The sequence below is a fragment of the Oncorhynchus mykiss genome, chromosome 28 (genome assembly GCF_057628025.1).
Source record: "Oncorhynchus mykiss isolate SJ-2025 chromosome 28, ASM5762802v1, whole genome shotgun sequence".
Classification (NCBI taxonomy): Eukaryota; Metazoa; Chordata; class Actinopteri; order Salmoniformes; family Salmonidae; genus Oncorhynchus; species Oncorhynchus mykiss.
Window position 1 is genome coordinate 21,601,459 of NC_143049.1, and position 144,179 is coordinate 21,745,637.

At 44.0% G+C, this 144,179-nt stretch overlaps 4 protein-coding genes and 1 pseudogene across 7 annotated transcripts; 2 read left to right on the forward strand and 3 right to left on the reverse strand.

The window, feature by feature from the left end:
• Positions 1-50,290: 50,290 nt before the first annotated feature.
• LOC110508719 (selenoprotein Pb) lies at positions 50,291-67,643 on the reverse strand. Of its 3 annotated transcripts, XM_090226083.1 has the most exons (7): positions 67,505-67,643; positions 65,479-65,721; positions 64,986-65,198; positions 58,114-58,180; positions 57,892-57,995; positions 54,384-54,440; positions 50,291-54,140 (listed from the first exon to the last, which is right to left on the reverse strand). In XM_090226083.1, exons 2-4 carry the CDS (start codon positions 65,703-65,705, stop codon positions 58,174-58,176), a joined length of 447 nt encoding a protein of 148 aa, XP_090082209.1. In that variant the 5' UTR covers positions 65,706-65,721; positions 67,505-67,643; the 3' UTR covers positions 50,291-54,140; positions 54,384-54,440; positions 57,892-57,995; positions 58,114-58,173. The 3 variants fall into 3 exon arrangements, with proteins under 3 accessions (XP_090082209.1, XP_090082208.1, XP_036821790.1); XM_090226082.1 differs by having other exon boundaries at positions 50,291-54,440; XM_036965895.2 differs by lacking the exons at positions 50,291-54,140; positions 54,384-54,440; positions 57,892-57,995; positions 58,114-58,180 and adding an exon at positions 63,771-64,169.
• Positions 66,310-69,509, reverse strand: LOC149970798 (uncharacterized). The gene is made up of 4 exons (XM_021589464.3): positions 68,638-69,509; positions 68,264-68,417; positions 67,879-68,057; positions 66,310-67,652 (listed from the first exon to the last, which is right to left on the reverse strand). Exons 1-4 carry the CDS (start codon positions 68,785-68,787, stop codon positions 67,278-67,280), a joined length of 858 nt encoding a protein of 285 aa, XP_021445139.1. The 5' UTR covers positions 68,788-69,509; the 3' UTR covers positions 66,310-67,277.
• LOC110508718 (target of EGR1 protein 1) lies at positions 68,356-73,611 on the forward strand. The gene is made up of 7 exons (XM_021589463.3): positions 68,356-69,712; positions 69,854-69,894; positions 70,017-70,113; positions 70,194-70,352; positions 70,507-70,766; positions 72,437-72,599; positions 72,768-73,611. Exons 1-7 carry the CDS (start codon positions 69,599-69,601, stop codon positions 73,482-73,484), a joined length of 1,551 nt encoding a protein of 516 aa, XP_021445138.1. The 5' UTR covers positions 68,356-69,598; the 3' UTR covers positions 73,485-73,611.
• Positions 73,612-76,556: 2,945 nt separating this feature from the next.
• LOC110508720 (dual specificity testis-specific protein kinase 2) lies at positions 76,557-100,534 on the reverse strand. The gene is given in 12 exon segments (XM_021589469.3): positions 76,557-76,668; positions 76,670-77,622; positions 78,860-78,998; positions 79,152-79,238; positions 79,491-79,574; positions 79,712-79,796; positions 85,597-85,679; positions 86,022-86,168; positions 88,930-88,978; positions 91,050-91,171; positions 97,756-98,002; positions 100,045-100,534. Coding segments are annotated over 11 exon segments (1,992 nt in total). The 5' UTR covers positions 97,984-98,002; positions 100,045-100,534; the 3' UTR covers positions 76,557-76,653.
• Positions 100,535-100,994: 460 nt separating this feature from the next.
• Positions 100,995-102,618, forward strand: LOC110508722 (transmembrane protein 53-like; annotated as a pseudogene). Its single transcript, XR_016493048.1, has 3 exons — positions 100,995-101,186; positions 101,446-101,524; positions 101,657-102,618. The product of XR_016493048.1 is annotated as a transmembrane protein 53-like (transcript).
• The last annotated feature ends 41,561 nt before the right edge of the window (positions 102,619-144,179 follow it).

Here is a 144,179-nt window from a genome sequence, read left to right on the forward strand (position 1 = left end):
CCCTGCAATCCATCTGTTATTAGATGCTCTCAATGTGTCTCTCTGTTCTCCCTCTCTCTCTGATCTGAACTGAAGAAGCAGGAAATGACCAGTCCCCCCTCTGTTCTTGTCTACAATGCAGCACTCCACATCGTCTCGGCTGAATTGGATGAAAATGGCATGTGTTGAAATGGCTGTTGTCTGTCTCAGGCCTATGGTGTCTGATTGGTGGGATGTCTCTAATGGTGTTAGGGGGTGATTTCACGCCCAGCAGGCCTCCGGGCCCCATCAGCCTCCATGCTGGCCAAGTGGCCTGTGTGAATACTGGGGCTGGGGGCAAGGAGCCCCCCTTTATGGTGATAGGCAAGATGTGTGTATTTGATCAAGGGAGAGCCCAGGTCCTTATTTGCATGTCAACGGAAATAAATACCTCTTTTAAAGTAGACAAATAGAAGAGATTAGCAATGTAGATAAGCCATCATCGAGCAGAACATCCCACCCTATTTGCCCTAGCAAAGACAGATAAATAATTGAATGTGTGGCATTTCTGTTGGAAAAGGTTTATTTTAAAAGGCTTATTTTACGTGATTGCAACCAGTATGCTTTTATTGCTCATTTTAGTATAAAGCTCAGTGTTGTTTCAGCCTTGCTCATTTTAGTATAAAGCTCAGTGTTGTTTCAGCCTTGCTCATTTTAGTATAAAGCTCAGTGTTGTTTCAGCCTTGCTCATTTTAGTATAAAGCTCAGTGTTGTTTCAGTCAGTGGAACAAATTGTATGGAAATTTGAGTTCTGAATTGACCCTGCCTTCACCCGCACCCCCCCCCCCCAAAAAAAACTGAAAACATTCGGACACGTGTGAACCAGAGGAGAACAACTGTTCCCTCTAATTGTAACCACGGAAGGCCAACCGCGGTACTGCAGACATTGTTAGCAGAAAACAGGATCCCCATTATAGTGAATGGGAAAATGACCATCTTCATGGTCAATTTCTTCTAATAGACCATTTGTATGTCCTTGAATCAATTATTTTAAAATCACACACAGAAGAAGTTATGAGGATAATTGAGTTGCTAATGGCAGCCTGCAGTAAGCCGGTCGGCCTTCAACTTGAGTTACTCAATGAGAGGGGGCAGCACTGCGCTAGCCTGCAACGTCACTTCCTGAAGGAGCTTAAACTGACTTCATTTGGCTCCAATGCGCTATTGAGTCTTCACATCGGGTTTCACATGATCAATGACTTTGTCCATTCATAGATAAAGTCATTGGTGTGAATCAGTGGAGCCTGCTGAGGGGAGGACGGCTCATGATATTGTCTGGAAGGGAGTAAAAGGGAGTGAATGGATTGGTATAAAACATGAAAACCATGTGTTTCAGTTTGTTTATGCACAGTTTGTTTATAATTACTTTGTTTTACAAACATTTGAGTAAATGTGGAGTTTTCTTACATGTGAAATGGTAAAGGGTTTCATACCATTCCTTTCCACTTACTCCATTTTGTCCATTATTCTGAGCCGTGCTTTGGACACATGTGAACACATTTTTATATGTGAAATGTTCTCATGAGTCAGACATGTGGTTTTTGGACATGTGTGAAGTTTCACATGTACATTTTCACATTCTAATTTCTAACTACTTCCAGCTACATCTAGTACCCCATCTAGGGACCTACCCTGCTTAGCTTCAAAGGCAAACCAGCAGTGAGATACAGGGTGCTATGTTGCTGGAATGAATGTGCCAAAACTTGCAACAGGTTAAAAAAAAAGCAGCGAAAGCAAAGGCCAGGGTATCATAACCAAATAATGGGAAAATTGCAGGAAAGAGTGAGACTTTTTATTTAATTGAGTTATCATATATAATCATATATATATATATTTTTTTTTTGTATTTTTTATTTTTTATTTTTTTTAAACAATTTTATTTGCATCCGTTTACAATTAATTTGCTCTTACATTTAAAAATATCCTTGCAAAATCAATGTTTGGCTTTCAATATCATTATTTTTGTTTGCAGTACTAATAATTTGGTTCTCGACCTCAGTAGTTTTGCTTGATATTAATGGCACAAAAGTAACTCACTCACGAGAGGATTGCACCATATACTCTATTAAAGTTAACAGCCACCAACAGTAGACACCAGTCATTCCAGTTAAAGTCAACAGCCTCCTATAGTAGAGACCAGTCAGTCCAGTTAGAGTCAACAGCCTCCTATAGTAGAGACCAGTCAGTCCAGTTAGAGTCAACAGCCTCCTATAGTAGAGACCAGTCAGTCCAGTTAAAGTCAACAGCCTCCTATAGTAGAGACCAGTCAGTCAGTCCAGTTAGAGTCAACAGCCTCCTATAGTAGAGACCAGTCAGTCAGTCCAGTTAGAGTCAACAGCCTCCTATAGTAGAGACCAGTCAGTCAGTCCAGTTAAAGTCAACAGCCTCCTACAGTAGAGACCAGTCAGTCAGTCCAGTTAAAGTCAACAGCCTCCTATAGTAGAGACCAGTCAGTCAGTCCAGTTAAAGTCAACAGCCTCCTACAGTAGAGAACAGTCAGTCAGTCCAGTTAAAGTCAACAGCCTCCTACAGTAGAGACCAGTCAGTCAGTCCAGTTAAAGTCAACAGCCTCCTACAGTAGAGACCAGTCAGTCAGTCCAGTTAAAGTCAACAGCCTCCTACAGTAGATACCAGTCAGTCAGTCCAGTTAAAGTCAACCGCCTCCTACAGTAGAGAACAGTCAGTCAGTCCAGTTAGAGTCAACAGCCTCCTACAGTAGAGACCAGTCAGTCAGTCCAGTTAGAGTCAACAGCCTCCTATAGTAGAGACCAGTCAGTCAGTCCAGTTAGAGTCAACAGCCTCCTACAGTAGAGAACAGTCAGTCAGTCCAGTTAGAGTCAACAGCCTCCTACAGTAGAGAGCAGTCAGTCAGTCCAGTTAGAGTCAACAGCCTCCTATAGTAGAGACCAGTCAGTCAGTCCAGTTAAAGTCAACAGCCTCCTACAGTAGAGAACAGTCAGTCAGTCCAGTTAGAGTCAACAGCCTCCTACAGTAGAGACCAGTCAGTCAGTCCAGTTAAAGTCAACAGCCTCCTACAGTAGAGACCAGTCAGTCAGTCCAGTTAGAGTCAACAGCCTCCTATAGTAGAGACCAGTCAGTCAGTCCAGTTAGAGTCAACAGCCTCCAACACTAGAGACCAGTCAGTCCAGTTAAAGTCAACAGCCTCCTACAGTAGAGACCAGTCCGTCAGTCCAGTTAAAGTCAACAGCCTCCTATAGTAGAGACCAGTCAGTCCAGTTAAAGTCAACAGCCTCCTACAGTAGAGACCAGGCAGTTAGTCCAGTTAAAGTCAACAGCCTCCTATAGTAGAGACCAGTCAGTCCAGTTAAAGTCAACAGCCTCCTATAGTAGAGACCAGTCAGTCAGTCCAGTTAGAGTCAACAGCCTCCTATAGTAGAGACCAGTCAGTCCAGTTAAAGTCAACAGCCTCCTATAGTTGAGACCAGTCAGTCAGTCCAGTTAAAGTCAACAGCCTCCTACAGTAGAGACCAGTCAGTCAGTCCAGTTAAAGTCAACAGCCTCCTACAGTAGAGACCAGTCAGTCAGTCCAGTTAAAGTCAACAGCCTCCTATAGTAGAGACCAGTCAGTCAGTCCAGTTAAAGTCAACAGCCTCCTACAGTAGAGACCAGTCAGTCAGTCCAGTTAAAGTCAACAGCCTCCTATAGTAGAGACCAGTCAGTCAGTCCAGTTAGAGTCAACAGCCTCCTACAGTAGAGACCAGTCAGTCAGTCCAGTTAAAGTCAACAGCCTCCTACAGTAGAGACCAGTCAGTCAGTCCAGTTAAAGTCAACAGCCTCCTATAGTAGAGACCAGTCAGTCAGTCCAGTTAGAGTCAACAGCCTCCTACAGTAGAGACCAGTCAGTCAGTCCAGTTAGAGTCAACAGCCTCCTATAGTAGAGACCAGTCAGTCAGTCCAGTTAGAGTCAACAGCCTCCTATAGTAGAGACCAGTCAGTCAGTCCAGTTAAAGTCAACAGCCTCCTACAGTAGAGACCAGTCAGTCAGTCCAGTTAAAGTCAACAGCCTCCTACAGTAGAGACCAGTCAGTCAGTCCAGTTAAAGTCTATAGTAGAGACCAGTCAGTCAGTCCAGTTAGAGTCAACAGCCTCCTATAGTAGAGACCAGTCAGTCAGTCCAGTTAGAGTCAACAGCCTCCTACAGTAGAGACCTGTCAGTCCAGTTAAAGTCAACAGCCTCCGATAGTTTTTATTTATCCATTGTTTTACCAGGTAAGTTGACTGAGAACACGTTCTCATTTGCAGCAACGACCTGAGGAATAGTTACAGGGGAGAGGAGGGGGATGAATGAGCCAATTGTAAAATGTGGATTTTTAGGTGACCGTGATGGTTTGAGGGCCAGATTAGGAATTTAGCCAAGAGACCGGGGTTAACACCCATACTCTTAGGATAAGTGCCATGGGATCTTTAATGACCTCAGAGAGTCAGGACACCCGTTTAATGTCCCATCCGAAAGACGGCGACCTACACAAGGCAGTGTCCCCAGTCACTGCCCTGGGGCATTGGGATATTTTTTTAGACCAGAGGAAAGAGGGCCTCCAACTGGCCCTCCAACACCAGTTCAGTCAGTCAGTCCAGTTAAAGTCAACAGCCTCCAACAGTAGATGTGGAGTTTTGTTACATGTGAAACGACAAAAGTGTTTTTCACATGTGAATGTTTTTCACGTGTGAAAATGCATAACCAATTCTCTCATGTGAAAGTTCTAACATGTGAAACCACAATTCACGTGAGGTGAATGTGTTGTATTGTCCTCACATGCGAAAGGGTGGTGTTAACATGTGAAAATATGGTTTCACATGTGAAATTTAAGTTCAACATGTGAAAACAGCTGCAGCAAAAAAATATATATAAGGGTGATGTGTACTACAAAACGTGATGTCTTTTAGCAGCTGTGTTTGTCCCTCAGTAACTATGCCATAGCCATTGATATGTGTAGACATTACACAAGCAGACTGCAGCTTCTTAGGCCCTTCCCACTGTTACCATTTCATGATTGAGACACATTCCAGATGTGGCAAATTTAACACATTATAAGAGAACTTGTCCAAATACTTATGACTTCTTCAAATAGGGGGACTAGATACGTAGTGTTTTAATTGTATATGGTAAAACAGACACATATGAAAATACCCTCAAATAAAAGGTGACATTCTGTACTGTTCATTTAAAACATTTGATCTCAATCCCAAAATGCTTGAGTAGAGAGAGAAACGTAAATATGTACTGTAGCTTCACCGTCAAAATAAATACGGAGGGGAGTGTATGCCTGTCTGTCTTCGTTGGCACATGGGTATGATATTATGGCTGTACCAAACCTGAGTGTGATGTAAGGGACATTTAGACATATAGACTGGGACAGAAATGAATTGAAAGGAGACAAAAATGGCATTTCTATTTATAATTCCATTTAAATTCACAAGACGACTGACTTATAATCTACACCTAAATGGAAAGAGCCTTGGTTCTTGTTTGGCTAAATTAGACGTTGAATGCTGAACCTAAGACAACATTGTAAAGAGAACAGTCATTTGCTTGTGAACGTATCTAGGTTTGTTGGTGTTTATAAGGCTCTCTAGGACTCCTCAGTGTTCCAGTTGATCTACAAAGGCTCTAATTAGCTTCATGCTCGTATTCTTAGCCCTGTTTTCCCACAACAATCCAATACCTAGAATGTGTCTAGTTCATTGTCATACAGTGAAGGAGTTGGACTATGCTTCCTTTCCATTCAAAAGACTCTGAGATTGAAATGTAACGAGGCATTTGTAAAACAAAAGTAACAACAAACAAGAAAACACTTCGTCAACACTGTGAAATTGCATTTAATTTCTTCACCTCTGTCTCCACCAGCAGACAGCAGATCCAGGCTGACAGGCAAATGCAAGCTGACAGGCAGGGAAGGGTATTCCAGAGAGCTGCTCTGCATGTGAGGTAACTGCCACAGCCAGACAGGGCATGGAGGGGCGATGGGGTTGCAGCACATTGGCATGGCCCCTCCTGCTCCCGCCTCCCGCTTCTGCCTGCACCAGGGAGGAGGGGTCTGGGGTCTGAGGGCCTCGGGGCTGGGCGAGGTAGTGACAGCTAACGGGGGAGAAATCGTAGCCTCCGTCAGGTCTCTCCAGCGATCCATTCACCCGCTGAACTACACCCGGGGCGCTAAACATCATGCACTTGGAAGTGCAGTAAATTAATGATCATAAATCATACAGAATTCATGACAGACTCAATAGTCCATATTGCCCATACCCACTCTCCTCTCCCCCTCCCCCTACTCTGTTAATGGAGGGTAACATGGTCCTGGAGGGGGCTGGAGGGGCTAGAGTTGCCTGGTGCTGTCAATGGCCAGTGGTGATAGGGGGTTACTAACTGAACACAGTGTTCTGGACCACTGCACCCAATGAAGGTACCCCCCCTCAGCTGTTTCACATGAGACCCTTGTTTGGTGAATATACCACCAGATGGTTTGCACCAGATCGGCAGAGGTATCCATTTGACACTAAGGCAACCTATGAGGGAGGTAGCGTAGGTTCAGCTAGTAGAATTCAACCGGAAAGTAGTAACACATTTATTGAAACAGGATAGTAGCGCTGTGGATTCCTAGTGTTGTTGATTTTAGTATTGGGGATTATTTTTGAGTCCTCTCATTCAGCCGTGCATCCACCCAGGTCTGGGGTGTAATATTAAATGGTGAGAAGGATAAAGAGAGAGGTATATCGGGAGAGAGGCAATCCACTGTAGCAAAGGGTCAGGGCCTCTCATAATCTGCTGCACTCTCACTAATGACTGATAACACTAGTCGGCCAAGGTGTGTCAGCCCTCATCGCTCTTTTTAATTAGAGATTGCGTACACTCATTTTTTTCCCCCGGGGTCTGCCTGCCTTCTCTCTCCACTCTGCTACACACACCCTGAGTCAGCCAATCACTCAGCAGCATCACTCAGCCTGCTATTTAGCTGAATGAGGACCCTCCCCCCTCTCCGCTCATTTGGCATGGAGAACACACACACGCACTCACACACAAAGTTCATATGTAACTTATACAAGCTGAGCTATTAGGTCTATGTTCACAGTCACACCACTTGGCAGCAGGGCCTTTGTTTGGCTCGTCCATAGCCCAGGTTAGAGCATATGGGCTAGGAAACATGATAGCTTTAGCCGGTAGATAAAGACATACACATTAACTTAGTGGTCAGGTTTCAGCTCCTACTCGTTTACTTCACAGGCCCATCAGTTCCTGAATTCTATAACCTCTGACCTACAAACCAGATGACCTGTCACAGTGTATCCAAATCACTGATTAGGCCGACATTGCAGGTGTGTCGGCTACAGCAACACAGTCCGAGCCCTCACTACTGCTTACATTCACTGACACACACACTCCCACGCATGCATGCATGCACGCGCACACACACCAAGAACCTGGTTGTAGGCAGGGGTCGAGAGCAGCCTGACCCCACTTAATGAAGTGGGCAGAGGAGAATGAGCAGAGCAGGGGGATATGGATAATTCATGGCTGATATGGAAGTCTTTCCTTTAAGCTAGTCCCCAGTGGCACAACATAGGGAATCAGAATAGATGGGAGATGGGAGTGCATCATAGGGCATAAAACCAAGCCAACCAGTGGCAGGGGGAGGTGCCAGGTCTTAAAGTGAGCCTGTAAACTGTAGTGTTTGTAGTGGTGTGTAACCAGTCATAAACAAAACCAGCTAGCCTGACATTGAAACCTGGCATAATTTTCTGTGGGTAGTATACTGAGGGGAAAAAAACAAATTCCTACCAACATCACTCTGATTGAGGCAAAGAGACAGAGGCAGCTCTCTGTGTAGATCATATTGATGCAAACCACAATCCCACCACCATGCCTCATATCAGGCTGAGTGAGAGGGAGAGACAGAGACCGGAGAGACCAGGCTTTGGTTCAGCTGTCTCGTGGCACCTTCTTCTCTGTTGAGACTCCTCTGGTAGCAAACATAAACCAAGTGCCTGGCTGAAAAATGGAGCTGGGCTTCAACAATAAACAGCCACCTTCGCTGGGAGATAGGGCAGAGAGGTCCACATCCATCAGCTGTGATGATGCATCCTGGTCCCAGTCAGAGGACTTTGAATCTGACGATGAACATGATCACCTCTAACCTGCTGGAATAACAACTTTACTGAGACACTTGGGATTCATCTTGAGAAGGGAGAAACCAGTGTGCGTAGCCATGATAGTGTTGTCTATGGATTTATGTAGCTTTGACATTATTTGTGCAAGGCTTTTTGCTAGCTGTAAAGTCGGGGGTAGAAGAGTTGGAAAGTTCTAATTATTTGGAATTAGCAATGACTCCTTCAACCTTTGCACTTCTATTCTATTGCAGAACAATGACCTGTGAAGCTTGTCCAGCATGTGAAACTCACTTTAGAAAGATTGAATTAAAAGTAGAACCTATTGCTGTGTAAATAGACTCAATCCATTTTGGGAAAATGTAATCTGTTGGATAATAAGAAAATACGAGCAACGATTTGCTGAAAATCACAAGGCCTGCTGCCTGCAATGAGAGCTGACATTGTCCACATACCTCATAACATTTTGTTGTGTAGACAACATCATTTCATGATACTCAAGATATTAAAGTCAAAATGGTTTTGTTTACAAAACAGAGGATGAAAATGATCATGGCCGCAAAGTGTCCAATCATAGACAATATGAAAGCCTTCACTGTTCCATAGCTTATTTTAAAATTACCAAGAGCCATTTTCCACAGAGATTTCAGAAATGTGGATTTCTCCCTTAATGTCTTTCACAGTTTGTTTATTAGTGGGCCAGCCATGCGGAATGCTCGGTAATGACACCACTGTGAGTGGAGACTGCAGGGATGATTAGCTAACTGGAGTACTAGTGACACCACATTCCGCGTGGACCGCTGTGGTATAGACAACACACAGAGACCCACATCAAAAGATACTACAGTTTACTATATAATCATATAGTACTTACTATAGAATTACGTAGTAAACTGTAGTATTGCAGTACATTTGTGGTATATTGTAGAATACTATACTACACACTGTAGCATCCCTCGATCATATAGTGCTTACTTTAGAATGTTGTAGTATACTGGAGAATACTACACTACACACAGTAGTATCCCCCTCGGTCGTGCAATTCTTACTATAGAATTGTGTAGCGTACTGGAGAATTCTTTACTACACACTGTAGTATCCCTCGATCGTGTAGTGCTTACTATAATATTTTGAAATATACTATATAATACTATACTACACACTGTATGTCACGTCCGTCGTACGGAGGAGACCAAGGCGCAGCGTGGTAAGTGTACATTCTTAATTTATTAAACGAATGAACACTGAAACAAACTAACAAAATAACAAACAACCTCAACGAAACGTGAAGCTATACACATGAGCGCTAACAGGCAACTACACATAGACAAGAACCCACAAAACCAAAAGGGAAAATGGCAACCTAAATATGATCCCCAATCAGAGACAACGATAAACAGCTGCCTCTGATTGGGAACCAATTCAGGCCACCATAGACATACATATACCTAGACTTACCAAAACCTCTAGACATACAAAAAACCCTAGACAATACAAAACCAGCATACCCACCCTCGTCACAACCTGACCTAACCAAAATATAAAGAAAACAGAGATATCTAAGGTCAGAGCCTGACACTGTAGTATCTCTTGATCATGTAGTGCTTACTATAATATTTTGTAGTATACTATATAATACTATACTACACACTGTAGTATCTCTCGATTCCATAGTGCTTACTTTAGCATTTTTAGATTGATTGGACTGCTAGCCAGCTTTACTGCTAGCTGCTAGCTTTGTTGACGCTGTTTTGATTTGAACGTGCTGCCTTTGGGGAGCTCATGTTGGGGATTTCCTCTGAGGTGCCCCCTCGATTGTGTAGTGCTTACTATAGAATTTTGTAGTACACAATATTCCACACTATAGTATCCCTTGATTCATTTGATTTGATTTGAAAACCCAATACAACCACAAATGTGGATACAATGCATTTAACAATGCATCGAGAATAACACAAAAGTAAAATAATTATGTCAATTGTGGCCTTAGTTGAAACATCAAACATGTTACAAGTTTACAGCTAACCCACATGAACAAATATTATAGTGTACTATAATCTAAATACTGTACTATGACTAGTGTACTATAGTGTTAACTGTAGTGTTTTTGTGGACATGACTGTAGTATACTATCGTATTCACAGCAGTGTTTTTGCAGACATGAATAGTATACTATAGTATTTACTGTAGTGTTCTTTCAGATAATGTAGTATACTATAGTATTCACTGTAGTGTTGTTTGAGGACATGGCTAATATACTTTTGCATTCACTAGTCTGTTGGTACTTTTCTGTAATTTTCACCATAGTGTTTTTGCGGACATGACTGTAGTATACTATCAGTGGTGGGTAAAGTACCCAATTGTCATACTTGAGTAAAAGTAAAGAATAGAAAATGACTCAAATAAAAGTCACCCAGGAAAATACTACTTGAGAAAAAGTCTAAAAGTATTTGGTTTGAAATATACTTAAGTATCAAAAGTAGAAGTGTAAATAATTTCAAAATCCTTATATTAAGCAAACCAGATAGCACGATTTTCTTGTTTTTTAAAATGTGGATAGCTAGGGGCACACTAACACTCAGATATGATTTCCATCGAAGCATTTGTGTTTAGTGATTCCGACAGATCAGGCAGTAGGAATGACCAGGGATGTTAGATCGTAAACTGTCATGGTCAAAACATACAGATTCAATTTTTATAAAGATGGGGAGAGGTCTGTCTGTAATAAAGAGATGCTCTGCTTTTTTGACACCACACTCCAAAATGCAAGTTCTGCAGGCTCTAGTTTTGTCTAATCTTGATTATTGTCCAGTCACGTTGTCCAGTGCTGCAAGGAAAGACCTAGTTAAGCTGCATCTGGCCCAGAACAGAGCGGCACGTCTTGCTCTTCATTGTAATCAGAGGGCTGATATAATTACTATGCATACCAGTCTCTCTTGGCAAAGAGTTGAGGAGAGACTAGCTGCATCACTTCTTTTTTATAAGAAACATTGTGGTGAAAATCCCAAATTGTTTGCATTGTCAGCTTACACACAACTCTGACACACACAATTAACCCACCAGACATGCCACCAGGGGTCTTTTCACTGTCCCCAAATCCAGAACAAATTCAAGAAAGCGTAGAGTATTATATACAGTGCCTTGCGAAAGTATTCGCCCCCCTTGAACTTTGCGACCTTTTGCCACATTTCAGGATTCAAACATAAAGATATAAAACTGTATTTTTTTGTGAAGAATCAACAACAAGTGGGACACAATCATGAAGTGGACCGACATTTATTGGATATTTCAAACTTTTTAACAAGTCAAAAACTGAAAAATTGGGCGTGCAAAATTATTCAGCCCCCTTAAGTTAATACTTTGTAGCGCCACCTTTTGCTGCGATTACAGCTGTAAGTCGCTTGGGGTATGTCTCTATCAGTTTTGTACATCGAGAGACTGAAATTTTTTCCCATTCCTCCTTGCAAAACAGCTCGAGCTCAGTGAGGTTGGATGGAGAGCATTTGTGAACAGCAGTTTTCAGTTCTTTCCACAGATTCTCGATTGGATTCAGGTCTGGACTTTGACTTGGCCATTCTAACACCTGGATATGTTTATTTTTGAACCATTCCATTGTAGATTTTGCTTTATGTTTTGGATCATTGTCTTGTTGGAAGACAAATCTCCGTACCAGTCTCAGGTCTTTTGCAGACTCCATCAGGTTTTCTTCCAGAATGGTCCTGTATTTGGCTCCATCCATCTTCCCATCAATTTTAACCATCTTCCCTGTCCCTGCTGAAGAAAAGCAGGCCCAAACCATGATGCTGCCACCACCATGTTTGACAGTGGGGATGGTGTGTTCAGCTGTGTTGCTTTTACGCCAAACATAACATTTTGCATTGTTGCCAAAAAGTTAAATTTTGGTTTCATCTGACCAGAGCACCTTCTTCCACATGTTTTGTGTGTCTCCCAGGTGGCTTGTGGCAAACTTTAAACAACACTTTTTATGGATATCTTTAAGAAATGGCTTTCTTCTTGCCACTCTTCCATAAAGGCCAGATTTGTGCAATATACAACTGATTGTTGTCCTATGGACAGAGTCTCCCACATCAGCTGTAGATCTCTGCAGTTCATCCAGAGTGATCATGGGCCTCTTGGCTGCATCTCTGATCAGTCTTCTCCTTGTATGAGCTGAAAGTTTAGAGGGACGGCCAGGTCTTGGTAGATTTGCAGTGGTCTGATACTCCTTCCATTTCAATATTATCGCTTGCACAGTGCTCCTTGGGATGTTTAAAGCTTGGGAAATCTTGTTGTATCCAAATCCGGCTTTAAACTTCTTCACAACAGTATCTCGGACCTGCCTGGTGTGTTCCTTGTTCTTCATTCTTCACTTTTAACGGACCTCTGAGACTATCACAGTGCAGGTGCATTTATACGGAGACTTGATTACACACAGGTGGATTGTATTTATCATCATTAGTCATTTAGGTCAACATTGGATCTTTCAGAGATCCTCACTGAACTTCTGGAGAGAGTTTGCTGCACTGAAAGTAAAGGGGCTGAATAATTTTGCACGCCCAATTTTTCAGTTTTTGATTTGTTAAAAAAGTTTGAAATATCCAATAAATGTCGTTCCACTTCATGATTGTGTCCCACTTGTTGTTGATTCTTCACAAAAAAATACAGTTTTATATCTTTATGTTTGAATCCTGAAATGTGGCAAAAGGTCGCAAAGTTCAAGGGGGCCGAATACTTTCGCAAGGCACTGTATAGCCCTTATTGCATGGAATTCCATTCCATCTCATATTGCTCAAATGAACACGTCACATCCTGACCATAGAAAGACTGTATTTTCTATGGTAGTGTAGGTTAGGGCGTGACTAGGGGTTTTAGTCTAGTTTATTATTTCTATGTGGGGTTCTAGGTTTAATTTTCTATGTTGGTGTTTGTGTATGATTCCCAATTAGAGGCAGCTGGTAATCGTTGTCTCTAATTGGGGATCATACCTAAGTTGCATTTTTCCACCTGGTGGTTATGGGATATTGTTTTTGTTTAGTTGCCTGTTTGCACTGCATTGTCGTCACGTTTCGTTTAGTCTTTATTGTTTTGTTTTTTCTAAGCTTCACTGTCTAATAAATATGTGGAACTCTACGTACGCTGCGCCTTGGTCCAATCCTTCCAACAAGGATCGTAACAGAACAGCAAACCTGGTTTAAAAAAAACAGATGAAGGAACCCCTCACGGCACAACGCCTCTCCCCTATTTGTCCTGGATAGTTTGTGTGTATGTATTGATATGTAGGCTATGTCTGCCTTTAAATGTTTTATGTAGTACTGTCCTTGAGCTGTTCTTGTCTATTGATGTTCTGTATTACGTCCTGTGTCATGTTGTCTGGACCCCAGGAAGAGTAGCTGCTGCTTTTGCAACAGCTAATGTGGATCCTAATAAAATACCAAAAGTTCTCATGATAAGTGCGTGTTTTGGACCATTTTCCTGTCCTGTTAAGCATTCAAAAAGAGTACTTTTGGGTGTCGGGTTAACTGTATGGAGTAAAAGAGTACATTATTTTCTTAAGGAATGTAGTGAAGTAAACGTACTTTACACCACTGTATACTATAGTATTCACTAGCGTTTTGCTGACATGACTGTAGTGTACTGTCATATTTACACAGACGACTGCAGTACCACCTGCCGACTAGGGTTATCTAAAATGGCACAACTGGGTGGCGCAGCAGTCAAAAGCACTGCCCCACAGTGTTTCACAACCGGCTGTGATCGGGAGCCCCATAGGATGGCGCACAATTGACCCAGCGCCGTCCAGGATAGGGGTGGTTTGAATGGTGGGGGCTTTCCTTGGCTCATCATGCTCTAATGACTCCTTGTAAAAGGGCCGGGCGCCTGCAAGCTGACTCCGGTCGTCATCCGGCACATTGGTGCTGGTGACATCCGGGTTAAGCGAGCACTGTGATAAGTAGGCGGCCAGGCGGGTCATGTTTCGGAGGACGCATGACCTGACATTCGCCTCTCCGAGCCCATTGAGGCGTTGCAGAGATGAGACAAGGGACCTAATTCAGGGGGGGAAAAATACACTTGTAGCCATACCACCCTGAACATGCCTGGTTAGTACTGGGATGAGAGACAGCCTGGGAATACCTGGTTAGTACTGGGATGGGAGACTGCCTGGGAATACCTGGTTAGTACTGGGATGGGAGACTGCCTGGGAATACCTGGTTAATACTGGGATGGGAGACAGCCTTGGAAAACCTGGTTAGTATTAGATGGGAGACAGCCTGGGAAAACCAGGTGCTCTAATACCAGGTGCAAAAAAAGGCACAACTACAAGACTATACCAATTACTGTTTATTGAGGGGAACACCTCAACCAGAACACAAGACAAGTTTGTGACAGGCCACCTAGTGTTGCATTGCTCAGAACTGTTGATACAACGGACCTGAGAACACCTTAGCAAAAAAATGAAATGTTTACTACAATTGTAACATTAAACATCAGACAGGTTCTAGGCCCATTAAAGGGAACCAGTACAGAGGCAGATAAAGAACATGCTTAGAGGATTAGGTTGGCTTGTTTGACACAAATAACACATTAACAAGAGTACACCAGAATTACTTCTTAGATCGGTAACTTCCACTAGATAGCGGGGTTGTATTTCAGAAAGCTTTCAGAGATTCCGTTGACCAAGTAATGTAAATGACTAACTTAAGAGTCATCTTATTGGATGGCGCTGCCAATAAACTGCCTGGACCTCAAACCACCAAAGACTCTCCAAACAAACCAACTGAAAACAAAAATAACATTATTGCAATGGCTTTACATAATGAACATCTTGAATATTGTCACATGACTAAACTCAATGGTCAAACTCACATACCATTCAGAACAATTAACCACACCCCAAACACACACACACACACACACACACACACACACACACACACACACACACACACACACACACACACACACACACACACACACACACACACACACACACACACACACACACACACACACACACACACACACACACACACACACACACACACACACACACACACACAGGTCCTTCCAGGTACAAAGCTCCCACTTGAATATGACCAGGGGGGGCTTTTATACATTTCCTGCATGTCCTCCCTAATAAGGGTGCCCAGGGAAACATTGATCAAAACCTTCGTTCCTAGCCTGTCTCACAATATTGTTCAGTTATGAGATTGTAACTGATTGAGGTTAGATGAGGGACTCCAGTTAAAGACCAGGTGGAGGCAGAGATGCAGTTCAGTTTAAGAGTAATGGAGATACGTGATAGGGAATGATTGACAGTTGTTGACATGAGACTTGGCTGTGTATAGAGTATGGTTTATCTAAAAGGAGGCACAGAAAGGTGCAAGTAATAATGGGCAGTAACAACAATGAACATACACAATGATAAATGCAATGAGCATGTAAACGGCTAGAGCTGTGCATAAACATAACAGCAGTTAAAAATGAATGGCCAGAAAGGGGGTGCAATAGCGTGTGGCATGGTAGGCCTAAGCAGGCTTATTTATTCAGTTGAATCTTTGTGAAAGCACTGTTGGAAGCTATCTAGTGGAAGTAATACATCTAAGTCATGTTGGTGTACTCTTAATGTGTGTCAAACAAGCAAACCTAATCCTCTAAGCTTTAATAAACTTGGCTTGTTCTTTATATCCACAGCTGTACTGTTTCCTTTTATTGGGCCTAGAGCCTGTCTAACATTTATATGTTACAGTTGTAATACACTTTTTTTTTGCATTTTTGCTAAGGTGTTGTCTGGTCTGTTGCTCAGAACTGTTGACCCAACTCAATAGCTGGCCTGTCACCAACCTGTGTGTCTTATGTTCTGGTTGATGTGTTCCCCTCATTAAGCAGTAACTGGTGTAGCGTCTTATGTTCTGGTTGATGTGTTCCCCTCATTAAACAGTAACTGGTGTAGCGTCTTATGTTCTGGTTGATGTGTTCCCCTCATTAAACAGTAACTGGCGTAGTCTTGTAGTTGTGCCATTTTAGCTAACCCTAGTCGGCAGGTGTCACTACAATATACTACAGTCATGTCTGCAAAAACACTACAGTAAATACTACAATATACTATAGTCATGTACTCAAAAATACTACAGTTAATACTGCAGTATACTAGTCATGTCTGCAAATAACTATAGTGAAATCTACAGTAAAGTCTGCAAAACACTACAGTGAATACTTTAGTATACCACAGTCGTGTCCGCAAAAACATTACAGTGAATACTACAGTAAAGTCCACAAAAACACTACAGTGAATACTACAGTAAAGTCCACAAAAACATTACAGTGAATACTACAGTAAAGTCCACAAAAACACTACAGTGAATACTACAGTAAAGTCCACAAAAACATTACAGTGAATACTACAGTAAAGTCCACAAAAACACTACAGTGAATACTACAGTAAAGTCCACAAAAACATAACAGTGAATACTACAGTAAAGTCCACAAAAACATTACAGTGAATACTACAGTAAAGTCCACAAAAACACTACAGTGAATACTACAGTAAAGTCCACAAAAACACTACAGTGAATACTACAGTAAAGTCCACAAAAACACTACAGTGAATACTACAGTAAAGTCCACAAAAACACTACAGTGAATACTACAGTAAAGTCCACAAAAACACTACAGTGAATACTACAGTAAAGTCCACAAAAATACCACAGTGAATACTATAGTATACTACAGTCATGTCCGCAAAGACTACAGTAAATACTCAAGTTAAGTCTGCAAAAACACTATGTGAATACTATAGTATACTGCAATAGTGCGTGCAAAAACACTACATGGAATACTGTAGTATATAAATATAGTAATACTACAGTATTTAGACCATAGTGTACTATAGTATTTTTTTTATGTGGGCGAGACACACAAAGTAAAGTTTCAAGTTTTCCTGTGAAATGCTTTTCTTGCAGCTCTAAACCCAACAACGCAGTAATCGAAAACAATGTAGTACTACAAATAACCAGGTAGAACAAAAACACACAAGATATACAAATGGGAAAGAAGAATTAAGAAGAACACGATAAAGTAAGTAAGCATTCTACATACAGGGTCAGATCTAGTACCATATTTACAATGTGCAGGGATACTGGAGTGATACAGGTAGATATGTATAGGGGTAAGGTGAATTGGCATCAGGATATATGATAAAAAAGAGTAGCAGCAGCGTTTATGATGATTGTATGTGAGTGGGTGTGCGTGTGTGTGTGTAGATTAAGTATAAATGTTTGTGCATATTATGCGTGTGTGAGTGTGTGAGTGTGTAGGGCCCTGTGAGTGAGCATAGAGACATAATTATTATTTTTGCACTATAATACACAAGGGTCAACTCAGATAGTCTATTAGCTATTTAGAGATATAGCTATTTAGTTAACTATATGGCAGTCTTATGGCTTGGGGATAGCTTTTCAGGAGCCTGTTGACGTCAGACTTGATGCACCGGTACCACTTGCCGTGCAGAAGCAGAGAGAACAGTCTATGGCTTGGGTGGTTGGAGTCTTTAATGATTTTCCGGACCTTCCTTTCACACCGCCTGATACAGAGATCCTGGAGGGCTGGGAGATCGACCCCAGTGCTGTACTGGTCTGTCTGCACCACCCTCTGTAGCGCCATGTGATCGAGGGCGGTGCTATTGACATACCAAGCAGTGATGCAGCCAGTCAAGATGCTCCCAGTGGTACAGCTGTAGACATTTTGGAGGATCTGAGGGCCCATGCCAAACCTTTTCAAGCTCCTGCGTGGAAGAGGCACTTCTTCAGGACTGTGTGTGTGTGTGTGTGTGTGGGCCATTATAAGTCCTGATTTAGACACCTAACAACTTGAAGTCGTGGGTGAACAGGGAGTACAGGACGGGACTAAGCACACGCACCTTTGGAACCCCCGTGTTGAGGGTCAGCATGGCGTAGGTGATGTTGCCTACCCTCAACACCTGGTGTCGGCCCGTCAGGAAGTCCAGGACCCAGTTACAGAGGGAGGTGTTCAGTCCTAGTGTCCTAAGCTTGATCGCGCGTTTGGAAGGGACAATGGTATTTAGGTGGGTGTGGGCAGTGTGGAATGCAGTAGAGGTTGCGTCTTCTATGGATCTGTTGGGGAGGTATGCAAATTGGAGTTGGTCTAGGGTGTCTGGGATAACGGAGTTGATGTGTGCCATAAGCAGCCTCTCAAAGCACTCCATGATTACAGATTACAGAGTGCTACAGGGTGGTAGTCATTGTGGCATGGCGCCTTACAGTTCTTGGGAGCAGGAATGATGGTAGTCATCTTAAAACATTACAGACTGGGACAAGGAGAGTCGCACACACAGCCCCCCCCCCCCCCCCCCCCACACACACACACACACACATATATACACACTCACATACATACACCCGTTTAGGCCCGCTCAAGAAACTTTGCAAAGAATGTCCTCTGATGTCACAGGCCCTGCTTCCTTTCTCCCTACCTACACAACCAAAAACCACCATCTCACCATCCTCTTCCTCTCCATCCAATGAGATCTGCAATGGGGGAAGTGCTTGTCTACATTGAGAGTGTTATTGAGCAAATTATTCAGACACATTTGAAAGGGGGTAATTATTTCTGTGCTTGTCAATGGACGGAGAAATAGTTTTCACACAAAGCATCCTCTCTCTCTCTCTCTCCGCTCTGTGGTGACTCATAATCTTCCAGCCATGCATAGCCCCTGAGCTCTGACAGCGCCGCTACACACACTGCACTCCCTGCATTCCCTGCTATATCCGCTACACTCCCTGCCATATCCGCTACACTCCCTGCACTTTCTGCCATATCCACTACACTCCCTGCACTCCCTGCCATATCCGCTACACTCCCTACACTCCCTGCCATATCCGCTACACTCCCTGCACTCCCTGCCATATCCGCTACATACACTGCACTCCCTGCACTCCCTGCCATATCCGCTACACTCCCTGCACTCCCTGTCATGTCCACTACACACCCTGCACTCCCTGCCATATCCACTACACTCCCTGCACTCCCTGCCATATCGCTACCCACCCTGCACTCCCTGTTATATCCACTACACTCCCTGCACTCCCTGCTATATCCACTACACTCCCTGAACTCCCTGCCCTATCCGCTACACTCCCTGCACTTCCTACCATGTCCACTACACACACTGCACACTCTGCCATATCCGCTACACTCCCTGCACTCCCTGTCATATCCACTACACTCCCTGCCATATCCGCTACACACACTGCACTCCCTGCTATATCCGCTACACTCCCTGCACTCCCTGCCATATCAGCTACATACACTGCACTCCCTGCCTTATTCGCTACACTCCCTGCACTCCCTGTCATGTTCACTACACATCCTGCACTCCCTGCCATATCCACTACACTCCCTGCACTCCCTGCCATTTCGCTACCCACCCTGCACTCCCTGTTATATCCACTACACTCCCTGCACTCCCTGCTATATCCACTACACTCCCTGAACTCCCTGCCCTATCCGCTACACTCCCTGCACTTCCTCCCATGTCCACTACACACACTGCACACTCTGCCATATCCGCTACACTCCCTGCACTCCCTGTCATATCCACTACACTCCCTGCCATATCCGCTACACACACTGCACTCACTGCTATATCCGCTACACTCCCTGCACTCCCTGCCATATCAGCTACATACACTGCACTCCCTGCCTTATTCGCTACACTCCCTGCACTCCCTGCCATATCCACTACACTCCCTGCACTCCCTGCCATATCCGCTACACTCCCTGCACTCCCTGCCATATCTGCTACATACACTGCACTCCCTGCCTTATCCGCTACACTCCCTGCACTCCCTGTCATGTCCACTACACACCCTACACTCCCTGCTATATCCACTACACTCCCTGCACTCCCTGCCATATCTGCTACCCACCCTGCACTCCCTGTCATATCCACTACACTCCCTGCACTCCCTGCTATATCCGCTACACTCCCTGCACTCGCTGCCACATCCACTACACTCCCTGCACTCCCTGCCATATCCGCTACCCACCCTGCACTCCCTGTCATATCCACTACACTCCCAGCACTCCCTGCTATATCCGCTACGCTCCCTGCCATATCCGCTACACTCCCGGCACTCCCTGTCATATCCACTACACTCCCTGCCAAATCCGCTACATACACTGCACTCCCTGCACTCCCTGCCTTATCCACTACACTCTCTGCACTCCGTGTCATATCCACTACACACCCTGCACTCCCTGACATATCCACTACACTCCCTGCACTCCCTGCCATATCCGCTACCCACCCTGCACTCCCTGTCATATCCACTACACACCATGCAATCCCTGCCATATCCGCTACCCTCCCTGCACTCCCTGCCATATCCGCTACCCACCCTGCACTCCCTGCATTATCCGCTACATACACTGCACTCCCTGCCATATCCGATACCCTCCCTGCACTCCCTGCCATATCCGCTACACTCCCTACACTCCCTGCACTCCCTGCCATATCCGCTGCACTCACTGCACTGCCTGCCATATCCGCTACCCACCCTGCACTCCCTGTCATATCCGCTACACTCTCTACACTCCCTGCACTCCCTGCCATATCTGATACACTCCCTGCACTGCCTGCCATATCCGCTACCCACCCTGCACTCCCTGTCATATCCACTACACACCCTGCACTCCCTGCAAAATCCGCTACCCTCCCTGCACTCCCTGCCATATCCACTACACTCCCTACACTCCCTGCACTCCCTGCCATATCCGCTACACTCCCTGCACTGCCTGCCATATCCACTACACTCCCTGCACTCCCTGCCATATCCGCTACCCACCCTGCACTCCCTGTCATATCCACTACACTCCCAGCACTCCCTGCTATATCCGCTACACTCCCTGCCATATCCGCTACACTCCCGGCACTCCCTGTCATATCCACTACACTCCCTGCCATATCCGCTACATAAACTGCACTCCCTGCACTCCCTGCCTTATCCACTACACTCTCTGCACTCCCTGTCCTATCCACTACACACCCTGCACTCCCTGACATATCCACTACACTCCCTGCACTCCCTGCCATATCCGCTACCCACCCTGCACTCCCTGTCATATCCACTACACACCCTGCACTCCCTGCCGTATCCGCTACCCTCCCTGCACTCCCTGCCATATCCGCTACCCACCCTGCACTCCCTGCATTATCCGCTACATACACTGCACTCCCTGCCATATCCGATACCCTCCCTGCACTCCCTGCCATATCCGCTACACTCCCTACACTCCCTGCACTCCCTGCCATATCCGCTGCACTCCCTGCACTGCCTGCCATATCCGCTACCCACCCTGCACTCCCTGTCATATCCGCTACACCCCCTACACTCCCTGCACTCCCTGCCATATCCGCTACCCACCCTGCACTCCCTGTTATATCCACTACACTCCCTGCACTCCCTGCTATATCCGCTACCCACACTGCACTCCCTGCCCTATCCGCTACACTCCCTGCACTTCCTGCCATGTCCACTACACACACTGCACTCCCTGCCATATCCGCTACCCACCCTGCACTCCCTGTCATATCCACTACACTCCCTGCACTCCCTGCTATATCCGCTACACTCCCTGTCATATCCACTACACTCCCTGCCATATCCGCTACACACACTGCACTCCTTGCTATATCCGCTACACTCCCTGCACTCCCTGCCATATCCACTACACTCCCTGCACTCCCTGCCATATCCGCTACACACACTGCACTCCCTGCCATATCCGCTGCACTCCCTGCCATATCCGCTACACTCCCTGCCATATCCGCTACCCACCCTGCACTCCCTGTTATATCCACTACACTCCCTGCACTCCCTGCTATATCCGCTACCCACACTGCACTCCCTGCCCTATCCGCTACACTCCCTGCACTTCCTGCCATGTCCACTACACACACTGCACTCCCTGCCATATCCGCTACCCACCCTGCACTCCCTGTCATATCCACTACACTCCCTGCACTCCCTGCTATATCCGCTACACTCCCTGTCATATCCACTACACTCCCTGCCATATCCGCTACACACACTGCACTCCCTGCTATATCCGCTACACTCCCTGCACTCCCTGCCATATCCACTACACTCCCTGCACTCCCTGCCATATCCGCTACCCACCCTGCACTCCCTGTCATATCCACTACACTCCCTGCACTCCCTGCTATATCCGCTACACTCCCTGCCATATCCGCTACACTCCCGGCACTCCCTGTCATATCCACTACACTCCCTGCCATATCCGCTACATACACTGCACTCCCTGCACTCCCTGCCTTATCCACTACACTCTCTGCACTCCCTGTCATATCCTCTACACACCCTGCACTCCCTGACATATCCACTACACTCCCTGCACTCCCTGCCATATCCGCTACCCACCCTGCACTCCCTGTCATATCCACTACACACCCTGCACTCCCTGCCATATCCGCTACCCTCCCTGCACTCCCTGCCATATCCGCTACCCACCCTGCACTCCCTGCATTATCCGCTACATACACTGCACTCCCTGCCATATCCGATACCCTCCCTGCACTCCCTGCCATATCCGCTACACTCCCTACACTCCCTGCACTCCCTGCCATATCCGCTGCACTCCTTGCACTGCCTGCCATATCCGCTACCCACCCTGCACTCCCTGTCATATCCGCTACACTCCCTACACTCCCTGCACTCCCTGCCATATCTGATACACTCCCTGCACTGCCTGCCATATCCGCTACCCACCCTGCACTCCCTGTCATATCCACTACACACCCTGCACTCCCTGCAATATCCGCTACCCTCCCTGCACTCCCTGCCATATCCACTACACTCCCTACACTCCCTGCACTCCCTGCCATATCCGCTACACTCCCTGCACTGCCTGCCATATCCGCTACACTCCCTGCACTGCCTGCCATATCCACAACATAAACTGCACTCCCTGCCTTATCCACTACACTCTCTGCACTCCCTGTCATATCCACTACACACCCTGCACTCCCTGACATATCCACTACACTCCCTGCACTCCCTGCCATATCCGCTACCCACCCTGCACTCCCTGTCATATCCACTACACACCCTGCACTCCCTGCCATATCCGCTACCCTCCCTGCACTCCCTGCCATATCCGCTACCCACCCTGTACTCCCTGCATTATCCGCTACATACACTGCACTCCCTGCCATATCCGATACCCTCCCTGCACTCCCTGCCATATCCGCTACACTCCCTACACTCCCTGCACTCCCTGCCATATCCGCTGCACTCCCTGCACTGCCTGCCATATCCGCTACCCACCCTGCACTCCCTGTCATATCCGCTACACTCCCTACACTCCCTGCACTCCCTGATATATCTGATACACTCCCTGCACTGCCTGCCATATCCGCTACCCACCCTGCACTCCCTGTCATATCCACTACACACCCTGCACTCCCTGCAATATACGCTACCCTCCCTGCACTCCCTGCCATATCCACTACACTCCCTACACTCCCTGCACTCCCTGCCATATCCGCTACACTCCCTGCACTGCCTGCCATATCCGCTACACTCCCTACACTGCCTGCCATATCCACAACATAAACTGCACTCCCTGCCATATCCGCTACACTCCCTGCACTGCCTGCCATATCCGCTACATACACTGCACTCCCTGCCATATCCGCTACACTCCCTGCACTCCCTGCCCTATCCGCTACACTCCCTGCACTTCCTGCCATGTCCACTACACACACTGCACACTCTGCCATATCCGCTACACTCCCTGCACTCCCTGTCATATCCACTACACTCCCTGCCATATCCGCTACACACACTGCACTCCCTGCTATATCCGCTACACTCCCTGCACTCCCTGCCATATCCACTACACTCCCTGCCATATCCGCTACCCACCCTGCACTCCCTGTCATATCCACTACACTCCCTGCACTCCCTGCTATATCCGCTACACTCCCTGCACTCCCTGCCATATCCACTACACACACTGCACACTCTGCCATATCCGCTACACTCCCTGCACTCCCTGCCATATCCGCTACATACACTGCACTCCCTGCACTCCCTGCCTTATCCGCTACACTCCCTGCACTCCCTGTCATGTCCACTACACTCCCTGCCATATCCGCTACATACACTGCACTCCCTGCACTCCCTGCCTTATCCACTACACTCTCTGCACTCCCTGTCATATCCACTACACACCCTGCACTCCCTGACATATCCACTACACTCCCTGCACTCCCTGCCATAGCCGCTACCCACCCTGCACTCCCTGTCATATCCACTACACACCCTGCACTCCCTGCCATATCCGCTACCCTCCCTGCACTCCCTGCCATATCCGCTACCCACCCTGCACTCCCTGCATTATCCGCTACATACACTGCACTCCCTGCCATATCCGATACCCTCCCTGCACTCCCTGCCATATCCGCTACACTCCCTACACTCCCTGCACTCCCTGCCATATCCGCTGCACTCCCTGCACTGCCTGCCATATCCGCTACCCACCCTGCACTCCCTGTCATATCCGCTACACTCCCTACACTCCCTGCACTCCCTGCCATATCTGATACACTCCCTGCACTGCCTGCCATATCCGCTACCCACCCTGCACTCCCTGTCATATCCACTACACACCCTGCACTCCCTGCAATATCCGCTACCCTCCCTGCACTCCCTGCCATATCCACTACACTCCCTACACTCCCTGCACTCCCTGCCATATCCGCTACACTCCCTGCACTGCCTGCCATATCCTCTACACTCCCTGCACTGCCTGCCATATCCACAACATAAACTGCACTCCCTGCCTTATCCACTACACTCTCTGCACTCCCTGTCATATCCACTACACACCCTGCACTCCCTGACATATCCACTACACTCCCTGCACTCCCTGCCATATCCGCTACCCACCCTGCACTCCCTGTCATATCCACTACACACCCTGCACTCCCTGCAATATCCGCTACCCTCCCTGCACTCCCTGCCATATCCGCTACACTCCCTGCACTGCCTGCCATATCCGCTACACTCCCTACACTGCCTGCCATATCCACAACATAAACTGCACTCCCTGCCATAACCGCTACACTACCCTCCACTGCCTGCCATATCCGCTACATACACTGCACTCCCTGCACTCCCTGCCTTATCCGCTACACTCCCTGCACTCCCTGTCATGTCCACTACACTCCCTGCCATATCCGCTACATACACTGCACTCCCTGCACTCCCTGCCTTATCCACTACACTCTCTGCACTCCCTGTCATATCCACTACACACCCTGCACTCCCTGACATATCCACTACACTCCCTGCACTCCCTGCCATAGCCGCTACCCACCCTGCACTCCCTGTCATATCCACTACACACCCTGCACTCCCTGCCATATCCGCTACCCTCCCTGCACTCCCTGCCATATCCGCTACCCACCCTGCACTCCCTGCATTATCCGCTACATACACTGCACTCCCTGCCATATCCGATACCCTCCCTGCACTCCCTGCCATATCCGCTACACTCCCTACACTCCCTGCACTCCCTGCCATATCCGCTGCACTCCTTGCACTGCCTGCCATATCCGCTACCCACCCTGCACTCCCTGTCATATCCGCTACACTCCCTACACTCCCTGCACTCCCTGCCATATCTGATACACTCCCTGCACTGCCTGCCATATCCGCTACCCACCCTGCACTCCCTGTCATATCCACTACACACCCTGCACTCCCTGCAATATCCGCTACCCTCCCTGCACTCCCTGCCATATCCACTACACTCCCTACACTCCCTGCACTCCCTGCCATATCCGCTACACTCCCTGCACTGCCTGCCATATCCGCTACACTCCCTGCACTGCCTGCCATATCCACAACATAAACTGCACTCCCTGCCTTATCCACTACACTCTCTGCACTCCCTGTCATATCCACTACACACCCTGCACTCCCTGACATATCCACTACACTCCCTGCACTCCCTGCCATATCCGCTACCCACCCTGCACTCCCTGTCATATCCACTACACACCCTGCACTCCCTGCCATATCCGCTACCCTCCCTGCACTCCCTGCCATATCCGCTACCCACCCTGTACTCCCTGCATTATCCGCTACATACACTGCACTCCCTGCCATATCCGATACCCTCCCTGCACTCCCTGCCATATCCGCTACACTCCCTACACTCCCTGCACTCCCTGCCATATCCGCTGCACTCCCTGCACTGCCTGCCATATCCGCTACCCACCCTGCACTCCCTGTCATATCCGCTACACTCCCTACACTCCCTGCACTCCCTGATATATCTGATACACTCCCTGCACTGCCTGCCATATCCGCTACCCACCCTGCACTCCCTGTCATATCCACTACACACCCTGCACTCCCTGCAATATACGCTACCCTCCCTGCACTCCCTGCCATATCCACTACACTCCCTACACTCCCTGCACTCCCTGCCATATCCGCTACACTCCCTGCACTGCCTGCCATATCCGCTACACTCCCTACACTGCCTGCCATATCCACAACATAAACTGCACTCCCTGCCATATCCGCTACACTCCCTGCACTGCCTGCCATATCCGCTACATACACTGCACTCCCTGCCATATCCGCTACACTCCCTGCACTCCCTGCCCTATCCGCTACACTCCCTGCACTTCCTGCCATGTCCACTACACACACTGCACACTCTGCCATATCCGCTACACTCCCTGCACTCCCTGTCATATCCACTACACTCCCTGCCATATCCGCTACACACACTGCACTCCCTGCTATATCCGCTACACTCCCTGCACTCCCTGCCATATCCACTACACTCCCTGCCATATCCGCTACCCACCCTGCACTCCCTGTCATATCCACTACACTCCCTGCACTCCCTGCTATATCCGCTACACTCCCTGCACTCCCTGCCATATCCACTACACACACTGCACACTCTGCCATATCCGCTACACTCCCTGCACTCCCTGCCATATCCGCTACATACACTGCACTCCCTGCACTCCCTGCCTTATCCGCTACACTCCCTGCACTCCCTGTCATGTCCACTACACTCCCTGCCATATCCGCTACATACACTGCACTCCCTGCACTCCCTGCCTTATCCACTACACTCTCTGCACTCCCTGTCATATCCACTACACACCCTGCACTCCCTGACATATCCACTACACTCCCTGCACTCCCTGCCATAGCCGCTACCCACCCTGCACTCCCTGTCATATCCACTACACACCCTGCACTCCCTGCCATATCCGCTACCCTCCCTGCACTCCCTGCCATATCCGCTACCCACCCTGCACTCCCTGCATTATCCGCTACATACACTGCACTCCCTGCCATATCCGATACCCTCCCTGCACTCCCTGCCATATCCGCTACACTCCCTACACTCCCTGCACTCCCTGCCATATCCGCTGCACTCCCTGCACTGCCTGCCATATCCGCTACCCACCCTGCACTCCCTGTCATATCCGCTACACTCCCTACACTCCCTGCACTCCCTGCCATATCTGATACACTCCCTGCACTGCCTGCCATATCCGCTACCCACCCTGCACTCCCTGTCATATCCACTACACACCCTGCACTCCCTGCAATATCCGCTACCCTCCCTGCACTCCCTGCCATATCCACTACACTCCCTACACTCCCTGCACTCCCTGCCATATCCGCTACACTCCCTGCACTGCCTGCCATATCCTCTACACTCCCTGCACTGCCTGCCATATCCACAACATAAACTGCACTCCCTGCCTTATCCACTACACTCTCTGCACTCCCTGTCATATCCACTACACACCCTGCACTCCCTGACATATCCACTACACTCCCTGCACTCCCTGCCATATCCGCTACCCACCCTGCACTCCCTGTCATATCCACTACACACCCTGCACTCCCTGCAATATCCGCTACCCTCCCTGCACTCCCTGCCATATCCGCTACACTCCCTGCACTGCCTGCCATATCCGCTACACTCCCTACACTGCCTGCCATATCCACAACATAAACTGCACTCCCTGCCATAACCGCTACACTACCCTCCACTGCCTGCCATATCCGCTACATACACTGCACTCCCTGCACTCCCTGCCTTATCCGCTACACTCCCTGCACTCCCTGTCATGTCCACTACACTCCCTGCCATATCCGCTACATACACTGCACTCCCTGCACTCCCTGCCTTATCCACTACACTCTCTGCACTCCCTGTCATATCCACTACACACCCTGCACTCCCTGACATATCCACTACACTCCCTGCACTCCCTGCCATAGCCGCTACCCACCCTGCACTCCCTGTCATATCCACTACACACCCTGCACTCCCTGCCATATCCGCTACCCTCCCTGCACTCCCTGCCATATCCGCTACCCACCCTGCACTCCCTGCATTATCCGCTACATACACTGCACTCCCTGCCATATCCGATACCCTCCCTGCACTCCCTGCCATATCCGCTACACTCCCTACACTCCCTGCACTCCCTGCCATATCCGCTGCACTCCCTGCACTGCCTGCCATATCCGCTACCCACCCTGCACTCCCTGTCATATCCGCTACACTCCCTACACTCCCTGCACTCCCTGCCATATCTGATACACTCCCTGCACTGCCTGCCATATCCGCTACCCACCCTGCACTCCCTGTCATATCCACTACACACCCTGCACTCCCTGCAATATCCGCTACCCTCCCTGCACTCCCTGCCATATCCACTACACTCCCTACACTCCCTGCACTCCCTGCCATATCCGCTACACTCCCTGCACTGCCTGCCATATCCTCTACACTCCCTGCACTGCCTGCCATATCCACAACATAAACTGCACTCCCTGCCTTATCCACTACACTCTCTGCACTCCCTGTCATATCCACTACACACCCTGCACTCCCTGACATATCCACTACACTCCCTGCACTCCCTGCCATATCCGCTACCCACCCTGCACTCCCTGTCATATCCACTACACACCCTGCACTCCCTGCAATATCCGCTACCCTCCCTGCACTCCCTGCCATATCCGCTACACTCCCTGCACTGCCTGCCATATCCGCTACACTCCCTACACTGCCTGCCATATCCACAACATAAACTGCACTCCCTGCCATAACCGCTACACTACCCTCCACTGCCTGCCATATCCGCTACATACACTGCACTCCCTGCCATATCCGCTACACTCCCTGCACTCCCTGCCCTATCCGCTACACTCCCTGCACTTCCTGCCATGTCCACTACACACACTGCACACTCTGCCATATCCGCTACACTCCCTGCACTCCCTGTCATATCCACTACACTCCCTGCCATATCCGCTACACACACTGCACTCCCTGCTATATCCGCTACACTCCCTGCACTCCCTGCCATATCCACTACACTCCCTGCACTCCCTGCCATATCCGCTACCCACCCTACACTCCCTGTCATATCCACTACACTCCCTGCACTCCCTGCTATATCCGCTACACTCCCTGCACTCCCTGCCATATCCACTACACACACTGCACACTCTGCCATATCCGCTACACTCCCTGCACTCCCTGCCATATCCGCTACATACACTGCACTCCCTGCACTCCCTGCCTTATCCACTACACTCCCTGCACTCCCTGTCATGTCCACTACACACCCTACACTCCCTGCTATATCCACTACACTCCCTGCACTCCCTGCCATATCTGCTACCCACCCTGCACTCCCTGTCATATCCACTACACTCCCTGCACTCCCTGCTATATCCGCTACACTCCCTGCACTTGCTGCCACATCCACTACACTCCCTGCACTCCCTGCCATATCCGCTACCCACCCTGCACTCCCTGTCATATCCACTACACTCCCTGCACTCCCTGCTATATCCGCTACACTCCCTGCCATATCCGCTACACTCCCTGCACTCCCTGTCATATCCACTACACTCCCTGCCATATCCGCTACATACACTGCACTCCCTGCACTCCCTGCCTTATCCGCTACACTCTCTGCACTCCCTGTCATATCCACTACCCACCCTGCACTCCCTGTCATATCCACTACACACCCTGCACTCCCTGCCATATCCGCTACCCTCCCTGCACTCCCTGCATTATCCGCTACATACACTGCACTCCCTGCCATATCCGCTACCCTCCCTGCACTCCCTGCCATATCCGCTACACTCCCTACACTCCCTGCACTCCCTGCCATATCCGCTACACTCCCTGCACTGCCTGCCATATCCGCTACCCACCCTGCACTCCCTGTCATATCCACTACACACCCTGCACTCCCTGCCATATCCGCTACCCTCCCTGCACTCCCTGCCATATCTACTACACTCCCTACACTCCCTGCACTCCCTGCCATATCCGCTACACTCCCTGCACTGCCTGCCATATCCGCTACACTCCCTGCACTGCCTGCCATATCCACTACATAAACTGCACTCCCTGCCATATCCGCTACACTCCCTGCACTGCCTGCCATATCCGCTACATACACTGCACTCCCTGCCATATCCGCTACACTCCCTGCACTGCCTGCCATATCCGCTAAATACACAGCACTCCCTGCCATATCCGCTACACTCCCTGCACTCCCTGCCATATCCGCTACACACACTGCACTCCCTGCCTTATCCGCTACACACACTGCACTCCCTGCCATATCCGCTACACACACTGCACTCCCTGCTATATCCGCTACACACACTGAACTCCCTGCAATATCCGCTACACACACTGCACTCCCTGTCATATCCGCTACACACACTGCACTCCCTATCATATCCGCTACACACACTGCACTCCCTGCCACATTCTCCACACACACTGCACTCCCTGACATATTCTCAACACACACTGCACTCCATGCCATATCCGCTACACACGCTTCACACACTGCACTCCCTGCCATATTCTCCACACACACTGCACTCCCTGCCATACCGGCTACACACACTGCATTGAAGTCCCTGCACTGCCTCCCATCTCCAATGGAGATGAGCGGGAGGTTGATTGCCCTTCGATTTGCGATAGGAAGAGAGCCTTCTTTGTTGAAGTGGGTGACATATTCAGTCTTGTTGACATGTTCAGAGTCTGCTGTGCCCAGTGCTCTGTTACTGAGTCTCTAAGACAGCGTGTGACACAATGATGTCACCTACCAGATGTACAACGAATTGGCAGGAGGCCATAGCAGGTGCCATGGTGACTAGCTGTCACTGTAGAGGATACAGAATGGGACAAATTGGAGGCTGTTTGCCAAATAAAGCAAGGTCAATTCATATGCTGCTAGCCCAATAGTAACATCAATAGTTTGTGATAGAGGCGCTGTATTATGTAAAAGTATTATTTGTATGTGGAGTATTATTCAAGGACCTCTCTCTCGCACAAGCACACTGCTTTGGCTTTCAACCAACACTATGCCCAGGTCCTAACAGCCATGCAGAAAGGACGGTAGGTGCTTACAGTCTAAAATGGCTTTCGACAGGCCCACTTGCAATGGGAGAAATAGTAGACGGTAGATGGAGAATTTCAGTGGGTTTCTCCCATAGAATTAGGAATTACAATACTAGTAATTGAATAGGATCTCTATGGTTTCTCCAAACAATGCCCAAATGGTGTGAGTGCTCTGCGTGGCAGGAGCTGTTTGAAAGGATGGTCATCAGAGGATGATTCACACAACACAAGCACTGGATAACAAGTACTGAGACATTCGCCGCTCCATGGGCGGAATAATTGTGTTTCCTTTCAAAGTAGGAGTTGCATCTACTTACCTATCTAGTTATACAGCACATGTACCTCCTGAGTTTCATGGTAGTTTATCAACTTCTCTCCTTAACCCTCTACATTGATCTTAACCCTTCAATGTTTGCAGATCTGTATGGTGGAAGCTCCACCACTGCATTGCTTATACCTATCGAGACCCTTCAGATCTGCAAACATCGAAGGGTTAGGGCCAAGGCAGAGGGGTGAGGAGCAAATTGTAACTGACTCTATCGGGCATGTGCAGAGTGGAGTGTTGTCAGGAATTGCCACATTGTGATCTACTGGGCTGTGTTGTGTTCCGACTGTAGCGTTAGCTATGTGCTGCCACATTACCATCCATAGGGCTGTGTTCAGACTGTAGTGTTGGCTAGGAGCTGCCACATTACCATCCATAGGGCTGTGTTCAGACGGTAGGGTTGGCTAGGAGCTGCCACATTACGATCCATAGGGCTGTGTTCAGACGGTAGGGTTGGCTAGGAGCTGCCACATTACGATCCATAGGGCTGTGTTCAGACTGTAGTGTTAGCTGTGAGCTGCCACATAACGATCCATAGGGCTGTGTTCAGACTGTAGTGTTAGCTGTGAGCTGCCACATAACGATCCATAGGGCTGTGTTCAGACTGTAGTGTTAGCTAGCAGGTTGTGATCCATGGGGCTGTGGGCAGGGGAGCTGAGTCCTGCTGACAGATTTTACTCACGGATCAAAGATCTGTTAGCCTGGCTCTGGCTCTGTCCCTGGCTCAGGGCTCATCACTCCACACTGGGCAGGGCAGGGACTGCTCATATTTCCCTCCTCTCCTCTCAACTTTGATTCTCAGTAGCAGCTATCAGCTCCTATCAGGGTCCCTGCTCATTCTTAGACAAATCACAATTACTTTCCTGCTGATTTCACTTCCTCCCTCAACTATTTATATTAACTCTAGATCAGAGATGGGCTACTTTTGAAGGCCCTCGGATCACCCCCCCCCCCCAACACTAAAACTAATTATCTCTGCTGTCAAGAGGGGGGGGGGGGGGGGGGCAACTGTGGCCCCTCATGATGAGTTCAGATTTTTCGTGGCCCCTACCCCAATCAAAGTTGCCCATCTCTGCTCTAGAGGATGAGTTTTATATTACAGCATAGAAGTATTACATATGCTGTGCTGGCAGCTATAGACATGTCCATTAGTCAGGGAACATATAAACTGCAGGATCTCGCCTACTCAACCTCTATCAGTGGAGAGCTCTCTCTCAATTCAATTTCAATTCAAGAGCTTTATTGGCATGGGAAACATATGTTAACAATGCCAAAGCAAGTGAAGTAGATAATAAACAAAAGTGAAATAAACAATAATAATTAACAGTAGACATTACACTCACATAAGTTCCAAAAGAATAATGACATTTCAAATGTCATATTATGTCTATATACAGTGCTGTAACGATGTGCAAATAGTTAAAGTACAAAAGGAAAATAAATAAACATGTATGGGTTGTATTTACAATGGTGTTTGTTCTTCAGTTTTCTTGTGGCAACAGGTCACACATCTTGCTGCTGTGATGGCACACTGTGGTTTTTCACCCAGTAGATATGGGAGTTTATCAAAATTGGGTTTGTTTTCGAATTCTTTGTAGATCTGTGTAATCTGAGGGAAATATGTGTCTCTAATATGGTCATACATTTGGCAAGAGGTTAGGAAGTGCAGCTCAGTTTCCACCTTGTTTTGTGGGTGTGCACATAGCCTGCTTACGGCAGCCTTTCTCAATAGCAAGGCTATGCTCACTGGGTCTGTACATAGTCAAAGCTTTCCTTAAGTTTGGGTCAGTCACAGTGGTCAGGTATTCTGCCACTGTGTACTCTCTGTTTAGGGCCAAATAGCATTCTAGGTTGCTCAGTTTTTTTGTTGTTAAATCTTTCCAATGTGTCAAGTAATTATCTTTTTAGTTTTCTCATGATTTGGTTGGATCTAATTGTGTTGCTGTCCTTGGGCTCTGTGGGGTCTGTTTGTGTTTGTGAACAGAGCCCCAGGACCAGCTTGCTTAGGGGACTCTTCTCCAGGTTCATCTCTCAGTAGGTGATGGCTTTGTTATGTAAGGTTTGAGATTTGCTTCCTTTTAGGTGGTTGTAGAATTTAGTGGCTCTTTTCTGGATTTTGATAATTAGCGAGTATCAGCCTAATACTGCTCTGTGTGCATTATTTGGTGTTTTACGCTGTACACAAAGGTTATTTTTGCATAATTCTGCATGCAGAGTCTCAATTTGGTGTTTGTCCCATTTTGTGAATTCTTGGTTGGTGAGCGGACCCCAGGCCTCACAACCATAAAGGGCAATGGGTTCTATAACTGATTCAAGTATTTTTAGCCAGATCCTAATTGGTATGTCAAATTGTATGTTCCTTTTTATGGCATAGAAGGCTCTTCTTGCCTTGTCTCTCAGCTCGTTCACAGCTTTGTGGAAGTTACCTGTGGCGCTGATGTTTAGGCCGAGGTATGTGTTGTTTTTTATTTGCTCTAGGGCAACGGTGTCTAGATGCAATTTGTATTTGTGGTTCTGGCAACTGGACCTTTTTGGAACACTATTATTTTTGTCTTACTGAGACAATGTCAGTGGGCTGACTGAACGCTCTGAGAGACTCTGGGTTAAGGTCAGGGATAAATCAAATCAAATCAAATCCAATTTATTTTTATAGCCCATATCAGCTGATATCTCAAAGTGCTGTACAGAAACCCAGCCTAAAACCCCAAACAGCAAGCAATGCAGGTGTAGAAGCACGGTGGCTAGGAAAAACTCCCTAGAAAAGCCAAAACCTAGGAAGAAACCTAGAGAGGAACCAGGCTATGTGGGGTGGCCAGTCCTCTTCTGGCTGTGCTGGGTGGAGATTATAACAGAACATGGCCAAGATGTTCAAATGTTCATAAATGACCAGCATGGTCGAATAATAATAGGGCAGAACAGTTGAAACTGGAGCAGCAGCACGGTCAGGTGGACTGGGGACAGCAAGGAGTCATCATGTCAGGTAGTCCTGGGGCATGGTCCTAGGGCTCAGGTCAGTTGAAACTGGAGCAGCAGCACGGCCAGGTGGACTGGGGACAGCAAGGAGTCATCATGTCAGGTAGTCCATCATAAAGTAGTCTACAGTACTATGGCGTATCTACCATAGGAGTCCCCTCGAAGCCTACCATTGACTATGTACATACCCAGCATGAAAGAGCTGCAGGAGTTGTGACCCGCTTTTGTTGGTTATGTTGTTGTAGCTGTGTCTAGGGGGGCATATTGGGGAGGGAATGCGGTCCCCTCCAGGTAGGTGTTTGTCCCCCTGTGTGCTGAGGGTGTCATTTCGCTCTGTTGATAATTTCCTTTTGAATTTCTAGCCAAATGTAAAATGTTCCTGTTTTGATTCATTTAATAGAGGTAGTTAGGTCTGCGCTATACCAAATTAGTATACCCCCTGAGTCCCTTCCCTGTAGTTTGGTGGATGGGACTACCAGCTCTCTGTAACCTGGAGGGAAACCAGTGGGTGCATCTCCTCTATACCATTCTTGTAGGATGACAATGTCTGTATTTCTGATTTCTTTGGTGAAGTCCAGGTTCTTGCTCTTTAGGCCAAAGGCAAATAACCCCAGGCCTTGGATATTCAAGAATGAGATAGTGAAGGCTTTGTGTTTCATAAAGTGACCAATGTTGTTAGTCATGTGGTTTTGCCTCGGAACAGTGAGTGTGAGCAGAGCCTGCTGAGCATCTGATACATGTGTCCCAATCTCTCTCTCTCTCTCTTGCTCTCTCTCTCTCTCTCAGCTCTGGGGCCTTTTATCCAGCTCCATTCTGCTCTTCATCTCGGATCACATCAAAGGGCTGCTCTCCTTTAAGTCTCTCTGAGCCTGAGCCATCACCTGACATCATCTCGTCCAGCCCAGCCTTCAACCCTCAGCCTTGAGCACACTGCTCCCCTCGCCTGCAGCTTCGACGCATTACTACCCTGGTTCTCTCTTCCAGAGACCAACCCCTCTCCCTCTGTCTTTCTCTCCCTCTCTCTCTATTCTCCCTCTCTCGATATCTTGTTCTCTCATTCTATCATTCATTAATTATTTGTCTCTGTGATCTCTCCCTCTCTGTTCTCATTCAGCCAACATCTATCGCTCTTATTCTCTCCCTCCATCCTCTCACCTTCTGTAGACTACAGTAGCCATGATCACGTGTCTCCTTTCATGTTCCCTTCTCTTAAGTCTCCTGTTATATAAACCCTCAACCTCCTTTCCCTCTCTCTTCTTCTTCTTCTTCTTCTCTCTCCAACCTTTCAATGTATCCCTTCCTCCCCACCACACAACTCTCATCCTCTCTCCAATCCACTGCCTCTCTCTTCCACTGCCTGGCTTCGATCCCCCTCTCCTTAGCCCTCTACCACACATGCTCTCCTGCTGTTGCTCCAGATATTAAAACAAATCAGCCGTGAAATAAGCTCCTTCCTCCATCCTTAGTCTAGCTGTCGGAGCTCATTCCCGTCCACATCAGAAACATGTACCCACCCACCTCTCTGGATCAGCCTCCTCCCATCTCCCGCTCCCTCCCTTCCCTGGGCTAACTTTCCCTCACAGTCTCTCCTCCAACAGAGCACAGACTTGTGTGTGCTGCAGCGGCGGGTCAAAGCCTCACCTTTTTCATTATCGGGATTCATCGTTATACGTCAAGTACTGTATGTTATTTGTACACCTGCCTGTACTGCACATACAGTATAGCTCGACGTTCACTTCAGAATCGCATACATATTTGAACAGAACATCTTGTCCCACCTGGGCTTATATCCAATTAAGAACCTGTCCATCATTGGACTTGGTATTTAGTAGAAATGAGAGTGTTATGGTCGAGTGTGGAGGGATAAGAGAAGGAAAGAGAAGAGAGGGTGGTGTTGGAGGGGGACATATTTTACTGTGATAGTTGGCTGGATCCGTGTGCAATGGTTGGTACATCCTGGAGTGAATGATTTGTGATGCCAGCAGCGGGTAAATGTCATACTTTGGAGCACGTCCTTGTGATTTGTTACAGCTCAGTGTACCTCAGGGGATGTACTCTTACACAAAATTTCCATTAAACAAATCCTCCGTAGGGACATCATGGCCTAGCCTGAAGTGTCTGCTCCAATTCTTTTGGATGGGGGAACAACAGCGGCCAGGGGGCTCTGCCTCAGATTTAAATTTTCCTCTAAGGGAATGGAAAAATACATTGTGAACCATCAGGGTGTATGTAAGTCTTTATTTACTGTGGATTTATTCTGGTCAGTCAGATGTCACAAGCTATGGTAGGTATTGTTGTTTTTACACTACCGTTCAAAAATTTGGGGTCACTTAGAAAGGTCCTTGTTTTTGAAAGAAAATCACTTTATTTTTGTCCATTAAAATAACATCAAATTTCTCAGAAATACAGTGTAGACATTGCTAATGTCTAGTGTCTAATGTCTAAATGACTAGCTGGAAACGGCTGATTTTTAATGGAATATCTACATAGGCGTACAGAGGCCCATTATCAGCAACCATCACTCCTGTGTTCCAATGGCACGTTGTGCTAGCTAATCCAAGTTGATCATTTTAAAAGGCTAATTGATCATTAGAAAACCATTTTGCAATTATGTTAGCACAGCTGAAAACTGATGTACTAATTAAAGAAGCAATTAAACTGTCCCTCTTTAGACTAGTTGAGTATCTGGAGCATCAGCATTTGTGGATTCGATTACAGGCTCAAAATGGCGAGAAACAAAGAACTTTCTTCTGAAACTCGTCAGTCTATTCTTGTTCTGAGAAATGAAGACTATTCCATGCAAGAAATTGCCAAGAAACTGAAGATCTCGTACAACGCTGTGTACTACTCCCTTCACTGAACAGCGCAAGGTGGCTCTAACCAGAATAGAAAGAGGAGTGGGAGGCCCCGGTGCACAACTGAGCAAGAGGACAAGTACATTAGAGTGTCTAGTTTGAGAAACAGGACACAAGTCCTCAACTGACAGCTTCATTAAAGAGTACCCGCAAAACTCCGGAACTTTCATTACGCACACCTGTCCCCTATTCCCACTGATTAGTACCTGTATAAGTGTGCCCTTTGGTTTCCATTGGGCTCTCCACATATGTTACAATGTCCGTTGGTGCGTGTGAGTACCTGTGCTGTGTATTTTGGGCTTTCGTGCCCTTGTGGATTGCGCAGATGATTGCAGGTCTCGTGTGTTAATCATTGTGTGCATGTGTTATATATTCGAGGTACTCCTCGCTCTTTTGTTTGGGTTTCAACCCTGTGTTTTTGTTACGTGTTTGTTTGGTCTTCGTCCCCGTGCCTTTACACGGCAAGCCATAATTTGGGTACAATTTAAAGCCCTATTACGCATTCCTGCGTCTGTCTCCCGAATCATTCATGCCAGCATGAGGACTGCCAGTTGAGGACTTGAGGCGTCTGTTTCTCAAACTAGACACTAATGTACTTGTCCTCTTGCTCAGTTGTGCACCGGGGCCTCCCACTCCTCTTTCTGTTCTGGTTAGAACCACCATGCAACTTTTCTAAGTGACCCCAAACTTTTGAACGCTAGTGTGTTTTTTAAAAATTGCTGTCTATTTTTCATGATAAGACTATATACAGTACTATTTCAGCTCAAAGCCCCCCAAAAATGTCTCCATTTACCATTTACCTTTCTTTCTTTCTTTCTTTCTTTTAAACATAAGTATTTAAATGATTTTTCTTTCCATCCATGGCTGCCTCCACTCTCCAATCTAGATGCATTGACCTTTTATGTAATAGTCTAATCCTGGGTGCCAAACTGCATGTCTTTCAAATGGCTCCTTAGATGCGTAACAACCACCTCAAGCACCTCTGTCCAAAGCCATTGTCTGAGACTGCCCTATTTAACGAGGGCTTGAGCCACATCCCTGCCCTGCTCTCAATAGGTATGCCTTGGGGGCGGGATTTGGAAACCATGGTGTAGGAGAATGGAGCTGAGTCCCTCCCCATGAACTTTGCCTTCCAGGGGACCCATGGCTGCTCTGGGAATGTGAGGCCTGACAGGGGAACAAAGGCCTCCACTGTCTCCCAGGAGGAGGCTGGCCACTAGGTCCGAGCTACCAGCCAGCCCCTAGCCCTAGACAACAGTCCCGCTGGGCATACTTATGAGAGAGGACTACAACAAGAGAGCTATGCTACTAGGAGTGTGGAGCTGTGAAGGAGCGAGCGCATGGCCCATGGCCGTGGATGGGAAATGCCCGGCTGTCAGAGGAGAAGGAGGAGTCAAAGGACTCCAGGCAAGACGTTAGCTTGATAATAATGGGGAGAGCCTGGGCCTGGTCGTACTGACAAAGCTTGGCTAGCTGTGGTGGGATGGCCATGGGAGGGGATCTAATGATGAAAAATATGAACATTGTAAGATGACAAAAATGAAAGGGATCATGCTAGAGACAAGAATGCTCTCTCTTCTCTTTTCTGAGGGGAAAGTCCAGCCAGGACCGACTCAGTGGCACCGCCAGTCTAGCCTTGAAGAGACAGGGAGCACAGACAGAATGAGACCACTGTGCACAGCAGTAGGGCGAGAAGAAAGTGTGGTGGTAATTGTTGTCTGGTTGAGGTGGAAAGAATATAGTACAGTAAGAAAGAGATAGACGTGAACATGACCCTTCCTGCAGCAGCCTGTGGCCAATTAAGCAATAAGGCCAGAGGGAGTGTGGTATATGGCCAATATACCACGGCTGTTCTTAAGCACGACGCAAGACGGAGTGCCTGGACACAGTCGTGGTATATTGGCCATATATCACAAACCCCCAACGTGCCTTATTGATATTATAAACTGGTTACCGATGTAATTAGAGCAGTAAAAATTTATGTTTTGTCATACCCATGGTATACGGTCTAATATACAACGTCTTTCAGCTAATCAGCATTCAGGGCTCGAACCAGAACACACAGCAGTTTCTAATACCTGACATATGTTGGTTCCTAGAAAACATTTCTAAAATGTATGGCACCTTGCTGACTAGTCATTTCACCATCTACCTCCAGCTACTGTCATTCCTGTGGCTCCCAATCCGAACAGCATGCTTCGCGTTCCCCCCGTCTCAGGGCTGCAAGGCAGGCAGGGAATGTGCATTTGCATAATATCTTTATTAATCAGAAAATTCCTCCTGCCTCCCTGCATTAAACGTTGTGGCACTGAGACGGAGCAGGGGGAAGGAACATGCCTGGGAGATGAGTGCTCAGACCCGATCGATATGACATCTCATGGCACAACTGTGTCACTCAACCTGGCAAATGTAAGAGGCAGAGGAAACTGGTATGGCCGGTAGTTTCAAAGAAAGAGAAAAGCTATATTAGCTGGATGAGTAATAGTACTTAAATTGAACTACCTCATAATCCGTACAACTGCCAGTATACCAGTCAATCACACAGATAGGGAAAACCTTTTTCTAGGCCTACCACTATTACTACTACTAGTAGTAGTAGTAGTAGTTGTAGTAGGACTAGTACTACTAGTAGTAGTAGTTGTAGTAGTACTAGTACTAGTAATAGTACTAGTAAGTAGTAGTTGTAGTAGTAGTAGTAGTAGTTGTAGTAGTAGTAGTAGTAGTAGTACTAGTAGTAGTAGTAGCACTAGTAGTAGTAGTAGTACTAATAGCAGTTGTAGTAGTACTACTACTAGTAGTAGTAGTTGTAGTAGTAGTAGTACTAGTAGTAGTTGTAGTAGTAGTAGTACTAGTAGTAGTACTAGTAGTAGTAGTAGTAGCACTACCACCTCTGCTACTTCTCCTTGAAATAGTACAAAATATCCCAGATGAAACTAAGAGATTAAAACACTCCCAGCGTGGCATTAAAATGAATGTTTTTAGGGAAGCCATTTTGGAAAATGTTCTGCCTTGTGGGAGAAAGCCTTTCATGTAGGCAGATTGAATGAATGCTGGTACTATGCATGATTTCCATAGCCTATTCAACTCTTATCTGTGGATTAAGTTGGGAAAAAAAGGCAAAAACATTTCATAATTGTCAATACTAACTGCCTTCTTTATGGCCAGGAGAAGGAGCCTGTAGAGACAGCACCACTGCAGTCCTTTGTGACACAAATAAATGGCCACAATGCATACAATTAATGTAAGTTAAACTGAGCAAGGACTAATTTCTGGCTCCCCCCCCCCCAAAACGCTATTTCTGCGAAAAGAGAACTTTCTGGCAATTACCACTCGGTTACCATGGTTATTACAGATAATTCCAGGTTATTTATGCTCAAAGTGCCAATCACGTCAGAGCTTCACCCGTTCATTATCTTAGCCAGGTTATTTTCTCCAACAGCAGAGTGATTTAGCCTTGCATGACTGTAATCACAATTTAGAGCCTGCAGTTCATGGTAACATGGAACTGTCTCTTTTGGGAGGGTAGATAGAAACACTGTCTTATCAGAGAGAGTGACTGGGGCACAACAGCCTCTGTCTGTCTGACATTGTCATCATGGCCATCTAGCCTTATGTGAGCCTATAGCAAAATGATCTGTCTTGTCTGTCTGTCATCACCAGTGGATCTGTTGGTTGAGGCAGAGGATACAGGGCAGACATGGAACCCCATTTAGGACAGACCAACACATTTTGGACAGACAAACACATTTTGGACAGACAAGAGTGGGTGTAGGTCATTTGGACGTCAATCTTCCTCTACTAATATCAAGCTGGCAAGATGGAGGAGCAGAGAACCAATCATGACAGCATAATGAAGCAGTCAATCAGGTTTGCTTGTCTGCAAAGACAATGGGAGATTGCAGGCTTATTGCAGCGCTCACTGTACAGCTACAGTCTGCCTGCCCAAATGGCACCGCTGCTTGATATTTCAGTCTAATTTCCCAAGCATACAAGTATTTGATTGCGTTGATGTAACTTTCGGCAAGTGAATTCTCCCATTAACTTCAGAACAATATCTACCTTGGAGAGGGCTGCAGTCAAAGCCAACCTGGATTTGACTGCAGCCATCAGTCTTCGGGAGCATTTTGATCAGTCGTAAGAGCTTTTTTCAAGGCCTCCCCCAATGCAGCTTTAGTCTGGCAAATTGATTTTTACAATGTTTACCTTTCCCCATCTTATTAATTAACCCATACATTAGGGATTGCTTGCTTTTAAGTTCCTCTGAGGTGCTGTGGAAATTAGCTGGTTAATTAACTTATTGTGCCTTTGGCTGGGAGCCATGGATTAGGAAAATATTGCTGCGGAAGCTGAGAGAAGACAAACAACTGGTCTGTCTGATTTGTAGGGAACCCCTGGTGACATCTCCAGTGGTCTCTCAGGTATTTATTCCCACAGCGATGCGAGAGATTGATTTCTGATCAACAAGGGTATTGGTGAGCCAGTGATTCATGGAGGTGCTTGGAAGGTTATGATGCAGTGGGAGAACCATAGGGCTGGGTAGACATAAACGTGATGGAAAGGAAGAGAAAGAAAGAGTGGCAAGGCAGGGAAGGTGAGACTGAATTATATACTGCATCTCTCTCTCTTTCTATTTGTTGGCCAACAGCATAACAAATTCAAAAGGTTTTAAAGGAGTATTCCTCGATGGGTGCATGGCCGATAGAATGACCATGATTCATTGAGCAGAGCTGCAGAATATGATGATAATTACAGCCCAACAGAGACACAGAGGGTTGGTATGGTCACACTGACTAGCTCCTGTGTTCGCCTTCCTTCCCAGAGTTCAGCTCACCCCGAGGGGGAACCGGCACCCCCATCCTACCCCCATTCTGCATGCTTGGAAATCTCTAAAATGTTTGAGTCTCCCCCTCTCTCCGAGGCTACATTCTTCAGAGGCCTCCAGATTACAGATCCACCATAGAAGTTGTGACACTGTAGCAACATGATAACATCACTGTGCCGTTCCCGAAACCATTCCTGACATTTCTTCCAAGCCCACAGTAATGCATGACACAGAGACAGACGTGTATAGGTAGCTTTGAGAAAAACAGCAATTTGAGAAGCATGGAGTGCGTCCTAAATGGCACCACATACAGTACCAGTCAAAAGTTTGGACACACCTACTCATTACAGGGTTTTTCTTTATTCTTTTATTATTTTCTACATTGTAGAATATCAAAACTATGAAATAACACATATGGAATCATGTAGTATTTGAGATTCTTCAAAGTAGCCACCCGTTGCCTTGATGACAGCTTGGCATTCTCTCAGCCAGCTTCATGAGGTAGTCACCTGGAATGCATTTCAATTAACCGGTGTGTCTTGATAAAAGTGAATTTGTGGAATTTATTTCCTTCTTAATGCTTATGAGACAACAGTTTTGTTGTGACAAGGTAGAAGATAGCCCTATTTGGTAAAAGACCAAGCCTTAGAAAATGCAGCCCAAATAAATGTTTCACAGAGTTCAAGTAACAGACACATCTCAACATCAAATGATCAGAGGAGACTTAGGCCTTCAGGGTCAAATTGCTGCAAAGAAACCACTACTAAAGGACACCAATAATAAGAAGGGACTTGCTTGGGCCAAGAAACACGAGCAATGGACATTAGACCGGTGGAAATCTGTCCTTTGATCTGATGAGTCCAAATTTGAGATTTTTGGTTCCAACCGCTGTGTCTTTGTGAGACGCAGAGTAGGTGAACGGATGACCTCCGCATGTGTGGTTCCCACCGTGAAGCATGGGAGAGGAGGTGTGGTGCTTTGCTGGTGACACGGTCTGTGATTTATTTAGAATTCATGGCACACTTAAGCAGCATGGCTACCACAGTATTCAGCAGCGATACTACATCCCATCTGGTTTACACTTAGTGGGACTATCATTTGTTTTTCAACAGGACAATGACCCAACATACCTCCAGGCTGTGTAAGGGCTATTTGACCAAGAATGAGAGGGATGGAGTGCTGCATTAGATGACCTGGCCTCCACAATCACCTGACCTCAACCCAATTGAGGTGGTTTGGGATGAGTTGGATCACAGAGTGAAGGAAAAGCAGCCAACAAGTGCTCAGCATATGTGGGAACTCCTTCAAGACTGTTGGAAAAGCATTCCAGGTTTAGCTGGTTGAGAGAATGCCAAGAGTGTGCCAAGCTGTCATCAGGGCAAAGGGAGGCTATTTTGAATAATCTAAAATATATTTTGATTTGTTCAAACACTTTTTTGATTACTATATGATTCCATATGTGTTATTTCATAGTTTTGATTTATTCACTATTATTCTACAATGTAGAAAATAGTAAAAATAACTTGAATGAGGAGGTATGTCCAAACTATAACTGGTATCGTGGTCAAAAGTAGTACACCATATAGGGAACAGGGTGCCATTTGGGACATAGACATGGTTGTATGGGCAGCAATGAGACACAGAGGGAGGCTTGTGCTGCGGCAATGCATTACAGTCTTTTTCCTCTGACTGGAGACTGTTATTAATGGCTCAGGACAGATCGTTTTCCATCGCTCCTCCTCCCCATGAAGAAACCCTGTGCTTCCTGTATCCTGCATCTCTCTGCTGGTGTCTAGTGGGGAAAGGTCAGGCTGTGATGCAGTCTTTACGTCCCAAATGGCACCTTATTCTCTATATACTGAACTGCTGTTGACCAATGCCCATAGGGCTACGGTCAAAAGTATGCACTATATAGGGAATAGGGAGCCATTTGGGAAGTAGACAGTAATGGTCAGTTGATAGTGTGTCTGTGATGGTCATGCAGCAGAGCAGTACGTACCCCACAGTGTATGTGAGGACAAATGAGGAGACTGGTCTTGGTTGACCAAAACACCCAGCAGGTTCTGTCTTTCTTCTCCTGTCTTGTCTTGAGTGGGTGGAGGGGATGGAGGTTGGAGCCCTCATCCAATCAGCCTGCTACCCGGCCCGCTTCCCTTTCCCCCTTAAACCGCTACCTGTCCTAAGAAGAATATTTTCTTGTGAAAAAGTAGCTGGAGATGGAAGAAAGATTCTCAAGACAGATTTTATTTTCTTGCGAGCGCATCATAAAAAAGGATTTGCTGGAGAAATTAAAAAGAGCCCTTGATATGCAGATCAGCACCCATTAATCAAAGAAACGAGATTAGGATTCCAAATTGAGATGAAAAAAGGCTCATTATCTTGGTTGAGTGTCATGTTTAATAACGTGGAACGGCTGTGTAATTCACTGGCATGGCAGGCTGAGGAGCGGGCTGAGGAGAACACATTGCGCATAACGGGTCCTTGGCGGAGTTATTTTAAGTGTTAGGTGACCCAGGGAGCAGTGGAACAGGGGGCTAGAGCAAGCAGGGGGCTGGGGGAGAACCACTCAGCAGAGAGTAGAGGGAGAGGGGGAAGAGAATCAAAAGAACGTGCTCCTACGGGAGCCAGGCGACCACGTGTGCTGGCTTTGATGATAAAGTGTCTTGCCGTGTTGTGGGGAGTGGGGTCTCCACAACGCATGAATAATGGTCTGTATAAATGTTGCCACTGCAGTACACTCTGACTGCACTCACGCACCAGCAGACTCTGCTGCCATCTTTCTGTTCTGTTTTGGCCTGGGGATGGAACTGGTAACACAACAGAAACACACACGTAAACAAAGACAAACTTCAACAAAAACACAACAGACTGGAGCATCATATTTTAATAATCCCCCACATATGAGCAAAAGTGCATTAGTGAAATGTAATTCAAAAAATTCTGCTGTTTCTGGGGCGTCTCAGAATTGATTTTGACAATCTCCTTGCCTTTGGGAAAAATACTGAAGTCACTGATGACTACACGGTTGTACTCTCGTGCTCCTTGGGACTCGAGAGCCTGCGAAATTATGCTGGCATTAATATTTAATATTACGAGGGGCTGGGGAGAAACACGTGCCAGATCCTTTGTCTTTGTGTCAATGAAATGTGCTTGGATGCAGGCCGAAAATCATTTGAAATGGAAGACATGGGAAATGAGCTGCACCTTGGTGTTGTGTCTCTGAATAATGCAGAGAGAAGGCCAGCCGGAGCTGGGCGGTGGGGTGAGGAGGTAGACAAAGAGGGCTAGTTTAACAATCTGCCCTACAACCACAAAGGCCAACTGAACACTCACTGTTTATGTATGATGAAATATGCAATAACCTTTGGCATGGATTGACGTGACTACATCAAGGGGTGAATTTGCAAAAGCAAAGTAGGCTATGTTCATGTGTAAGCACAAATAGGAAGTTACAACCCGTTTCTCTGTCCATGAATGAAATCCTTATATCTATTCTTAGTATCACTTGAAACATATTAGCAGGTAATCAACAGATCATTTGATGGTTAAATGGTTACTAGATAGTGGAAATATAAGTGCCTATTTCAGACGTCCAATCACAACGAATGTCAAGTGGTCAGTGTCAGTTAAGCCTTCTCAGATCTATCACACATAAGAGGGTCAGGGACCTCCACTAACTGACTGTGTGATCCCACTGAAAAGGGACCAGGCACAGAACTTAGTCCTCTGGGTATGTCATGTTAGGCTATCAAGCCTTCAGACTGACCTTAGAATTACCTTGTGATGAAGGACACACAGATAGTATTCCCCTCAGAGTATGTTGTAAAATAATGATATGATGTACAATCACAATGTTATGGGTGAGTTTATAGGACTAGTTTATAAGCAGGTATAGACCACTAGTGCCATTCAAATGAGCTTGGTATGGGCTGATCTCACTAGAGGGCAGTGACGAGATGCATTTGACGAACATATCTGAACCACGTCAAGTGTTTATATCAGATAGGGTCCACTGTGTCTGTGGCGTGAGGCTCTGCATCACGGTGGGTGTGACAATAACACCACAAAGGAGCTGTGCCTATTTGGTGGTGATTTGGTAAGGCTACAGGGTACATAAAGGACCACTTTAAGAACTACGTGTGTGTGTGTGTGTGTATGTATGTGGCGTGTGTTATACAGTACATGTGTGCCTGTGTATGTGTGTTCCTGTTTGCTATGTTTGTGTGTGGGTGAGTATGTGAGTGTGTGTGTATGTGGCAGGCAAGCTGTCTGCACATTGGAATTGAACCTGACAGCACAGCTGCTGATGAAAATTTGAACACAGAGGGATGCCAGGCTGTGGACAGCATTAGAGCACAACTGATAAAGGTCAACTCATCTCTAATTGTCCATCAGACCCCCCCCCCCCCCCCCCCCCCCCCCCCCATAAAAGGTACAACCTGACACCTAAATAGTGTACTAACACAAATGTTGATAAGGAAAAAACAAAACCCATAAATCAAGCTTGTTGGTACTTCCTAGGTTTATAATGGGGTGGGGTGGGGTGGGGTGGGCGGGGGGTGCTTGAAACAGATGATGCTTCTCTTTTTACAAAGGGTCAACCCCAAACACAATTCAAGTGCATGTCCAGTGAGATATAATGCAAGCAATGAATGATTGATAAGCTTCCAAATGTCACACCATATCAGCTTGAGCCTGACTTAGCAGAACATTCAATTACCAACCCTTCAATAGCAGGGGGAAAGTTTGTGAGTAAAATGTTCTATCACAGTCACATCAACCCAAGCCAGAGTAGTGAGAATGATCCACACCTGTTTTAAATTCAGTGTTGTGATTACAAACAGGAAAGAGTTAAGATGGAGCGAATGTGCCTCTCCGATCTGCCAAGTCTGTCTGTGTGTGTGGGACGTTGTGGTGCTCTCCTCTCCCAGACACATGAAACATGCCTTAAACGATGACTGCAGCAGCCCCAGTGTGTGCCTTTCAGCTTTCACATACAGAGAGAATGACTCATCCGCACACACATTAATGAGATGTTAACCAGGCCTAGTGTGTGTGGGCGTGTGTGTGTGTGTGTGCACGGCCGTATTTGTGTGTGTAGGGATATCCATCTTAAGCCACTTCCATTAGGAACCTAAAGCTCTTGTTTCAACAAAACAATTTCCATCCTTTTCTTCCATGGATATATGGATCTCTTCAGCACGCTCATACATACCTTATGCCCTGTACTGACCCCTTTTACGAGTGCTAGCTGGTTGGCTGGCTGAAACAAGAAGCTGAAATGAATGCACTAGCTAAGATTTCTCACCCTCTTGTTAACCCTCTTTGTCTGAAACCAGTCGCTCACCTCAAGCACCATCATCAGCCGCTCGTTCTCCAGCCCCTCTCACTGACTTTGTGATTACTGGCTGGCCCGGCTAAGGAGGGCTCACCCCCACTTTAAGTGATTACTAATTACAGTGTACAGACAAGATGCTACTTGGTGTTACTGGGGAGACTACCAAACTAACTTACAAGTGCCTCTACATCATCACTTTTCCTTGCTGTCAGTGGTTGTTTTTTCCCCCTCTCATCGCCGTAAGTGGTGTACGTTTGTTGATCTGTGAGTAATTTTATTCAAAAGATAATGTCGCTATGTCTAGATGCGAGAGAGACTTGTGAATATGAGTTCTTATCTTGTTTGAGATTTAGGCTTTTAGCTTGCACAACAAATACGACTTTTTCGGTGCATGGTGGAATGCATTTTTAGTAAACAAACTTATTTGAGCAAATATAATCAATGTTGTTTTTGAAATGTGAAGCGTAGTTATGTGTATTTTACAGTATACCTACAGTGCCTTCAGAAAGTATTCATACCCCTAGACTTATTTCACATTTCACTGTGTTACAGTCTGAATTCAAAATGTATTAAATCAATATTTTGGAGTGTCATAGCAAAGGGGTGTGAATACTTATGTAAATGAGATATTTCTGTATTTCATTTCATTTTCAATAAATATGCAAAACAAAATTCTAGAAACATGTTCACTTTGTCATTACGGGGGCATTGTGTGTAGATGGATGAGAATTTTTTTTATTTTTTATTTAATGCATTTTGAACTCAGACTGTAACACAACAAAATGTGGAATATGTCAAGGGGTATGAATACTTTCTGAAGGCACTGTACACGTAGACCAGCATAGTGTAGCTGAGGACAGCACACACATTTTTCAAATGACCCCCTTCTCAATCACAAATCATTTGGCACCAGCCACTGAAGGGAAGATGTCTCCCTTAATATGTCACAACCGTCACATGCTAAACTAAAGAAAGGGACAAACAAAGAGAGGGAGAAACAGAGGAGGGAGTTAGGGGAGAGATTCTCATTCCGTCCAACCTCTCTCCATCACAAAGTAATGTGCTTTCATCCGCTTTCAATTCCCCTTATCAATCGGCGGCAGGAGAGGAAGCCGTCGATACTTAAAGTGACAGTGGCATTAAAGGATGGCCTTCATCTCCCGTCTCACGGGGAAAGTGACATTTAACTGCACACCCAGGAACCTGTCACTTGTTTATTGCACAAGACAGTCAGTGGATGAACGTTAAGGAGGGGTGGCCTCTGCTGTAAATCACTGCGGCTGTAGACCACTGCATTCTCCCAGACGAGTCACATTAAAAGACAAGTTCCAAGAGGACATCTTGTCAGATAATATGTAACGGGCTTAGGGAGCCAAGTAGGAGTGTCGGCTGTGTCAAACTGATTAAAATGAGAGTGGTGGAAAGCACTAGCTATCATGTATCTACCATTTGCATCAACACAATGCACAGACAGACAATGTGTTGTAAGGAGACTCAAGGGTTTGTTTTCAGACTGTAAACTCAGTGGCACCAGCACAGCCATGGGCATGTGGTGTTGGATGGCTGGGATTGAAGACCGACAGCAGTATATTGCTCCTCTCAAATATCTCTGGGAGAGGACACATGCCCCCAGAGCAATACTACAGAGCTGCTTCCAGTGACAAAACATGTCCTAATGTGCTTCTGGCAATCAGCTGTGGGGTACGAGATGTGACACTCATACTTGCGGGGAAAACAATGGTCATCTCACCAGCAGCATATGGTCTGTAAATCTACACAGCTGTATCTATGAGAGACATTTACAACTGGCTGCTTTACATGGGGCCACAAAGCCCCTCTGTCCTTGGTCGTGACACGTGTCACAAAGACGTCACAGTGCCTGTGCGATTGTCCTCGCAGTGAATGCTGTTCGAGCTGCTTTTTAAGACATCTGGCATGCAATTCAACACAACAGACTGAGCACTGAGCTACGTCGTTTTCCAGCACCCATGAATGGTGACAGAATGAGAGTTACACACCCAGGTTCAGGGACGGCCTGGGAGTTTTTTGGTGGGTGGGGGTTCAGTCTCAGCTTACTGTTGAGAGTTAGAATAGTAGAACACAAGGTGCAATTTCGATATGTGGTTGTGCATTAGCAGTTTTCCTCTTGTTGTGTCAGTCACTGACAGTCAATTAGCCCACTTCAGCTAACATTTTTTAGATTATAGTCTAGTGTTTCCCAACTCCGGTCCTCCAGTACCCATAACAGCACTCATTTTTGTTGTAGCCCTGGACAAAAACACCTGATTTGACTTGTCTAGGGCTTGATTTTAATTATATATTTTTTATTTATTTAATTAGGCAAGTCAGTTAAGAACAAATTCTAACAAAAGGCCACCTGCGGGGACAGGGGAGGGGATTAAAAATATAGGACAAAACACACTTCACAACAAGAGAGACACCACAACACTACGTAAAGAGAGAACTAAGACAACAAGATGGTGAAGCCAATTGATGAGGATGTCACGCCCTGATCTGTTTCACCTGTCCTTGTGATTGTCTCCACCCCCTCCAAGTGTCGCTTATTTCCCCCAGTGTATTTATTCCTGTGTTTCCTGTCTCACTGTGACAGTTCGTCTTGTATGTTTGTCAAGTCAACCAGCGTGTTTTTCTCATTCTCCTTTGCTATTCTCTTTTTGATAGTCTTCCTGGTTTTGAACCCTGCCTGACTCTGGAATACTTTCCCGCCTGCCTGATCATCCTGCCTGCCCTGACCTTGATTCTGCCTGCCCTTTGGTACCTGTTGAACTCTGAACTTTTGCCTGTCCAAGACCATTCTCTTGCCTTATCCTATTGGATTATAAAATATTGTAAGACTATCTGCCTCTTGTATCTGCATCTGGGTCTGGGTCTCGCCTTGTGTCATGATAGAGCATCTAATATTGTGTCCCTGGTGTACTGACGTGAATGTTGGGGGAACAGGAGGACTGATGGGACAGGGGGTGACGGGTGAGGAGGGGGGGTTACTGGGAATCTTAACAGAACAGAGACCGGGAGGGAGTGGCTCAGGGTGGCAGTTTCAAGCTGCCTGCTGACTGGCGATTGGCTAACCTCCCAGCCAATGACTCCTAAAACAAATTAAGTGGCACAGGAGGCCTGCTCGGGTTTATTTCAATTTGGCAGAGTCACCAGTGAGATTTCATCCCTAATGACCAAAAGGGGGCTGGGAGGGAATGGGAGAGGGCTTGCTCTGGGTGTCTGTGTGTGTTTGTTATCCCACAGGTGGGAGGGAAGGTTGGAACAGAAACATAGGCCAGCAGATAGAGACCTGCTTTACTTGAACATGATTGGTCAATAAATAGATCAATATTTTTACAAAATACAATATTAATGACATAAAATGTGTAACATTTGCCTCTGCATTCCTCCCATGTCTGTTTGCTGTTCTTGGTGAGCTAGCTCTGGTAGAGGTTTCGCAGTCAGTGAACAGGTTGGTGCTGGTGTAGATGGTCACTATGAGGAAGTGGAGCTGGGGTCATAGAGGGTCAACATAACTAGTGTCAATAAGAAGAAAGCTTAGTTGTGGGCTTCAGTGTGACAACATTGAAACTGTACAGTTGTAGAGCCCATAGAAAGAGTACAATAAACCACATGGGGACCAAATCAGGAAACTAACAAGCAAAGTATGAGTTGGCACTAACGCTCAATACATATTATCCTATTGTCTTGGCACACCAATAATACACACTGGCCTTGAGATTTCAGCCTGTTTTGGTGGGAAGGAGTTTTGGCCTTCCATTGTGACGTCAACATGCTGTAAAATTAGTTAACAGACCAATAAGAAAGAGTTTAAAACCTTATGTTCAGTGTTCCCCACCCAACTCAAACCACTGACAGTCCAAGCAAAACTCTTGCTTGAGAAATTGCTCTTTGCTAAGAAGCAATTTTTTTCTTTTTTACCATTTAATTGAAAACAATCACAGGTAGATACTTAATTGTTGCCCACAAATGATTTGATATTGAGATAAAAATTGGACCTTTAACAAGGCTTCTTCCAATGACCAGATCATCCACAGGCTAATTATCCTAGCATCCTGGCAACACTGAAGGATAATGCACTTAAAGGCGCGGGGAGAGGGTTGGGAAACCCTGCTTTTACATGATATACAATAAATGTAAATTAGTATTATCTAGACTGTAGGATGTACTGTATGGGTGCTTCCCAAATAGTACATTATTCCACTAGGGCAAAATTTGTGCTCTAAAATAGGTTACAGGGTGCCATTTGGGAGGCAGACATACTGTAGCAGAGGCTCTGCATCAAGGCCACTCTACTCACCAGCTGCAGGAAGGTGAGGTAGCGCTTCCACCAAAGATATCTCTGCATATGAGGCCCTAGAGCTGCTAGCCAGTAGTACAGATACTTTTGGCCATGTAGTGTATGTGGACATCCCTTCAAATTAGTGGATTCAGCTATTTCAGCCACACCCGTTGCTAACAGGTGTATAAAATTGAGCACGCCGCCATGCAATCTCCATAGACAAACATTGGCAGTAGAATGGCATGTACTGAAGAGCTCAGTGACTTTTAATGTGGCACCTTCATAGGATTTCAACTTTCCAACAAGTCAGTTCGTCACATTTCTGCCCTGCTAGAGCTGCCATGGAAACTGTAAGTGCTGTTATTGTGAAGTGGAAACGTCTACGAGCAACAACGGCTCAGCTGCGAAGTGGTAGGCCACACAAGCTCACAAAACAGGACCGCCCGAGTGCTGAAGCGCGTAGCGAGTAAAAATCGCCTGTCCTCGGTTGCAACACTCACTACCGAGCAGCCGCACACAAGCCTAAGATCACCATGCGCAATGCCAAACGTTGGCTGGAGTGGTGTAAAGCTCACTGTCATTGGACTCTTGAACAGTAGATACGCGTTCTGGAGCGATGAATCATGCTTCACTATCTGGCAGTCCGACAGACAAATCTGGGTTTGGCGGATTCCAGGAGAACTCTACCTGTCAACAGTAAAGTTTGGTGGAGTAGGAATAATGGTCTGGGGCTGATTTTCATGGTTTGGGCGAGGCCCCTTAGTTCCATTGAAGGGAAATCTTAATGCTACAGCATACAATGACATTCTAGACGATTATGTGTGCCAGGCCCAACATCAGTGCCCAATCTCACTAATGCTCTTGTGGCTGAATGGAAGCAAGTCCCCGCAGCAGCCTTCCCAGAAGAGTGGAGGCTGTTATAGCAGCAAAGGGCGGACCAACTCCATATTAATGCCCATGATTTTGGAATGAGATGTTCGACGAACAGGTGTCCAAATACTTTTGGCCATGTAGTCTATATCACCACATGCACCAATGAGTTGATAAGGCCTATAAGGAAGCCTGGAGGGAGGAAGACACAAAATACCCAGAGAATTTGCTATTCCTTCCGTGGTATGTTTATAGTTATTCACTGGTCAGTTGTGTTTAACTTGTTTCTAAAGCTGGGATTTAATATTGAATAGCAACGTCTTGATTTAATCTCAAAGTGTGACTAACCGCCCATCTGTCTGTCTTAGGACACGCGATATGAAATAAAATAGCCAGGCTGTGTTTACTATCTTTAAACCAAAAAGAGGGCAAATGCTGCACCAAGAATGCACTGCCAGCTGTTTTCTGCAAACTCACCGCCATTTTAAACAAATTATAGAGCATCTTAGTGCCAAAAGCTTGTCTTAATCTTTGCCATTCTGTTCCAATCCTTGCTAGTCTAGTTTGATCACCGCTGCTTTCACCGTGGCAAATGTCTTTTTCAAATAGCAGGGACAGGAAACAGTTCCAAGGACAATGTGGGTATGGTTGCATGTGTTCCAGACTCATTGAAATGTCAGGTGCATTTCAGTGCGTGGGTGTGTGCACTGTATATCTCCAGAAGAACAAGTATGAAAAGCTTAATCATTCTTCCAACCAAGACCGAGCAAGAAGCAGATACAAGAAATAGATTGTGCAGTGTCATACTGTTACAGACAGGAGATTATTGTCTGTGTCTATCACCGGTTAAATTAAACACTGCCCCTGCTGTAGTGATGTGAATGGGACGTACTCCTGCCACGTACTTGACCCCAGCCCACCAGTTGAAGATCATGGTGCCGTGGCGGTAGACATGTAGGAAGGTCAAGTGACTGTTCTTCTTCCTCGGGATGAAGAACACCAGGAAGAGACATGTCATATTTGAGTAAATAACATGACAGTTACACAAGAGTATGACAAGAAATACCGAAAACAAATCCTCAGGAGTTAGCTACATTTACAGACATTAGTCACATAGACAGCACATAAAATGTCTTGATAGAAGAGATGTAAATATAGTCCAAGTGGTGCGGCTTACACCGTTTTTGCTTCAACCCGGGATAGTAGAATCCCCAACGTGTACTTACAATATCACTGTGCTCGATGACTTTGGAGGAGTAAAACCACCAGCAGACCTTGGCCATCTGTTCAGAACACAGAGAGAAGGCATTTCAGCAGTAGTTTTAGGTTCGAAATCATTTAGATATGTCTATCAAGGCAATTGCAATGCATTGCAGTGGATGATATGAGACAGACTTTGTTGCCCGCATGACATTTTTTATTATTTTATTTCACCTTTATTTAACCAGGTAGGCTAGTCGAGAACACCTTTATTTAACCAGGTAGGCTAGTCGAGAACACCTTTATTTAACCAGGTAGGCTAGTCGAGAACACCTTTATTTAACCAGGTAGGCTAGTCGAGAACACCTTTATTTAACCAGGTAGGCTAGTCGAGAACACCTTTATTTAACCAGGTAGGCTAGTCGAGAACACCTTTATTTAACCAGGTAGGCTAGTCGAGAACACCTTTATTTAACCAGGTAGGCTAGTCGAGAACACCTTTATTTAACCAGGTAGGCTAGTCGAGAACACCTTTATTTAACCAGGTAGGCTAGTCGAGAACACCTTTATTTAACCAGGTAGGCTAGTCGAGAACACCTTTATTTAACCAGGTAGGCTAGTCGAGAACACCTTTATTTAACCAGGTAGGCTAGTCGAGAACACCTTTATTTAACCAGGTAGGCTAGTCGAGAACACCTTTATTTAACCAGGTAGGCTAGTCGAGAACACCTTTATTTAACCAGGTAGGCTAGTCGAGAACACCTTTATTTAACCAGGTAGGCTAGTCGAGAACACCTTTATTTAACCAGGTAGGCTAGTCGAGAACTGAGCTGGTGCTGTAGTCCACAGGCTGACATGATAAACTATAGTTTGCCAACCAGGATGACGCTGTGAACTGAGGAAGAAAGAAAATATGTTTTCCTTTTGAGTTAAAGCCTACGGGTACATGTTTTATAAACATATCATTTTAATTGGATAATGTACCTGTACCCCCCCCAAACCAAATAATTACTGAACAAATACATATTTTCTCAACAACAACACAAATAAAGAAGACTTTTATGTCCTGAGCATCCAGATAAGACTGTTCCCTGGGAAGAGGGTGAGAAATGAACGATCCATAGCACAGGTATGATTTCAATTACGCGATTCATTGGCGAAGGGCACAGTACAAAGCTAATTATAGGCTACTTTTCTGAGCAGTTTCGTGGAAAACATTGCCAAAACATTTAAACACCATGCCGTAGGCAGCAATATTAAGTAACCTTGTTGCAACTGTTGAACAAGAAGCTATAATATGACTGTTAAACAGCCATCACTAACACAGAGAGGCTGCTGCCTACATAGACTTGAAATCATTGGCCACTTTAATAAATGGATCACTAGTCACTTTAATAATGTTTACATACAGTGCCTTGCGAAAGTATTCGGCCCCCTTGAACTTTGCGACCTTATGCCACATTTCAGGCTTCAAACATAAAGATATAAAACTGTATTTTTTGTGAAGAATCAACAACAAGTGGGACACAATCATGAAGTGGAACGACATTTATTGGATATTTCAAACTTTTTAACAAATCAAAAACGGAAAAATTGGGCGTGCAAAATTATTCAGCCCCCTTAAGTTAATACTTTGTAGCGCCACCTTTTGCTGCGATTACAGCTGTAAGTCGCTTGGGGTATGTCTCTATCAGTTTTGCACATCGAGAGACTGACATTTTTTCCCATTCCTCATTGCAAAACAGCTCGAGCTCAGTGAGGTTGGATGGAGAGCATTTGTGAACAGCAGTTTTCAGTTCTTTACACAGATTCTCGATTGGATTCAGGTCTGGACTTTGACTTGGCCATTCTAACACCTGGATATGTTTATTTTTGAACCATTCCATTGTAGATTTTGCTTTAAGTTTTGCATCATTGTCTTGTTGGAAGACAAATCTCCGTCCCAGTCTCAGGTCTTTTGCAGACTCCATCAGGTTTTCTTCCAGAATGGTCCTGTATTTGGCTCCATCCATCTTCCCATCAATTTTAACCATCTTTCCTGTCCCTGCTGAAGAAAAGCAGGCCCAAACCATGATGCTGCCACCACCATGTTTGACAGTGGGGATGGTGTGTTCAGGGTGTTGCTTTTACGCCAAACATAACGTTTTGCATTGTTGCCAAAAAGTTCAATTTTGGTTTCATCTGACCAGAGCACCTTCTTCCACATGTTTGGTGTCTCCCCCAGGTGGCTTGTGGCAAACTTTAAACAACACTTTTTATGGATATCTTTAAGAAATGGCTTTCTTCTTGCCACTCTTCCATAAAGGCCAGATTTGTGCAATATACGACTGATTGTTGTCCTATGGACAGAGTCTCCCACCTCAGCTGTAGATCTCTGCAGTTCATCCAGAGTGATCATGGACCTCTTGGCTGCATCTCTGATCAGTCTTCTCCTTGTATGAGCTGAAAGTTTAGAGGGACGGCCAGGTCTTGGTAGATTTTCAGTGGTCTGATACTCCTTCCATTTCAATATTATCGCTTGCACAGTGCTCCTTGGGATGTTTAAAGCTTGGGAAATATTTTTGTATCCAAATCCGGCTTTAAACTTCTTCACAACAGTATCTCGGACCTGCCTGGTGTGTTCCTTGTTCTTCATGATGCTCTCTGCGCTTTTAACGGACCTCTGAGACTATCACAGTGCAGGTGCATTTATACGGAGACTTGATTACACACAGGTGGATTGTATTTATCATCATTAGTCATTTAGGTCAACATTGGATCATTCAGAGATCCTCACTGAACTTCTGGAGAGAGTTTGCTGCACTGAAAGTAAAGGGGCTGAATAATTTTGCACGCCCAATTTTTCAGTTTTTGATTTGTTAAAAAAGTTTGAAATATCCAATAAATGTCGTTCCACTTCATGATTGTGTCCCACTTGTTGTTGATTCTTCACAAAAAAAATACAGTTTTATATCTTTATGTTTGAAGCCTGAAATGTGGCAAATGGTCGCAAAGTTCAAGGGGGCCGAATACTTTCGCAAGGCACTGTATCTTGCATTACTCATCTCATATGTATATACTGTATTTTATACCATCTACTGCATCTTGCCTATGCCGCTCGGCCATCGCTCATCCATATGTTTATATGTCTATATTCTTATTCCATCCCTTTCCTTAGATGTGTGTGTATTAGGTCGTTGTTGTGGAATTGTTAGATTACTTGTTGGTTATTACTGCACCGTCGGAACTAGAAGCACAAGCATTTCACTACACTCGCAAAAACATCTGCTAACCATGTGTATGTGACCATTAAAATGAGATTTGATTTATAATATTATTTGTGAACCTGTGAATAAATAAACTATCCAATTATAAAATAAAAAAAGGAAGAAAAATTGTTAAAATACTATACGTTTACAGGTAGAGAAATAGCTAATCATCGTCACATATTTACACATAACAAGGATATAGATAGGTACTGTGTACAATAGATCTAAAGCATCCAAGATGGGTAAAATAGCTACAAGCTGTCCATGCGTTCCCCTGTTTTCATACCTCATAGAACATGCAGGCAGACATGCAGACCATGGCAAAGTTGTAAACGATGAGCACAGGCTGAGGTTGACTGGCTGTCTGAGCCATCAGCTTGGGGCCCACCCCTATGAGGAGCAGGTAGCACATGAAGATGCAGGTGATTGGCACAGGTGAAGGACATAGAGACAGCATTACTATGGTCTAAGAAATTGGTTTTAGAAGCACAGAAGAAGACTTAGTTACTTCTATTGTCTAGCACTCATTGGTAGAACAGTTGGATTTTCTGCCATGTTGTGGCCATAACTAAACGCTGCAAAAATGCATTATGTGATTAGTTATATTCAGTTACCAATTTACATTATATAAAGTCAACCCTGATTAATGAAACTACAATAAATAACTCCTAGAAGTTTAACCCATTTCACCACTCATAGACATTTCCATATGAGGAATGGTATATGTACAGGACAGTACTGCCATCTAACGTCAGATTGGTAAATTATGGAATGGGACACAATTGTAAAACCTGCACAGAAATACCCGACAGCTACTTATACCAGATCCACTGAAGCATGGCAGCCGTTTTGTTGATAGTCAACTCAAGTCAGTTGGCCGGCTGGATAAGCTAAAGTAGGTTTAGCTTCTTGCTTCAGGAGGATTTAGAAAATCCCTTACACAACCACACTTATTCAACCTCCAGCCATTTGTTTTCATTCCCTGTCTCCTACAAAAGATTTAACATACTCTTCTGTGAAAGAAATCTTCAAAGAAAGTGTAACACAGCCCTATATCAAATAACAAGGTGTTGTTGGCATAAATAGTGGTGATGATGAAGGCATTTCCCTTGGCTATACCACTAGTCTAGACTAGAGGGGCATTCATGCTAAAATGAACACAACTTTAGAAATGACAAACGATTTTGTCATACGACAGTTATTTATAATAGGCTCTAATAGTCTATATTCCGGTGCAAACTGAATAGAACGTACTTCGTAGCCTGCACTCATCGACCGGTTTGCACAAATTGCTGATCTGAAGGTCGCAGACCACCGAACCATGGCATGGAGTTTGTTGAATTTGTCTGCCGTCCAGCGCGCCATTCTCCCAGTGTTGACGATGATATCTGACCTGAGTTATCGCGTACCATCACCCCGCACCGCAATAAAGTAATCCATCTGCTGCGCAGTGTTTTAGCCTATCTATTTAATGCCATGCCCACTTGTGAGCGGTTATTTAAAGTGAAAAAAAAAATACGGGTTTTAAAGAATGGTGAATAGATTAGATATAGCCCCAGGCAGTAATATTGTCCTATTATTTGGGAAATTCATTAGTTGACATAAAGGTGAAACACTACTGACAGTGAGATGTAGCCCTGCTGCTAATTTATAATCTATGGCTCACAGATCAGTAGGAGCAAGGTAAGACTCATTCAACCGGGAATGCAGGTCACCAACCTCTCTTCTCTGGCACATCAGTAATCGAGCAGCTGAGTTGTTCCTCAGACTAAACCCATTTTCTCAAACAGCATTTGGAATTCCCTACTTCTGGCTGCCCCCTCCCCACTGTCTGTACTTGGTGCCTGTTTTATGTCACTTTATGCTGGTGATGTGGTCATATTCGGTTTCCTCACTGTATCCACTAACAGTAACTGAAGACAAGCAAAATAAGTTCACCCTTTATGAACATGGGAACATAACACATATTGAACTTATTTTGATTACATTCATACATCATCATAATCATACTTTTAATTGTGAATTTAGATGAGTTATATAGAACATAGTAGGTTTAGGCTACGTGCTTGTGAATAACCAGTATCTGACCATGGAACAACCAGGAACCTACATGTTGGATGCCTAAATCTAACCTGAAGTCCAGCACCCTGCCCTGCATTACAGGCCTCTCTCATATTTTTAAGTGGGAGAACTTGCACAATTGGTGGCTGACTAAATACTTTTTTTGCCCCACTGTAGATGCAGCTGTCAGAGCCACTTACCACAAGGGTATCTATGGCAACTGCACCATGAGTGAAAGCACACTTCTAAAGGGAATCACAGACATTTCATTTCTGTTTGGTTCGTCATTAGAAAACGCTACTGTCTGCTGTAGTGCCCCCATTGGAATAGAATGTCTAGAACAGGAACACCCCTTCCTATAATGGGAACCGATTCTGATTGTGAATAATAATTGTGCATTTAGATGAGTTATACAGAACATAGTAGGTTTAGGCTACGTGCTTGTGAATAACCAGAATAACCACTCCACACTCCAAGACTGCTTCCATCACGTGGACTGGGACATGTTTCGTATTGCGTCAGACAACAACATTGACGAATACGCTGATTCGGTGTGCGAGTTCATTAGAACGTGCGTTGAAGATGTCGTTCCCATAGCAACAATTAAAACATTCCCTAACCAGAAACCGTGGATTGATGGCAGCATTCGCGTGAAACTGAAAGCGCGAACCACTGCTTTTAATCAGGGCAAGGTGTCTGGTAACATGACCGAATACAAACAGTGCAGCTATTCCCTCCGCAAGGCTATCAAACAAGCTAAGCGTCAGTACAGCGACAAAGTAGAATCTCAATTCAACGGCTCAGACACAAGAGGCATGTGACAGGGTCTACAGTCAATCACGGATTACAGGAAGAAATCCAGCCCAGTCACGGACCAGGATGTCTTGCTCCCAGGCAGACTAAATAACTTTTTTGCCCGCTTTGAGGACAATACAGTGCCACTGACACGGCCTGCAACGAAAACATGCGGTCTCTCCTTCACTGCAGCCGAGGTAAGTAAGACATTTAAACGTGTTAACCCTCGCAAGGCTGCAGGCCCAGATGGCATCCCCAGCCGCGCTCTCAGAGCATGCGCAGACCAGCTGGCCGGTGTGTTTACGGACATATTCAATCAATCCCTATACCAGTCTGCTGTTCCCACATGCTTCAAGAGGGCCACCATTGTTCCTGTTCCCAAGAAAGCTAAGGTAATTGAGCTAAACGACTACCGCCACGTAGCACTCACTTCCGTCATCATGAAGTGCTTTGAGAGACTAGTCAAGGACCACATCACCTCCACCCTGTGTCAGGGGAGAAGCTCCAGGTGGTATCTGATTTTAAGTACCTTGGCATCATACTTGATTCCAACCTCTCTTTTAAAAAGCATGTGAAAAAGGTCATTCAAATAACCAAATTCAACCTAGCTAATTTCCGATTTATACGAAATTGTTTGACTACAGAGGTAGCAAAACTGTACTTCAAATCTATGATACTCCCCCACTTAACATACTGCTTGACTAGTTAGGCCCAAGCTTGCTGTACAACATTAAAACCTATTCAGTCTGTCTACAAACAGGCTCTCAAAGTGCTTGATAGGAAGCCCAATAGCCATCATCATTGTCACATTCTTAGAAAGCATGAGCTCTTGAGTTGGGAAAATCTTGTGCAATACACCGACGCATGTCTTGTATTCAAGATCCTTAATGGCCTGGCTCCCCCTCCACTCAATATTTTTGTTAAACAGAAAACCCAGACATATGGCAGCAGATCCACAAGGTCTGCCATGAGAGGTGACTGTATAGTTCCCCTAAGGAAAAGCACCTTTAGTAAATCTGCATTCTCTGTGAGAGCTTCCCATGTCTGGAATACACTGCCATCAGACACACATAACTGCACCACATATCACACTTTCACAAAATGCTTGAAGACATGGCTAAAGGTCAATCAGATTTGTGAACATGGTCCCTAGCTGTGTGTTGCCGCTTTCCATGTTGTCTGTTGTCTGTAGCTTGTGAGGTGTGGAAACACTTTGTTGCTTTTATGAATTTTGTCTTGCTGCTTTTTGTTTTATGTTACTCTGTCTGTATGCTATGTCTTGCTTGTCCTATGTTGCTATGTCTTGCTTGTTCTATGCTGCTATTGTCTATATTGTAATTGTTTTTAATAACCTGCCCAGGGACTGCGGTTGAAAATTAGCCGGCTGGCTAAAACCGGCACTTTTACTGAAACGTTGATTAATGTGCACTGTCCCTGTAAAAATAAAAAATAAACTCAAACTCAAACCCTACCTGACACCCTAGACCCACTCCAATTTGCTTACCGCCCAAATAGGTCCACAGACGATGCAATCTCAACCACACTGCACACTGCCCTAACCCATCTGGACAAGAGGAATACCTATGTGAGAATGCTGTTCATTGACTACAGCTCGGCATTCAACACCATAGTACCCTCCAAGCTCGTCATCAAGCTCGAGACCCTGGGTCTCGACCCCGCCCTGTACAACTGGGTACTGGACTTCCTGACAGGCCGCCCCCAGGTGGTGAGGGTAGGCAACAACATCTCCTCCCCGCTGATCCTCAACACTGAGGCCCCACAAGGGTGCGTTCTGAGCCCTCTCCTGTACTCCCTGTTCACCCACGACTGCGTGGCCACGCACGCCTCCAACTCAATCATCAAGTTTGCGGACGACACAACAGTGGCAGGCTTGATTACCAACAACGACGAGACGGCCTACAGGGAGGAGGTGAGGGCCCTCGGAGTGTGGTGTCAGGAAAATAACCTCACACTCAACGTCAACAAAACTAAGGAGATGATTGTGGACTTCAGGAAACAGCAGAGGGAACACCCCCCTATCCACATCGATGGAACAGTAGTGGAGAGGGTAGCAAGTTTTAAGTTCCTCGGCATACACATCACAGACAAACTGAATTGGTCCACTCACACAGACAGCATTGTGAAGAAGGCGCAGCAGCGCCTCTTCAACCTCAGGAGGCTGAAGAAATTCGGCTTGTCACCAAAAGCACTCACAAACTTCTACAGATGCACAATCGAGAGCATCCTGGCGGGCTGTATCACCGCCTGGTACGGCAACTGCTCCGCCCTCAACCGTAAGGCTCTCCAGAGGGTAGTGAGGTCTGCACAACGCATCACCGGGGGCAAACTACCTGCCCTCCAGGACACCTACACCACCCGATGTCACAGGAAGGCCATAAAGATCATCAAGGACATCAACCACCCGAGCCACTGCCTGTTCACCCCGCTATCATCCAGAAGGCGAGGTCAGTACAGGTGCATCAAAGCTGGGACCGAGAGACTGAAAAACAGCTTCTATCTCAAGGCCATCAGACTGTTAAACAGCCACCACTAACATTGAGTGGCTGCTGCCAACACACTGACACTGACTCAACTCCAGCCACTTTAATAATGGGAATTGATGGGAAATTATGTAAATATATCACTAGCCACTTTAAACAATGCTACCTTATATAATGTTACTTACCCTACATTATTCATCTCATATGCATACGTATATACTGTACTCTATATCATCGACTGTATCCTTATGTAATACATGTATCACTAGCCACTTTAACTATGCCACTTTGTTTACATACTCATCTCATATGTATATACTGTACTCGATACCATCTACTGTATCTTGCCTATGCTGCTCTGTACCATCACTCATTCATATATCCTTATGTACATATTCTTTATCCCCTTACACTGTGTACAAGACAGTAGTTTTGGAATTGTTAGTTAGATCACTTGTTGGTTATTACTGCATTGTCGGAACTAGAAGCACAAGCATTTCGCTACACTCGCATTAACATCTGCTAACCATGTGTATGTGACAAATAAAATTTGATTTGATTTATCTGACCATGGAACAACCAGGAACCTGGAACCTACATTTTGGATGCCTAAGTCTACCCTGACATCCAGCACCCTGCCCTGCATGGGTTCAGTGACTGTCAGTCCCGTTTTCCTCAGCACAGCATATGTCTACAGACACCTCAGTAAGGTTTGCCCTGCAGACTTCATAGCAGAGAGTAGAACATGTCACCCGACATGTCACATGTAGGGAAGACATACTGTATTCCAAGGGCCAAATTACTCCAGTTTACTGTACAAGTTTACTTTATCAGATACAATTGACAGGCACAGACAAAATCAAACTGAATTCATACAAAACTATTTATCAGACAGTCAAGTCACTGACACAAGCCCCCACCACCATGCTAACTAACTGTTACTCGTCTCCGCAACGACACAGATTATGTTAATCGGAGTCCTGTTTATCTGTGTCTGACCCAGGGTTGTGGTGCTGATGATGCTGCTGGTGATGTATGTTTGGCATGTTACCGCCCCCCTCAGACAACATCTGGAACTGGGTTGCTGACAGTAGCGACTTCAATCTGACACTGTAGTGTCTGTCTTGTTAACAGCCATTCCTGCGCTGCTCAGAGACTCGTTTCGCTGTCTGCTGTTCCACCCAGCTGAGTAACTCCATTTGGATTCCTGCATAACAATAGAACACACTAAAGTTAACAAAATAGGTACGAGCTAAAAAGACATCACCTGGGAGAGCCACAGAGCGATCTCATTATTATTCAGAATCAGTTCCCATTATAGGAAGGGGTGTTCCAGACATTCTATTCCAATGGGGGCACTACAGCAGACAGTAGCGTTCTCTAATGACGAACCAAACAGAAATGAAATGTCTGCGATTCCCTTTAATAGTGTGCTTTCACTCATGGTGCAGTTGCCATAGATGCGCTTGTGGTAAGTGGCTCTGACAGCTGCATCTATATAGGGGTAGTGGAGGAAGCTGTAGGGCAAGACTATGTGGCATGTCAGTCTCCCACATCTGTCAGCGAGAGGAGAGAGATCCATGGCTACATGAATGAGGTGTCACACCAATTACAAAGATCTCTGTAGATAGAAAATATCTAATTTAAACCTGACAGATACTTCATGCCATTGAAGTCAAAGAGCAGTGGTAAGCTTTAGATTAGTGCTGACATGTTGCCTTCAATCAATACAAGCCCATTCCTTATTCATGGAACATTTATAATTCTGAGAAATAACATGACAGTACTTGGACTTGGGCTGTCCCACAGAAGGACCCCTCTGTGATGGCTCTTACCTGTCGTATTGAAGTGAAGAGGTTATTCAGCAACTCTTGGAGGACAGTGGAAGTTGATAAATGTGCTTCTTTATTGTTTGAAGTAAAAACCAAGGCATTTCGGCCCTAAGCCATCAGGATTTTTGCTCCTCAATCCCGGCACCTTGGTTGGAGAGCGATATAGTGGCCGTGTTTCATTCCCTTCTTACCTGTCATATACCAGGAAGTCGTCCTTGTTTCCATATAGGGCCTCCCAGACATCATCCTGTAGCTGGGCCTGTTGGTAGACAGGGATGTCCGGGGTGGCCCTCCTCTTCAGTTCCCAGTACATGGCTCAGGACTGGACCTCCCGTTCATTCACAATGAGGAAAGACATGTCTGTCAGGTTGCTGCGCAGCAGCTTGTCATGCAGGCCTTCTAGTCTACTCAGCGGGACAAAGATAGGGCAAACGTGATACAGATGCCGATATTTACTCCTCCCCATTCTATCATCATTTGGATATTGGATATTTGGGTAGGCAGCTCTTAACAACTTTCTGAAATGGATCACCAGCAGCATTTCATAAACATCAATTTGTTTGAAAATACATTACCGCATCCTTATGATTTCCCCCCAAATCTTTCCACAGTGGTATAATAACAGTATGTTACATTAGGTCCACAGTAATTATGCCAGGCAGATTCTGAAGACTTCTCTCTTACTTGGAGGCCTGTGTGAGGCAGAAGTGTCAGCAGGCTTTCAGTAGAGCCAGAACAACTAAATTTCCAAGCAGCCCCTTCATGGGGGCCCCATGGCCCTTGATCTCACAGCGCGGTGCCGGCTTACAGATCTTGGAGGCATCATTGTCCCCTTCTACTAACAGAGGCGATGCCCATAGGAGCCCTGGCAGAGCAGCACACAGCCTCAGAGTAAAGAGACCCTGCATCATCTTCTCCCAACCTCACCTAAAAAGAGTTCCAGGAGAGAGAGGGCAATGTCAGAAGCTCATTTTCAGATTTGATTCTCATTGCAAATCTTCAAATGCATCTCTAGCAAGGAAAATAGCTATAGTCTCTGCTAAGTACAGTATGCAATTAAAATAAACGACTGAATGACATAACTGGACTGACCTAGTTGAGGCTCTCTTCTGCTCGACACAACTAACCGATAGTGTTACACTGCTGTTTTTAAGCTTTCAAGTCTCATAGCAAAGGGTCTGAATACTTGTAAATAAGGTATTTTGATTCTTTTTTTATAGATTAGCAAACATTTCTAAAAACCTGTTTTTACTTTGTCATTATGGGGTATTGATGAGGAAAATGTTATATTTTATCCATTTTAGAACAAGGCTGTAACGTAACAAAATGTGTAAAGTTAAGGAGTCTGAATACTTTCCAAATGCACTGTAGTTCCTGTAACATGAATCAGTTTCATAGAATCTAGTCACCACAGTACTAAGAGTAAGGTATTGTCTCCTGTCCAAAATGATGTTTCACCCTTTATTGGAGTGATAAATGTGAATACACCCCAAAAAATTAAAGCCACAAGCAGCCTACTTAAAATATTTATTTATTCTTCTTCTACAGTACCGTTGTTTTGATCAATCAGAGTGTGCTCAGGTGCCCCTTTAGTATGTTGTCTACAAACCTCCTCCCACCAAGAGGTTCTGCTTTCTAGCAAATATCCCATTAGTGATTGTAACAAAATAAGCCTCAGGTTATTCAGCCTGAGTTCAGGGGACGCAGCCAGTATACAATGCAGGCACCACAGTTCTCCAAAGGCTGTACACTGCACTGCAGTTTCCAAATGCAGCTAAACTGATTCCCATGACAAAATACAACCTACTCCTCCAATTTGTCCACTTAACATAAGTGACAATGGGGGGGGCAAATAAAAACTCTGCAAACAGTGGTTAGAATTCTGCTCTTCCTTAGTATTTGTCAAAACATTCTCAGCAATAAAATTAAAGGCCATCTGCAGTACAGCAAATGATTAGCTTCTGAATTATGCCCTTTATCTACTTCCCCAGAGTCAGATATACAAATGGTATCCATAAGTTCGTCTGTGTCCTGAAGTATCCCTTCAAAATGTGTTCTTGGTTTTGGACTTGGTTTCTCATTTTGTCCTGGGAGCCACATCCGGTCTTCATCATGGCCTGGTGGGCCGCACAGAAAATTTGATATAGCGTCAAAATTTGCTAAAATTGTCCTCAATCCATCATTTTTGGAATTTTCAATGCTCCCTAACTATCTAGCTTTAATTTGTTTGTTTTTTATTAGCGAGCTAGACAGTCATAAAACTGTATGAATGTAAAGGTCCTTTATAATAATTAAAAATTGGTTTTAGTCATTTTAAAGTATATGGAGTTTGTTCCCCCCAACTATTTAAAAAATATATACTTATTTTTCCTCAAAGAGTCAGTCTTTGCTCTATTGTCCTGTAATTTTGCATTGCATTGCATTCTTCCAAAATGAAACACATTGAAATAAATAAATAAATAAATAAATGTAAAATCTCTCTTTCATGAGATCACTCCAATGAAAGCCTCATCGTCCCCATCTCCCTCTGGACTATCACATGTGGATATGATTCCTAGACCTAGCTCTGCCAGCTCATCACACCCCATGGCTGTCGTCACCATGATTTTGTTATCCAGGCGGTTGCATAAAGTTCTATAAGATGGCAGGGGGTAGCCTAACTCCCGGAGGAATTCATAACCCTTGCCACCAACCGCACATCGGATCTTACGGGCCTTCAGCACTGTCTCGTGGGACCACACAGCTCTCCGGGAACGCTTGGTCAGTGTCAGGGCACGGATCTGGTCTTCATACAGAAATGTCTGGAGGCCCCTCTCTATTCTATCCAGTCTGAACATCCGCTTTTTCATTTCCTCTACCTACACAAAAGAAGAGAACATACATGTTGAAGTGTTGTCTTTTCAAAGATTTTCACAAAACGGTGTTGTTCTTACCTGTAAAATCATTCTAATAACTAAAAGACTAAAGGGTCCATTGCATAATTGCGCATAACAATAACTTCCAATGAAAAAGTTTGAATGGAAAGTTGTTTTATATATGAGGCAATAGTTTTAAATTGTTGAGAAAAAGGAGCTACCACCACACCTCTTTCTGTAATCTGGCTGTGTGTTGCATTTCTTGTTCCAGCAGTGTTCTGTAATGTTGACAATGGATGCAGGGACGTTCCTCTGCCTTGTGTAGTTCATCAGCATCATCTTCCTCCATGCCCAGAGTTGTTTGCCGTCGTGCGTAGCCATGATCCCCCACATTGAGATCCCTCTCCACTAGATAGACAGAGCATTAGCAACACATTTGACTCAGTCATTTGATCCACTGTTACGATCAGGAATTAACAGTTGTGTGTTAGATCAACAGGACCAACATTTGCATTAGGCTTCTATCTGACAAATTGTGTGCTATCTGGTAATCTATCAATATTTAATTTCACATATGTTAATGTGATTTAGAAATAAATAAAAAGTTCAGTTACCTGGCTCTGGCTTGAGTGGTAGCACTATCTGTGGGGTTACGGGATAAGGTGGATCTCGCACATTGAAAAGAGTGGGGACGGCATTTGGTTTCAGCTTCTTTCCCCCTGCTGGCGACCTGGCGATTTCTTCAAACTGATTCAGCTCAAAATGGTCCTGCGAGAAGACATAGCTGTATGATTAACGTTAGCTGGCTACATACATATCGATGTATTTTCTCTTGGTGCATTATATTGCACTAAAATAAACTAATAACGTTATGATATTAAATGTGTTGGCAAACTTGTCAACATGTTTTGTCCTAATTTGGAGTTAGGGAACTGTTCACTGATGGACCTAGCTAGCCAGTAATGTTAGCCACCCATAAAAAACTTGCCTGACACAGTCTGGAATGTGGAGTTGGTAAAAAATTACGCCGGCAGTTTACAAGCCATTTCTTCTTACGTATAGGCTCTTTTGGAAAACGAAACAGTTGCTTCCCAATTGTTGTTGAGTTTGAGCAATTTGGAGCGGAGCACCCACCCATATCTAGCGAGCTAACAAGTCAAAACAGCTAAATATAGCTAGCAAGCTAACCATCAGCCAGTGTTGTTGGCAATGCAATCGAACGACACAGCTAACTAGCATGTAGCTTGGTGAGGCTAATGCTACCAGAACGTTACACTTGTCTCATTGGAAACAAAACACCAAATACAGAATGTGGTGAAACATGATCTCATCCCAACCATTAACAAAAAGATTAAGCGATGGTCGCAGCATGCCCAAAAAATATTACATTGCAAAGAAAGTAAATTCCGACTGTTAGAGCCAAAATGGCGCATTTGCCCCAACGGTTGTTTGCTGGCGTCACCGGTATCCAAGTAACTGCCTGCTTCAAATATTTTTTCAAAAGAAGTAAATACAACATCTCACGCATTAAAATTCGAATTATGGTGACTAAGAAAAAACACCATATATGTTTAGTCGAAATTGTCCCCATGTTGAAAATTAAGTGATTACAGAAAGCGTACTGGGGTCCTTTGTGTGTTGACGGAAAATCTGAGAGGGCCTATTCAGACCACGTTAGAATATTTGCAGTTTAAGCTACGCTTCATTTTCCCCATGAATTTGGATCTTTCCAACTGGAATAACGTGAAGAATATCGCATACTAGTGAACAGAACGCTTTCATCGGACAACCGAAAACACCATGCAATGAGCTCCCCGGCCATTCAATAAGTTTAGTCACTCGATCCCACTGTCTTCAGCTAGCTAGCTAACATTAGCTTAGCTATCTAGCTAACGTTAGAATACAGACGTCGAACATTTTGGTTGTGCTCAAATATTTACCTGGTAGCTATGACATCCTCCATGGTAGTCCCTGTTATTGATGTGCAGAATGATAATTTCAAAGAACTGTGGCCTGCTATGGTCCTTGCAATCAAGACGGCCTCCTTCATTGCACTGGATACGGTAAGTGTCGCATCAAGTTAAGTCGAAAAAATTGCTAGCTACGTACATGGTCTTCTATATGTAATTATATGGGCCCAACAACCTTTATGTAGGTCTGTTGACACTAATAATGTAATTCTGTCTGTGCATGTTTTGTTTCAGGAATTGAGTGGCCTTGGAAATAGAAAAGCTTTGCTGGCAGAGTGAGTATGGCTGTTTTATTAATTTAAGTTTAATCTGGATTTTTCTCATTATGTATTGTACTTTCACGATGGTATCTCAATCTCAAGTGTTGCATTGGATCTATCTCTGTTTTAATTTTAAGATGCATAGAGGACCGTTACAAAGCCATATGCAATGCAGCTCGCACACGCTCCATTCTCTCCCTTGGGTTTGCTTGTTATAAGAAACTTGAAAACAAGGTAAAGGTCTCCTTTGCACATTGACATTCAGAAAGATAAATGTACAGTTTGACATTAATTGACGTCTTATCTCTCTCCAGGATGATGATACGTACCTTGTGCAGGTGTACAACCTGACATTGCTCTGCAGTGAGGAGTACGTAATTGAACCACAGTCCGTGCAGTTTCTGGTGCAACATGGATTTGACTTCAACAAACAATATGCTGAAGGTGTCCCTTATCTCAGGGGCAATGACAGGGTGAGATCAAGATGTTGTTAATCGCTCAGATCCACAGAGACAAATGCACACGTTTAAACGATACTAGGCCACAGCATTTATTTTGTGGACTATTCCTAATTGTTACCTTTAAGTGGTGAAGTGATCCAGTGTTCTATTCCTTTCTTGTATCCAGAGAGTGGATGCCCATGGAATGAACATGAGGATGCTGTTTGTGGAACTCCTACGGGCTCGCAAGCCTTTGGTGCTGCACAATGGCTTGATTGACATGGTGTTCCTTTATCAGTGCTTCTATGCCCAACTGCCAGATAAACTAGGCACGTTCACTGCTGACTTGTCCCAGATGTTCCCTGCTGGGATCTATGACACCAAGTACGCTACAGAGTATGAGCTGCGCTTTGCTGCCTCTTACCTGGAGTATGCCTACAAGAAGTGGTTAGTATAGTAAATACTAATATATTCAGGGCTCAATTCAATCACATCCGCATAGCGATTTTTTTGACATGTCGGAAGTGAAAATGCGTTGGAGCGCACAAATCCACAAGTGGCTCCCGGCATAATACCTAAAGTGGACACTGCCATTGGCTGCACGTAGTCGCATTAACAAAAATCCCCATGCAGCCTTGTTTACAAGTTTGAACTTGATATGTAATATACACCTAGATTAGACTGATAGAAATCTGTATTATTTACTGATTTTTCAATTAGATTGTAATTATTTCTATATAGCCTATACTTTCCCGTGCTGAACTTCTAACAGGAGTAGGGCGGGTGTGGCTTTGAGACAATGACTGCAAGAGCAGCTGCTCACTGATTTTGACTGAGCCAATGCAGTTCCACCTCTGACAACGTCAAAACATCCGCTATGCAGGTGTCTGCTATTGCCAGTTAACGCTTGATCTGATAGACTAAGGCCTAAATTCAATCTGACCGTAAATCTGTGGTAGTATATCAGTGCTGTTTGCCACAACATTTTGATAAGTACAGTGCATTCTGAAAGTATTCCCGACCCCTTGACTTCTTCCACATTTGTTACGTTACAGCCTTATTCTAGAATGGATTAAATTAAATGTTTTCCTGATCAATCTACACACAATATCCCATAATGACAAAGTGAAAACAGGTTTTTAGAAATGTTTGCAAATGTATTAAGAACATAACTTATTTCCATAAACATTCAGATCCTTTGCTATGAGACTCGAAATTGAGCTCATGTGTGTTTCCATTGATTATTCTTGACACGTTTCTACAACTTGGAGTCTACCTTTTGGTAAATTCAGTTGATTGGACATGATATGGAAAGGTACACACCCAACTATATAAGGTCCCACGGTAAGGTCTACACTGCTTGTATTTGGTACGTGACAAAATTTGATTTGACAGTGCATGTCAGAGCAAAACCAAGCCATGATGTCAAAGGAATTGTCCATAGAGCTCAGAGACAGGATTGTGTCGAGGCACAGATCTGAGGAAGGGTACCAAAACATTTCTGCAGCATTGAAGGTCCCCAAGAACACAGTGGCCTCCATCATTCTTAAATGGAATGAGTTTGGAAACTCCCAAGACTCTTCCTAGAGCTGGCCGCCCAGCCAAACTGAGCAGAGAAGGGCCTTGTTCTGAGGGGTCGACCATGAACCCGATTGCCACTCTGACGGAGCTCCAGAGTTCCTCTGTGGAGATGGGAAAACCTTCCAGAAGGACAACCATTTCTACAGCACTCCACCAATCAGGCCTTTAAGGTTGACTGGCCAGACGGAAGCCACTCCTCCTTAAAAGGCACATGACAGCCCGCTTAGTTTGCAAAAAGGCACCTGACCATGAGAAACAAGATTCTCTGGTCTGATGAAACCAAGATTGAACTCTGGCCTGAATGACAAGCGTCACGTCTGGAGGAACCAGGCACCATCCCTATGGTGAAGCATGGTGGTGGCAGCGTTTTTCAGTGGCAGGGACTGGGAGACTAGTCAGGATCATGGGTAAAATGAAGAGTAACCTAACAAAATGTGGAAAAAGTCAAGGGGTCTGAATACTTTCCCAATGCACTATATATGCGCCACATTTCAAGAGGTAGTTTAAGTTATTTGTGGTGGTCATTTTTTTCACAGCAAACTGGACAACAGCAAGTCGATTGAGGCTGGTGGTGGGGGACGCCATCTGTTCCTGGAGTTCTGCAAATACTCAGCGCCCCTGAGCAACTATGTGGACTATAGGCCCTGTCTAGCTGGGTTTAGCCCGGATGGACTTCTCAATGTCTGCCAGCGCTTCTCTGTAAGTAGTAGTATATCACTTCTCATAAACCAGGTTGTTTTAAAGGATCACTAAAATGTCTGTGCTAGGATAATCAGCACTGGGGTATTTCATATACTATTTTTATAATGGTAATGCAGTAATCAGTACCATGTTTACCACTTAGCTTGTATTTTCTGTATTTGCCAGGCTTATGGTTGGTGCCCCAATGGGTCACAGTGTCCCTTGTCACACGACACTGACCTCATCATCCAGCACGATGAAAAGGAAAAGAAAAAGAAACGGAAGAGGAAAAGAAAGAACTCTTCTCAGGGGAAAGTTGAAGGTGCCCCCAAGAGCAAGCAGCCCCATATGGAGCTAAAGCAGGACCAGGTGATCCCTGACAAAGACACCAAACCTCCCCCTCTCACAGAGCTGGTAGATGGGGCTCAGGCACAGATACCAGAGAGCGATGAGAAGATGGAGACTAAGGTGGAGACTAAGGTGGAGGAAGGCAACGGAGTCAGAGAGCCACAGGCTGTGTCTGCAGATGAGGAAATGAAGACAGACAAAGAGGTGGAAAGAAATGGAGTGTCAGAGCCACAGCCTCTGGCCACACCGGATGCAGAGAAGAAAGAAGAGTCCAAGAGGAAGAAGCTGGAGGGAGGTACCCACCGGGCAGGGTTTGACGCATTCATGACGGGCTACATTTTCTCCTATGCTGCCACTTTGACAGAGAGAGTAGGTAAGCCACCGAGCGCCGAGTCCTGGCTCCCAGAGTGCCTGAACAAGGTTTACCTCAGTGGCAAGTCTGTCCCGATGCAGATCGTCAAGAGCACATTCTCCAAGTCCTTCAAGGCTCACTTGCACAAGATGGATGTCGTGTGGGGGAAGGGTGTGGTTAGCAAAGTAGAGGGAACGGTATAAAGATTAAATGGAACCAAACCTATTCCTGGTTTATAATAAAGCCTTTTTAGTTAAAGTACTTCGCTGTACATTTTAGTTTAATTTCATGCAGTATTGTTTCAATAAAGGCTTTTCCTTGGTTATGACAGACATGGTGATTTGTGTCCTGAAAACTACTTGATGTGAGGCAGGCAAGCCCTTATTTCTAACGATGAGTAAAGTGTATGACTACCTTTATAGGGTCACCAAAAGAAGCAAAATAAACATTTATTTAAGCGATTGGGAACATGTTCCTTAAACAAAGTACAACTCAAACCAGATTTGGATTAAAACAAGTGTTCTGCTAATACATGTTCATAAATCAGCCAAGACTGGAGGGGAATAACAACAAAATAAAGAATTTGAACAATCAATATCACAACATTGCATCCAGACAAACTGCATACAAAGTAGTAAGATGTGAAATTGATCTTTTTATAAATATCAAAATAGATCCTCTATGCAAAACAATCCTGACACAGTTTACATTTATTGCATAGAAATGTAGTGATAAACGAGATTAACATTGTTCTTTTCAAGTGCAATTTCCTATTAAAGTAGTTACTGACTGGAGTATTTCAGTATATCAAAACAGGTGCCAAGGGAGTCATGAACCAAAGCACAAGTGAGTGAGCCATCCACACCAACTAGTGCTGTTTGCACAGCTTATACCCAACGGAGCCGCTGACCAAAAATAGGACCCACTGACAAAAGTGTGGTGGATCACACATTCAAGCCACACTCGACACATTCCTCTATACATAGAGCTATAAAGTGATCCTTTGGTAGATTCTGAACCAGTTTCTCTCTAAGCAGTCATCTGAAAAACAATCCTTAAAAATGTGCACACCAACATATAGGCCTGCCAAACATTTCAAAATGTTAAAGGTATGTACAAACGATCACATTTCCAGTGCTCGTGGGGGTGTACATTTAAACAAACTTGTTTTACTGGTAAGTTTACTGTTTAAATGCTCTGTAATGTACATTTTTATTAGTCTCCACAAGAGACCTCAGTAGTCTGGTAAACCACTCATTAACTAGCCCTTTAATAAAAATGGTAAGGATCTATTCCCTACACCTTAGCTTGGACTCGTTCATCTGAAACGCACAATCGTCCAGAACAAAAATACTACCAGTCACTATGAATCTTAAGGCAGGGATCTCAATGTTGGGAAGGCAGTGAGTATGCCGTTTTTCATTCAGACCACAACCCTTTCTCCATGTTAAGAGTGTTAGATTTGTTACTTTCATATGTATAGTTGAAGTCAGAAGTTTACATACACTTTAGTTGGAGTCATTAAAACTTGTTTTTCAACCACTCCACAAATTTCTTGTCAACAAACTATAGTTTTGGCAAGTCGGTTAGGACATCTACTTTGTGCATGACAAGTAATATTTCCAACAATTGTTTACAGACAGATTATTTCACTGTATCACAATTCCAGTGGGTCAGAAGTTTACATACACTAAGTTGACTGTGCCTTTAAACAGCTTGGAAAATTCCAGAAAATGATCATGAAAATGGTCATGGCTTTAGAAGCTTCTGATAGGCTAATTGACAACATTTGAGTTAATTGGAGGTGTATCTGTGGATGCATTTCAAGGACTACCTTCAAACTCAGTGCCTCTTTGCTTGACATCATTGGAAAATCAAAAGAAAACAGCCAAGACCTCAGAAAATAAATTGTAGACCTCCACAAGTCTTGTTCATCCTTGGAGCAATTTCCAAACCCCTGAAGGTACCACGTTCATCTGTACAAACAATAGTACGCAAGTATAAACACCATGGGACCACGCAGCTGTCATACCGTTCAGGAAGGAGACGCGTTCTGTCTCCTAGAGATTAATGCGAAAAGTGCAAATCCATCCCAGAACAACAGCAAAGGACCTTGTGAAGATGCTGGAGGAAACAGGTACAAAAGTATATATATATCCACAGTAAAACAAGTCCTGAAAGGCCGCTCAGCAAGGAAGAAGCCACTGCTACCAAACCGCCATAAAAAAGCCAGACTATGGTTTGCAACTGCACATGGGGACAAAGATCATACTATTTGGAGAAATGTCCTCTGGTCTGATGAAACAAAAATAGAACTGTTGGGCCATAATGACCATTGTAATGTTTGGAGGAAAAAGGGGGATGCTTGCAAGCCGAAGAACACCATCCCAACCGTAGAGCACGGGGTAGCAGCATCATGTTGTGGGGGGGCTTTGCTACAGGAGGGCCTGGTGCACTCACAAAATAGATGGCATCATGAGGACAGAAAATTATGTGGATATATTGAAGCAACATCTCAAGACATCAGTCAGGAAGTTAAAGCTTGGTCGCAAATGGGTCTTCCAAATGGACAATGACCCCAAGCATACTTCCAAAGTTGTGGCAAAATAGCTTAAGGACAACAAAGTCAAGGTATTGACGTGGCCATCAAAGCCCTGACCTCAATCCTATAGAAAATTTGTGGGCAGAACTGAAAAGGCGTGTGTGAGCAAGGAGGCCTACAAACCTGACTCAGTTACACCAGCTCTGTCAGGAGGAATGGGCCAAAATTCACCCAACGTATTGTGGGAAGCTTGTGGAAGGCTATCCAAAACATTTGACCCAAGTTAAACAATTTAAAGGCCATGCTGCCAAATACTAATTGAGTGTATGTAAACTTCTGACCAACTGGGAATGTGATGAAAGAAATAAAAGCTGAAATAAATAATTATCTGCTTTTAATCTGACATTTCACATTCTTAAAATAAAGTGGTGATCCTAACTCACCTAAAACAGGGAATTCTTACAAGGATTAAATGTCAGGAATTGTGAAAGACTGCGTTTAAATGTATTTGGCTAAGGAGTATGTAAACTTCCAACTTCAACTGTACATGTACTTCCATGCATTTCCCTATGGGGCAGAATATAATCACAATAAAACATCAAGGAGTAGGCAGTGATTTAAAACCAGCATACACACAAATAACATCAAGGAATTAGAATAACCCTGGTTTAGGGACACCTTTAAGAAAAAAAATAAGCACTTTTCAGTATATTAAATAAAAACAATCTTGAAAAAATAATCTATCTGCAAAGCATCAATAAAGATGATCTGAGGGTCTCTCTGAGGAGTGTCTCTCTCAAAGCGCCTTTTCTCCATGACCTGTTTTAGTTCTAGATGTCACACTTAAGATGGCAGTTCTGTGGAGGCGTGTATGGCCGTACATGGCACCAGTACGATGGGACTCAGATGGCCTCCGTTTGTGGCTGGGCTGAGGGTGACAGTGGAACAGGAGGTCTGTTGCTGCTGCTGCATGCCCTCCTGGTCCTCAGCCTCCATCTCCTCACACATAGACACCACGCCTCTACTGTCCTCCACTGGTCCTCCATTCTGGGCCTGCATGGGGTAGAAGTGTTTGTCCTTGTCCTCCACTGGGCTCCCTTGGCTGCTAGAGCAGTCCATAGCCTCTGCACTGTCACTGGGCATGGGAGAAGGAAGCCAGCTCTCATCTATTCTGTTCTCCTCCTCTTTCTTTACCTTTTCTTGACCTCCATGGTACGGTGGGATCTCTATCACAGCATATTTCCTGGCCCAGGCGCTGAGCACCTTCTGCCTGACCTCTTGGCCCAGTTGGGCCGAGTCACACTTGTAGACAGTGGCAGAGATGGGACAGGAGGTCGGGGGGCAGGAGCCATCTGAGAGGGCCAGCTGGGGGGAGGCGGGCAGAGAACGGCACTGCCTGCCGGTGAACCAGGTCTCCTGCCACATGCCCGGGTGGACGGGGGCTCCAGAGTGGGTCTGGGTCCCAGAGGAAAACACGCTGTCCTGGAGAGAGTGCAAGTCGAACATCAGGGAGAACACGGACTTGCTTGGCACGTCAAAGAACTTGATCTTGCCTCCGCACAGGTCCTCACGGGCATTGAAGGGGTTGATCTTGCGGGCCCCTGGCACAGCCCTGGGGCCTGGGTTGTAGTAAGGGTCATGGACATTGACCTTCCTGCCTGGCTTGCGGGAGAAGATGTCTGACTGGCTGCGGGAGAGCCAGATATTGCGACGAGGACGTGGTGATTTGGGAGGGATCTTGTCGTCCTGCAGACCCAACGAGTTTAACCTCTTAATCCCCTGGACCTTTTCACCTGGACCTGGAGAGAGAGGGAGAGAGAAGCAACAGTCAAACATCTCTTCCTCACAACACATGGGATTGTTATGAAGTGTAAGTTCCCAATGTAACCACCAGGGGGCAATATAAGCCAAGAACGACAGTACAGGCAAGAGAAACAAACAAGGCACAGTCAAATTTTTACATTTAAGTAAATTGCATTGGTGGGAACATATGCAAATTGTTTATAAGATATAATGTAGAAATACTAAATTGGACTGGGAAGCCGAAGGTAGACAAACAGTGAAGCGGGAGTGACTGGCCGAGGAAGGAAAACTAGCTAAAAGTCCAGAACCGGTACTCCCATGAACCAAATTAGAAATGAAATAGAATCTGAGAAAAGACGAATGATTTCCAACATACTCTCTGTGTACATGGTGGTTCCCACTTAGCAACATTACTGTAGCTTATTCTTTGTTTCACAAAATCGGGGGTTTGAGAAACACCTAAGAGCTTAGAAATGTACGTCATGTTAAATTGTAGTAAGGCAACTTGAACCTGCAAACAAACACTATCATAACAGTAGAGGAAAGGACTGGGGAAAGTAAATTACTCTTTGGGACAGAGCTGGGAGGGAAAGGACAGCATTGGCTTGCCACTGGACCTATTTAGAGTAGACCTGAGGTACATCCAAAATGGCAGCCTATTCCCTATATAGTGTGAGCCCTGGTCAAAAGTAGTACACTATAAAGGGAAAGGGTGTAATTTGGGAGGCAACCCTAGGGGATACGCAACAGGCAGATTACAATGTGGAGCAGCTACTGGCAGCCTCACTGCTGCTTGGTTTACAGCTTCTTCCAGGTTCCAAGAAACTATTTGTCTGCACTGTGTAGTCCTGACACTGTGCAAGAAACTGGGTGTCAAGTGGTGCAGGACTGTAGGCGAACACATGGCAGTCAGGGGGAGTTGCCACTATGAAAACCAATAATGTCAGGCGAAGTTTTAATGTCTGTACAAGTGCATCTGCAACACTAGATCACAGACTTGGAGATTCAAAATCATGTGTAGTGGACATTGAAGGGAAAGTGGTAACTGAGGGGCATCTTTACACTGTTGTAACTGTTTTAGGGAGTTCATCTTGTGGTGATGTTTGTGGTTTTGATAATGCTAATGTTATGCTATCCTCATAAAATTCAACTCGAGAATGAATAAAACAGTCCCACTGCCTTGGCAGTCAGTCTTCTGAAGGGGCTTTAGATATGAGGTGATTGAGACATCACCTTTGGGGATGGTCTTCTTGTCATTTTCCCCACTGAGGGGGATCCTCTCTCGTCCAGACTCCTCTGCCTTCAACCGACACAGGATCTCCTCCAGCCTCTTGACGAGCTCAGGGAACGAGGGCCGCAGCTTGGGGTCCATCTGGAGAGAGGGGATAGAGTAGCCAGGTCAAACAAGATAAGAGGGTACTACTAATTCAGATTATGTTACTAGTTTCTTTTCCATACAATCAAATACACATTTTGGAAGCAGTCGTGTGTTTTGGAATAATTAAGAGATCGAGGGCAGACTCACGTTGCAGCAGTTGAAGGCCAGCTGTAGGAAGTCATGAGGACAGTCTCCTACCATGTGCTGGAAGGCATGATAATCCAGGCCAAAGTTCTATCAGGGAGGGAGAGGAGAGAGGGAGTAGGGGGAGAGATCAGACAGGAAATCCATACTTTGGGATGTTATCCATGTTCATCTATTTTTGGCATCTAACCCAACATATTGAAAGAGCTGTGCTCTTCTAAACCACCCCCGGTGCCAACATCATGTCAACTAGACCAGACATGAGTGTAATGAGTGTTTGTCTTATGTAATGTCAGGATGTATCAAGGCGATAGAGGACAGAGGAAACGGAACAATCCTCACTTCAGTGCGAGGAAGGTAATCGGGGTCGGCCTGTATTCGGGCAATGATCTCACAGAGGACAATACCGTAGGAGAACACATCCGCCTGGAAACGGAAGAAAACAGAGAGACAGACATTCAAGATGAGTTCTTAGCTTGGGTTGGGGGGGGTTGTAGGAGACAAGTGGTCCAGTTTAGTTCAGGGTGAGGTCAAGGTTTAGAGTTCAGAAGTCAGGGACCTACCTTCTCATTGTAGGGTTCATCTCTCAGCACCTCAGGAGCCATCCAGAAGGGAGAGCCCACCACCGCCAGCTTCTCCCCCTCACCACTGCAGGCACAACACAAGTACAGCAAGAAAGACGTTAGACTGGAGGTTGTCTTTTGGGTGAGATGCAATTATAATGCAATTAATTACTTCATTCAATTTGACCATTTTTATCACAACAATTAGCAGACAAACCAAACATTTGATGTTCCTTCTCCATGACTGTTTTGAGGAACAAGTCTATTCATGATCAGGTACAGTGCCTTGCAAAAAATTATCCAGACCCCTTTGGATTTCTTCACATTTAATTGTCAAAAAAAATACAATTAAATCAATTGTAACACAACAATCCAGACAAAATATGTCAAAGTGGAAGAAAAAAAACGTTTTTTTAAAAACTAATAAAAATGTAATAACTAAAATATAGTAGTTGTTGCATAAGTATTCAGCTCCCTGAGTCCATACATGTTAGAAACACCTTTGGCAGCCATTACAGCGAAGAGTCTTCTTGGGTAAGTCTCCAAGAGATTTGCACACCTTGATTGCGCAATATTTGTCTATTATTCTTTTCAGAATTCTTCAAGCTCTGTCATGATGTTGGGAATCATGCTTCGCCAGCAATTTTCAAGTCTTGGCTTGCCATAGTATTTCAAGCTGATTTAAATCAATACCGTTACTTGGTCACTTAGGAACCGTCACTGTCTTCAACTCCAGTGTAGATTTGGTCTTTGGTCGTAAGTTATTGTCCTGCTGAAAGGTGAATTCTTCTCCCAGTCTCTGGAGTAAAGCAGACTGAAGCAGGTTTTCCTCTAGGATGTTGCCAGTGCTTAGCCCTATCCAGTTTATTTTAATCCTGAAAAACTCCCCAGTAATTTCCGATGTCAAGAATACCCATACCATGATGCAGCCACCACCATGCTTGAAAATAAGGAAGCAGTTACTCAGTGATGTGTTGATTTGCCCCAAACATAGGGCTTTGCGTTTAAGCCAGAAAGTGTATTCCTTTGCCATGTGTTTTTGCATTATTACTTTAGTGCCTAGTTGCATACAAGATGCAGGTTTTGGAATATTTGTATTCTTCTTTTCACTATGTCATTATTGTGGAGTCACTACAATGTTGTTGATCCATTAGTTCTCTCTCATCACAGCCAATGAACTCTAGCCATTTTAAAATCATCAAATGGCCTCACATGCCGAGTAGACCGGGCATGCACGTGCGTCCACGTGCATATTGATTTTGTCCAGCCCCACCAGACGCGATCAGGACGCGCAGGTTGAAATATCAAAGTGAGCTCTGAACCACCTATATTCAATTGGGGACAGGTCAAAACATTCATGGCCATTTAGCCCGCTAGCTTGCTGTTGCTAGCTAATTTGTCCTAGGAAAAACATTGGGTTGTTATTTTACCTGAAATGCACAAGGTCCTCTACTCTGACAATTAATCCACAGATAAAAGGGTCAACCTAGTTAGTTTCTAGTAATCTTTCCTCCTTCCTTCCTTCCTCCTCTTTGGATTTTATATGGAGGTTGGCAACCAACTTTAAGGTGCATTGCCACCTTAATGCAGACGAGTAGTTTGGATGAAATGATTGAATAACATGCATGTGTAAATATATTTTGCAATGCTCGTGCAAGTAACGGGAGCTGTGTGGTCAGCATGTCATGGTAACATCCCTAAGCAGTTTCATTCCTGTACTGCAGCTCAGAATGATGACTATCTTTGAGCTGTCTAGGTGGTTTAATACATAATGCACAGCATAATTAGTAACTAGACCATTCTTAAAGAGAGTCAATGTCTGATTTGTTATTGTTAACCATCTACCAATCACTGCCCTTCTTGATAAAGATCTTGAAATAATCTGTGTTTGAAATTCAATACTTGACTGAGGGACCTTACAGATGTATGCATGGGGAACAGAGGAAGAGGTAGTCATAATTATTTGTTATGTCAACCCCTATTATTTCACAGAGGGAGTCCAGGATTTATTTTTGGGTGATTTGTTAAGCAACATTTTTCTCCTAAACTAATTTAGGCTTGCCTAAACTAAGGGGCTGAATACTTGTAGAAAGGCTATATTGTAGTCGTTCAATTTTGTATTAATAAAATAAAATCCTCCACTTTGACAGAGAATTGTGTATATTGTTGAGTAACAATTGACATAAACACATTTGAATCATCCTGCTTTGTAACACAAAATGTGAAGAAATCCAAGGGGTCTGAATACTTTTGCAAGGCATATGTAATAAGTCCTAGCCAGGAGAGAGCGGGGCCTTCTTAACCTGCTCTGGTATTATTAGCCGAGCGCTCCAGTTTATTCCTGACCTGAACAGTACTTCATGTTCCTTCCTAATCAAATGTCCCCCTCCTACTGGCACTTGTCCATCCCTTTACCTCCCAGTCCCACATTCATTTCGTACAGAGAGATTTAACTGGACTGACTCAAAGGAGCAAATCTGAAATAACACACACACACACACACACACACACACACGTTGAAGTCGGATGTTTACATACACTTAGGTTGGAGTCATTAAAACTCGTTTTTCAACCACTCCACAAATTTCTTGTTAACAAACTAGAGTTTTGGCAAGTCGGTTAGGACATCTACTTTGTGCATGACAAGTACTTTTTCCAACAATTGTTTACAGACAGATTATTTCACTGTATCACAATTCCAGTGGGTGAGAAGTTTACATACACTAAGTTGACTGTGCCTTTAAACAGCTTGGAAAATTCCAGAAAATGATCATGAAAATGGTCATGGCTTTAGAAGCTTCTGATAGGCTAATTGACAACATTTGAGTTAATTGGAGGTGTATCTGTGGATGCATTTCAAGGACTACCTTCAAACTCAGTGCCTCTTTGCTTGACATCATGGGAAAATGAAAAGAAATCAGCCAAGACCTCAGATTTTTTTTTTAGACGTAAACAAGTCTGGTTCATCCTTGGAGCAATTTCCAAACGCCTGAAGGTACCACGTTCATCTGTACAAACAATAGTACGCAAGCATAAACACCATGGGACCACGCAGCTGTCATACCGCTCAGGAAGGAGACGCGTTCTGTCTCCTAGAGATGAACGTACTTTGGTGCGAAAAGTGCAAATCAATCCCAGAACACCAGCAAAGGACCTTGTGAAGATGCTGGAGGAAACAGGTACAATATATATCCAGAGTTAAACGAGTCCTATATCGACATAACCTGAAAGGCCGCTCAGCAAGGAAGAAGCCACTGCTCCAAAACCGCCATAAAAAAGCCAGACTACGGTTTGCAACTGCACATGGGGACAAAGATCGCACTTTTCGGAGAAATATCCTCTGGTCTGATGAAACAAAAATAGAACGGTTTGCCCATAATGACCGTTGTTACGTTTGGAGGAAAAGGGGGGACGCTTGCAAGCCGAAGAACACCATCCCAACCGTGAAGCACATGGGTGGCAGCATCATGTTGTGGGGGTGCTTTGCTGCAGGAGGGACTGGTACACTTCACAAATTAGATGGCATCATGAGGACAGAAAATTATATGGATATATTGAAGCAACATCTCAAGACATCAGTCAGGAAGTTAAAGCTTGGTTGCAAATGGGTCTTCCAAATGGACAATAACCCCAAGCATGCTTCCAAAGTTGTGGCAAAATGGCTAAGGGACAATAAAGGCAAGGTATTGACGTGGCCATCACAAAGCCCTGACTTCAATCCTATAGAAAATTTGTGGGCAAAATTTGTGAGCAAGGAGGCCTACAAACCTGACTCAGTTGCACCAGCTCTGTCAGGAGGAATGGGCCAAAATTCACCCAACTTATTGTGGGAAGCTTGTGGAAGGCTACCCGAAACGTTTGACCCAAGTTAAACAATTTAAAGGCAATGCTACCAAATACTAATTGAGTGTATGTAAACTTCTGACCCACTGGGAATGTGATGAAAGAAATAAAAGCTGAAATAAATTATTCATTCTCTCTACTATTAGTTTGACATTTAACATTCTTAAAATAAAGTGGTGATCCTAACTAACCTAGGACAGGGAGTTCTTACTAGAATTAAAATGTCAGGAATTGTGAAAAACTGAGTTTAAATGTATTTGGCTAAGGTGTATGTAAACTCCTGACTTCAACTGTGTGTGTGATTACATATACACATATATATACACAGTGCCTTGCGAAAGTATTCGGCCCCCTTGAACTTTGCGACCTTTTGCCACATTTCAGGCTTCAAACATAAAGATATAAAACTGTATTTTTTTGTGAAGAATCAACAAAGAGTGGGACACAATCATGAAGTGGAACGACATTTATTGGATATTTCAAACTTTTTTAACAAATCAAAAACTGAAAAATTGGGCGTGCAAAATTATTCAGCCCCCTTAAGTTAATACTTTGTAGCGCCACCTTTTGCTGCGATTACAGCTGTTAGTCGCTTGGGGTATGTCTCTATCAGTTTTGCACATCGAGAGACTGAAATTGTTTCCCATTCCTCCTTGCAAAACAGCTCGAGCTCAGTGAGGTTGGATGGAGAGCATTTGTGAACAGCAGTTTTCAGTTCTTTCCACAGATTCTCGATTGGATTCAGGTCTGGACTTTGACTTGGCCATTCTAACACCTGGATATGTTTATTTTTGAACCATTCCATTGTAGATTTTGCTTTATGTTTTGGATCATTGTCTTGTTGGAAGACAAATCTCCGTCCCAGTCTCAGGTCTTTTGCAGACTCCATCAGGTTTTCTTCCAGAATGGTCCTGTATTTGGCTTCATCCATCTTCCCATCAATTTTAACCATCTTCCCTGTCCCTGCTGAAGAAAGGCAGGCCCAAATCATGATGCTGCCACCACCATGTTTGACAGTGGGGATGGTGTGTTCAGCTGTGTTGCTTTTACGCCAAACATAACGTTTTGCATTGTTGCCAAAAAGTTCAATTTTGGTTTCATCTGACCAGAGCACCTTCTTCCACATGTTTGGTGTGTCTCCCAGGTGGCTTGTGGCAAACTTTAAACAACACTTTTGCTGGATATCTTTAAGAAATGGCTTTCTTCTTGCCACTCTTCCATAAAGGCCAGATTTGTGCAATATACAACTGATTGTTGTCCTATGGACAGAGTCTCCCACCTCAGCTGTAGATCTCTGCAGTTCATCCAGAGTGATCATGGGCCTATTGGCTGCATCTCTGATCAGTCTTCTCCTTGTATGAGCTGAAAGTTTAGAGGGACGGCCAGGTCTTGGTAGATTTGCAGTGGTCTGATACTCCTTCCATTTCAATATTATCGCTTGCACAGTGCTCCTTGGGATGTTTAAAGCTTGGGAAATCTTTTTGTATCCAAATCCGGCTTTAAACTTCTTCACAACAGTAGCTCGGACCTGCCTGGTGTGTTCCTTGTTCTTCATGATGCTCTCTGCGCTTTTAATGGACCTCAGACTATCACAGTGCAGGTGCATTTATACGGAGACTTGATTACACACAGGTGGATTGTATTTATCATCATTAGTCATTTAGGTCAACATTGGATCATTCAGAGATCCTCACTGAACTTCTGGAGAGAGTTTGCTGCACTGAAAGTAAAGGGGCTGAATAATTTTGCACGCCCAATTTTTCAGTTTTTGATTTGTTAAAAAAAGTTTGAAATATCCAATAAATGTCGTTCCACTTCATGATTGTGTCCCACTTGTTGTTGATTCTTCACAAAAAAATACAGTTTTATATCTTTATGTTTGAAGCCTGAAATGTGGCAAAAGGTCACAAAGTTCAAGGGGGCCGAATACTTTCGCAAGGCACTGTGTATATATATATATATTTTACTTTGGGATTCAATTTGAGTCTTGATCATGTCATGACCATGTTTGATAAATAAGTGTTTCCGTGGAAATGACTTACTCTTGGTTGGGAATCTTCTCAGCAAGACCAAAGTCCCCTACCACTGCCGTGTAGACATTCTCCTCAGACTTGATCAGGCAGTTCTGAGGATAAACAGTGTGCATACATTCCATCATCAGCTTCCATCAAAGCCCCCATGCACAAGCCGCCGATTTAGCCAGATAAACACATCTTACAATAACATTATGTACTCTGCAGAAAACCAGTTTCCAACTCCCAAGGTTTGAAGAACAGAAACTGAAGCGCGTGTTGCTGTATATGAAGGCTGACTAGATCGATGATTCTTATCTCGGTTGTAGAAAGGAGACACAGGTGCATCTGAAATTGCAACCTATTCCCTATATAGTGCACCAGAAAAGTAGTGCACTATGTAGGGAATAGGTTGCCATTCTGGACGCATCCATCCACAGTTAACAGCCACCCACTTTGGAGGTTAGGTCCCGGTGGAAAATGCCTTTGGAGTGCAGGTAGCCCAGGCCATTGGCGATCTCACAGGCCAGCTTGAGCCTGGCAGCCCAGCTCAGAGGCTTGTTGCTGTCCAACAGCTGCTCCAGGTTCCCACCGTTGATGTACTGCAGAAAGGTCGAGAGAGAAAACACAATGCTCCCATTATTAAAATTAGGCTTCCGTACAAAAGTACACATTACTAGTATGGCTTAAATGCACATAATCTTGAATTCAATTTCCATATATAGGCCTACTGTGTGTACCCTATATAATAAGGTACTGCACTATAAGTCAAGTCATTGTTACAGCATCCTGTCAGTCATTTGGGGATACTCTACACACCCCTCCATTCCGAAAGACAGGTCAAAGAACTCAATTGAGTTACTCTGAGCGCTCTAAACATAGCATCAATCTAATGCCAGGCACATTTGGGGACAATGACAGTGACAGACACAGACGGGACTGTGTGCAGGGAAAGCAAAGTGAAGTGGGAATGTGCTAGAAAGTAGCTCTCTCTTTTACGTTGTGCATGTCAGCTTTAATCGCGACAGGCTTGGCTGTCCCATATACAGAACTACTATGGTGACAATTAATTACAGAGAGAAATGAAAGTGGACAAGAGTAACGAAGAGAGTAAGACAGACTGACTGACCTCATTTCTCTGGGCCTCCCCAGTGGTTCTAGACTGTTGTGTTTTAGTTTTCTTGGCAAACTGTCACAATGACTTCATTGATGGCTTAGGAAAGTTAACATAACTCAAAAGTGTCTGTGTTCACACAGCTGGAACTTGTAAATATCACAATATATGAACACAGCCTATACCGTTTAATGGGATTAGTGAGCAGAATTGGGTCTGCCCAAAGTGAAGAGGTTACAACGTCACTCACTTTTGACTTGTGCTTCAGTCTACCTTTGTTCAGGTAGAATGTTTGAAGTCGGCCTGATAGTAAGTCAACCTAGACAATATACTGTCCAGGTAGGCCTATAGTTTACCACAGGATATGCATGCGATACCAGTGAAACAAATTCACTTCAAGTGTGTTGGATATTCATGTCCATGGGTCTAAGCTTAGGCACTAAAAGCCCCCCATGCTGTAAGGCCCTCTACACTACCTCCTCTGTCTTCCCTCCCCCTGCCCTGCAGACCATTCCCAAACCAATCCCAGACGCAGGAGAGGATTACGTCGGCTTTACCTTACAAATTCCTCTGTAGCCCCCCTGCATCTGTCGTCTGCATGCCTAATGCTCCACTAGGAGCCTCCCCTAAATGGGTGAAGCCCAGACAAATCTTGCTGCCAGTCGGTCAGTGTGGATATGATCCACTCCATGCATCCAGTAGGTTTATAGACGAGACTCGGAGGCCTGTTTTAGGTTATAAGGCCACATCACCCCACCTCCACCCCAAACCCTGTCACCCAGAGAAGGGAGTGTGAGGCCATTGACACGTGATCACAGATCAGAGACAGCAGGAGCAGTGGACAATAGGAAAAGAGGGGCAAAACCCAGGAAGTTGAAATGTCTTAACATGGAGTAACAAATCTACACAGATGCTATTCTTAGAATTTCTCAACTGATATTATTGACCAGCTGAGGAAACTTTCCTCAAACTAAATAAAAGCCGGGGTACTATGGGGGGAAAAAAGCTAAGAAAGATGGAAAGAAAATGGGAATTTCATTGTCTCGTGACCACTGCAAGCATCTTCAAATAATGTTGTAATCCCCAAGTGGGTCATGTATTACCCAGATTATAATGCTCCTAATCGGTATTTGCCTAATGTGTAGCCTAGATCTATCAAGCAGTGGGAAAGCAGTGCGGAGGTTACTGTGCCAACCCAACGGGCCCAAGGAGCTTTATACGGAGGAGTGATTGTATCTAAGCCTGTGGCTGCACAGTAACTTGACTCTTCATTTCCTACCATGGAGGTCCGTCTGGCCCATCGCTAAATTCAGGATCCAGTCAGAGTAAACAGTACTGGTAGCTAGCAGCTAGTTCTTATAACACAGCAGTAGCTACAAAACATAACCACACGATGCAGTGTTTTCAGTATTCACAGCCTGTGGCTTTAGGCTGCTGACATCAAAGCCCAAGAGACTGGGGGTGGGGTGAGCAGAACCGATAAACTGCGAGAGCGGCATCACAGACGTTTCCCTCTCTCCCTCCCTCTTCATCTCCATGGATCCACATATTGGATAACTTCCTGCTATCGCTCACTTGACACGAGTGCTTGGGTGAATGTGATGTGGCAGACAGTCGTAAAGCTTTTTCCCTAACTAGTCAACGCTAATCATTAGCAACAAGAGAGCATGGACACACACACACACACACAGGTTAAAAATAAGATGAGCTTGAAAACAAACCTTAGCCCTAATGGAACCCATCCCCTGGCTGCTCATTGAGAATATCAACACACACAGCTTTATTTGTGCACAAGTAAACTGTTCTTTCAGGCGAACACAAGGTTCTTTCAATTACAGGTCCCTGTACTGGGTGATGTGTCAATGTTCACCTGAGAAAAACCCCTGGGCACACAGTCAAACACCTTTTCATTATATTCACACCGCTACCTTTTAGAGGGTTCTACTTGTCTGAGACTTACTCATGTAATATAACATCAAACTGACTGTCCTGCAACATGACTCAGAGGGGAATATGACAGTATTAGCTACATTAAAAGCAAAACACATCTCGGCCTATACTGATGCTAGAGGACCCATCACGTTTCTAGAATCACATTCCATTATCGAGTGGACAGAAAACTGAATAAGAAAACAGAGTGTCTCAACGTTCCAACCTGAAACTTGACAGCCAGCAACAGTCAGCCTACATCGGAGATACCCATCTATAGGAGGCTCTAAGACACAAAGAAGAACAGTGGTTCCTCTTACCTCAGTCAGAGCATGGAGCTGGCCTTCCTGAACACACACACCCATGAACCTAGAGGAAGACAAAACAAAGAAAAAAAAGACTGGTCATGTTTCCATGTAACTACCACAGTGATACATGTGGTGGAGACATATTTCCTGTTGTGCTTCTCTCACGTTGCCAATTTATTTTAGAATCTTGATCTATATTGACATGACTAAGCTATGGGGGTCCAGAAAAAAACATTTGAGTGGGCTGTGTATAGATGTCTGTGTTTGCACAGGCAGCCCATTCCGAACTAATTGGTCTTTGGACCAATCAGGTCAGGTGTGATTGGGCAAAAGACCAATTAGTGGAAAAAATATCTGACTTGGGCTGCCTGTGTAAATGCAGCCTCGGTTGTACAAAATGTCAATCAGGCCGAAGGACAACAGTCCTTTTTTTATTTTTTTACGCCCTTTTCTCCCCAATTTCGTGGTATCCAATTATTAGTAGTTACTATCTTGTCTCATCGCTACAACTCCCGTACGGGCTTGGGAGAGACGAAGGTTGAAAGCCATGCGTCCTCCGAAACACAACCCAACCAAGCCGCACTGCTTCTTAACACAGCGCGCATCCAAACCGTAAGTCAGCCGCACCAATGTGTCGGAGGAAACACTGTGCACCTGGCGACCTGGTTAGCGTGCACTGTGCCCGGCCCGCCACAGGAGTCGCTAGTGCGCGATGAGACAAGGATATCCCTACCGGCCAAACCCTCCCTAACCCGGACGACACTAGGCCAATTGTGCGTCGCCCCACGGACCTCCCGGTTGCGGCCGGCTGCGACAGAGCGCGAACCCAGAGTCTCTGGTGGCACAGCTACCAGAGACCACTACGCCACCCGGGAGGCCACAACATAGTCCTTTTGAGATAAAAATTACAATGCTCTTGGTGTGGAAATGGTTAAATATTTCTGCACTGGTGGGCTGCAAGACAAGACGTGCAAACAAGAATGTAATTTTCAGGGGGAAAACAGGTTCACTCTCTTGAGCTGCATTCAATCTCTTTTTCCTCTCTTTTCTTGAGATACTGCTTACAAATCTTAAGTCACAGTCACAGGAGTCACAGTCAAGTCTTTTTTCTCTAAATTACACAAATTGCCTGTATCAATATCCTAACACACGGGCCAGGCCGTATGCACAGCGAGTGTTAGAGCCGCTAGAGTTATGACCCAATAAACGTGAGACTTTGTGGGTCCTCGAAGGGCTCCTCAGACAAAGACCCCCTCATGCTCATCTGCCCACCCCCACAGAACTGGCTGCAACAAAGCTGTGATTGTAGCACAGCACTTACAGACACTCTCTCTTTCCCACCCACCACCTACAGCAGAATGTGAGCTCTGTAGAATATCATCCAGTACAGAGACACATTGCGTGTTCAGAATGGCAGGAGTCACAGAGAAACTTGAACAACCTCCAGGATCATGCAAAGCCTCAGTCAGCCTAATCCATGAGGTTATTAAATTCACAGATTAGAAATAGCTGGTCATACAATTATGTATCCTAAACATTATGTCCCATCATGATGGGTTTGGTCGAATATTTATGCCCATTTTACAGGCTCACAACGCTATACGAAAATAAAACATCCTTGGTGAGAAGTGAAAAAGGAAAGGGCGTACATGTCAATGAAATCCAAACTCAGGATGTCGTTCCAGAAAACCATTGTTAATAGATTTCTGACCTGCTTTCTGCGGAATCAGGGAGATCAAGGTCACCCAACTGATTCCATTAGAAAGGCGAATGTCATTTTGACAAATACCTACAGATCCAAATCTAAAAAATGACTGATATTTAGTCACATTCTAAAAAAATACATTTAAAAATGACAGATTAGGCTAGAAGTCCATAAGAAAATAAGCCTACTTATGAATATGGCACCATAACTCAACTTTACTATCCCTGTATTTTACACAATTTTTTATATCCCCTTGAGATATAATTAATTCAACACCATTGCATAATATTGCAGAAGGAATTTTATGTTTCTTCAATGGACAGATCGATATACAAACTATACAAAATATTGATGATGGTGGTGTGCCGAAGAAAAATTATGCTGAATATAGTTAGTGGTAGACATCATTTTGTTTCCTGGAACTCACCGGAGGATATTGGGATGAGACAGTCTGTTCATCAGTTGGACCTCTCTCAGCATGTTGGCTCGATTACTGCTCAGTTTGTTCATCTTCAGAGCCATCACCTGGCCCGACACTCTGTGGCGCACCTGCAACAAACACAACAATCCGGTCATTTAGGCGATATCTAGGAGGTTACACTGAAAATATACACTTCTCTCTATAACCATATCCTTATCAATATTCCCTTCTAATGAGGACACTACTCTCAAAACATGATCAATATTCCAAGATCATGGAGCATGACTTGCTCTACCCTTGCTCTAACCTTTCATTCCAAATCCAGAAACCATAGCAATAGGCCTGCTGACTCCCTATTTCTACTGTGAACGAGGTCAGTTACTGACCTTCCTTGCAGCATTATCTCTGATGTGATCAAAGATAAGTGGCTGACTGTCATCCACAGTTGTGCACTAGAAGGAACAGTGAGCCGAGGCTAAGAAAATGTAGTCTATGCTTTGGTAGAGAATACATAGCCGAACACCTACAACAATACAGAACTCTCTCTGTATATCGCTAAGCTTAAGTCGGATTGATATGCTTTCTCAGAGGGCCATAACCACAGGAAGTTATGCATTAGGGTGAGAAAATGGTGAGCTTGATCTGCTACTGCTCACTTCCTCCAGCTGAAATATTAAGACATTGAAACCAACAGTCACTAAGAATATACTAAAATCGCTCCACTCAGGTCAAAGTCTGCAGGTACAAAATAAATACAATGCATATAAATGGTTATATACTGTGCATGTTATATTTTTCATAATCACTATGATCACTTTCCTACAGATATGAGTTGTATATCAGCACTGTTGGAGAGAGGAGATAAAAGGAAGTTTGAGGTACAGAAAAAGGAAGCAGACCGATCTAGGCCTTATTTATGTAGCATTTGGATGAGTCTCTCCAGTGATAAATGCTTCTTTAGCACTCTTGAAGTTCAAGTACAAAGAAGGAGCTAGCCTTCCTCTTCCCTGGAGTAGAGAAGCAGGCAGCAGATGGCCTCCTCTAGACCCTCCCCACTCACACTCTTTCCCCACCAGGAGAGAAAATAGAAGAGTCTGGCTCAAACAAAGACCCATAGGCTGCTCCAGCAAGGCTCTGCACTTCCAATCTGTCTCTCCAGCTAGTCAATACCTAGTCATGTTAACACGACACAGTCTAAGAAACAGATCATTCCATTGATTTCATGCATTTTCAAAGCAATGTAGATCTATTGTCCGTTTGCTTAGACAGATATGGAAACCTCATTACACAGTAAATATTTGGGTCCATTAAGTGAGACGACAAATCAAACTGACAAGCAACGAGGGTAAATATCATTGCACTCATAAAGCCCAAGTCATCACATGAGCCAGAACCATAGTATCTCGAGTGGAAAAGACTGGAAACAGCTAGGGATGCACAATATATCGGAATCTGACGATTTTAGCTAAAAATGCCAACATCGGTATCGGCCCAATGTCTAGTTTAATGCCGATGTGCAAAACCAATGTCAAAGCTGACGTGCATACCTATATAACGTAGGTACATGATGTAATGACTAGAGGTCGACCGATTAATTAGGGACGATTTCAAGTTTTCATAACAAATCGGAAATCGGTATTTTTGGACACCGATTATTTAAAAAACTATTTTTTTTACACCTTTATTTAACTAAGCAAGTCAGTTAACAACACATTCCTATTTTCAATGACGGCCTAGGAACGGTTTTTACCTTGTCAGCACAGGGATTCAATCTTGCAACTTTACGGTTAACTAGTCCAACGCTCTAACCACCTCATTACATTGCACTCCACGAAGAGCCTGCCTGTTATGCAAATGCAGTAAGAAGCCAAGGTAAGTTGCTAGCTAGCATTAAACTTCTTATAAAAAAAACAATCAATCATAATCACTAGTTAACTACACATGGTTGATGATATTACTAGTTTATCTAGCGTGTCCTGCGTTGCATATAATCGATGCTGTGCGTATTCGTGAAAAAGGACTGTCGTTGCTCCAATGTGTACCTAACCATAAACATCAATACCTTTCTTAAAATCAATACACAGAAGTATATATTTTTAAACCTGCATATTTAGCTAAAAGAAATCCAGGTTAGCAGGCAATATTAACCAGGTGAAATTGTGTCACTTCTCTTGCGTTCATTGCACGCAGAGTCAGGGTATATGCAACAGTTTGGGCTGCCTAATTTGCCAGAATTTTACATAATTAGGACATAACATTGAAGGTTGTGCAATGTAACAGGAATATTTAGACTTATGGATGCCACCCGGAACGGTTCCGTATTTCACTGAAAGAATAAACGTCTTGTTTTTGAGATGATGGTCGAATCCGGAAACTATATTAATGACCACTGAGTTGCAGTGCCTTAAACCGCTATGTGTTATTATGTTATAATTAAGTCTACGATTTGATAGAGCAGTCTGACTGAGCGATGGTAGGTAGCAGCAGGCTCGTATGCATTCATTCAAACAGCACTTTTGTGCGTTTGACAGCAGCACTTCGCAATACTTGAAGCATTGCGCTGTTTATGACTTCAAGCCTATCAACTCCCGAGATTAGGCTGGTGTAACCGATGTGAAATGGCTAGCGAGTTAGCGGGGTGCGCGCTAATAGCATTTCAAACGTCACTCGCTCTGAGACTTGGAGTGGTTGTTCCCCTTGCTCTGCATGGGTAATGCTGCTTCGAGGGTGGCTGTTGTCGATGTGTTCCTGGAAGCTATACTGTTACACTGGCAATACTAAAGTGCCTATAAGAACATCCAATAGTCAAAGGTATATGAAATACAAATGGTATAGAGAGAAATAGTCCTATAATTCCTATAATAACAACCTAAAACTTCTTACCTGGGAATATTGACGACTCGTGTTAAAAGGAACCACCAGCTTTCATATGTTCTCATGTTCTGAGCAAGGAACTTAAACGTTAGCTTTTTTTACATGGCACATATTGCACTTTTACTTTCTTCTCCAACACTTTGTTTTTGCATTATTTAAACCAAATTGAACATGTTTCATTATTTATTTGAGGCTAAATTGATTTTATTGATGCATTATATTAAGTTAAAATAAGTGTTCATTCAGTGTTGTTGTAATTGTCATTATTACAAATATATATATATTTTATTTATTTAATTTTTATAAAATCGGCCGATTAATCGGTATCGGCTTTTTTTTGGGGGTACTCCAATAATCGGTATCGGTGTTGAAAAATCATAAATCGGTCGACCTCTAGTAATGACACCATGTAAAATTTTGCGCTATATGTGCAACACAGCAGTCCTAACCTAGCCCACAATGTCCATTGTGTGGATCGAGCAGTCAACAATTCAAACAGTCATTGAAAGAGTAAGAACATTTCAGCAAGACAACTCAAAGGCGAAATCCATTGACGCCAAGATAATGGAATTCATTGCCCTTGACAATCAACCGTTCTCTGTCGTGGTCGAGCACCGGTACACAATACCAAGTGTGCTATTTTTCAGATGTTGCCCTACCGGAGTTACACAGTAATAGCGTCACTGCTATTAGCTTCACGACTGACATTTGGACCAGCGATATCAGCCCCATGAGCATGCAGAGTCTAACAGCTGTGGATCGTCGAGGATTTCGTGCTGGGGAAAGTCGTATTGTATGCTCATGAATGTGCTGGTTGTCATACCGCTGCTGCCATTTCAATGCCATTTGAGAACATGTTTGACACTTGGAAACATGAACACACTAGCTAGCTCCATTCAAACAACTGACTCGAGAAATAAGCTCATCAACTGTGCCTGCAGCAGACGTGATACCCTCGGTCATGGCACTGAAACGCCTGCTCAACAAAACTGCCGACACCGGCTGTGAACAAGCGATTCGGTGGCATTCTCTCTTTACTGGGTCGACACCATGCTCGATGCTATGTAAAAGGACCGCTACGTCGATACAGACAAGAAACAGGGTTTACATGAAATGTTACATACACAGCTGCACAAGATGGAAACGGACACAGTGACAGTGCGCACAGAGGAAGAGAGCTGAAACTTCACTGCTTTAAATGTATGATGAAATCCTGGTTGAGAATGAAACGACTGAACAACGAAACAGCACAGCAAGTAAGTGACAGAAATAGGTTTTGATTATGTTTTACTGGTAATGGGGACATACGTAAATGCCAACGAAATAACATTTGGTCAGTGTGGTGTGTGTGTGTGTGTGTGTATTGTGTAACCTTTAACTAGGCAAGTCAGTTAAGAACAAATTCTTATTTATAATGACGGCCTACCCTGGCCAACGCTGGGCCAATTGTTCATCGCCCTATGTGACTCCCAATCACGGCCGGATGTGATACAGCCTGGATTAGAACCAGGGACTGTAGTGACACCTCTTGCACTGAGTTGCAGTGCCTTAAACCGCTATGTCCATGTGTGTGTGTGTTAACTATACTAGAATGCTTAAAAGGCCGGTAAATCGGTATCATTTTTTTGGGCAAGGAAAATATCAGATATTGGTATCGGCCAAAAAAAGTTAATCGGTGCATCACTGGAAACAGATGATGCTATAACATTATAATGGCCCCAAGGATCAAAAAGCTTTTATAACATGGCTGAGCGTTCAGGTTAATAGAGGAAGAAATGTATTTAGCATTTGTTCAACAAGAGGAATACATGTAGGGCAGCAGGCCCCAATCATGTTGAAGTTGGATGGGCATTCCCTCCCTAAAATACATGGTGTAATTACTTCCCCTCAGACAGCCTGGGGCAGGAGCCTACACGCTGCCCTTCCCCCCACCAAGTCAGTGATCGGTACTGTGTGAGTGGTGTGCATTAACCCTTTGAATTCAATGAGCAGTGAATGAGCGGTCCCAAGGCAGACTGCTGTGACCATGCTCGGAGGCAGGCAATAGCATACACTGTGCCGCATGGCTCCAGACCTAGCAACACCTTCACCTCTTTCAATTAAATGGAGGTTATCATGTACTATTAGATATGTAAACTGCTCAGCATTCTATTTCTGTTCCATCTGTATGTATGACTAAGATGCAAGACATGGGACATGGGTGGGTGCTGACATTATTGTGGTACTTGTGCAATCAAAAACAGAATACTCTGATTTCAGTAGGTAGGGCTGAATTCTAAAGTCTACAACTAATTGCATTGAAAATAAAAATGCAAATAGGCTTAACTTCCAAGAGCGCTGAGGGTGGAGGAAATGAAAACGGGAGTTACAACAAAATTGAATGTAGGCAGTTTACTGATGTTTTGAGGTCAGGTTAAGGACTTGACCTATCAGATGTCAACAGCCATTTCTGTGCGAGTACCAACTCTGTCAGGTTGGGTTAGTGTAATTTACGATACAGCACTTACCCGAGAGCCATTGTAGCCTAACTACCAGTCCCATCACTAAACCTCTTCAGAGGGAGCTCTCCGAGGTGTAACCACATCGACATGGAAATATAGAAGGGCTTTTCGCTCGTCCCAAATCAGTCCATTGTGAGAGAACCGATCAATGAAATAGGGAGAGGCCACATGAGTATCTGCATGCTCTAAGGGCCTGTCTGACCTCAATAGGGGCTGGTCCATAACCTAACATCTCTGGGTGGTTTGGAGGGAGGTGCAGGGTTTTCCTACTCTGCACAGAAGTCAATGTATTAGCTAACTGTATTGCGGACCACTGACATGTTTAATTATAGAATGAGGGCTGAACTCGGTGTATGAGATCATAGGTTTCTAAGTAATCCGGTGTGTGTCCTTATTGTCACACACCGGATAGGTGGAGTGAAATGACACACCATTGCTTTACAGTAGGGATAAGCAACATTGCAGGGAGTGGGGCCACAAAAAAATCGTAACTTATCATGAGGAGCTACAATGGCTCACGGGACTGAGTACCCACATCCATACCCACACACGCAGTCAGAGCCAGCCCTAGCCTTTTGGGTGTCCTAAGGGAAATGTTGTTGCAAGGTTTTAGAGTTGATTTCCTGCAATTCTACAACATTTTACAATGGGGCAGAGAGAAATGTTTGCAGTTAATATGATATCTGAGAGAGTGACTAACAAAATCAATTTGCCCCCCCGGGCAATAATTCGACCGTGATTATGACCATGACTACAAGTTTAGATGGCTGGCTAGACTAATTAACCAATCGATTTTTTGTTGTTGTTGCTGCTGACATGGGCTAAGTGACTGACAAAAACTGCTGATGTACAACCAAAACTCAAAATGTCAGCCCAATTATTTTTGACCAAACTTTTGACCAAACACATCAGATCTTCTAACCAATCATGGTCAAAAGGCCAATAAGTGAAAAAATAAATATAAAAATGTGTCTGCCTGTAGAAACGCAGCCTATGTACTGTTTGACATTTTTTAGGTACATGATGCAATTTAGGACATGTTGCATTTTTGCAACTGTAGGTCTCACAGGGTTAAGCTTAGATTAATTTAAAGTAGGGATGCCAATAATCTGAGATTTGTTTTGGTACAAAATCTCTTTCTCTGAGCAATCGTATTCATATAAAATAATTTCCCATTTTTTTATCCGATATTTTATCAGTTATTTTTTTTATAGTCTGATTTATCATCTTTATCAAGGGTACCAATAACTTGAGGTGACTGTGTGTTGATATGAATTAATTACAACACCTACCAGGCATAAACCTCTTGCATTTCAGGTCAAGCATAACAAACTCACCCTGTAGACCTCTGAGAAGAAGCCAGAGCCGATCCACTCGCAAATGAAGTCATCAAGGCGCGTCAGGCAGGAGAAGGCACTGATGAGGGCACGGTAGGATGAGGGGCACACTCTTCCCACCTGAGATGGGGCCCATTCCCCTCCTCCTCCACCATCCAGGTCATCGAGCCGGTCAGGCCTCATGGAGGGGAATCCGGCGATGGAGTTGCGCTTGTTCCGATCCATCATTGCCTCTTCACTGTGAACTCTGTGGAGGACTCAATGAAAGTTTCACATTTTCGACAACTCCTTTGCAACTCTTTACAGCCCTAAGGGGAAAGAAACACAAAAATCCTATCTCAGCAGGCAGACTGAGGAAATGGCGTGTTTGGGTCGTTTACAGGCTGCAGAAGACCAGCCAGAAAACACAAAAATATGACAATTTTCAGCTGTTATCCGTAGCATCTGTTTATCTGTAGCATCTGTATGGAAAAAAATGGTGATGCATGTACCCCTGAAGTATTGTAACTCATAAGACTGTGTGGTGTGATCTTATACGCATGTCGTTCATTTAAGATGGAACACGTCGTGTTGCCATGAGGGGCATAATGAGCCTAATCTATTTAACACATTCCTCGAACATTTCCTAAATTTTTTCCCTCAAGACAAAAAATAAAGACAAAAGCATTACTTTAGATAAGGTCAATCTTCTTAGACACACACGGCAGGGCTCCAACCCCACCGCTCTCAACAAGTTCACAAATAATGGCTCTAATAGGGATTGGTTGTCCAATTATATGAGATTAAGCCAAGATAAAGCTAAAGTACAAGACTGGGATCCAAAACAAACCAGGGAGCCATGAACAGGAATAAAAGGAGACATAAGAACCCCATAGTAATGATCATAGGAAGCAGCCCTTTGATTTATATTATTCAGGACCCCTGATTTTCCCAGCATGCACAGGTCTACTGAGTTTACTCAAAGGGCTGGTTGTCCTCCCCTTTTCTTGAGTTAGTGACTTCCCTAGAGAGGATCTATTAAACTCTGGGAAAATATATAATAATATTAATTATATAATTATATTTAATTCAGCCTCTTGTGAGATTCCCATCCCCCATCCAATCCCAAACTAAAACAACTGAAATCAAATTGTCCAGTTCAGGGATCTTTTTGCTGCTTGAGCCGTATCCTTAAAAATGATGTTATCCTCCTCTACTACTAAAAGCATCTTTGCCAATTAGCATTTGTATGATAATGATCATACACCCACTGCCAAGAATGAGTAAAATAGCCACTTGAAACAAATCAGCTTTTCAGAAGCAGAATGAATGTAGAACATGTGAGTTAGTTCTTCCATTTCAATTGCTGCTAGGCCTTGTCTGGGTAAAAAAAAGAAGATACATTTCCCTTCATTCAAAGCAGAAACAACATAAATAACGGATGTCATTTCAAACCTTCCACAGCCACATTGTGGCTACTGTATACAGGCAAAGAGGGATTTCTCCAGTCTAAACACTAACTTCCCTCCCTAGCATCTCAGCAGTAGCTACACGTCATAACTGGTGAAAAACAACAAGGCCAGTGTGGACATAATGCATGCTTCCAAAGTGATACATCGCAGACTCAACTATAAAGGGACTCCGCAAGGAAAAGTGGAGGAATTTTAACAGAGGGCTGGGCCACTAATAAAAAAAACAAAAACAGACGGGACATCCCTGTGATCCCCTGAGGCAATGTTTTTTTTAAAACCTATACAGCTGTGTAAATGGGCTACAATAAAATGTGTATATTGTAAATCATCCTAACAGGGGGTCAGCTGGTTATGAGGAAGTGCAAGATTGATAATCCCCATTAAAAAAGGGATGAGTGGATGAGGGTAGAAAACAGAAAGCATTATGTATAGGCCTATAAATGATAATATTGTTAGGTTTCTGTTGTGAAATAGCTAGTCAACGAATTGCATTCACCACATATGAGTTATTCTTAGTTTCACTATCTGAGCCTTATATGTTGTAAATGGTGCGTATCAGGGATGGCAACAGCATACCTGACATTCCTGAGATTTTAGAGTCTTGTTCATAGGAGGGCCCAATTTCTCCTGATCTGGAATCATCAACCTATAACCAAGCAACGAATATATCTTGAGCTTGGATACAATATGCTGACCAAATGATTGTCTAGTTAGTTACTAAATGGTCACATTACTGTTAGTTAATTTGAATGGCTGGCTTCGTTAACTAACGAGCTTGCTAAACTAAATAGCAACCTCGCATGCTGGCAGAAGTGGCAGAGTTATCAAGAGTTCTTACCTTGTCGTGTGTCATTAAAACGATGAGATGATGGACTCTTCAACAACTTGATGAAACAGGCCAAACTTAGTTCCATCTCACTGCAATAATAACTTGCAGGCTATTTGATATACTCCCCATGAACGAGCTGGTAGAGTAACGTTATCTAGCCGGCTAACTTTATTGTGGTTAGTTGGCTAGCTCGCTGGTGTAGCTAGATACCGTTAGCTAGTTTAGTTTGTCAACAGTCCAAGACGAGATGCTAGCTAACGTTAGCCACTCCAGTTCGCTAACAAACTAGAAGTTATGCAGCCAACGCCGAAGTAACTCTAGCTAACTACACGAAGTATAGCTGACCTCAAACCGTAAACTCAAAGTCCCCCTTATGTGGCATTTTGTTTTCTCATTAGTAAGACACAATTGCCGTCTGCCGTGGTTAGATATTTCAACCGTTTGACAGCTCTGCTGCGCAGTGTTGTCTGGCTCCTTCAACACTCCCACTGACCTGCCCTCCTCCGCCTTTTCACGTCCAGATTGACAGCTGAAGCTTCCATTCACGGACGAGCCAGCGACACCGTTTTACTTTATGATGGGGTGTAATGTACAGTATTTTATTATCTACTGTGTTAGCTCGAATATTGATAGTATTGTGAAAGTATATCAGCATTTTACCAGCTGTGAATACTAACTTACCTCTACTACGCATCGACTCTAGTCTACAGTTATTTCACATGTCACTCTACTACCAATCACATAATTTGGTACATCGATTTTGTTCCAATTAAATAAAGCAATAACATAATCAATTGTTATTCCACAGATTGCGTAATGTTGTCAAATAATTCCCATGTTATTCTGAGTGAAATATTAGACTCGTTTTTCTACAGAAGCTTGACAACTCTAATATGGACATTGTCCGCCATCTCACGGAGGAACATGGAACTGAATGTTTCGAGAAGGAAACGCGAACCAATGAACGGACTGCAACCCGTTGACTTACGTAGCGATTGGCGGCGAGTAAACCTGTCAACACGTTAAATTCCAGCTAACACTTGTGCCAAATGAATCGTATAGCAAAACTGAAAGAGAGGTTGTAACCGGCTATAAAATGGCAAATGATGGCGTGGACTACACCATTGTGTTTCCAGATGCATTGGTCTCGGGTGAGCAATTTGTTATCGATAGCCTTGCTAGGCTAGCTAGCTAACGACACGCAAAGTTATCTGTCACCTGAGTGTCACCCAGAGCCATGGCATGAGCTATTTAGTCAACGTTGGCTCTGGCAGGTTTGTCCATAATTCAGTGACAGCTGGATTGGACAAACTCAAAGGCTGCTTGCTAACGTTAGCTAGCTAAATTAGTTGTCCTGGTTAGGTCGCTAGCTAACTTACTAATCAGAACTGTTTTTTTCTCTCCTTTCAGATGGACACTGGCATGGAACAAAATAACCAGTTGTCATACTGCTGGGATGGGCTGGATGCAGAGACGAACATCTTGCCAAGTACAGGTCAATTTATAATGAACATGTTGGACTTAAACTATTGTGGTGGTTAATGATTCCTGTCATTTCAATAAATTATTAATCTACTTCATTATTAATGTGTGACTTACCTTTTCCCCCTTTTTGTTCCAGGGTTGTGTCACTATTTGCTACACACTGAAGACAGTATTCTTCTCTGAATCTTTTGGCTACAAGGAGCTGAGTAACACTGCCCTCAAACTGCTTGAGATACTCTATGATTACGAGGTGGAAAACAGTCCCATATTTTTCCATGTGTTCGGCACCGGGGGATTCATGCTTTACCGCTACATTGTTGAGCTCTTGCACAGTCATAAACAGTTCAGCACCCTCTGTATAGTTGGAGCTGTGGTGGACAGTGCCCCAGGCACTTGAAATGTGAGGGGGGCATTACAGGCTTTTACAGCCACTCTGTGACCCAAACTCAATGTGATGTTGATGTATGTTCTCTTGGCACTGTTTTCTGTAACAGTTTTCCTGCCTAGGGTGGTTCTATACCCTGTGACCAAGTACATCCACAAGAACCACTACGATGCCACCCGGGAGAGCCCTCCTACCTGGCCACAGCTGTACCTGTACTCCAGAGCTGATCGAGTGATTCGGTACAGTGACGTTGACCTCATGGTCAAAACCCCTGCCCATGTGAGCCACTTCCGTGACTTTCCAGAGGAGTACTCCAAGCGATGCCTGGCTTTCCTGACCAACTGCATGAAGGATTCAGAAGGGACCCACCAAAAAAGTGATACTTGATCCAGCATTGAAAGCACACTACTGTAACATTTCTCATAAGTCTATGGCACTTCTGTTTTTGTGATTATACTGTAATGTTACACATGTACACTACTGTTCAAAAGTTTGGGGTCACGTAGAAATGTCCTTGTTTTTGAAAGAAAATACATTTTTGGGGGGGCCATTAAAATAACATAAAATTGATCTGAAACACAATGTAGACATTGTTACTGTTGTAAATGACTATTGTAGCTGGAAACTGCAAATATTTTATGGAAAATATACAGTTGAAGTTGGAAGTTTACATACACTTAGGTTGGAGTCATTAAAACTTGTTTTTCAACCACTCCACACATTTCTTGTCAACAAACTATAGTTTTGGCAAGTCGGTTAGGACATCTACTTTGTGCATGACACAAGTCATTTTTTCCAACAATTGTTTACATACAGATTATTTAACTTATAATTCACTGTATCCCAATTCCAGTGGGTCAGAAGTTTACATACACTAAGTTGACTGCCTTGAAACAGCTTGGAGAATTCCAGAAAATGATGGCATGGCATTAGAAGCTTTGAATAGGCTAATTGACATCATTTGAGTCAATTGTAGGTGTACCTGTGGATGTATTTCAAGGCCTACCTTCAAACTCAGTGCCTCTTTGCTTGACATCATTGGAAAATCAAAAGAAATCAGCCAAGGCCTCAGAAAAACAATTGTAGACCACAAGTCTTGTTCATCCTTGGGAACAATTTCCAAATGCCTGAAGATACCATGTGCATCTGTACAAACAATAGTTTGCAAGTATAAACACCATGGGACCACGCAGCTGTCATATCGCTCAGGAAGGAGATGCGTTCTTTGGTGCAAAAGGTGCAAATCAATCCCAGAACAACATCAAAGGACCTTGTGAAGATGCTGGAGGAAACAGGAACAAAAGTATATATATCCACAGTAAAACAAGTCCTACATTGACAACCTGAAAGGCCGCTCAGCAAGGAAGAAGTCACTGCTCCAAAACTGCCATAAAAAAAGCCAGACTACGGTTTCCAACTGCGCATGGGGACAAAGGTTGTACTTTTTGGAGAATTGTCCTCTGGTCTGATGAAACAAAAATAGAACTGTTGGGCCATAATGACCATTGTAATGTTTGGAGGAAAATGGGGAGGCTTGCAAGCAGAAGAACACCATCCCAACCATGAAGCACGGGGGTGGTAGCATCATGTTGTTGGGGTGCTTTGCTGCAGGAGGGACTGGTGCACTTCACAAAATAGATGGCATGAGGACAGAACATTATGTGGATATATTGAAGCAACATCTCAAGACATCAGTCAGGAAGTTAAAGCTTGGTTGCGAATGGGTCTTCCAAATGGACAATGACCCCAAGCATACTTCCAAAGTTGTGGCAAAATGGCTTAAGGACAACAAAGTGAAGGTATTGGAGTGGCCGTCACAAAGTCCTGACCTCAATCCTATAGAAGATTTATGGGCAGATAAAATAAAACTGAGTTTCTGGAGCATCAGCATTTCTGGGTTCGATTACAGGCTCAAAATGGCCAGAAACAAATAACTTTGATCTGAAACTCTCTTTGATCAGTCTATTCTTGTTCTGAGAAATGAAGGCTATTCCATTTGAGAAATAAGCCGTTTCAAGCAACAATAGTCATTCCGAACATTAACGATGTCTACACTATATTTCGGATCTATTTTATATTTGAATTGACAAAAAATGTGCTTTTCTTTCAAAAACCTGGACATTTCTAAGTGACCCCAAACGTTTGAACGTAGTGTATAAATCTGTACTAGGAAATCTGCAACTCCACTGGACACCTTATTTCAAATGCTTACGTTTTTGGAGTTGAAGACAACAAATCAAAATTATACAGGTGATAACCATATTGCGACGGTGGGGAAATTTGATTGGTACTATTTGTGAATCTTTAATCCACTTGTTGATGTTTTCAAGAGAATGTGATTGACTACGAATGACTGTGCTTATTAAACATGTGTTTTTCAATTGTGCCTTCTATAAATAAAATAAAAACATTATGTCATTTGCATTTCATTTGGTCTACTTGATTAGAAATGTGGAACAGTAGATTACTTTGGAAAATTGACATTTAAAGTTTGCCCTGGCCCTTACATGATTTTTTTTTTTTTATGATAGGTTTAAAGGGGCAATCAGTAGTTGCTACATCTGTTTTTCAAATTATAAAAGAATGATATGCACCTATTGATTCTTGAAGAATAGAACTTATAAATGCCTCATGAGCTTGTGAACTCAAGAGCTGTCATACCCCATCAGAACCCAAAATGTAAGCTTGTTTTACTCCAATGTGTGTAAACAAAGTAAATGCAACAAAAACTCTGTATAGCCTCAAAACATGGTTGAAACTATGTTCATCATGATTGGTCAGTCCTTGCATCCTTAGCTCTGTCTATGAATTTGATAGTGGTTACATTTCTCCAGCCTCATCCCTCTGCTTTTTATCTACAGTGCCTTGCAAAAGTATTCGGCCCCCTTGAACTTTGCAACCTTTTGCCACATTTCAGGCTTCAAACATAAAGATATAAAACTGTATTTTTTTGTGAAGAATCAACAACAAGTGGGACACAATCATGAAGTGGAACGACATTTATTGGATATTTCAAACTTTTTTAACAAATCAAAAACTGAAAAATTGGGCGTGCAAAATTATTCAGCCCCCTTAAGTTAATACTTTGTAGCGCCACCTTTTGCTGCGATTACAGCTGTTAGTCGCTTGGGGTATGTCTCTATCAGTTTTGCACATCGAGAGACTGACATTTTTTCCCCTTCCTCCTTGCAAAACAGCTCGAGCTCAGTGAGGTTGGATGGAGAGCATTTGTGAACAGCAGTTTTCAGTTCTTTCCACAGATTCTCGATTGGATTCAGGTCTGGACTTTGACTTGGCCATTCTAACACCTGGATATGTTTATTTTTGAACCATTCCATTGTAGATGTTGCTTTATGTTTTGGATCATTGTCTTGTTGGAAGACAAATCTCCGTCCCAGTCTCAGGTCTTTTGCAGACTCCATCAGGTTTTCTTCCAGAATGGTCCTATATTTGGCTCCATCCATCTTCCCATCAATTTTAACCATCTTCCCTGTCCCTGCTGAAGAAAAGCAGGCCCAAACCATGATGCTGCCACCACCATGTTTGACAGTGGGGATGGTGTGTTCAGGGTGATGAGCTGTGTTGCTTTTACGCCAAACATAACATTTTGCATTGTTGCCAAAAAGTTCAATTTTGGTTTCATCTGACCAGAGCACCTTCTTCCACATGTTTGGTGTGTCTCCCAGGTGGCTTGTGGCAAACTTTAAACAACACTTTTTATGGATATCTTTAAGAAATGGCTTTCTTCTTGCCACTCTTCCATAAAGGCCAGATTTGTGCAATATACAACTGATTGTTGTCCTATGGACAGAGTCTACCACCTCAGCTGTAGATCTCTGCAGTTCATCCAGAGTGATCATGGGCCTCTTGGCTGCATCTCTGATCAGTCTTCTCCTTGTATGAGCTGAAAGTTTAGAGGGACGGCCAGGTCTTGGTAGATTTGCAGTGGTCTGATACTCCTTCCATTTCAATATTATCGCTTGCACAGTGCTCCTTGGGATGTTTAAAGCTTGGGAAATCTTTTTGTATCCAAATCCGGCTTTAAACTTCTTCACAACAGTATCTCGGACCTGCCTGGTGTGTTCCTTGTTCTTCATGATGCTCTCTGCGCTTTTGACGGACCTCTGAGACTATCACAGTGCAGGTGCATTTATACGGAGACTTGATTACACACGTGGATTGTATTTATCATCATTAGTCATTTAGGTCAACATTGGATCATTCAGAGATCCTCACTGAACTTCTGGAGAGAGTTTGCTGCACTGAAAGTAAAGGGGCTGAATAATTTTGCACGCCCAATTTTTCAGTTTTTGATTTGTTAAAAAAGTTTGAAATATCCAATAAATGTCGTTCCACTTCATGATTGTGTCCCACTTGTTGTTGATTCTTCACAAAAAAATACAGTTTTATATCTTTATGTTTGAAGCCTGAAATGTGGCAAAAGGTCGCAAAGTTCAAGGGGGCCGAATACTTTCGCAAGGCACTGTAAATGGTGGAGAGGCGCTTTGTTATTGTTTCAACTGCTGATTGCCGCTTTAAACACTTGATTACAATTAAATAACATGTCTCAGTTGTTGTAATGCAGTGTTGCATTCATATTTACTTAATGCTGAAATAGTAAATATTGCATCACACAAAAGGTCATTTGTAGGTATTATTTCGGACTTTAATTTTTATACTTCCACTCAACCTAGCACTGCAGATTGTGCGTGGCTACCTTTGGCCTTGTCTAAAGAGAGATATGTTACCTCAAGGCAGACAAACTCAGTCTTTGCCTCACCAGACATCAGCAATAGTTTGAAGAGCAGGGCTCTGAGTTGGTCAGGCAGATATGATTATTGAATGTCTCTGACTGTCATGTTTGACATTTTGGAGCGAGTCATTGGCATTTGTCTCTCCGGAAGGCTCACCCTGGCACTTCATACATCATTTAGAGCCACTCGAAGGAAAATGAGAAGGGAAAAGTTTATATATCTGCAGAGACAGATGAACATCGCTTATTGGAGTGCATACTCAATCCTTTTTGTTCCCTTGGCTTGGGTTGGGTGGCTGCATGGCTCATGTTGCCAAATGGTTGTTTGACAGCGATGCAGACACTTCCTGCTGACCTGATTTAAACCTAACTGACTCTCTGGGTTTAAGGTTTGAACTTTTCCTTCAACAGAAAGAAATATGTAAATGTACTGTTAGAATGCTGGAGGTGGTTAACAACGCAAGGAGACAACATGTCTGGACAAAAATAATGAGATGAAGAGCAAGCATGAATAACCATTTGGATTGTGTTCCCAATCAATGAAAGTCTGAATTGCAATATTACAAAAGACATTAAATAATTCCTGAGGGGATTTGTGGATAAACTATGGCCAAGCCTGTGACAGTACAGACACACACAGCGGCTCCTAGTTGGAATGGTTTGCCAAATATACAAACCTTAAAGGTGTGTGTGTGTGTGTGTGTGTGTGTGTGTGTGTGTGTGTGTGTGTGTGTGTGTGTGTGTGTGTGCGTGTGTGTACGTGTGTGTACGTGTGTGTACGTGTGTACGTGTGTGTGTGTGTGTGTGTACGTGTGTGTGTGTGTGTGTGTGTGTGTGTGTGTGTGTGTGTGTGTGTGTGTGTGTGTGTTCTTTGTCTTTGTATACATTTATTTTCTTTAACTTGGACAACCTTTACATTCCCGCCTTATTTTCTCAAAATGTTGAAATGGGGCATAAATGGGGGGATTTGTTCTAATTACACAAAAAACAAATGTTGATGACATGCTTTGTTTAAATGGTTTTGCATATAGCCTCAATCAGCTGACCCGAATGAGGTAAAGTAGACACAAGTTGAAATAGAGATACAGTGTAGGATTGGTTGAAATTGGAGCAAAAAATGTCAGGTGACAATTGAAATGTCAGCTGAAGTCGTCACAAATACACTAGTCATCTGTAATTGAAACCCTCCTCATCTGGTGTTGTGTTTCTAGTTTATTCATTATTTTGTTAACTTAAAAAAGAGTAATCAATAACCAAAGACATTTTTCTGTGATTTTAGCAGTACATGAAAGGGACTATTCAGAGATTCTCTGTTGGTCAATACTCTATTTGGGTGATTCGCCAACATTTGTCTACGAGCAAAAATAAATGGGCTAATATCTTACAAAAACCTGTCACCAACCTCCCAAAAACTGTCAAACAATTATTCATATACTCATCCAAGTATAAATCTATTCAATCTGTCCACTAGCAGGCAAGATCTATAGGCACTATAATATCGGCATTGTTGTGAGTCAAAATCTGGAAAACTAGGCAGGGCAAATCAATGTGGTCACATAGGCCTACAGTAGTTGTTGAGCTATATTGTGGCCACACTGAACCACAGTAACATTCCTATGCCTGTGGAGGGCAGCATTTAACCATTATTTTCAACAACAGTATTTATTCAGCGTCTCACCACAATACATACAAAGACTACACAACATATTATTTTTTATTTAAGTGTGTATAATTACTGTAATCTTTCTCATTGCTATTGAAATATAGAAAAGGTAATTGTTCACATTTAGTTATGTATTTTTCAGTATATTATTTTACACAATTTTACCATCCAATGGCCTTCAAAACATAATGCCTTTATGATAGACTTTCATTGAGGTAACAGTCAGGCTGTTACTGACAGTCGAAGCTCTAAGGAGGTTCCTCTGATCTGAAAATGCACTGAAATTGACCCAGAAGTTAAAGAAGTCTCTCGTCACAATGAGGGAACATTGTGGTGAAGAGGGGTCAATGGACCTCTTTAGCCTCCTCTTCCATGGAAAATGGCCACTGTCAAGCTCCTTAAATTAGCAGATGCTCAGCGTTCATACAGCAAACAAGGCAAGCACCAAGATGAATGGTGCTAGGTGGTAGAATTTGGCAATAAAGCAACATTTTATCAGTTTAGTCTCATATACAGTACCAGTCAAAAATTTGGACCCACCAACTTATTCAAGTTAATTTGTGTAATTTCTGTCGTTCTTAATGCGTTTGAACCAACCAGTTGTGTTGTGACAAGTTAAGGGTGGTATACAGGAGATAGCCCTATTTGGTGAAAGACCAAGTCCATATTATGGAAAGAACAGCTCAAATAAGTAAAGAAAAATGATTGTCCATCATTACCGTTAGACATGAAGGTCAGTCAATACGGAAAATTTCAAGAACTTTCAAAGTTTCTTTAAGTGCAGTCGCAAAAACCATGAAGCGCTGTGATGAAACTGGTTCTCATGAGGACCGCCACAGGAAAGGAAGACCCAGACTTACCTCTGGTGCAGAGGATAAGTTAGAGTTACCAGCCTCAGATTGGAGACCAAATACATGCTTCACAGAGTTCAAGTAACAGACACATCTCAACATGCACTCTTCAGAGGAGACTGCGTGAGTCAGGCCTTCATGGTCAAATTGTTGCAAAGAAATCACTACTAAAGGACACCAATAAGGAGAAGAGACTTGCTTGTGCCAAGAAACACGAGCAATGGACATTAGAGAGGTGGAAATCTGTCCTTAAGTCTGATGAGTTAAAATTTGAGATTTTTGGTTCCAACCGCTGTGTCTTTGTGAGATGCCCGTGATTTATTTAGAATTCAAGCCACACTTAACCACCATTGGCTACCACTGCATTCTGCAGCGATATGCCATGCCATCTGGTTTGCGATTTGCGCTTGTTTTTCAACAGGACAATGACCCAACACACCTCCAGGCGGTGTAAGGGCTATTTGATCAAGAAGAAGAGTGATGGCGCTGCATCTGATGACCTGACCTCCACAATCCCCTAACCTCAACCCAAATGAGATGGTTTGGGATGAGTTGGATTGCAGAGTGAAGGAAAAGCAGGCAATAAGTGCTCAGCATATGTGGGAAGTCTTTCAAGACTGTTGGAAAAGCATTCCTCATGAAGCTGGTTGAGAGAATGCCAATGGTGTGTACAACTGTCATTAAGGCAAAGGATGTTTACTTTGAAGAATCTCAAATATAAAATATATTTTGATTTGTTGAGCACTTTTTTGGTCACCACATGATTCCATATGTGTTATTTGATAGTTTTGATGTCTTCACTATTATTCTACAATTTAGAAAATAGTCAAAATAAAGAAAAACCCTTGAATGAGTAGGTGTGTCCAAACTTATGACTGGTACTGTATGTCTCGACCATCAACCATGTACAGTAGCACTAAACCTAAAATGAGTTCCCGTTGTGCCTTTTGAACTATAATATAACAATGACTTAACCAAAGTCAATGAAACGTTTGGAAGGCAAGTACACACTCAGCCAAATACTCAGGTGTAGCTAAACAGCAGCCAAGTCCACATATTCTTGTACCATTGCAGTGGAGGCTTTTGAGGGGAGCTCATCATAATGTGTTTGATGTATTTGATACCTTTCCATTGACTCCGCTCCAGTCATTACCATGAACCTGTTCTCCCCAGTGAAGATGCCACCAACCTCCTGTGGTACAATGATAATATCAAACAATCACATCTTATGTAATACCCTGTTGAAACCATATATTAGAAAACTAAGTTTTACTACAGCCATTGCCTTTGAGCCTATGTTGGTTTGCATTGCATCAAACATTTACTGTAATGTGCAAACGTCAAAGAAACCACATGTCAATCTTTTAAAGAGTCACTGTTTAGTTGAATTCTTTAATGTGCTGTCCATTGAATTATTTTGTGCGTCATTTTTCTTTCAGGTCACTCGGACTCTTGATGTTGCTCGAGATGTGAGGAGGAGAAGAGAGATGGACACTATCTGTTGAGCTGGAACTTCTAAATCTGTGAAGATACAAATTGCATTTAGCAAATAAAACTGTTGCTTATCTTACTTACCTTCCTAGAAAGTCGAGTTAAACATCTATATATCAAAGTTGCTGTGGAGAATATAGCCATCGTCGCTTCATCAAGAGCTTGTCTAGGTTTTGTTGGATCAGGAGTTGGGGAGGACGGCCTGTTCCAAGCAAGCTGAAGACCTCTTTTGTGACCGTGAACATGCTTCTGTTGCATGCAGGGAATTTTCCGCAATGGATTAAAAATAGGCATCAGCCTTGGAATTATTGTTTCAGGGGTCTCGAGCATTTCTATATGTCTCAAGCATTTCTTGTCTTGCTCTTCAGGGTGCAGTGCCTGCTCAACAACATGAGATTGGATGATGTGAATCAATGCTAGACACAGGAGCGAATGGGTTTTCCAACATTTGTTGGAGGACAAAGTACAATGGCCGTCTTAAATACAGATGGATGTGTGACCTGTACACTGCCTGCTGTGTAGACCATCCACCGTGTACAGTAGCACTAAACCTACAAGAGAGAATGGTCTCTCTTTCACCAGAGTTATGTCTCTCAGAGGCTGCTTTTGCTCTGAGTTTGTCAGGCTATATGTCTGATTTAAGCAGAGGCTTTTTGAGGTGGAACACTGTATTTTGATTTATTACATTTTGCAAGCTATAGGCCAATGCATTGCCCAAGTACTGCTATAAACCAATTTTATATCAGTGGATGATGAAGATCGAATCGTTCACGTATGTCTGTTCTCCTCAGCTGATGTGTGCAAAAATGATGAGGCAAAATATGACATTTAGATTTATTATTGAAGTCATGATTTAGGTTCACTGAGTTTGATTTCCATTCAACATTCAGTAGGTTAAATACCAAATCAAGGTCTTTCTTTTCAAACAAAATAACAACAACACTATGCATATAGCAAAGTGTTATAATAAAGGTAGTGTAGTAATACTGCTCCTCTACCCACATTTAGGGCCAACCTCCCTATTCAACCCGCTACATTCCGTTTTAAAGGTTGAATGTGAACAGATATGTTTGGTCACCTTTTCCCTCTTCCATCTGGCTCTTGTAAGCTCGTAGGCTTTTGTTTTCCAGCCTTGACTGTCTGGAGTCAGGAAACAGACACCAGACATCATCCCTGGTTTGTCCTTCCGTCTCTACTGCCCTCACACTACTCTGGCACAGAACACTGACGTTTACTGAAAACACACTCAGGGTTGTTCCTACTTCCTAGTCCTACCCTTTCCTCTGCAGCTGTTTTGGCTGACTGACTTGTTATGAAGTTGAGCAGGGAGCCACGAACCAGTCCCCTTTTCCCTAATGAGCAAAGTGTCCCGTGGAACATGCTGGTGACAGCACGGCACCCTCCCTCGGTTTCAAAGCCAGGGAGCTGTAGGGACCAAAGTCAGCTCTGCTTTGAGACACTTTAAAAGGTTTCCCTGGTGCTTGGATTGAAGAATGAAGAAAGTCAGAGAGAGAGAGAGAGAGAGAGAGAGAGTGGGGAGGGGGTGTGTATGAGCTGGACTAGACATGGAACCAACTGTCATCATCAGAATCCCCATCTCCCATCAGCCCTCCACTTAAGAAGGGAAATAAAGAAAGAGACAGACACGGAAGCCCTCAGCGTGTGCGCAGCACCTCCCAGCACACAGGGTGAGCAGAAGCCAGCGCGGCCTGTTCAAAGGGACTCTGCTGCTTCACAGATGCCCTTCAACTGAACACCTCCAGTTCAGCTGTGTGCTGCTGCCGCATTTGACAAGCAGCAGGCTCTCTAGTTAAAGCACTGTCAAATTAGATGTACAAAACAAACTGTGTGTCAGCTAGGCGTCGCTGGTGTGACGGTGTACTGGGCCATGTGTGTGTGTGCTCACGCTTATGTGTGTGTGCTTGTGTGTTTAATTTGGATCGGAGAGAGGCACACGGGGAGTGGCACTGGGGAAGCGTGTCTAATGAGGGGGAGAGCAGTGCCTGTGTCTGACAGCCAACCAGTGTGGGACTCTCAAAAGCCACAAGCCACACAGGCCCAGGCACAAGCTAGCAGCCTTTTGATACTGCCTCACGCCTTGTCGTCCAGCCTCCTGTCGACATGGACTGTCTTTGTGTGTTTTGGTTTTATTCCATGCAACCTCTAGGTTATAGGTTTCATACGGTTTAAATACAGGGGCACAAAATACAGTTATTCTCATTGTTAAATGAATGTGATAATTATCAACGGTGAGTAATGAACCTCTATTTTGTAGAGTATGAATACAATCTGAGGTATTTGAGTCCCTATGGGAATTTCATGCAGTTTCATAGAGTATTTGTAGGTTAATAAAATAATTGAGAATGATATCATATAACCCATTTAAGTTTATTTTAATAGTTATCTTAATAATCCACATTTTCACTTACACTATTCTCTCTATCTTATTATATAATCTTCTCATGAGAGGTAAACACACGGTGGGTCAACACTCTACCATTAGTATTCGTCCTATGCAGAGGCAAACATTATTAATTACACTATGACAATGCAGTAGTTAATGGAAATAAATATCAATGATAAATTGCTTCATGCCTATGTAAAGCCAGTTTCCCTGTGGGCTGGGTGGAACTCCATAGATGTGTCCCAAATGACACCCTATTCCCTTTATAGTGCACTTTTGACCAAGGGCAATTGAGCTCTGGGCAAAAGTAGTGCACTATAAAGGGGATAGGATGCCATTTGGGATGCATACAGCCCATGTAAATAAAGAGGACCTTTGCTTTCCTTGGAGAACCAACGGTCATGGCAGCATCATCATAATCCTCCTCCATGTGCTTTAGGAGGTGGGAGGAGTGTTTAACTTTGCTCTCATTAGTAAAATGTTATGATTTATGCAGTTGCCGGCAGACTAATATCTTTAGAATTTTGTCTAGAAGCCGATTCATCTTTAAGAGTGATGAGGGGAGGTTGCTCTCTATGCAAAACACATTAAAGCTAAATGAGGAGTCTATTACTCAAATGTGGCTGATAATCCGTTAGCTAGAACCCACTAACTAAGCAGATTTAGAAATGACACGGCGACGATAGCCCCACCTCTGAAGTGCAGTACATGAACTTAACTTTCCCCCACCCCGACAATTTCCCCTGACACACACCACTTATCTGTATACAGTACAAGCTCACTTTATATAATTCATTCTCTCTCCTCGTCCCCTGTACCCGTTGTGTGGAAAATGCACCAGGGACTCTTGATGTGCCTGTGTTGGTGTGAGCATGACCTATACATCATGGCTTGATTAACATACAAGGCTTCATCTATCTTTCATCTAACCTGGTCCTCCTAGTCTCTCAGCTACTCCGCCAAGAATTCCCATCCTGCTTTTAGTCTCCGCTGTTCTCCTCTTTTCCGGTTGTAAGAATCCTTAAATGTAACTACTAATACATTTAATATGGTTCATTGGTATTCCCCGTACAGACCTGACAAGTATAATGTTTTATTTTTCATTACATTGTAATTTAGTTCCCTTTGAAACATGATGTTGTTTTCTGGAGAGAGAGAAAAAAAAGCTCAACATAAAATAGAAGACAGATTTTTAATGTTTTCATCATTATAATTGAATGGAGAGAATACAGCTTAAGAAAAATATAGCAACACAGCCAAATAAATAACATGGAGCAATTAATTGTAACACAGAGAAACGGCAGAAGGGAGACAGGTGTTGTTGTCTGCAGCCTCTGCAGTAATAACTGGGTTCTTGGCATGAAGAGATGGTGGGAAAAAATACAGAACAAAAATATGTACTCTATCTTTGGGGAGGAAATTGCACTGTGGGTGGATCAATTTGGCTTTGTTCCCCAGGAAAGGAGAATCCTGTCACAAGGGCCCACCTGAATTAGTCAACACTGTTCTTTTGTCTTTTTAATTGTAGTAAGTTCATTACATTTATTCTGCCTTACAAAATGAGTGATACTAGAGGTGGATTATGGTAGTTCTTCCTCTTCTGTGATTTACCACTTTAAAATGGACAGAAAACCACGATGTCATGCAGTTTTCTAAGCATCATTACTTTCTTATGTTCCTCTATCGCCAGTGCCTTTATTTAAGTATTTTCAGTTGTTCCTTTTGAACAATACTATAATAATGAATCAACTAAAGCCAATGAAACATTTGGAAGGCAAGTACACACTCAGCCAAATACTCAGGTGTAGCTACACAGCAGCCAAGAGACAAATCACAAGTGCACAGGACATCTTATTGTACCATGATAATATCAAACAATCATAATCTTACATAACAGAATTTGCAGCTCAAACATTTTAATGATGACACTGTTCAGATAAGTGCTTTCTCATAAATTTCAGCTGCAATGCGTAATTTGGCAGCTATCTGAAAGTGTATTGTGGCATATTCCAGCTACAGCGGGCATGCAGTCAGCAGGACTCCTGCTCTGAGCCTTGGATGTCCACTCCACTCCAGCCAAATGATCAAGGCAACACTAAAGCGCCGCAAACCTGCAAAATGGCCGACCTATACAAGGCAGGTCTTGTTTTGAATGGTCGTTTGGTACTAATTAATGGACTAGGGCCCATTCCTGGCTCCGAATGAAACACCAACGGTATGAATTAAACATGGTGCATCCTTCATCTTGGCACTGCAAACTCAGGGAGACAAAACAGTGTGGAATGCCGGTGACCGCGGCTGCCATTGAGGGCTAAATACATCACGGAGTGCACTTCACTTCACCCTATCCCCCAAGCATAAATTGCTATCGCCACGGTTGCCAGTGGCATTAGCACCCAACAGGATCAGCTTAGCTGGCAAAAGTTAATTTGCACTAATGATGCTTTATTCTCCCCATTACATTAAATCATATTGTTCCTCCCTATTCACTTTCCGCTGTGTGCGTGCCAGCTAGGCCAGCATGGTTCTTTCCTTCCTGCTACAATGTCATTTAAATAATATACATTTTATCTGGAAAATATTACAGCTCAATTACTTGATCCCTGGCCAACCCCTCTACACAGTAGTAGAGTCAGCGTTGCTATTGCCATTGCTGGACCTTACAGGTCATGATCCAACGTTAGAATTAGCTGGTCCACCCATGACGGACACATTGACTTGAATGGGGATTCCCGTTCTAGTGACTCTATTTCTATGGATCCAACAAGGCCTTACTTAAGCACAGGGGTGGTTTATTACTGTGAAGGTTTTTACTGGCCAATTTCAAGGTTTACCAGCAAACTACCAGCTTTTTGGTAACTTTCAAGGAATATATGGAATATTATCAGATGACATCTAGTGGGGTTTTTGGGAACTTCAGATTCTCTACGGTGTCCACAATGATCTCTGGCCCTCTGTGCATCCTTATCACGTCATTGTAAAATAGATTGACAAAGCTGTAAAACATGATCTTAAATACAAACCATCAACTTAGTGAATACCAATGGATGTTTAATATGAGAGTTTAAGCACGAAATATCCTTTATATATTTTTATAAACTTTTATTTATTTGACTATGTCAATATGTCTTTGTTGTGAAAGTTTCGGAGCCAAACTCATTGTGATTGAGAAGAAAATACATTACGTTTGAAGAGATGCAGAGTTACCAGTGCCCTCTGTATATAACCTCATTATTGTTATTCTTATTGTGTTACTTTTTATTATGACTTTTTATTTTAGTATACTTGGTAAATATTTTCTTCTTCTTGAACTGTCACTGTTGGTTAAGGGCTTGAAAGTTAGCATTTCACAGTAAAGTCTACACTTGTTGTATTCGGAGCATGTGGCAAATAAAGTTTTATTTGATTTTATTTGACTGTATATGAATAAAAATAAATTCCAGTATAAATGACCAAAGTTACCATAGATTGCCACAGATTACATGTCAATTACCAAAATTACAGAAGATTCAGGTAACTTTGATAAATTATTTAAGTAGCTTTGCAACCCTACTTAAATGTTTGGATTGCAGTCTTGTGTATAGAAATATACGTGACACCTTTTCTTCTGAAGGTTAATCCCGGGCTCCAATAGTCGATTCAGGGGACTTTGACACTGTCTCCACTTCCTCTCTGAACCTACAAGTTACCTCAGGAGGAGAGAAACATAACCCTTCCAATTTGAGGGAAACCACATAATAACATTTCAATAATTATACGAATCTCTCATCAGGCATTTCCCCCTACAGCAGCATAACAAAGGACTGGTGGAAAGAAAATATTGTGGAGCTACTGTTCTCTATTTCCTTCTGAAACCTTTGTTAGATATTGTAAATGAACAAGTAATTACTAGTACTGCAGTTTGATTTTGAGAGAGAACATGTTTACACATGGGCACTATATGCACTTAAAATGTTTAATGATCCAACACAAAAATGTCTTATTTATGATGCATGCTTAAATGGGGGATTATGCAGTAGTCATTGAGCCTAGTAACGAATAGAGTTAGCATTAATGAATACATTACGGCTTGCTTTTGAGATTGTAAAATAGTATTTTACACCCTTTCTAAACATTTGCTTTATCTCCCTACAGTCCCTATCCATCCTATAGTATAGCATAATTTCCTTTCTACAGGAAAAAGTTGAGTGCACCAAGTCTGAGTACACAGGCCTACCATCACATCAACTCTAACTTCATTGTCATTAACGTCTGATTAATGAAATAAATGGTTTTAGTCCGAAACATTGCAGTACACTCTGCAGCACATTCGTTAGAAGTCATTTTGCAGTTGGTTTAGTATTATGGATGCTGCATAGGCTATGAAATCTGTTCGAAATAATAGGCAATAGTCATTTGTTATCTTTAATTGTTCTCCAGGAGAGGCTTTTAGTACAGATGACACATGAATCTATTAGAAAACGTTGCTTTCCCATTTAGACAAAACAGACATGAACAATTCCATTTGGACTGTTTTCAGGGCCATGTTGGATTACAGTGTGTGTGGTGGGGTGGGGTGGGGTGGGGGGTGGGGGGGGGGGGGGGGCGTGGGTTTAAAGAGCCTCTCTATTTCATGGTAACATTTGAGGACAACGTAGGGAAAGAGATTAGAAAGATGTGGCTTTTTATATCTCCAGTACCATGGTGATATGAAGGACAAAGTGGATTAAGCTTTGACGTGACCTTTCTTAACAAGTTCTGTTGTTGTGCAGCTCATAAATCTATCTGCTTGAATACAACCATGCTCCCACTTTCAAAAGGAGGTTTTGTGGAAATTAGATTCTTGGCCATGATTCAACTTTTTCTTTGTTAAGACTCTGGACTGGAGTACAAGTGTTACTTTGCTGCTATGTCTTATATGTTAAACGTATTTAAACATTAGTTGACTAACTGTGTCTGTGTACTTGTATGAGACTTGTATTTTTTTATATACAGTATTGCACAAACTATCCATTGATGGGATAGAGATTTTCGGGAATCTTAATCAAGTACAGGACATTCTCCACAGTGAACGTTTAGGGTTAGTTGAGTTAGTTGAGTTGAGTTAAAAAAACATATATATATATATATATGGTTGTGTTCCAAATGGCACCCAATTCCCTTTGTCATTTTTTATTGATTTATTTTACCCCTTTTTTCTCCCCAATTTCATTGTTTTAGTAGCTACTATCTTGTCTCATCGCTACAACTCCCGTAGGGCTCAGGAGAGACGAAGGTTGAAAGTCATGCGTCCTCCGATACACAACCCAACCAAGCCGCACTGCTTCTTAACACAGCGCGCATCCAACCCGGAAGTCAGCCGCACCAATGTGTCGGAGGAAACACCGTGCACCTGGCAACCTTGGTTCGTGCACACTGCGCCCGGCCCGCCACAGGAGTCGCTGGTGCGCGATGAGACAAGGATATCCCTACCGGCCAAACCCTCCCTAACCCAGACGACGGTGGGCCAATTGTCCGTCGCCCCACGGACCTCCCGGTCGCAGCCGGTTACAACAGAGCCTGGGCGCGAACCCAGAGTCTCTGGTGGCACAGCTGGCGCTGCAGTATAGCGCCCTTAACCACTGCGCCACCCGGGAGGTATAGTGCACTACTTTTGACTAGTAACGGACATAAGGCACACGGGATCAAGGATATCTGACATACAGTGGACCTGGGGCTAAGGATATCTGACATACTGTACAGTGGAACTGGGGCCAAGGATATCTGACATACTGTACAGTGGAACTGGGGCCAAGGATATCTGACATACTGTACAGTGGAACTGGGGCCAAGGATATCTGACATACTGTACAGTGGACCTGGGGCCAAGGATATCTGACATACAGTGGAACTGGGGCCAAGGATATCTGACATACTGTACAGTGGAACTGGGGCCAAGGATATCTGACATACAGTGGACCTGGGGCTAAGGATATCTGACATACTGTACAGTGGTACTGGGGCCAAGGATATCTGACATACTGTACAGTGGAACTGGGGCCAAGGATGTCTGACATACTGTACAGTGGAACTGGGGCCAAGGATATCTGACATACTGTACAGTGGACCTGGGGCCAAGAATATCTGACATACAATGGAACTGGGGCCAAGGATATCTGACATACTGTACAGTGGAACTGGGGACAAGGATATCTGACATACTGTACAGTGGACCTGGGGCCAAGGATATCTGACATACAGTGGAACTGGGGCCAAGGATATCTGACATACAGTGGAACTGGGGCCAAGGATATCTGACATACAGTGGAACTGGGGCCAAGGATTTCTGACATACAGTGGAACTGGGGCCAAGGATATCTGACATACTGTACAGTGGACCTGGGGCCAAGGATATCTGACATACAGTGGAACTGGGGCCAAGGATATCTGACATACAGTGGAACTGGGGCCAAGGATATCTGACATACAGTGGAACTGGGGCCAAGGATTTCTGACATACAGTGGAACTGGGGCCAAGGATATCTGACATACAATGGAACTGGGGCCAAGGATATCTGACATACAGTGGAACTGGGGCCAAGGATATCTGACATACAGTGGAACTGGGGCCAAGGATATCTGACATACAATGGAACTGGGGCCAAGGATATCTGACATACAGTGGAACTGGGGCCAAGGATATCTGACATACAGTGGAACTGGGGCCAAGGATATCTGACATACAGTGGAACTGGGGCCAAGGATATCTGACATACAATGGAACTGGGGCCAAGGATATCTGACATACAGTGGAACTGGGGCCAAGGATATCTGACATACAGTGGAACTGGGGCCAAGGATATCTGACATACAATGGAACTGGGGCCAAGGATATCTGACATACAGTGGAACTGGGGCCAAGGATATCTGACATACAATGGAACTGGGGCCAAGGATATCTGACATACAGTATCTATGAAAGCAAAAGGTCACGAGCTGTTGGATGATGGCTCAACAGTTCAAATGACAAGCCCATTATCAGATCCTGCCTTGACATCTGCCCCAAAATCATGGCCATATCGAGCTTGACATTTTGCTTCTTAAATCTGAGACAGTCTCTCTCCAGTATGAATTTGATGTTTGTTGAAGGTCTATCCTTTCTGATTCTCTGTAACAACACTCATGATGAATGGTTGGAAATATTCCAGTCAGATGTTATTAGTCCTATTCAGAAAGCTCTCTTTGGTCTGGGAGTCAGTTACCACAGAGCCTTTTCTCTGGTATTTTTATAGAAGAGATGCACACACAATTATGTGTATCTTAGCCTTGTATAAACGTTTTCAGGGTTCTGCTCTTAAAAACATTAGCTTGATTGTCACGGATCCCTCCGGTACTGTAAGTCATCGCCTCTAGGAACTGAACTGTGTAATTACGCACACCTGGGCCCCATATTCTCCCCTGATTAGTAATTGTACAAATGTGCCCTTTGTTTCTCCATTGTCTTGTCAATTGTTGTTACAATGTCCGTTGGTAGTGTGAGTACCTGTGCTGTGTTGTTTTGGCTTTTGTGCCACTTGTATTATGCAGATGATTGTGTGGGTGTATGTTACGGGTCTCGCCCCGGTGTATTTATTTGAGGTACTCCTCGCTCTTTTGTTTGGGTTTAACCCTGTGTTACGTGTTTGTTTGGTCTTCGTCCCCTTGCCTTTACATGGCACGCTGTAATTTGGGTCAATAAAAAACCCTATTACGCATTCCTGTGCCTGTCTCCCGATCCCTTTATACCAACGTGACATTGATAGCCTACACATTTAGGCATGGGCGCAACTTGGGTTTTAGAAGTGGGGAAGGCATCTTTTTTATTTTTTTTATTGATTTATTATTTTTACTCCAAACAGGCAGTCCAACCGTTCATTGGCATGGTCCTAAACGGTCCTAAAGCACACCGTTGCATCGGACACGCCCCCCCCCCGTCCCCAGTGAAAGTTGTGCCCCTGTATTAAGGCATCACATGATTTAAAGTCAAATAAGACAGAGTTACATTAACCGTTAACAACATTGCTCTAGAATCTCTTGGCTCTTGACACCCAAGTAGTTAAGGAGCCTTTTGCATGGGCGACGTGAATGAAACATAATAAAGGTAATTTACTGCAAGGCAAATTCCATAGCTAAAGGGTTCTTATGTTAAATAGCTCCGTGACCTTTAGCGGCTGATTTCATAAGGAAGGCACAATCAGATTAGTCCAGGGAGAAAAAGGTCAAGCGCATTCACAGTTGTGGCCGTTCAGCTCGGCCAGGTAGAGATTATTTCAAAGTGGCATCCCGGAAAGAACATATTGGCTCCAAGTGAGGGGACAGTTAACCTTTGTGGCCCCAAAATCTGTTTGCATAAAGGGCAACATCACAACATGGTTCGCATATTCTCGTCTTTATGTGCTCAATGGATACCTGGCTGAAAGCACCGTCATCCTCAGTGATTTCCTTTAAGAATATTTGTCTTGGTCTTTGTGTTTTATTAATGAGCTTAGAAGATGGCTTTATTGAATTCTATCGACAAACCAGACGCTGACTATCCTCAAACCTTATCACGTTGTCTGTCTCCCCAGTCTCCACCACCTCAAGTCTTGCCATGATTGTATCCTGCTACCACTGGACTTTAAATGACATGTCATTCTATTATACTCATCCCTCTTACACCTCTCGGGTGTCCCTTTTACACCAAAATCAAGTCACACATAACCTGTAAATTGCTGAGGGGCACTAATCGTGGTTCTGGGAGAGATGGAGAATGGCCTGTTTAATCTAAGTGAAGGGCAGATGCAGCAGACACAGTGGATGCACACCAAATGGTGCCCTATTCCCTATATAGTGCACTACTTCTGACCAGAGCCCTATGGACCCTGGACCCTGGTCAAAAGTACTGCGCTATATAATGTATAGGATGCCATTTGAGAAGCATCCACACAGTGGCTGTGCAGGGGGATGACGCAATTGGTCGCCACAGTACAGATGACATTAACTCTGAGTTTACCTCTGCTCCCTCACTTTCAGACATATCTCCACACCCCTCTTAGGCATGTCTCAGAGTTTTTCTCTACAACTTCTTTGTAATTGTACGAAATCGGACAGAGCGCTGTTGGAGGATAGTCATTCTAAACAAACATGATACATAATATGTAATGCAGTTTTAATTCCTTCTGTCAAACCTTAGTGTGATGTGGGCCTTTCCACAGGCATGTATAACAGCTCACTGGTACTTCATAACAGTCTATAATGCACAAAGAAATGCACAGACCACGGCTCCTTACAACATTTGCTTTCATAATGCACTATTGACAGGTGAAACCCAACATTCTTTATCAGACTGACCCATGCAGTGCTGAGGTACTAACAAGGAAATAACACACAGCATTACAAACAGTATTATGAGGCGACTTGTTGAGAGAAACATGTTTAGGTATGCTGCTCTAATTTGTACAGGAATCATATTCCACAGCCTTCAGTGTGTGTGTGTGTGTGTGTGTGTGTGCATGTCGGTGTGTATGTGTGTCAGTGTGTGCACTATGTGTGTGTCTCTACGAGTGCGGCACATCTGTATATGTGTAGTGGAGGAGGCAGTTTGTCTTCCATGTGAATCCACAGTGCGAGGCCTGTCAGTGGGTTTTACAGCGCTCCCATTAAGCGCCTGACATGGTTAATGCTGATTGCGTAGGGCGCAGCGAGGACCTGACAGTAAGGGTGCGCTGAATGACGGAGATGATGTTAACAAGCTGGAAGAAGCGATCGGGGCCCTTGTTTACAATGTGGGGGTGCTAAACCTGTCTAGAAGATAGGAGATAACCACCTTCCAGTAATGCTGCCTGCCTGCCTGTCTGCCTGTGCCTGCCTGCCTGCCTGCCTGCCTGCCTGCCTGCCTGCCTGCCTGCCTGCCTGCCTGCCTAGCCTGCCTGGCGCACACCCCGAGAAAGAGCAGCATAGCAGGATAATTAGGATGCCTGAAAACAAAACATCTGAATATGATTCTTTCTCCTCAGAAACAGTGGATACCTTGGATAAAACTGAGGTGCCGTTGGATACAAAGTAAGGTGTGTGGTGCCCTTCTCAAATCAGATCAGGCTTTGTGACTGTCAAAGCAGGAGGGTTGCTATAGATCAAATATGTTTTTGAACCCTTACAAACCAATGTTGAATCTAAAGATAGGTTTGGACACATTTGAAGCATGTCTGATTGTTTTTCTGTACCTTGATAGTGTTGCCCTATCTTGGATCAAAACAGAAGGATGAAAGAAAACTACCACACACAAATTAAACATAGTAGGTGACACTTTCTACATGTTGGCCAAGTTTAGTCTGCTAAAATGGGCCTAATTTCGATGATGATCAAGGGACAACATGCTCAAAAACAATTACTGCTGAGAACTCACGTTCCAAATGAAGCTGTAAGGCCATTGTATAAATAAGTCCTCTTGTCAGCCCAGTGAAGTGACAACTAATGAGCTTCATTAAAATGCTAAACAGGCCTTTTCCCCTCATTTTGCACTTGCTCTGTCCACTGCAAAGTGACCAGCTCAAGAATATTTCTAATTGCAAGTCAATTATGTCATTGAGCCCATTTAGAACTTCATTTGTATGCAAATGTGGGGTTGTGGAGAAGGAGAGGGGTTCACCACTTGACAACGTTAAAGGCATGTTGACGTTTATTGTCATGAGTCTTATCCTGGAGGCAGACTGAGCTATTTTCCTGCAAAGTCAAAGTTGGCTATAATATATTAATATTGTGAAAATGTATGAAAACTAAAAATGTGCTTTATGGTCTTAATTTAAGGTTAGGGTTAGGCATTATGGTTAGCAGTGTGGTTAAGGTCAGGGTTAGGCATTATGGTTAGCAGTGTGGTTAAGGTCAGGGTTAGGCATTATGGTTAGCAGTGTGGTTAAGGTCAGGGTTAGGCATTATGGTTAGCAGTGTGGTTAAGGTCAGGGTTAGGCATTATGGTTAGCAGTGTGGTTAAGGTCAGGGTTAGGCATTATGGTTAGCAGTGTGGTTAAGGTCAGGGTTAGGCATTATGGTTAGCAGTATGGTTAAGGTCAGGGTTAGGCATTATGGTTAGCAGTGTGGTCAAGGTCAGGGTTAGGTTTAAAATCAGATTATGACTAGTGACCACTCTGCACAGCTGCCTCCAGAACCAGATTGAAGAAGAAAAATGCTAACCACTGGATAGCCTATCTCTGGGGCTAGTTAAGGATGTCAATAAATTACGCAATGTAAATTGACTATATATTAATGTTTAGTTGTCTTATTATATGCTTTCAATATTTGTATATGAATGTCTACAATGTATAGTTGGGTTGAGGTTTTTAAGTCATTGACATTTTGAGCTATTGACCTTACATTGTGTAATTAATTGATGGTCCCTACCTAGCCGCATAAGAATATTGAATGTCCAACATAAATTAACCATGGGCATTACTATCGGGTCGGGTCATGTGCATCTGCACTCCGAATTTATGATGACTTGGGTGCTACCAGCTGTGGGCAGAAATGAAAGAGACCGCGCATTCAAAACAACTGGGAACTCTGGACTTCCACCTCAGTGCGTTCAAGACAACTAGGAACTCGGAAATAAACCAGCTTCGACTGGGTAAAATCGTTTGAATGGTCATCCAACTCGGAATTCGATCATCCAACTCGGAAACTCGGGCCTCTTTCTAGAGCTCTGACTTTCCGACCTGAAGTTCACCGAGGTCAGGATTTGACCTGGTATTTTTCTGATTTCCCAGTTGAATTGAAAGCACTATGAAACGCACCAATAAACCCAACCTAAGGAAAAGTGTTACGGTACCCTTCATTCCATAACATACATTTTTTTCCTATTACCTCGCATAGCTCCGTTTTGGACGAGATGAGACCAAAATGATCCTATTTACACTTTAAGAAATGTTTCTGACTCATATCGATGCCACATATGCCGATTTCAAAACGAGAGGTTTCTTTTTAGGGGCAGTTGCTCCTTAAAGTGTAGAAATAGTAACCTACATGATCTTACACTGGGTTGCAAACCTGGGCTATTGGATAGTGCGGATGCATACAGCACAGAAACTAGGGTTTTATCACTAGCAAACTAAAATAAAGGATCATGTCAACATTTAAGAAGGTAGAAGATAAGTTACTCTCCTGCTGCTGTCGCTCATTTAGTAACAGTCTGCTCAGAGGCACGAAGCAGCCGTGCTTACTGTCTGAAACATGAGCTCATCAATTCATCAAATGATCATAAATTGTGGTTACTGGAGTGGGGTGGTCCCAGTAAATGATTTCCCTATGCATCATCCTGCTTGGATCTTTTTTTCTGTTGAGTACAGGCTTAGCGGAGTGTAAAGCCCTCTCATCAATAAGTAGAGGTGAAGGGAAGACCTGGGAGAGAGCTACAGCGGTACGCCCTCTAGTGGTGTTGACTGGGAATAGGCAGAACGCACAGTAAACAGTTGGATTTGAATGAGTCATTTTAAAGCTTTTCTTTTTATTAAATGGATGCTCCTGTTGTGCGTTTGATTCAGTCTTAGCTCCAGCTGTTGATGAATATTGCAAACATAAAGGAGGTTCATTTCAAACATATTTGACAAGCAGGGGCAGTGCAGTGAGTATGAGTCTTCTTGTGGCCTACAGATGAAGAAATTGGCCATCCACACACACATCCACACACACTACAGCTAGTAGGTTGGGAAAGTTAGTTTCAAAGGTGAACTCCAACTCCCAGAAGCAGGGCTATTTGCGACATGGAGTCAGATGAAGGGTGCTGTATTTCCCATCCATCAGGCTCCTTAAAGATGATCTTCAAGCTCCCTCTGTACGCTTTATTAGCGCACGGTGGAGCTCTGCACAAGAGACAGGGTTGTAAATTTGCTGCCAGAGCTGGCGTCAATACCAGAGAAAATCCTGTGACATTGTGAAGTCTGCCACCCATCAGCAGTTAATGAATGGATGAAGTTGAGACCATTTTTAGTAAATTCATTACTGTATTGGACTTGACAGGGCAGATTAATAATTGGTTTGTCACCGTTTTTTCTTCCAAATGATTAATATGCTTATTGATTAGGGTCCAGCAAGCGTGCAGATAATATGGAGAGAAATGCATGCACAAGCACTAGGTTACAAAAATCCAATGGGCACTTAAAGAGTGGCCAGCAGTCAAAAATACTGCATCCCTCTTAAAGTGATGCTCCTGAACTTTTGTATAATTTCAGCCAGTAGTTTTGAAAGTGGTGCTCACGAGACAAAACGGGTCCCCGTTTTTTGTGTACTTCGTCATCCAATTGTATACCATGTCATCCATTTCGTAGGATATGTTACGTCCTGTTGCAATTCATATGATATGTTATGAATCCAATTCATACAATATGTTACGAATTTGTTGTGCTAAAGATCCTTCACTTTTTAATCAAGAGTCATGGTGACTTTCAGTACCGGAATCCATACTGTCTAGATATACAGTTCAAGTTGGAAGTTTACATACACCTTAGCCAACTACAATTTAACTGCGTTTTTCACAATTCCTGACATTTAATCCTAGTACAAACTCCCTGGCATAGGTCAGTTAGGATCACCACTTTATTTTAAGAATGTGAAATGTCTGAATAATAGTAGAGAGAATTATTTATTTCAGCTTTTATTTCTTTCATCACATTCCCAGTGGGTCAGAAGTTTACATACACTCAATTAGCATTTGGTAGCATTGCTACCAAACGTTTCGGGTAGCCTTCCACAAGCTTCCTAAAGTAAGTTGGGTGAATTTTGGCCCATTCCTCCTGACAGAGCTGGTGCAACTGAGTCAGGTTGGTAGGCCTCCTTGCTCGCACACACCTTTTCATTTCTGCCCACAACTTTTCTATAGGATTGAGGTCAGGGTTTGTGATGGCCACTCCAATACCTTGACTTTGTTGTCCTTAAGCCATTTTGCCACAACTTTGGAAGCATGCTTGGGGTCATTGTCCATTTGCGACCAAGCTTTAACTTCCTGACTGATGTTGCTTCACTATATCCACATAATTTTCCTCCTCATGATGCCATCCATTTTGTGAAGTGCACCAGTCCCTCGTGCAGCAAAGCTCCCCCACAACATGATGCTGCCACCCCCGTGCTTCACGGTTGGGATGGTGTTCTTCGGCTTGCAAGCCTCCCCCTTTTTCCTCCAAACATAACGATGGTCATTATTGCCAAACAGTTCTATTTTTGTTTCATCAGGCTAGAGGACATTTCTCCAAAAAGTACAATCTTTGTCCCCATGTGCAGTTGCAAACCGTAGTCTGGCTTTTTTATGGCGGTTTTGGAGCAGTGGCTTCTTCATTGCTGAGCGGCCTTTCAGGTTATGTTGATACAGGACTTGTTTTTACTGTGGATATAGATACTTTTGTACCTGTTTCCTCCAGCATCTTCACAAGGTTCTTTGCTGTTGTTCTGTGATTGTTTTGCGTTTTTCACACCAAAGTATGTTCATCTCTGGGAGACAACGCGTCTCCTTCCTGTGCGGTATGACGGCTGCATGGTCCCTTTGGTGTTTATACTTGCGTACTATTGTTTGTACAGATGAACGTGGTACCTTTAGGTGTTTGGAAATTGCTCCCAAGGATGAACCTTGGGAGCAATTGTTTTTCTGAGGTCTTGGCTGATTACTTTTGATTTTCCCATGATGTCAAAGAAAGAATAGCGGAGCTTGATGGTAGGCCATGAAATACATCCACAGATACACCTCCAAATGACTCAAATGATGTCTATTAGCCTATCAGAAGCTTCTAAAGCAATGACATAATTTTCTGGAATTTTCCAAGCTGTTTAAAGGCACAGTCATCTTCGTGTGGAATTGTGATACAGTGAATTATAAGTGAAATAATCTGTCTGTAAACAATTTATGGAAAAATGACTTGTGTCATGCACAAAGTCCTATACGACTTGCCAAAACTATAGTTAGTTAACAAGAAATTTGTGGAGTAATTGAAAAATGAGTTTTAATGACTCCAACCTAAGTGTTTGTAAACTTCCGACTTCAACTGTAGCTGTGTCCCAAATGGCTCATTATCCCCTATATAGTGCACCAGTTTTGACCAGAGCCCTATGGGGAATAGGGACAAACACATAAAGTTGTGTGTTTCATGTGCATAGATTAGTTATAGACCAGAGATGAGTGATTCTTGGAGGATGTAGGCATCATTCAAAGTGAAAGGGATGTCCATTTAAGTCTGCAATTAATAGCATAATAATTATTTTTCTTTCGTGGAAATAGGTTTTGCAGACATGCGTACAGTACAGTCACGGCTGTTGAAGGAAGAGGACCACGGTGCAGCTTGGTGAACGTACGTATTCTTTTATTTCGAAAAGACACCGAACAAAACAAACTCCAAACAAACCCTGAAGCCAAAGGCTATGTGCCATGAACAAAGACAACTTCCCACAAAGAAAGGAGAGAAAAAGGGCTACCTAAGTATGGTTCCTAATCAGAGACAACGATAGACACCTGATATCACAGGGTTGTCCTTATGAAGTGTTATATTTCTTCAATTTTTGTACCAGACATATATTATCATGCAATATAGTTATAATTTCCCACCTCTGTGCCACCAGAGCCTCTTGGTTCGCGCCCAGGCTACTAACAATTGGATACCATGACATTTGGGAGAAAAGGGGGTAAAAATAATCAAAAATAATCTGATGTGTCCATTTTTTTCTTCAAACCCTCATTAATTTATAAAACATGTTGTTTGATGCAACACTCATACCACATCATCACGTTGTGGAGATAAAGTGCTCAGCTCCATTTCACTCCATCCCAGATTAAGAAAACCCCCCCCAGCTCCTCCTGAAAACAGAGCATTACCATATGAATATGGCTAGTCTTTTTAGCCCATCAATCTCCGCCTTGTGCAGGAGATCCAGATAACCTCCAGGATATCCCCTCTTCACCTCCATTTGGTGGGATGTATTAAGAGATCGCTGTGAGCCGAGGTGTTTGAGCAGAACGCCAGCACTGCCATTATTCTTCCCAGAACGAGTTATAACGCAATTCATCTTGTCCAGGAGGAAAAATATGGCACCTAAGTGAATTTTACATGAAGATCCACCCACTACTTCTCCACCACGGCCCATGACTGGTTGTTCAGTAATTGTGTTGTGACACAGAGGATGACTGGGGCTGGGGGTGAAGGGAACTGAAGTAATGTATGTTCATACTGAGAGACGGATGTGGCATGAGGAGCCTTGTGCACCACTGGCACTAGTTCGGAAGTTGAAAAAAGACGCACTGAAGAGACAGCCACATAGTCTAAAATGACAGCGTGTGGGTAAAATAAAGGAAAATACGAGACAAAATGAAGAACAAAATGCTGCTGTGTAATTTTTTCAGACAGTAAACTAGCCAGGTGCCGTTCTGATCCTGCTCCAAATGGGCTGGAGCTGCTTCCCCTTCCCCTGTCTCCGAAGCAGGAAGTGACTCTCTTCCTGCCAGCCAGATGCAGGAGACACCAGCTCTATCATGGTATTATATGTACTCTACGCTTTATATTCAACGACAATAAGACAAAGTAAAAAAAAAACATGACATCATGTAAAGAATCCCTGGGTCCAAGAGAACAACGAATGATGTCAGCTTCTTCTACTGTGAATACTGTTGCTTTCTCTTATGATTTGTAGTAGGTCTGAAAACCTTTCTAATTACTGTTACACAAACACAATGTATGATCTAACAGGTTTGTATTGACTTAGACAACGGTAATACTTGTCCTTTTGAAAAAAACAACATGATTCGCTCTATTCAGGTCAATTAAAGACCAGCCGATATCTAATCTTTTTTTTTTTGTCAATTTTTTTTGAAAGTCTAAAGAGGCTTCATGAAGCGTTGCAATAATCTTCTTGAACAAATGTATGTTTTTTTATAGCTCTTGACAAATACATTAAAACATTTGCGTTTCACCAATTTTCAGAAAAGTAAAACAATAAAAAAAAGAAACATACCCATAGAAGACTATTTAAATGCTCACATAATTATTTAATTGAATGGTTCGTCAGTACGTCACATATTGTAATGTGTCAGACAGTGAAAGACATAGGTAGATACATTCCCTAGAAGAGCCAGGATATGTATTCTGTGGTAGACAGGGGCAGAGAACACAGGTGAAATTGATTCCTGGTGTCTATACTTCATGTTGAAAATTGGCTCGTACATCTAGTGGTTTGATCTATGAGGCCGTCGTCTTAAGAAAAAACCTTAGTAAATGTGTAATTTCTCCCTTGATGGAACACGGGCGAAAGGCGATCCTTCTTATTCCTCTGCCTCTTTCTCTCTCCTTCTCTCTCCCTCACTCTCTCTCTCTTGTTCCCTTTCTCTCTCTGCCGGATTACTGCCCCCTCCCTAACTCCTGTTCTCTCCTTTTCATGCTCCTTGATGTCTCCATTTCATTACTGCCCCTCCATTTATCAATCCTTTTTTTTCTTTCTTTTAAGGAGTGACTTTCCTCATGCACAATTTTTGGGGACTGTGATTGTGTGACTGTCTGCCTGGTAGTGTGTGTGGGGGGGGGGGGGTATTTATTGGTTGACATGAGAAGTTCTCTGGGTGATGATGTTCAATGGTCTCATGGAGCCAGCCCTGTTAGTGTTGCAGGTATGGGTAATAGGCCGGAGGGAGGGAGATGGGCTGCCCTCTATGCAGACTGGGGGATGTGCATAAAGACATAGCATTGGTAAAAACCAAAAAAAGGGAGTCAAATAAAAGGGGACAGACTGGGAAGCAAGCATCTACCTGTGGCCAAGGGAGGAAAGGAAAGGTGGAGGGAACATTTTAGAGGGAAGGAGGATGAGGAGAAAACCTGGAGAGTGCATTATGATCAAGAGATGGTGATAATAATAATAATAATAATGTGAAATGAGTTCTCTCTATTAATGGCAGAGTAGGCAGGCCTTTTAATCAGGGTCTAAGAGGTGTGAATGCTCTTTATCATCATTGAACTGTGTCCGGGTCTAATTGTGGCCATATTTCACTGTCCTGGAGCCCGGGTGGCGAACGATTTGGCCTGCTGGAGCGGCGGCGTGATTGAACGCAGATAAAGTCGAGTCACAGGGAGGGCTCAGCTGGGAGCGAGGGAAGAGACAGACAGTAATTGAAACAGAGGGTCCCCCTCCTCTCCTCTTCTTCCACCCCTCTTCCACCCCTCTCCCTCTTACTAAAGCAGAATGCATCTCCCTGGAGTTCAGGCCTGGGCTGTGTAGATCAGAGGATGTTAAGTCTCAGGATGGTCCCTTAGCTTAGCAGGATGGGATGATCAGATCTTTACCGTACACTAATTATTCAAAACATTAGGAACGGCTCTTTCCATGACATAGACTGACCAGGTGAATCCAGTTGAAAGCTGTGATCCCTTATTGATGTCACTTGTTAAATCCACTTCAACCAGTGTAGATGACGGGGAGGAGACAGGATAAGGAAGGATTTTTAAGCATTGAGACAATTGAGACATGGATTGTGTATGTGTGCCATTCAGAGGGTAAATGGGCAAGACAAAAAATGTAATTGCCTTTGAACAGGGTAGGGTAGTAGGTGACAGGCGCACCAGTTTTTCCACGCTCAACATTTTCCTTTATATATCAAGAATGGTCCACCACCCAAAGGACAGCCAGCCAACTTGACACACTGTGTGAAGCAATGTCAACATGGGCCAGCATCCCTGTGGATAGCATTCAACACCTTTTATAGTCCATGCCCCGCCAAATTGAGGCTGTTCTAAGGGAAAAGGGGCGGGGGGGTGCAACTCAATATCAGGAAGGTATTCCTAATGTTTGGTGTTCTCAGTGTATGTAGGCATAAGACTGCAAATCAGAGGAAGGATTGTAGTTGATTGTTGGCCAACTTCATTAATGGAAAGTATGGAGAAAAACATAAACAGACTCACATATTGAGTAGCCTTGCCTGAGACCTGGAGAGTCGTTCAGATGTCTATGGTCTAGCAGTATGTACTGTATGGTTGATTTTAACACAGGGTTAAAATGTCATGTGAAATGAAAATCTTCAACACGGATAAAATCTGTGTGATTTTATGTCACATGCATGTACTTACTTACTTCAACATTACTACACATTTCTAAAAAAGGCACTATCTAGAACCAAAAAGGGTTATTCGGCTGTCCCCATAGGAGAACTGTGAAGAACCCCTTTTGGTTCTAGGTAGAACGGATTTGGTTCCAGGTAGAACCCTTTTGGGTTCCTTGTAGAACCCTTTCCACAGAGAGTTCTACATGGAACGCAAAAGAGTTCTAACTGGAACCAAAAAGGGTTCTCACATGGGGAACCCTTTTTTCTAAGAGTGTATATGCATCCAAATGAACCAAAACATTTGTTGATTGCAAGAGAGGGACGATGCTACACCATTTCCATAAGTCCCTGCAGTAAGCCAGCCTGTTCAACTCTCTTTCCTGTTCACTCCTTTCATTACCCCTGTCCTTCTTCTTTAATCAGTTCTGTCACCTCTCCTGACTCTCACCCACCTTGGCAAAGAACATAGGGCACCTAGAAGGAAGGAAAAGTTTAATTAAACTTAAAGCTTCAGCAACGGTTTGAAACCTCGGGACGAGATGGGGGGTAGAATGGATAGGGGTTAGCAGTGCCCCTGCCCCTTCCACCCAATCTGGGCACTAACATCACGGAAGAGGGGCGGTCATATCTATGAATTTTACCTAATGGACAAGGTTATGTCCTTCATAACCAACAATGGAATGAGAAAGTGAGCGTGCTTTTCATCGCCCCAAACCTCCACCTACCCACCAACACTCTGCATCTGTGCGGGTGACACAAGGATATGTGCAGTGGTGTTTCTTGTTTGTGGAAGCTTAACCGTGTTTGTGGCAAGGTAATGCATAATTCTATTTGGGTCTGTAGCATTCTCTAGTTATGAGTCATTAAGCAGCAATTGTGTACATCATCTACTCTGAAGGGATAACAATTTTACACAGGCAAACAGCCATGTTACCTAAAAGCATTTTACAAGCAGAATCCAAATATCCTTTGAGCGTGGCTGTTATCCGATAGCCCTGTGGCTGTCAATGACTCTCTATGATGTGCTGGAGAGCCTGGTGGTTTTTAAAGACACCGCGGTTGAGGATCTGTGTGTGCCTCTTATGATGTTTCTTCTGCGACTACCTCCCTGAGGTGGATCTGGTTTCAGACACACTACAGGGCCCAGGCACCTGATACCAGGAACATGCAGAAAACAATGGCTCCCAAAGTAAAATGCATCGTCTAAAGAGCCACATAACACAATTAAGTAGAGGAGCTGTTAGCTAGCTGCTGAGAACCAGGCTGACTGGATCAGTGTTCCTGGTGTAAAATGACACAGCTATTTGAGGGGGAGACCATTCAGAGAGGGGCATCTGTCTTAAAATGGAACTCAATCTCATTTCAATGACGGACACATCAACAAATCAAATATGAGGGTTGAAAATGGCTCTGGGTGGCCTCAAAAATAGGATAGAATAAAATGTTGGGAAATGTTGGTATTGCCGGTAATTTTACAACGACAAAAATAAACAAAAATCCTTACCCATGTTTGTGTTACCCATATCAAATATTTACAGTCAGTGCAGCCCAAAGATTTACCAATGCACCATTGACAATGCATTGTTTAAGTGGTGTACAGTACCACGTGTGATACAGGCAGCAGGAATTAGCTGTAGAGTCCCCTGCATGGCTGGTCCCCTGCATGGCCGGAAGCATTTTGTATGGAGATGGATAAAGGCAATCCATGGCAAGGATCAACAAGCCCATTAAGCCTGCTCCATAAATGTGTCTCATCAGGGGCAGCTGTCATAACTCACTTTACTACATTGATTTTAATCATATGAAATGTAGACATACGTATTATCAATATCAATGCAGAAAATAACTTTGTAATATGCAATTACAGGGTGGCATTGATTTTTTCCTCTCAATGTAATCATCCCCAATTGATTTAATAAAGCCGTTATATGGGCAGGGCTTGGTGAATATTAGAAACACAATTTTCATAAATTTCAATGCACATGGAGATGGCTGCATTTCCTTCAGGGGGAAAACCTGAACAAAGCAGCTGGTCTCCATGGAATGTTTGTGGGGGTTATCACAGACTGCATGCTCACTAAATCAATCTAGCTGTCACCACTTAAGTTGTCACTGACCACTATCTACCGCTGTGTGTGTGTGTGTGTGTGTGTGTGTGTGTGTGTGTGTGTGTGTGTGTGTGTGTGTGTGTGTCTGTGTGTGTGTGCGTGTGCGTGTGTGAGTGTGCGTGTGCGTGCGTGTGCGTGTGCGTGTGCGTGTGTGTGTGTGTGTGTGCGTGTGTGTGTGTGTGTGTGTGTGTGTGTGTGTGTGTGTCCGGTGCTCTAAAATATCCCTTGACAGGTGTATTGAAGACACAGTGGACCACATTGCACATGACTGGATCTTCAAAAGCCCAACTCTGATTATGTCATCCTGTCTATACATCATACAGGCTTGAGCCAACAGAGAGCAAAAAGGGAGACAAAAAACCAAGGGTGGGCAGTCTAATAAAAATGCACTATGCTTTTCCTCTTCATGTACAGTAGCCTACATCTGTATTCAGAAAAACACACTCTTGAATGATTTGCTACGTTTGGCAAAGCATTTTTTATTACAGATCTCCAGGCGATAAGTTTTGAAGAGAATGAAGTGGATATTTACTTGAGTCAATGATCAACAGTTTCACTGACTCTAAATAAAAAAGAATGAATCTACAGTGATGTGCTGTGTATCCCACATTATGCATTCGGCATTTACGAAATGTGCCCGATCAGTAACAATAATGACAGCAAGACAACATGAATGTATGTACTGTATATCAGGATATGGCTGCTCTATACGATACTTCTCATATGGGCTACATATCACTGATGTGGAGTCGTGATAACCTCAGTATTCACTCTGGAGAGATACGAGCTCTCTCTCTCTCTCTCTCTCTCCCTGTATCCCTATCTCCTTCTCTCTCTTCACACGGTGAAGAAGACACACATTCCTGACTCATCCGGCAACACGAAAGCAATTTCTCCACACATTTCCGCTGTCAAAAACTGGGCAGATTGATTTTCCACTCTGCACAGTGCTATGTTATCAGATTCTGTCCAACAACACAAAGACTAGTCATATTCTATTCTTCTATTCAGATGTGGTTCTAATGAGGACAAACTACCACCATGACATCACTATGGATCCTCACCATGCTCAAGACAAAATGGCAGCATGGAAATGAGAGGACAAAGAGGTCAGCTCTCCACATCAATTTTCATATTACCAAACGCGTCTCCCCAAATTACTTTAGGTGTTATAATGGCGTGGTGGATGGTGGTTGAGGCCCACTGGCACATAAACATGGCAGTGGCCATCTCTCAAACTATCACTTCTCTAATATAATCAGTTTAATAGCTAGCAAGGCCTGATGGGAAACACTGCCATGGATCACATTAGAGAAGTTTTTATTTGGAACCTCAAATAACTGACCGCTAAGATAATTAAGATGTCCACAAATTCATTTCAGGAGACAAGCTGGGTGTGGGGGGGAGTTTTTACTGGGCTTGACAGCCATGGGAAGAGCCGAGGCTGTACAACAACATAGCAGACGAGGCATTTAGGGAAGAGACAGCTTGGTTATTCACTGTCTGTCTGCGGCTCTATGTGACTTGACGCTTGTTGTGGGAAAACATTTCCAAGGTATTCATTTAAGTCTTTCACGCCAGTCAGTCAGCGTTCACCTGGAGACAGGCAGGAGTGTTAGTCTTTCAGCTTGATGCAGCTGACCAAAATGTGTAAATTAAAATGATTGTGAGCCAAAGTTGAAAACCAACAGAAGCTGTGAAGTGGGCTCTGTAGTTTCAAATGGCAGCCAAATTGAGCTTGCATAGTCCAAATCATAATCATAGCAATTACTGATAATATTGTTTTTATTCATAGAGTATGGTTACAGTCTTGTTAATGATAAAAGTAGGATAATAGCTGCACTGTTTAAGTAATCTCTTCTAACCTTGAGCTACAATGCCTGAACAAATGTAGCTAAATACATTGTTTGCATTCCAGCATGAGGTGTAGGGTTGTATAAATGCTACTTCAGCTACTGCTCCCCTTTGCTGTGTTCTCAAACAGCACAACTGAACCTAGCCATAGACATATTCTACCTTTACTCCCTGGTGCTCCCTCCAGCCTCTCTGTATCATCACCATGCTGCCGGCCTGCCAACCCAGTGCTGCTATCTCCTCTCCCACTGCCTGCCTGCTATTGACCCACTAGGAATCATAGAGCTATCAAAGGTGCCGGCTGCTGGAAATGTGTTCATTTGCAGCGCACTGGCGTGGCACCTGAGACTCTGGGGTAGTGACAGAGGGGGTAGGGCGGGATGGGGGCCGGGGGCCGGGGGCTGGGAGACAGATAGCCAGTCAGCCCCAGCCCAGCAGGTCCATATTTAAATAGGTCCTGTGTTTTATAGCCAGGGATGTGAACCAGTGGCTCTGAAACCAGGTGGCCATACATCAGTGTTAAAATGGCAGATTACTGTTAATGAATGTTATTTGTGTTGAGTGTGTATGTCAGAGAGGAGGAGCAAAGCACCAAAACAAGACCCCTCCTCCTCTCCTCACCCCGCCTCTGTCTGCACACACACCATGCAACCTCCCTGCTCCCCTCTATCACTTTTTTATATGACAGTGCTGAGAGTGGATTTCATTTAGTGAGTGATATTTAACTGCGCTTAATAATCCCGGGCTAGCGGAACACTAAGGCAGGCTATGAGCTGTGGAACCCTACAACCTGTTATGAGGGGACATTCTATGCACAGTCCTGGCCAGATTGTGATGATAGAGTTCCTGATGATGTGGGAATAAGACAAACTGGAGGGACGAAAAGGGACTGTTCAAAATACATTTCTCATTGTTGATACAATAACAGACCAGTCATTAATGGTAAATATACATAAATATACATAAGTCATACACCCCCCCACCCCCCCAAGCATCCCCTCACCCTTTACTGAGCCTATGTAGCCTGCCTTAGTTTAATCTTGTTGGTTTGACCAATCCAGACCCAGATGTGGTTCTCTAAACTTGAAGAGTGTCAGAGAGAGTGATAGGGCTTCCTCATAAAAGTCCCCAGCAGATGTCACTCACCCATAAGTAAATGTGCCAGACAATTTGGACAGCTAGGGTCCTCAGTCGGCCATCAACTCAGGACAGGAGGAAATATTCCCAACCTCCTCACTACTGATAATGCACAAACACCAAAATACAGTAGATCACACACAAACATTTATAAAGGCTATAGAAAAAAAGAATATATTTCTTGTAAGTCGGTGAGAATCAGTGTGACACCTGTTTTACTCATGCTCTTCATACTGAATACGAATTCTCTCTATTTATGTACAGTAGATCTCATTCATCTTGACCAGCATCTGTTGTCAACATCATATTAATCACTCAGGAAACGGCGTTACCTCAATGTGATGGAATTTCCTGTGACCCCACAGCACTTTAATGAGACGAGAGGAGGTTACATTAGACTCAGACATCCTCCCATGTGATGTCTCATCATCAAACTCTGAAACAACTTCCAAACAACTCCTATCCCCGAGCCTGACGCACACATGCACGTACCCTTACAAAAAAATGACATTGGAAATTTGCAGTTTCACATGTGAAAGTAGCACAAAATGACATTTTCACATGTATTAAAATTAGATTGCACATGTTAACACCACATTTTCTCATGCGAGGAGAATAACATGTTTTCACCTCATATGTGAATTGCAATTTCAGCTAAAATAATATTACAACCAAAATGCATAAAAATATTAATAACAGCTAAAAACAAGGTGATGTGAAAACACATTTACATTGAGGTTAAAGAAAGTGTGCTTTATCAATTTACCTGATTTTGCTAACCGTTACTTTGGACAAATTCAAGACATCAATATTCTTGCGATGCATTTATATTAAAAAATCTTAAATTACAGATCGATTTCAGAAAATTCTGAATTTGTTACTAATAGTGATTAAACACAGCAAAACTTGATGACAGTATAAACCCATTTTGAATTGAACAGTGACTATTCTGAGAGAAAGAGAAATTGATAATAAAGGCCTAATTCACACAGTCTCCTCTGAACAGTTGATGTTGAGATGTGTCTGTTACTTGAACTCTGTGAAGCATGTATTTGGGCTGCAATTTCTGCGGTTGGTAACTCTAATGAACTTCTCCTCTGCAACAGAAGTAACTCTGGGTCTTCTTTTCCTGTGTCAGTCCTCATGAGAGCCAATTTCATCATAGCGCTACAAGGTTTTTGCGACTTCACTTGAAGAAAGGTCTTGACATTTTTCATATTGACTGACCTTCATGTTTTAAAGTAATGATGGACTGTCGTTTTTCTTTGCTTATTTGAGCTCTTCTTGCCATAATATGGACTTGGTCTTTTACCAAATAGGGCTATCTTCTGTATACCCCCTCTACCTTGTCACAACACTACTGATTGGCTCAAACGCATTAAGAAGGAAAGAAATTCCTCAAATTAACTTTTGACAACAGACACCTGTTGTGACTACCTCATGAAGCTGGTTGAGATAATGCCAAGAGCGTGCAAAGCTGTCATCAAGGAAAAGGGCAGAAGGAAGAATCTCAAATATAACATTTATTTTGATTTGTTTAACACTTTTTTGTTTACTACATGATTCCATATGTGTTATTGCATAGTGTTGATGTCTTCACTATTATTCTACAACGTAGAAAATAGTACAAATAAAGAAAAACCCTTGAATGAGTAGGTGCATCCAAACATTTGACTGGTACTGTATACATATTTTGTTACCTCAAGACAAAAACAATAAACAACTTAACGTGTACATACATTTCCACAAACATTAATAACACAATTTGAAGTCATATGGTGCAGTCTTACAAGTATTAGAAACAACATTGGGTGTGGATAAGGTGGGAATGTGGTTCTGACTAAGTGTGAAGACATTGTTTGTGCCACTTTTCACGTGATTTGTTCACAGTGTGAACCTTCACGTGTCTGAAAACCACGTGCCTGACTCATCCCACCTGCTACCTCTCCCTGCTCCCTGACTGTGTGTGAGCTGAATTGGGGGGAGTGCGTGGAGTAGAGGGGGGGGGGTCTGTTGTGTGTTTTATGGGCATGGCTCCACGTGGCCCAGAGGGTGGACCATGGAGCAGGACGCAGCAGGACAAACAGGGCAACAGGAAGAGGAAGGCATTAGCCAGACTGTCTATTGAAAACATGATGCACTTTTACCTCATCAACACTCTACCTTCACCTGCACTCCCACACCGAGTGAGTGACTCACCACAGACCTTTCCAAAAGACACCCATTATGACGTGTTGTTATGCAAGATCTCTGCCTTTGTGTGTAGACTGGCCTACCAGTCTGATTTACAAATTCACTCACTGTCAGTGTCCTACACCGTATAAGTCACATGTCTGTTAACTACATGTGCTTGACTGACCTCATGTTTGGGCTGACTGTCAGAGTGACCACATGCCAATGCTGACAATTTTATTTTCCTGAATGACACTGCCCTGATACTGACCAATGGCCATGGGACACTCTCTCGCCTGCTATGTGCATTCCATGCTGACAGACCGCAAGGACCCTGGCATTCCTCTGTGGTGGAAGCACCTGGCTGATGAGCAGTCTAAATGGGGAGCTGTGAGGGGACAGCGAGGGGACTCCACCACCAGCTCCAAAGCCAGCCCTAGAGCCCCAGACACAAAGCAGCAGCAGGCACCTGTTTCCTCTGGAACACTGTTGTTTGTTTCCCTGTTTGCCTGTTGGCTCTGGCTCCAGTCGGCTTCCTGTGGTCATGTGACTCAGCTGTCTGTAGAGGCTCTTCTACTGGGCCTACAAGGCAGATCTCTTCTACTGGGCCTACAAGGCAGATCTCTTCCACTGCGCCTGCTAGTCTGATCTCTTCCACTGGGCCTGCTAGTCTGATCTCTTATACTGGGCAGCATAGTCGGCAGCAGGTAGCCTAGCGGTTAGCGAGGGGAGCCAGCAACTGGAAGGTTGCAAGTTTGAATCCTGGGTCTGATGTAAAAATCGGCTAAGTGAGCCGGCAACTGGAGGGTTGCTGGTGTCAAATCCAAGATGTCGTTGAGCCCTTGAGAAAGACACTTAACTCCGCACAACAACGGGACCCAGTGTGGCAGAACTCCCGCACCTCTCCAAACAACTCTACGTGTGTCTTTCGGATGGTTTGGGTTAAAAAAGTGATCTCAATCTAATCTTACACTCGGTTTACTAGTCTGATCTCTTATAGTGGGCCTACCACTTCTAGTATGGTCTCTTATACTGGAACTACCACGTCTAGTCTGATCTCTTATACTGGGCCTAACACTTCTAATCTGACCTCTTATACTGGGCCTAACACTTCTAATCTGCCCTCTTATACTGGGCCTAACACTTCTAATCTAACCTCTGATACTGGGCCTAACACTTCTAATCTGACCTCTTATACTGGGCCTAACACTCTCATCTGATCTTTCATTATGGGCCTAACACTTCTAATCTGACCTCTTATACAGGGCCTACCACTTCTAGTTTGATCTCTTCTTCTGGGCCTACCAATCTGATCTTTTCTACTGGGCCTTCTAGTCTGAGCTCTTCTACTGGGCCTACCACTTCTAGTCTGATCTCTTCTACTGGGCCTACCAATCTGATCTTTTCTACTGGGCCTTCTAGTCTGAGCTCTTCTACTGGGCCTACCAGTCTCATCTCTCATACTGGGCCTACCAGACTGATTTCTTATACTGGGCCTACCATTCTGATCATTTCTACTGGGCCTACCAGTCTGATCATTTCTACTGGGCATACCAGTCTGATCTCTTATACTGGACCTACCATTATGATCTCTTACACTGGACATACTATTACTAGTAGTTAGGCTCAGGCGGAGAGCCAACCATCCACAGCTTCCGAGTATATTCCTCTCTAACGTTCAGTCCCTGGACAACGAAGTAAACAAGATAAGGGTGAGGATTTCCTTTCAGAGAGACATAAGAGACTGTAATATAATCTGTTTTACGGAATCATGGCTCTCTCTGAATATCTTGTCCCTGTCCATACAGCCAGCGGGGTTCTTAGAAAAGGACTCTTGGGGAAAAAGGTTGAGGGGTATGTCTCATGATAAAAATGTGTGGTGAGATCATGGTAACGTACAGGAACTTAAGTCCTTTTGTTCTCCCAATCTGAGATCATTTAATTTGGTTATTGTCACTGCCCAGTATATTGTACAAACAGACCAGCTATGACCTCCTTAAGGCATTCAAAGAGACAAAACGACAGTACAGGGACAAAGTGGAGTCGCAATTCTACAGCTCAGAAATGAGACGCATGTGGCAGGGACTCCAGACACTCACAGACTATAAAAGGAAATCCAGCCCCGCCGTGGACACCGACGCCTCGCTCCTAGACAAGCTAAACACCTTCTTCACCTGCTTCGAGGAAAAAAACAAAGAGCCACTGACATGGCACTGGTCAAAAAGGGTCAGGGGATATCTTTATCTATATATTTCCGGATATCTGACATTTTATTAGACATAAGTAAATAGATACTCATGTCCTTTATTTCATATACAGAGCTAGGATATTCTCCATTATGGGACAGTTTCTACATGCATTCAACCAGACCTCATTAATCTCCCTGCTACCGTACTAGTCCAGGAAGATATGTGGGGTGAGATACTTTCAAGACACACACCTGATGTGCGTGCACCTGCTTACATATTTGTAGAACATTTGAACTCCGGAAAGGATATGTGTCAACATGCTGAACTATCTAAGCCTTTATCATTTATCTATCCGTTTTTTTATTTTTTTTATTATCATAATTTCAATAAATATCCTGACATCATATGTAATATTGTAATACAGGGCACGGAAAGGCAAACATTGTCATATTTAATCCAAGTTGCTATTTCCAAAGCACATCTCTGCTACAGTATTTCTGTTCGAAAATGTAGCATAGCAAATATAGAAAATCACAACACATGTTTTCTGTAAAGATACAAACGCAGGCTAATCTTTGCAAAAAATATATTTTATTTATTTAACAAAAAAAAGTTGCACACCCTCAACACCCCTGCTTTCCCTGTTTGTTATGGACAATGGATGTGATGGGAGAAGATTGGGTCGTCTGTGGCAGTCCCACAAAGTTTTGACCCAACGTGGTGGTAATGTTGGACTGTGATCCATTCCAAAATATCAATGCATAAGTCGTTAAAAAAATTGTATAGATACTGCAAAACAAATATTGTCATTTCACATAACCATACCACAAGGTAGCTACCCAACCTGCTTCATACTTGGCGAGAAAACAAACTGGAACAAGCTAGCTAGCTAGCCAAGTTGCTAGTTAGCTAGCTATCTAAGGTAATTAGCTAGCTAGCTTATATTAACCAGTAATACAAAATATGCCTAATCGTTTTATAGGGAAGCACGTCCGTGAGGCGCAGCGTTCCCAGCTGAACCCCGGGGGGGCCTGATAACCGGATGTTCGACCCTGACGCCATCTGCTCCGCGGTCCACTCGTGGGCCCACTTTTCCAGGCTTGCCTGCCACCCAGGCTCCCGTCAGACCCTGGCTTTTATGTGACAACGCTTTTGGTGGTCTATCATGGTCCCTGACGTGTCCGCATTTGTCGCCGCTTGCACTCCTCGGCAAGTTCCGGCTGGTCTCCTCCATCCTCTGCCTGTCCCGCACCGTTCCTGGTCTCACATCTCCCTGGAATTTGTCACGGGTCTTCCCCGTCTGACGGCAACACTGCCATCCTGACCGTGGTGGATCGGTTTTCCAAAGCCGCCCACTTCATTCCTATCCCCAAACTACCCTCTACCAAAGAGACGGCCCAGGTCATGGTGCAGCACGTCTTCCGGATCCATGCTCTACCAGTAGACATGGTCTCCGACCAGGGTCCTCAGTTCTCGTCCCAGTTCTGGAAGGCGTTCTGCACCCTCATTGGGTCGTCCTTGGGGCTCCACCCCCAGTCCGACGGCCAGTTGGAGCGAGTCAACCAGGACCTAGAGACTACTCTGCACTGCCTGGTCTCCACCAACTGGAGCCAACAGCTTGTGTGGGTCAAACACGCCCGCAACATTCCCTGCTCTGCCACGGGCCTATCACCTTTTGAGTGTTCCCTGGGGTATCAGCCCCCGCTCTACCCTGAGCAGGAAGAAGAGGTCGATATACCTTCTGCCCAGAAGTTTGTCCGCCGCTGTCGTCATACCTGGAGGAGAGCCCGGTCGGCCCTCCTCAAGACCACCTTCAGGTATCGGCGACAAGCAGATCGCCACAGGACCCCGGTATTGGCTGGGGCAGAGGGTATGGCTATCCACCCGGGATCTGCCCCACCAGGTGGAATCCCGTAAACTCTCCCCTTGGTTTATTGGCCCGTTTTCTCCCCCTGGTTTATCGGCCCGTCTCCAAAGTCATTAGCCCCTCTGCTGTTTGTCTTCTGTTGGCCCGTACCCTTCGTATACATCCTACCTTTCATGTGTCCAGAGTTAAACCCATTTATCACAGCCCTTTGTCTCCTGTTTTCAGGCTCACTCTGACCCTGAGCCTGCCTGCCGTCCTGGACCTTTGCCCCACCTATCTGGATTACTGACCTCTGCCTGCCCTTGTCCTGTTTTTTTGCCTGCCCCTGTTCGATTAATAAACTGTTGTTACTTCGAAGTTGTCTGCGTCTGGGTCTTACCTGAAACGTGATAAATAGTCCTTATTTAGCATATCAAAAAGCTTATTGAGATCCTCATATACACTTAGTCAAGAGCATATGCATTGTATGGGCTGAGCAAATATACTATGTAGGCATACTGTCAGTATTTGTCTTCATATAGAGAAAATAAGATGTCCACATAGGCCTATCTCAGGGTATCTAATGAGTCAATATCCGGCCATACCATGTACATGTCCAGAGGGAATCCAAAAATAATTTGTGAATGAAAGAAAAATATGGATTTCGTATTTGTCAAATTATTGAGCATGTGCTGAAAACTCAGAAATGAATCTGAAACTATCCTTATTTTCAGCATATCAAAAAGATTATCAAGATCTGGATATGAACCTCAGCCAAG

Excerpts from the sequence above, each read along its gene's own strand:
- LOC149970798 (XM_021589464.3), bottom strand. The coding sequence starts at position 68,787 with ATGGGTGGGTGCTCCGCTCCAAATTGCTCAAACTCAACAACAATTGGG. Across the intron at positions 68,058-68,263 it reads ACCACTCAAGCCAGAGCCAG|TGGAGAGGGATCTCAATGTG; the intron begins GTAACTGAACTT and ends CTGTCTATCTAG. Across the intron at positions 67,653-67,878 it reads CAGCCAGATTACAGAAAGAG|GTAGAGGAAATGAAAAAGCG; the intron begins GTGTGGTGGTAG and ends TCTTTTGTGTAG.
- LOC110508718 (XM_021589463.3), top strand. The coding sequence starts at position 69,599 with ATGACATCCTCCATGGTAGTCCCTGTTATTGATGTGCAGAATGATAAT. Across the intron at positions 69,713-69,853 it reads CCTTCATTGCACTGGATACG|GAATTGAGTGGCCTTGGAAA; the intron begins GTAAGTGTCGCA and ends GTTTTGTTTCAG. Across the intron at positions 70,114-70,193 it reads ATAAGAAACTTGAAAACAAG|GATGATGATACGTACCTTGT; the intron begins GTAAAGGTCTCC and ends ATCTCTCTCCAG.